The 125,692-nt window shown below is 37.4% G+C and overlaps 1 protein-coding gene and 1 pseudogene across 22 annotated transcripts; both read right to left on the bottom strand.

Annotated features, from left to right (window-relative positions):
* Window positions 1-9,966: 9,966 nt before the first annotated feature.
* C2CD5 (C2 calcium dependent domain containing 5) lies at window positions 9,967-119,064 on the bottom strand. Of its 22 annotated transcripts, none has more exons than XM_044228439.1 (29): window positions 118,865-119,064; window positions 118,594-118,712; window positions 94,318-94,404; window positions 88,993-89,164; window positions 85,938-86,033; window positions 82,660-82,815; window positions 81,444-81,642; window positions 77,128-77,252; window positions 70,388-70,473; window positions 69,600-69,632; window positions 64,146-64,254; window positions 61,386-61,451; window positions 52,106-52,220; window positions 48,544-48,639; window positions 45,751-45,942; window positions 41,235-41,421; window positions 37,304-37,468; window positions 32,985-33,125; window positions 30,778-30,841; window positions 29,855-29,916; window positions 29,539-29,637; window positions 28,963-29,052; window positions 28,382-28,469; window positions 27,352-27,438; window positions 17,635-17,685; window positions 16,633-16,734; window positions 15,123-15,313; window positions 12,174-12,320; window positions 9,967-11,305 (listed from the first exon to the last, which is right to left on the bottom strand). In XM_044228439.1, exons 2-29 carry the CDS (start codon window positions 118,681-118,683, stop codon window positions 11,174-11,176), a joined length of 3,228 nt encoding a protein of 1,075 aa, XP_044084374.1. In that variant the 5' UTR covers window positions 118,684-118,712; window positions 118,865-119,064; the 3' UTR covers window positions 9,967-11,173. The 22 variants fall into 22 exon arrangements, with proteins under 22 accessions (XP_044084374.1, XP_044084373.1, XP_044084375.1 ...); XM_044228438.1 differs by lacking the exon at window positions 77,128-77,252 and adding an exon at window positions 75,988-76,139; XM_044228440.1 differs by lacking the exon at window positions 77,128-77,252 and adding an exon at window positions 75,988-76,139 and having other exon boundaries at window positions 16,633-16,704.
* Window positions 83,626-85,687, bottom strand: LOC122892271 (annotated as a pseudogene).
* Window positions 119,065-125,692: the final 6,628 nt, after the last annotated feature.

The raw sequence follows: 125,692 nt of genomic DNA, 5'->3' as shown, positions 1-125,692 counted from the left end.
TGCAAGATGAACAGTTAAGATGACTGATTTTTGCTCCATGAAGTTTCTCCTCTTCTAGCAGGTTAGCCAAGGCTTGTTTGCATGTCATGGTAGAGGTTCCAGAGAGAAAGCAAATGGACACACTACACCTGTGATCTAGGCTCACGGTAGGCAAATCAATGCCTCTGCTGTATCCTCCCGGCCAGCGCAAGGCAGAAGGCCAGCCCAAACTTAAGACATGGAGAAAAAGATTCCCCCTCTTGATGGGAGGAGCTGCAGTCACAGTTTCACAGAGGTCATCAATGTAATCAATATACCACATTTACCTCTCTCCGAAATTGATAAATCAAGGGGACAAAAATATTGTTAAGGGTGTAGAAGAGTTAATAATTAGTTAACAAGCTCGATTTTATAGATACTTGATAATAGATGAGGGTTGATAGAGAGATATATATAACCTTGTATGCAACAAATAACATATTTTCTTTCCGAATACATATGAAACAGTTCTACGAGTTGAGAGAAAATTGAAAGAAAAGCAACAAAAAATTTTCAAGAATTTCCAAAGAATTTGTCAATCAGATCACAGTATTTTATCGCAATGCAACTTTATTAGAAAACAACAAAGTGAAAGAAACCCATACACTGGGAGACTAGAAATGCACTCCTAAATAACTTATAGACTCATGAAGAAATCACAATAGTTACTATAAAAATTCAGATTTAAAAGAATAAAAATACTGCATAAAACTTGTGGAATGATAAAAGAGCAGGGAAATTTGTAACTTTAGATACATTTATGATGAATTAAGAAAGACTAACAGTAAACAAGTTTAAGCATTCACCGTAGGAAGCTGATGAAGCCTAAAAAAAATAATAAACTTGATTACAGTCATTCAGAGACTATACTCCAAACACTAAGTAGTTATGCTAGTTTATTGGAAGTAAGAAATACTATAACTTATACGTAAGTACTTCATGTATTTCCAGTATACAAATCTGTACTTTTGTGGTGTCTGTGGGGAGGGTCTCATACCAAACTACTTTAGACGGTCTATGATAATTAAAAGTATAGACTGAAAAGTATAGAAAAACTACTAAAACGTTTTTAAAAAGAAACATAACTTACATGCCAATAGTGAAGATACAATGAAATCAGTAAGAACTTGAGAGCATTATGCTAAATGAAATTAAGTCAGGCAGAGAAAGACAAATACTGTATAACATTACTCACATGTGAAGTATTTAAAAATCAAACTTGCTTCTTAAATTCCACATATGAGTGAAATCATATGGTATTTGTCTTTCTCTGACTTACTTTGGTTAACATTATACTTTCAAGCTCCATCCCTGTGATTGCAAATGGCAAGATTTCATTCTTTTTTATGGCTGAAAAGTATTCCATTGTGTGCACAGATATAGATCTAGATCTATACCACATCTTCTTTATCGATTCCTCTGTCAATGAACACTTGGGTTGCTTCCATCATTTGGCTTTTGTAAGTAATGCTGCAGTAAACACTGAGATGCTTTTATCTTTTCAAGTTAGTGTTTTCATACTCTTTGGGTAAATACTGAGTAGTGTGATTACTAGATCATAGGGCAGGTCCATTTTTAATTTTTTGAGGACCCTCCAGAGTGTTTCCCACAGTGATTGGACTAATTTGTATTCCACCAACAGTTCACAAGGGTCCCTTTTTCTCCACATCCTCGCCAACACTTGTTCTTTCTTGTTTTTAAGAAACAAAACAAATGAACAAAGGACAAAGGGGGGGTAAACCAAAAAACAGACTCTTATAGAGAACAAACAGGTGGTTACCAGTGGGGAGGTGGCAGCGGGGTGGGGTGGGGTAGGGTTGGGTGAAATAGCTGAAGGGGATTAAGAGTACACTTACCCAAGTAATGTACTGAGTAATGTACAGAATTGTTGACACTGTATGTTAACTATACTGGAATTTTTTAATAAAATCTGACTTTCAAAAAATCAAAGTTTTAGTGTATAATTGATTATAGGCAATACTGTATTATGAACATTAAACTTGCTAAGGAACTAGATCTTAATTATTCCCACCACAAAAATGAAATTATAATAATGTGAGGTGAGAGGTATTAGATAACACCACAGTGGTAATCAAATTGCAATATATAGGGGCATCTGGGTGGCTCAGTAGGTTAAGCACTTGCCTTCGGCTCTGGTCATGATCCCAGGGTCATGGGATTGAGACCTCTGTCTAGTTTCTTGCTTGGTGAGGAGTCTGCTTCTCTCTCTGCCTCTGCACTCCCCAGGCTCTCTCTCTCAAATAAATAAGTAAAATCTTCTTTAAAACTTGTAATAAATGAATATATCAACATGTTGAATACCTTAAACTTATACAATGTTACATGTCAATTATATTAATAAAATTAATAATGAAATTTTAAAAATAAAACGCTGATCTCATAAAAACAGTAGAATGGTGGTTACCATGGGCTGGACACTGGGGAATTGGGGGAGATGTTACTTCAGGGCACAGACTTGCAAACAGTAGATAAATAAGCCCTGGAGCTCATCGTTCTCACCACAAATAATACATCTGGAAAGTCCAAAACACTTGGAAATTAAACTACATTCTTTTTAAATAAACCACTAGTCAAAGAGGAAGTTAAAAGGAAATGATAAAATATTTTTAATTTAAGGTAAATTTTTTAAAATGCATCAAAATTTGGAGATACTATTAAAGTACTGTATAGAGGGAAATGCATCAGTTTAAATGCTTATATTAGAAAAGAAGACAGGCCTCAAATCAATAATCTGTTTCCACCTTAAGAAACTAAAAAAATAAGGGGAAATTAAATCAAAAGCACGCATAAAAGAAATATAAAGATAAAAGCAGAATCAAATAAAATGAAAACAGAGGAAAAACCAACACCAGAAATCAATGAAGCTGAAAGCTGGTTCTTTGAAAAGATCGATAAATGAGATGAACTTTTTGCTAAACTGATCAAGAAATAAAGTGAGAAGCCACAACACTATAGAACCACGGGTATTAAAAAGATAATTAGGAAACAGTACCAAAAATTTTTTTACCAATAAATTTGACAATTTAGAAGAAATGGAACAGTTCCTTAGACACAAACTACCAAAGGTTACACAAGAAGAAGATTACCTGAATAACCCCCTATCTATTAACAAAATCAACATGTCTGTAATATAGTTACAGACATTCCAACAAAGAAAACTCTTTATGGCAAAGCCTATCACACATTTATGGAATAAATAGCATCAACTATAGACAAACTCTTCAGGAAAATAGAAAAGAAGGGAACATTTGGTTTAACATTTGAAAATCAGCAAGTGTAATCCACCATATCAACAAATCAAAGAAGATTAATACGATCTTCTCAGTAGGAGAATAGGCATTTGACAAAATTCAAAGAAGTTCTTGGGAAAACCCAGGGACAATATCATACTTAACAGTGAAAGACTGAATGGCTCCCCCTCAGATCTGGAAAAAGGTCAGGATGCCCATTTTTGCCATCGTACGTCATACCTAATACTTAATCCACTCTACATGTTACTTAATATCCTAATAAGGTGATCACTAATTAGGCCAATTTAGTAAGGAACAAGAAAAATAAATAAAATTCATTCGGAGTCCTCAGGCACGATTATGACAATGTCTGTCTACATTTAAAAAAAAAAAAAACAAAAAAAAAAAACATTTCATAACCCAAAAAACTACTAGAAGCAATACCCAACTGCAGGACACGCGATCACTTCTTCTTGTATGCACTAAAAATAAATAACCGCTGAAAACTAAGGCCATGCTTGCCCTGCGCGGCCCCCCGGATCTGCCTCTTGCTTCAACACCACCCAGCAACATTGGTTCCCAGGGGCAACCTTCGGAGGCACCTCCTTGGCCACCCTCTGCCTCTGGGACCAGCCAGCAGCCTATTCTGAGCTTAGCTCCCTGTGACCCATCAACCCAGGAGCTCCCAGAGTCCTCAGAACTATTCCACCGAGCTGGAGACCACCGCCAACCGCCTGGTCAACACGCACCTGCGGGTCTCCAACACCTACCGCTGCCTGGGCTTGTCTTTCCACTGCAGCGACGACGTGGCTCTGGAGAGGGTTAGCGCGAGCTGGCTGAGAAGCACGAGGGCCCTGAACTTCTCTAGAAGACGCCAAACCGGCGCGGAAGCCGGCTCTCTTCTAGCACTTGCACAAACTGTGCCAAGATGAGTAACGAAGACATGGACGTGAGGGCCAGGTCCTGGCGAAGCCCCGAGGCCGGCCCTCCTGCTCCGCGTGCCGGGTTCTGTCTGCGCAGACGCGCATCTCGCACTTCCCGGGGGAGGAGGGGAAGTTCATCAACGAGGTGGCGACCACCTGCCTCTCCTCTGCAGACTGCCCCCGGACAGGGCTGGGTGGGTATCGCTTCCTCTTGGAAAACCTCCGGAGCCAAGCGGCCTCTGAGGGGTCCCGCAGGCATCCCTCTGGTGCCAGTGCTTGCGCCTGGCCCCCTCCCTACACGCAGTCATTGGGCAGCATTCTAACGACCCTGGAGCCCCCTCCCAAGCTGTGGGACAAATGGAAACAAAGCTTTTTGCAGCAGCAAAGAGAAAAAAAAATTAAAACAGTACCACTTATAATAAGACCAAAAAACACGCAGTACTTAGATATAACTCTCCCCTCAAGAAACATGCAAGATTTGTGCGAGGCTTGTATATTGAAAACAACAAAGTATTAATGAAAAAAGGTAAAAGAAATAGCACGTTCATGGATTAAATTGTCAATTCTCCCTAACCTGATCTATAGATTCAACACAATCCCAATTTTTAAAAAGCAGGAATTTTCTTCAATATAAAGCTACCCTAAAATTTATATGGAAGAAACAGAGGAACTAAAATTATCAGAAATATCTTTCAAGAATGTGAACAAAGTTTTAAGATTCACATTCCTTGATTTCCAGACCTATAAAATTAGAAGAATCAAGATCATGTAATATCAGAAAAAGGATAGATACGTAGAACACATGACAGATCCAGAAATAAGCCAATAAAATGGCTCACCTATGTATATGGGCAATCAATTAATCGATTTTCAACAAAAATGTCAAGACAATCAAATGTATTAAAGTTTGTCTTTTCAACAAATTGTGTTGGAGCAATTTGCACATGGACATCCATGCGCAGAAAGGGGAAGAGTTTTAACCGAAACCTCACATCATATACAAAATGTAACTTGAAATGATCATGTACCTAAAAAAGTAAAGCCAAAATCTGAAATTTCTAGAAAATCTTCACAATGTTGGGTTAGGCATGAATTTCTTAGAACACAGAAAGCGCAAACCACAAAAGAAAAAAAACGTAGACTTTTTCAAAATTAAAAAATATATGGGGCTCGGGTGGCTCAGTTGGTTAAGCATCAGCCTTCAGCTCAGGTCATGATATTGGGGTCCTGGAATCTGGCCCTACATTGCCTGGGCCTTCCTTCTCAGGGAGGAGCCTGCCTCTCTCTCTCTCACTCACTCCCCCTGCTGGTGCTTTCTCTGTGTCAAATAAATACATAAAATCTTTTTTAAAAAATTAGAAATTTCCGGGGCGCCTGGGTGGCTCAGTTGGTTAAGCGACTGCCTTCGGCTTGGGTCATGATCCCGGAGCCCCGGGATCGAGTCCCACATTGGGCTCCCAGCTCCATGGGGAATCTGCTTCTCCCTCTGACCTTCTCCCCTCTCGTGCTCTCTCTCTCTCTCACTCTCTCTCAAATAAATAAATAAAAAATCTTAAAAAAAAAAAATTAGAAATGTCTGTTCCCCCAAAAGACAATGTTTGAAAAATGCAAAATAAGTCACAGACTGGTAGAAAATGTCTGCAAAATACGTTTTGAAAAAACAAACCAACCTCTGATATCTAGAATTTATAGGAAACTCTCACGACTCCATTGGCAGCTGGCTTGAGCACTAGGAACTGAAACTTGGCAGGCTTCCTTAGATGGTGTACGTAGGCATGGAGGAAATAGGACAATCTGCTAAAGAATCAAGCAAACCTTTGCAGGAGTCTTGGCTAAATTGGCGTCGTCACTGCGGGAGACCGGCGCGGTCCGTTTGTGAGGAGTCCATTCCAACAGCGACATCATGTGGCAGTGAGAAGCAAAGGTAAGAGTGTTCCGCAGAGCTTGGGTGGGGAAGCTGCCTTGAAGTCCTGGGGACTGCATTGAGCCCCTACAGTTCTTGAACAGTATTAGAAGTGGAGACGACCTCAAAGGTGGGACATTCTGGATTTATCCTAATAGGCTGGGTATTCAAGAAAAAAACTCATTAGAAAAATAAAAGGACTGTACTTATATCCTGAGTTTGTGAAGGATTTCATATTATCATAAATATTGTAACTTTAGATATGGGCGTAGTTTAAATTTATAAGAACTTTGTATTCATTTTCTATTGCTTCCATAACAAACTATTGCCAGCTTAGTGGCTTAAACAAGTTTATTATCTTACAGTTGCATAAGTCAGAAACCTGATATGGGTCTCACAAGGCTAAAATCAAGCCATGAGTAGGGCTCTGTTCCTTTAGGCTCTAAGGGAGACTAGATCTCCTTGCCCGTTTGAGTTGTTAAAACTCAGTTATAGAACGGAGAGCCCTGTTTTCTTGCTAGCTGTCAACTGAGGGCTGTTCCTGGAGTATAAGGCTACCCACATTTCTCAACTGCTCCCTTCTTACTTCTTCAAAGCCTTCAAAAGCAGGTTGAGTCCATCTCTCATAGAATCTCTCTAACCTACTCTTTGAAACCCTTCTCTTCCACTTTCGAGGAAGATTAGATTCTAGGACCCTTGAAGATAACCATAATTTCCTCATCTCCAGGTCTTTAACTCTGATCACATCTGCAAAGTCCCTTTTGTCCTGTAAGGTGATATAGTCACAGGTTCAAAAATTAGGCTGTGGACGTCTTCGAGGGGGTGGGATTATTCTGCCTACCATAGATACATTGGTGGGGTTTTTGTTTCAAAGATTTTTTATTTTTAAGTAATCTCCACACTCAACGTGGGGCCCAAACCCACAACCCCAAGATCAAGACTCATACGTTCCACCAACTGAACCAGCCAGACACCCCTGGGTTTTTTAATATTTAAAAATCTAATCTTAAAAATTTGACTTTCCTACTGCAGAAAAGGCAAATTTTTAGGATAGCATTTACATGATCATTCCTAACCTCTACTTCAGCCTGGTTCTTTATTCTCCTCTATTGATTCTATACTAGATTTAAGTCGGGGTCAGTGAAGGGATTTCAACGTTTCAATAAACTTTCTAAATTAGTATGTAGAATATCAAGGATTTGCTTATTTCTCTGGGGAAAGGTTCCAGAGTTTAGATCAGATTCTCAAAGTACTCTGTGAAAAATCCTCCCCTGGGGAAAAAGAAACTATTAAACTGTTTGTAAATAAATGTGTTACTTTCATATCACATACATTTTCATGCCTCCTCACTTTTATGCATCTTGTTCCATGAAATTGGGTGGTGTAGTAGAAAGGTTTAGGCTTTGGATCTCCCTCAGGTATCTGACTCAAGCTAAGACTGGCATTTATCTGGTAAGAAATAAGTTTGGTGAGGAGCCATTGAGAAGAGAGCAATTCAGGACATGTTTGGTGAACCTTCAAGGTAACCAAAAAATGAAGGGGAGATCATCTTAATTAAGGGAATCTAAGAAAGAAAAGATAGTCATAGTCATATTGTTCATAATAAAATTAAATGTTTGGATATGATAAAAAGGTGAAATAAACTATGTTGGTGGACAACAAAATAAGGGGAAATTTTGTCACACACATGGCAAATTATCAACAAGAAAAGGTAAACTTCAAAGAATAGAAATTCAGTTTTCACAGAAAAGTGCTAACTGAATTTTAAAAAATCACTCTAGTCATAATAGCCAAAAGCGTTGTCCACATGTAGTTGCACCGAAATCATTACACTAAGTGAAAGTTGTCAAGCACAAGATCCTGGAGCACCCAGGTGGCTCAGTCAGTTAAGTGGCTGCCTTTGGCTCAGATCATGATCCCAGGATCCTGGAATCAAGCTCCATGCAGGACCCCTGCTTCTCCTACTCCCCCCACCTTCTCATGTTCTCTCTTTTGTGCTGTCTCTCTCTCAAATAAATAAAATCTTTTTTTTTAAGATTTTATTTATAGAAAGAGAACATTCATAGGGGGAATGGCAGAGGGAGAAGCAGACTCCCCACTGAGCCAGGAGTCTGATGAGGACTTGAACCCAGGATCCTGAGATTATGATCTGAGCCAAAGGCAGGCCCTCAACCAACTGAGCCACCTGGGTGTCCCTCAAATAGATCTGTAAAACAAAACAAAACAAAACAACAACAAAAAAAACACAAGATCCCATTTACAGGACAGAAGGGAAACCTCCTGGGGTGATGGAAATGTGTTTTCTTTTAATGTATGTCCATGTGTGTATGTGTGTGTGTGAGAGAGAGATGTAAATGTTCTCTTGTGTGATGGGAATGTTCTTTACCTTGGTTACACAACTGAACCCATTTGTCATAGCCCCTTGAACTGTACATCGAGATTAATTTTATCAATTGTAAATTAGAACTCTTTAGAAGATTATTAATGGAGATGTGATGGAAAAGAGAAGAAAGCCAGGCCAAAAGATAAAAAAAATAAAGCCACTCTTTTTAAAATTGTGTATATGATCCCATCTATACATTAATCAAAATTGCAATGTAATACTGCAATCCAGTACTTGTGTCATTGGCATACAAAGGGCAAAGAAGTTGGAAGCCAGACGGCAATGGATTTGGAAAGAGGAGGAGGTAGAAGTGGGACGGTGCAGTTAACAAATCTAACATTGGTTAAGTTTTGTAGCTGACCCTTGGAGCAGCAATAACGAATGAAAGAGATACATATGAGGCATGTTAAAAATACTAAAACTGGCCTCAGTGTTTCCAAAAGAGTGAGTACTAAGTCCCAGCACATCTGTAAAAGTGATCGTTTTTTGAGGGAATCCACACAAAGGAAAAAGCAGTAGCGCTTGGGGTATAGGGCAACATTAACTTTTCTGGAAGGAGCCCCTCTTGGCCTGGGCTAATTATGCTTCAAAGGTAGAGCACATGAGCAAATGGCTCATGTGAGCCAAAAGAGCAAGCCTGAGTAATTAAGGAAACTCCAGCTTTTTTTAGAAATCAGCCTAGGCCTCTGTTAAGTATACAATTGTTCATACCAAACGGAGCTAATGCCACCCAGCTACTTTAATGTTCAAGAATTAGTAATAATGTTTGGGGTGCCTGGGTGACTCAGTCTGCTAAGCATCTGACTTTGGCTCAGGTCATCATTTCAGGATCCTGGGATCCAGTCCTGGATGAGGCTCCTTGCTCAGCAAGGAGTCAGTCTCCTCCACCCTCTGCCTGCTGCTGCCCTTGCTTGTGCTGACAAAAAAATAAAATCATTAAAATATATATATACTTATTTATTATACTACCTGGTATACAGTAAGCATTTAGTAAGCATTAGCAATTGTTATAGTGTGTGTGTGCGGGTATATACATATATACATACGTGTATCTGTAAACACACGAACGTATATATGTATATATACACACACAATACATAAACATATATATACACATATATATATACACACCACACATATATGTATAGTATGTATAGTGTGTGTGTACACACACGCACAGAGCACAGTTTACAACTTAACTTACTTGTGTAGCCACTGAAAACGAGCTCCATGATCACAGGAACTTGTGTGTTTTGTTCACTGCCTAAAACTGTGCCCTGGGATCTAATATCTAGTAGGCATATAGTAGTTGTTGAATGTGAATACATTCAATGTGAATTCACAATGTGAATACCTACCTACCAAAGACAAAGTGCCGCAAGGATTAGGAGCTGCCCAACAGATGTTTGCTGACTGCAGGAATGAATGGAGGTGATCGGATGGCAGTACTACACCACACAAAGTAGGCAAAGAAGAGATTCAGGAATATTCCAGTTTATAAACTTTTTATTTAAAAAATAAAATTATAAACAAAATACAGAAAAATATTGACACCTGTGATAACAAGGAAATGACTCCTAATCTTTACTGTGGTTTGTTATCCTGAAAGAGCAAAATCATAAGTCTTATAAAGAAATTTTATTGTGCAAAGGAGGAATGTACTTTTTAAGGTTCATTTATAATAGGTATTTGGCATTGACAGAAAAAGTATTTCTATGTATACATTCAACACTTTGCAGCATATTTACATTCAAGTTACATTTCCAAATTCTATGCCAAATACAATCTAACTAATCATCAAAAATCCCTAAGATATAACTCTGTTTATTTGGTAGGAGTGCAGTATGATTCTATTAGAAATAATTTTATGCTCCTACTAGATCAATCATACTTTCACTACGTCAACAAAAGTTCTTTCCAGTTGAAGCCAAGCCTCTTCTAGACAAATTAAACACTAACGAAATTTGGCCAGTTACAAGATTACATAGATTTTTCCTCCCTCCTTACAGACATTATTAAAACTTTCAATGGAAGGGCACTGGCTCTAATAAATTACTTTTTTTTTTTTTTTTTTTTTTTTTTTTTTTAACAGCAGTTAGGACAGAGTATGGATACAAGCTGCAGAATTTTAACTTGTTTTTAAAAGATGGCTGAAGCACTCTTCCTTTTAGTTGTTACCGAATTCCAAATTCAGTTGTTCTCAAAATAAAACACATTAGGAAACCAACATAGTGTTTTTAAAACTTTTCTCCATTTTCTCACATATTCCTCAAATCAGATTTTTAATTCATTGACAATTTGTAAATTTCTTGCTTAGTTTCTCTCAATTACATTAGGATAGCTATTACAATTTCTTGATAATCTCACCATTTTGTTTCAAAGTATGATTTTATTAAAGTCAACATAAACTACAAGTAACTTCCATCTCTGCTAAGTTTTCTGAGAAATCTACCCAAACTTAATGAGGAGTCAAGATCCCATGGGGCCTGACAAGGACTGGCAAACAAAACATGAAGATTTTAAAATTCTCATGCCTCCTAGAAATTCCAGACAAATCAAATCTACTCATAATTACCATTTCTTTCTTAATTATCTCAAATTAAGTTCACTTTTAAAAATCCAGTAAGATAATTAAGGACAAAACAATGGTGACAGATGAATTTCATTTAGTTGAGCTCTTCCTTTCTGCTTTACTTCAGGTTGTAACTTCTCCTCCAGGACATGATGGCTGGCAGTTGGCAGTAGGCTGCTGAGTTGACAGCACTTCTAATTCGGATTCACGAACAAAAACCACTGCATCACCACTTACATTTATAAGACACTGTGCCTATACAAACAACAGGAAATGTCCAATCACCAACTCACAGATATGCTCATGGTTTTAGGCTGTTTTAGGGGTAGTGCTACATAGCTGAAAAAGCACAAGCTTTTAAGTCACTTGGAAAAGGTAGACAATAGAAAAATGAACAAAGGGGGAAAAAAAGAAGGTAATTCATAAGAAAGGAAACTCAAAAAAACCCCATTGATCATTTTAATTTTTTAAAGGAAACTTTAACAATTCAAAGTAAGCTATTATATGAAAATACTGATAAAAGAAATTTATTCTAAAATTAATCCTAAGCAACAATTATTTGCCCCCACTAACAGAATTATTTTTGAGGAATAATAATTGGGACATACTCTTCACCACTATGGTAGTTAGAACTGGACAGATCACAGTCCAAACTAAAGGGTGTCTTCCACAGTAACTTAGGAGCAAAACTTCCAAAGGTATTTAAGAATACCCAGGATATGGGGGCGCCTGGGTGGTTCAGTGGGTTAAAGCCTCTGTCTTTGGCTCGGGTCATGATCCCAGGGTCCTGAGGTCGGGCCTCGCATTGGGCTCTCTGCTCAGCAGGAAGCCTCCTTCTCTTCCTCTCTCTCCCTGCCTGCCTCTCTACCCATTTGTGATCTCTGTCAAATAAAAAAATAAATAAAAATCTTTTTAAAAAAAAAAAGAATACCCAGGATATGAAAACAGCATCTGATCTATATATGACCGTAGTTATCAGTACATTTGTTAAAACGTGTTTTAAGCATCTAGAATCAAAAAGTTCTGAAGACCAGTTCTCTTTGGTGGCGGGTGGGGAGACAGTGGGAGATGGGAAAGCCACGGGGGAAATCCTCACTTATAGAAGTTTGTAACTGCATCTCACCTGGTTTTTATTTGGATTCTCCATGAAGACACACTGCTTCATTATGTAGGAGACAACAGCATTCCCTCCTAACGCAGCAACATGAGCTCTCACCATTGCAAACACTTCAGCAATAAAAGCATGGAGAAAACCACTGACTCCTCCTTCCTAGAAAGTAATACACAAGAAAATCTAACTGTATGCATGAATTTATACAAAATGCCAAATTATACTAAAACATCTTAAATGATCTTAATATAATGGGTGATCATTTTAATTTCCCCTGCAACAGGATTTGTTGCATGAATGAACAAACAAACCTTCACTGAACATGTCTGTGATAGGGATTATCCCTTTACTTTACGGACGATGAAAGTGATGTCAGAAAATGTGTCACATGCCCATGACTATGACCACATAGCTAATAAAAAATGGCAGAGCAAGAATTCAAACTTTCTCCAATTCCAGTATCTCCATCAAATCATTCCTATCACTCACAGAAACTGATGGTAAATATAACCAATAAACTTGTCTGCTTGCTGTATCTCCCATTCTGAAGCATGTTCCAACTACACTTGCCTTTTTACCAGCTTCTCAAACCTATCAAGCACTATTCCTGCCTCAGATTCTTTGTGCAGGGTAAGTCCCTGATGGATCCTCACCCAATTTTCCAGGATAATTCTTACTCAATTCCTCAGGTCCCTGTTTATATGTAATTTCCTCAGGGAAACGTTCCCTAACTCTCAGATCTAAATTAAATTCCCCTGTTATATCCTCTGATAGCCTCTGTTGTATTTCTTTATATTACTTACTATCACTAGTAATTATACATTAGTTAATGATTACTTGTTGAATATTCACCAGGCTCCATTCCTCTAGACTGTAAATTCCATCAGGTCAGAGACCGCCATCTGTTTTGCTCATTACTCTTTGCTAACACCTAGTTCAACAGGTGCACACACTGAGCATTCCATACATATTTGTTAGGTAATGAAATCCAGTAGGTTATGGAATGTTTTCAGTGTTCAAAAATAAAACAGAAACCAAAGTCTAACTGAGAGCCTAAAATACTTTAGAACCTAAGTTTTCCGCGAATTCTACTGCAGCTTTTACACAGTCTAGGAATAAATTTCAAACTTTAAATTGGAAGTTAAGGGCAAAATTTAATGCACTGTTAGAAAAAACATTTGACCAGAACACACCTTATTAAAAAGCCAGAGAGAGGTAGCTATCTAAAGGTAGCTCTCTTTGTAGTTAAGGAATTGAGTATTTCAGCCTACCTCCTACTCAGTTCACAACTCAGTACGTTTTTTTTTCCTTTTACTTGTATTTGGTTTACTCCTGTCTTTTAAACTTCAAAATTCTGATGGCAGAGTAACAGAAACTACGGAGGGGTAATTCTTAAAAGATTACATAATTGAAAGCAAGTAACAACTTAGCAAGCAATGAATACATTTGGGATATTATGCCATCCAGTTAATATAATACAAATTTCTGTTGAAGGGCAATCTACTATGAAGCAACATGTTGGGGTATGGCTGCTCAAGTAGTAGAGAAGCACTTAGGGGATAAAATTTTATGGACTAAAATAATGCAATATCCATGTACTATTAAGAGCAACTGAAAAGTTAATTCACCAATCTATACCAGCTTCTCACACTCAACTTTCCTTGTCAGACTTAAATGGGCTTAAGTGTCACCTAATTTAATTCTATATTAAAGTCTCAAAGGATTTTGAGACTATATTAAGATACTGTCTTCTCCATCTCAACACAATTAGAATATGATTTAAAACTAATTTATCATAAAGGAAACATCTACCTAATCATTCTGTCAGAAGTCATTCCCTCATTGACACAAAAATACCTATGTCTACTCTGCCAGGCACTGTCCCAGGCAGGTGAGCATGATATTAAAAAAAAAAAAAAAAAAAACAATATGAGGGCTGAGGCGCCTGGGTGGCTTAGGGAGTTAAGAGTCTGATTTTTGATCCCAGCTCAGGTCTTGATCTCAGGGTCATGAGTTCAAGCCCCGTGTTGGGCTCCACACCCAGCATGGAGCCTACTTGAAAAAAAAAAAAAAAAAAAGTATGATGGCTATTATTTCTAAGGAAGTGTAGAAATGTTAATGGAGAGAAAATGGGAAAAAAGCAGAGTTAAGTCATCTTTATAATGCACACACGCTAAAAAAAATACAAACTGCTGAAGAGTTTATTGGGTTTCATACCTATTCAATAAAAAATTTCCCTATTCACAGTATTTGCTCTAGTCTTATTTCATAACATAAGATACAATACAAATACAATTTTTTTTCTCGAGTTCAAATTCCTGTGTAATTACAGATATAATAGGCTGACCGTGATTCTTAAATTTGACCACATCAAAACATTGTAACTACTGTTACCCAGTAAGAGGTAAGAATTTGAATAAATGGCATAATCATGTACTTTTGGAGAGGTGGAAAGAAAACAAGCAGCTCAATTCTTTTTCAGGGGGAGAAAATTATAAACTATCCCCATAGACATCTATCTATAATTTAGTCCCCTATGATTTCTAAATATAAGTCCTTAAAAACCATAATTTAAATATATCTCAGACAAATAACTACTTAAGAAAACTAAGCTGAAATTTCAGGCTGTTTTAAATCTCTAGTCATACATTGATAAATTTACTTGTTTTATTTATCATATAATGAGGATCTGGGATTTCTAATAATAAATGAAATTAAATCCAACATAACTCTTGTGATAATACGAAGTGCTATATGAAATTTGGCAAGTCTAATCTAGAATCAATCCATACAGGTTATTGGAAAAAAAAAAGTTGTATGTATGTGCACGCGTGTTGTGATTACTTTGGCAAAAAATAATAAATCGAAATTGTAGTAACAATCTGAAATAACAATCTGAAGGCAGTTTTGTTACTACTGTCTTTAATCAGAAAATTCACAAAAACAATGTTGTAAAATTACCTCGCGAAGAGAAGTGGTTTCCCGAATAAAAAACATGTTAATTATCCCAAGATATTTAGTTATTTTCGCTCCAGGAATAAAAGAAAGAGGTGTCATCTTAACAACCCCAACTGTAGAATTTGCACAAGGTGGAGTTGAACGGTTCCGGAAATTTCCTTCACCCATAGGACTTGCTTTTTCAACTGTCACAGCTAAATTTGGAGAAAGAAGAAAAAACATTAAGATCGGGTGTTGGTAACTCAATTATTCCCTAAGGTTTCCAAGTAAGTGGTGACAACATTCAGCTGTCTGTGAGGCTAAGCAATGTCATGAAAGTAAAGAAATTATCATGCACTGCATGCAATTAAAAAGAGAGAGAAAGAAAAACTTAAGAGGAAATGCTGGAATGGAATTCTTTTGGAAGAAAAATGGCATTCCTGCAAAAGAAAATGTTGATGCGGTGTAGCTACACACACAATGATCGTTATAAAGTGAAGAAAAAGAAAAAGCGGTAGAGCATTAAAAATTATCTGCTGTAGGAACAAATTATTACAAAGAGAGTGTGAAAGTTGTTATATTTCCCAGTGCAGTTTTTTCCATCTTTTTCAGACGACTTCATCATTGTCAACTTGTAGATAAACCTTACATTAACTAGTTGTAATTGGTTTCCTCTTCAAACCATTTTGATCAAACTCACAATTTTAAAAACTTAACAATGACCTTGGCTGTCTAAAAATTGTTTATAAAGTAACATAAATAATAGCTACCACTTAATAAGTAACTACCATGAGCCAGACATACATATGTATATATGTATATATATCTAATCCTTACAACAATCCAGCAATATAGGTATTAATTATCCCCATTTTACACATGAGGAAACTAAGTCTCAGAGAAGTTAAATAGTTTGTCCAAGGTCACACAGCTATTAAAACGACACTTCTAGGATCCCAAACCAGATCTGTCTGGTTTCATATCCTGTGATCTTTCCTCCAAAACATCGTTTCCTCCTTTTGAATGTCAATTCCTTCACTCAAATACATTTACCTCAGACTCTACCAGAACACATGGAGTATAAAGAACATGTAAGGTAATGATGCTGATTGTAGCAGTGAGATAAGAGTTAGCTATTTTCTATTCAGAAATACCTCATTCTTTTAGCCCTCTGGGTATCACTGTCAGTAAACTAGCAGATGCCATCACTACATGGTAGCTTGGGTCCTGGAAGACCATCTCTTCAATAAGAGAGCTCACAATTTCCTTCCATTCAAGGGACATAGTCTCTATACACTTGGAAGAATACCGTCACAAAAAGTTAAATTTTGAAAACACAATTGTACAGTTAAAATGAACAAATCTAAAGGCCCTTTAATAACTTTGGCTAAGTGACCATTAGTATCTGCAGCTTTCACACTCCAGTACGTGATTGATTGGCAATGTTATTGCTGGTTCGTAAGGTCTAGCCTTCACCACTGGGAAATCAGGGATATGCTTCTCAGATCATAATGTGGTAGAAACATCCGCCTACTTGTCTTAATTGATCCGCGCCTTATGGTCTGAGCTTTCAGTTTAATGAGCTCTATCCAGCTGCTGCATCTGTCTGCAAAGGAACTGTAATCAACTGACGTTGCTGAAAACACAGACAGAAAACAAAAGAAAAAACAAAGAAAAAATATGGGTGACGTCTCTTACTCGTCATAACACTCCTTCTGATGATGTAATTTAACTGTAACTTAGAAAAAGAATGGTCCTTTTCAAGTCAGATATGAGAGAGAGTAAAGAGTCAAGCTTTAGACACTGATTTGTCCAAAACCAAGTTCTCAGTTAGCTGGCTGAGCGCTTTTGGTGATGTCATAGTTGTGTGGTTACTTAGGGAAAACAGAAGCAAAGTCTAACAGAATATCAGTGAAAGGACCACATACTGCTTTAACTAATTTTATTTCCCATTCTTTGTACTTTACAATGTGTTAACTGTTTATATTTTATGACTTTAATTTATAATTCAAACTTGGTGAATAATTCGCTTCCCTGTTTTTACCCTGAAAATCAAAAAAATAATAAGAATCAAATGCTGAAGAATACATTTTTTAAAAATCACTAGTTGACTTATCTTTTATTAAAACACATTCTTTCTACCATCAGTAACAGGAAAGCCAAAAGGTCACTTTGGTCAATATTCTGTTTTCACATCTGATTTTGGCAACAAAGCTTCTGATGACGTTGAGTGGGGAGGCAAGTAGGAAGTCTAACAAGTTCTCCTTTTTCAAAAGAATAGCTTTTACTATTACTGAACTAAAAAAATGTTAAAGAGCTAAGATTTTCTTTTTAGAAACAGGGAAACTATTAAAATGCTAAAAACGTAAATATTAGTTTAATTAGTATTTTAAAAGATACATTCTAACTACAATAAAGTCACGTTTTGGTGTCTATTCCACTGTCCAGTGCATTTCTCCAATGTCTGTATGTTTATGCACCACCACACTAGAATTTCACACCTTTGGTGACTACTTGCTTAATTAGACAAACTCACCTCTCTGTGCAGCTGGTATACCTGAGTTAGAACTTGCACTCTCCAGGTGTTCTAATAAGACAATATGAACAACATTAGCTTGAATGCTAAGTACAAGCCAGTATCTCTTCTTTGCTGTTTGTCAAAACCTCTATGAGCCAGATGAATACAAGGAAATCTTTATGGCTTCATTATAAAAGCAAACCAAATAGAAGTATTTAGGTTTTAAATGCAGTTTCTATTGATTTATGAAAACTAGCTCAGTTAATAAATATCATGCCAAGGAAGTCTATTTGTTACTCTAACACAAGAAGAGTTTCAGAAACATTATAGACATGAGAAAATATAAACATAGTAACAAATGTTAGTAGGATGAAAACAGGGCAAAAAAACTGAGCACAGAAAAGCATCAATGTATTAGGAAGAAAATCTGAAATGAAACATGGAGAGGGGAAATGTTTGTGTGTGGGAGGTGGGGGATGAGGGGGTCAGTAAGATTAAAAATTATAGACCAGGCAATAACCTATGTCTCAAAGATAAACACAAACTGCTTGCTTACTAGCTATAACCCTCCCCCTCACCAACTCCCTTTCATTCAAGGACTTTGCTATCAACAGCTCCCTCTGGTGGCATCAACACATCATAGAACTAAAAAGTGTTCCCCACAGACAGAGCTAGATTCCAAACTGGAATCGCTCCCTTTCCACTAACACTAACCTTATAAAAGGAGCATCCAGAATTTTCCCTAGTATTTTGTATTTTTATTATACCTGTTTAAAGTACTATACAAATTTGAACATCACTATTAGAAAAACCTTCATAATCTATTTCTAAAGTTCAGACTCTACATTAGCATATTTGAATTTTTGTTTCAAAGAATTTTATAACTGAAAGAATAGCATTGCGAAGTTAAAAATAACTCATAAAAAAACACCGAAAATAACTGCAATCATGCAGTTTTTAAAAAGAATTTATAAATTAAGTAAATATATATTTTTATCCCTGCTTAGTGTGTTAATCTTTTGGTAATATTCTTAAATTAACAAAAGATATACCTTTTAAAAATAAGATTTATACAGGTTTCTGCTAATTGGGTGCAATGGGAGTATCTCTCCATATTCCCTCCTCTTCCCATTTTTACCAAGCAAGTGACCACTAACTAACTCTGGAAAGTATACAGTGACTGACATTTCTCTTATAATACAGAGCCATTGAATAAAAGGGATTACTAGGTAGGATCCACAAAATGACTGTGAGGGTACCATGCTGTGGAAGTGCCTGACCATCATGCCCTCACACTGTAGATCTAGGCAAGAAAACATCCTCCCTGATTCGGGATCCTGAGGAGTTTTGGAAGCCCAGAAGGAGATGGAACCAAGAGGAAGGAGACCAGAACAAAACTGACATTCAGAAGCTTACCACGTCTCTAACGGGCAGCTAGTTCAGTACTGAAAAAGGCTGTAGTGTGGAAGCTGGGACAGCAAATGCCTACCCAAGCTTACATATGCCAGGAGAATCCCAGGGCTCTCCTATGTCCTATGCAGTACAGACTCAGGGAGTACAATATAGGAGAAAAATATAGGGAGAATATATATAGGGAGAAAAATATAGCTGGCATCAGGAATTCTGTGCAAGTTTTTTAAGTGAAGAAACAGGGGGCAAAAAGCTTAAAAAAATATGAAAATTACTAAAATGAAACTATCTTCTATATCTCAGTATTATCTGGGTAATATGAAACCCCTCAGTAGCAACTGTATATAACTTAATGACAAATGTCCACAAAGAACTTAAACATGTAGAAAGTTATCTGTTCTCAACTCTAAATATCAAGTGAAAAAAAAAATTAAGGGACATAGAGATCTGTTAAATACTTGCTTTATTTATTTATTTATTTATTTATTAAGGAAAAAATAGAATATCTTTGCAAAGACAGACAATAAAGCTGGTTGAGGGTAGCTGCCTCTTGAAAAGGCAAATGAATGGAGAAGGGAGCTTCATTTTGGACTATAGGATTTTTTTGGTAAGATTTGAATTTTTTACCATGTACATTTATTACTTCCCCACAAAAATGGAAATTTTTTTTTTCCAAAAAAAGTGGGGGGCAACATGGGAAAATGTCTTTTCCCTGCCTCCACATGTAAATGTATTTGAATTAAAATCTGGGGAAAAAAAAACTTTTAAGTTACAGATATTCTTAATGGAAAGATTAAAATACATCATTTTTTTATCTCATTCAAGGAGAGCAGGTTCATCCAACGTGTTTGCTAGGATCTTAATTTTTCTCTCAGAGAAAAGGCCTAAGATGAGATGGTCCTGGGAACAGACAAACATCAGCACTTCAGACATTTGAATACTGCAGGTGTCTAATAACCTCAGATTCTCAGTTACTCTGCTCTTCCAATTACAGTTTGGCTTCCAGGATAAAAAAGTCTTCTCAAAAGAGAAGGTACTGCAGGTAATTAGCTGTCTGGTTCAGTGGTAAACTAGTAATTAAGGTGAAAAAGAAATAAACCCATATGTAATCTCTAAGTCAATACTTTTTTTAAAAAGCATATTTCATATTCAGGATTAGAAATTATTAAAACTTTTGGGCTTTGTTGAAGAGTTAATGCCCACTGTCAGCCATACCTGTATAGAAGAGTTTGAGACAAACCCTTCTAATGTTAGGTTCCCCCCATTCCTGCTGCAGAAAGTCTCATTCAAGCCACACAGCAGCCTACTTCTCTTATAATCTCCTTTCCCACTGGATACAAGAAAATTATTATTTTGCCTCATTAAAAACTCCCCAGTAAGTGATAACCCTGTTATCCATAAATGAACAACCCTAGAAAGTGAGAAAGGCAAACAGAACATAAGGTTTTCTTATTCTCTTAGTACCTTCTAACAATATTTAACAAGCTCTATCAGTGTGGGGAGGGGGACTAGCCTAGGTTAAAAGCAGTTGAGTGGAAATGAGCATACTGATGACCAAAAGAAAACAATGTGGCAAGAATTCTTCCTCCTACAATTATATATGCTCCAGTGATTCTGAAGTTTGAGGCCTCTCCATTCTTCTAAACAGTCATAACCAATGACAAAGGTATCAGCTGGCTATGATAAAGCTCTATGCCAATCACTAACTCCTCAGACAATTTGTTCACTTTAAGTCATTAGGATTTACAGATCATCTTTGCTCTGAATAATTAAAAAGTATCTGAGATAATCTTATCTGGTCACCTTAAGAATATTACTAAAACTAAAAAAAGTTCCTGGAACTTCTGAAGATTCTGTGGCAGATAAAAATATTAAAATATATGCAATCAGGGGTGCCTGGCTGGCTCACTGGCTAGAGTATACAACTCTTAATCTCGGGGTTGTGAGTTCAAGCTCCACAATGTGCATGGAGCCTACTTAAAGGAAAATATATACAATAAAGTCTTAAAAAATGTATGTTTTATTTAGCTATTCAAACATTCTCGGGGTGGGGGGTGGGGGTGCTTGGGTTGCTCAGCTGGTTAAGTGCCTGCCTTCTGCTCCGGTAGTGATTTCAGGGGTCCTGGGATCCAGCCCCAAGCCAGGCTCCCCGCTCAGTAGAGAGTCCGCTTCTCTCTCCCTATGTCCCCTACTCATGCTCTCTCTTGCTCGCTCTTTCTCAAATAAATAAATAAATCTTTAAAAAAATAAAATAAAATGTTAAAAAAAATAGGGGCTCCTGGGTTAAGCATGGTCTCTCTCAAATAAACAAAATCTTTTAAAATTTTTAAAAAAATAAACATTCTTGGGTTTTTTATTTTAAACTTTTGAAAAAGATTTTATTTATTTTCAAGAGAGAGAGAGTACATGCTCATGCATGGGGGGAATGGGGCAGGAGAGGGAAAGAATCTCAAGCAGCCTCATTGAGCATGGAGCCCAACATGAAGAAGGATCCCAGGATCCTGAGATCATGACCTGAGTTGAAACCAAGAGTCAGACGCTTAACCGACTGAGCCACCCACGTGTCCCTAAACATTCTCAGTTTTACGTTATTATGATCAAAATTTGTTTTATATCTCCTTTGGCATTTCCATCAATCTATGATGCACTGATTAGCTATGTCCTGTAACTAAAAAATCTGGCTTAACAACGGAGTTATGTGTATATGTAGTTATGTGTATAAACACTATGTATAAATCTTGTCCATAATGGTATTCAAATATTAGTGGAGTCATAATTGCCATATGAGAGCTAAAAATTATTAAAGCATAGAAAAAAATGTAAATAGCTTCAAAGTAGATAGTCCACTAAGAGGAAAAACTCAACTACCATTACAATACATACATTAGATGACAAACACAAATAGCTTCTCTATTCACATCATTAAAGCTTCCAGCTAAAGGTGTACAACAGCCTACACCACTATTCTTCAAACCCCATCTTCTGTTTTCCTGCCTTTGTTTCCATGCATTCACTTCTCCCCTCTCCCCCACCCTTCAGATCTTCTCTTCCAAATAACACCTATTTTCATTAGTAACCCAATTCAATTTTCTTTGCTCCTTACTCCCTTTTCCTCAGACTCTGGATTTCACTGAACTTAAGCTGCCTCGAAGAAGCAAAGATCCTTATCCCTACACTTCTCCATCAGTTCTCTCTTTCCTTCCTTCCCATGTCTCAGATAAGTTTCTCATAAGTTTTCCACTCTTTGCTTTCTATTTTCCCTTCAATCTCCTTCCCCTCAACATCTCTCTCCTTTCAGGACTTCCCACTAATTGTTGGGGCCATCAATAACATGGAGAACTTCAATATTTTTTATTTTTGCTACCAGTTGGTCATAATGATATAATACATTTTAAAAAGAGAGAAATAACAGACATGCAATGAATTGTTAATAATAAAGATATTTTTAGTTAGTGCAAAGAATTGTGTAATAGTTTTAAGAATTTAGAACCATTCATTGGCAGGATAAAATAAAAGCTAACTTTTGTAGTTTTTATAGGTTTCTATTTCTAATCACTAGTTTTAAAAAAATGTAAGGCAAGTCATTAAAAGTAAAAAATTAAACTACCTTTTAGAATCAAATTTGGCTTAACAAAAATAACCCTTATAGCCTCAATAAAAATAAAAATTAAAAAAACTTCGAATGTGATACCTAATTATGGAATACAATGTATTGAGGATTTTATTTTTATACTGAAATCCAGAATTTGACCTATGCTTGTCACATTAATTGGCAGCTGCTTAATGAAAAGAGTACTCCTGCCAGCCTATAGCTTATGCCATTAAACATGAGGCTATCACTTCAGCATAAAGCAAAATGAAAGCAGGAACAAGGTAGGTATAAAAGACTTTTCTTCCATACAATTTCATCCAAAAGTAAATAAAAACTAAATTGAGTTAATCTTTTTAAAGGCTTAACCTCTCAGAATTTGAATGAAAACTATTACCCTATTATAAACTTATTAAGTACTTCAGATATATTTCTAGTGGCACATGATTCACATACATTTCCCTAAGATCTTAAGCCTCACAGTATGGTATTTAAGATATTGAGATTTAGGTCTTTAGACGTGTATCAAAAATAATATGCTAACCTTCTATAAAAACTACATGTATAAAATTTTTGAGATCAACTACAATCTGTAAAACAAATCTTATTTTTTTTTTTTACTTTTCACCCCAACTGTCCCTCAGATTCTCCATTTTTACTGAATGTGTTCCATCCCTTTATAACATTTTTAAAGTCTCTTAAAGCCATTTCAGAGTAAAGTAGTAAATACTCAGAGAACTAAAGTATACACATTATTGATGAGGAAAAAACATCATGGGAGTGATATAAAAAACTTGTTATACCATCCTTTTTTTCTTAATACAGCTTCATATAAGTATTTACATTGATGCCAATCATCTATGTTCCTCATAGTATTCATCAAGAATTTTGATGACCTTCACATAATTTCCTGGAAGAAATTATTCAGGCTCAGCATCTTTTAATATTCAAATCAGAAAAATCAAATACTTAGAGCAAGGTAACCAAACCAACCATATATCAAACAAATATTTTGTTACCTTGAGAAACAAAACTAAGTTTAACAAAAGATGAAAGGAAAAATTTGAACATGGATGGACAATTCAGGCCCAGGCTTACTCTACTCAGTGAATTAGGATACATGTAATTGAAGCATCTTTTTTCACATAATATTCATTCATTTTCAGTAACATAAAAAGAGAATTATCAGAAAGGTTTATCTACAAGTTAAAAGATGGAAGTATTAATAAATTACTGTGCATACCTCTTGAAACTACTCTGTCAACATAAAATAAAAAAATTTTAATAAATTGCCGTTATTTGTAATAAGAACATGAAAAATAGGATTCAAAGTTTTTAAAATTAAAAAAAGAGAGAAAAGCACCATCAGCTTAGCTAACTGACCTAACAAAACTATAAAAACTATACAATTATTTACTTATCAATATTAGTAGTTAACTTTTAAGCCTCTTGTGGTTGTATATAAGAAAATAAATTTTCTGTTTATTCCAAGCACTTATTCCTAGCATTTATTCCTAGCACTTTTACCTTCCTCTCTTGCCTGTTACTTCTAAATTGCTACGCTTAACTTTTGCCACATACTTCTATTCTCTATTCAAAACATTCCATGTTATAATGCTCAATTACTACATTCATGTATTACATTCTGACATTTTTCAGAACCCATCCTATCTTCAAATCTTAAAATATTGCAAAATCCATCCTATCCCCAAATCTTCCAAAATACTTTGTGATAACTTTTTCAAGTATATTTAGTATAGCCCAAGTCCTCCTGAGAAGACTTGAGAAAGCAAAGATAATAAACAGGCATGCAACATAAACTACAATTTATACAACTATTTATAAAAAGATACAGGTAAACTATTTAGTGTTTACTGATAATTTTAAAATGTAATATTCAAAAAAAGCACATAGGTTTTGCAGTTAAGTACTTAGTATAAAAGGTTTCTATATATTAGTATTAGATGTAATACTATGAAAATGATGATAATGACATCTGATTCAGTGGTTTTCAGACTTTTTGAAACTCGTACAACAAAATCACATATAGAAAATGAATAAATAAAAGCATACTGAATCAAAGCTGTTCTATAGTTCAGAGGTAGGAAGGGGGGTCCAGAGATCTAATCTCTCGCTACTCTACTCGCCTCTCAGCTCCCTTCCCACCCTGCCTTTTTAGAAGGCCATGAGGAACCTCTGAAGAAACTCCATGGTCTGGAGAAGCAGAGCTTAAAAATTACTGGTTTAACAGATTTGAAGCTATTTGGAAATTTTTAACGTAACTTAAACACTACCTTTTGATTTTGATTAATTGGCTTTTGATTTGTTCTTAATAATAGAAACATGTTAATTTTAGAAGAACCATAAACCATAGAAACCCAAGGAATCAGAGAATTTTAAAGGGTAGAGAGAGTCTTAACCTTAATCTTTTCACATTTACCTCATATGAGGAACTGAGGCTTAGTTGGCTTATTAGAAGTTAATTGGCCCAAGTTCTCACACTATCAGTAGCAGAACTGAGAAGAGAATCGAGGTTTGCTACTTTATTAGTCCACATTATGGCCCCTCTCCACATTATAAAGTAAGTTGCAATATTTTAAGCATTGTTCAGATAGGTCTTATTCTACACAAATTCTTCTTTCATTGTTCTTCAGTTCAGAGTATAATTTGTACAAAATAGACTAATGACCTCAACAAGCACTAATTCTAATTACCTTTGAAAACATTTTGAAAGCTAATGCAGAAATTGCAAGGTATCAATATAGACATGGTAAATTTATAGAATTTAAATCTAATCTTCTGCAGAAATCAGTAATGACTAACAAGGTAAAGCTGAGGTAACAGGGGCCCAATATCTATAAATGTATATACCTATATATTAGCAATTGATTAAATTTTTTTGCTATTATTGATTAGATTTTTGGTTTTGATTCCCTGTTCATATCCCACCCCTTGCTCTGCAGGATAAGGATAAATGAAATGATCTTAAAAGTGATCTGGAATTAACCCTGTGTTAAATGTAAGTTTCTGAAAAAAAAAAAAAAAAATACAAGTTTCTATATAAAGTAGAAGTTTTTTAAAAATATTCTGTCTGGTCAGTTCTTTTTCTTTTTCTTTTTTTTTTTTTTTTAAAGATTTATTTATTTATTTGACAGACAGAGATCACAAGCAGACAGAGAGGAAGGCAGAGAGAGAGAGGGGAGGAAGCAGGCTCCCTGCTGAGCAGAGAGCCCAACGTGGGGCTCGATCTCAGGACCCTGGGATCATGACCTGAGCCGAAGGCAGCGGCTTAACACACTGAGCCACCCAGGCGCCCCTGTCTGGTCAGTTCTAAGGAAGATTCTACACATTTTTTTTTTGTTCTGGAAGCTAGATTTAATTTACAAATCTGAACTCAAATTATCTTTGGATTTAATTTTTTCCTCTCTGTTTTTTCAAGGAGTTCAACTATGCTAAACTTCTCTATGGAGTTCTAAATTAGAATTTTAATTTAGATTAAAAAAGAAAGTGGACCACAGTTACCATGTTAGAAAGTTCAGAATCTAAAAGTAGCTTATATTTCATCTTCAAAATATGAGACAAGATCTATTTACCTAGATAAACAGGGCTTGCACTGATTTAGTAACGACTCTACTAATATGCAATGTGATTATAAAACTCTCTGTATCATAACAAATTTGGTACCAAACTGAGAAGTATAAATCATAAAAAAATTTTCCTTATATTATAAAATATAAATGCTAGAAAAGCCAATTTGGTTTGAAATAACAAATGCATCATTTCTCAGAATTAAAAAATTATGAAAAAACACAAACCACATGTATTATATATGTAATGCTACAAAATAAGGTATAGTAATTCTGAATAATTCAATTATAATTCATAATTATAAATAATTCTTATAATACAAATTGTCCTGAAATCAGAAAAGAAATAGAAAATACTACCTCCCATTTTTCACCAAAGACTATACAGACCTAAGTAGATTTGCTGCTATTAAGCTGAGACTATCATTCTGCATTTGAAAATATGGCAGTATCTTTTAAGTAGACAACAATGTTCCTCAATAATAAGCAAGACGCTCTAAAGACAGCTCATCCCTTTTTCACTTGTACTATCCCCAACCCAAACCTCTCTCCACATCTTTTTAAAAAGATTTTGTTTATTTATTTGACAGGGAGAGAGAGATCACAAGTAGGTAGAGAGGCAGGCAGAGAGGGGGAAACAGGCTCCCAGCTGAGCAGAGAGCCCGATGCAGGGTTCAATCCCAGAACCCTGAGACCATGACCCAAGCAGAAGGCAGAGGCTTAACCCACTGAGCCACCCAGGCGCCCCTCTCCACATCTCTTCTGAAGAAAGTCAGTATTTTGTTGTCTAAAAAATCTAAAAATTTTTGTAAAATTTTGATTGTGGCTGGAAAAAAACCTTACCAGATATAAATACCAATATATCACGAGGGAAATCCAGAGTTCTGAAAATAAAACTTTAATGCATTTGAAGTATAAGAATGGAATATCACAAGAAGCATTACCTTAATAATTTATGATGAGATTACTTGAGAAATTAAAATAAGAGGAATATTACTCTCTCCCCTGCATGAACATGAAGAAACAGACAATGAGGGAATGAAGAGTAAATCTTCATCTCAACATTAAGTAAGACTGCCTACAATGAAGAAGTAAAAGGAACTAGAAACTAGGATTTATTTGTGTTTGCATTTCCCTCACTTAACCAACCTTTAGCTGGTGGAAAAGGATGAGAAGGAAGTGAATCTGAACAGAGCTCCAGCGGAAACTGTAGAAGTTCTTCATTATCTGTAGAGGCTTGAGAGGCAAGAAAAACACCGGTTATTTAGTAATGATCTAGAATTAATTTTTTTAAATTAAGAATCTGGAATAAAATATGTATTTCTCCCAATCCAATTTATTCTGGTTATTTTCCTCTTGGTTACTGCCCTGGAGACCCTTCCTTCACCTGCACAATGTTAAGAGATGCTATCTTCCCTGCTAGGACTGTTGTGAAGCCTCGGAAAAATACGAAGTATAAATCTCTTAGCACAATGCCTTCCAAACAGTAAGAATTCAATAACAACTATTATTATCCTATTCTTTGTACCATACTGGTTCTATGATACTTAAACCAGCTATTTTCTATCTTCCTTTATAAATATCTGAATGCAATTGTTTAATACATCTCTATTTGACATTAATTCAATGCTATACATGTAGAATGTAATCAACTATAAAAATTTTAGACTAATCACGAGTATTTTATTTAGCTGGTAAGTCCTTAAATATTAGAAAGCATACTATTTCCCTCTCCTTTTTTTCAGAACACATTAGCAGTTTTTAAATTGGAGTTTCTTTGGGATATATTAAGAATGGTACTTCCTAGATTTTACTGGATAAAGGACAACTCCAAGGACCTTTCCTAAGAAAAACACATGGTGCTAACTACATCAGTAGGTTCTCAGATGCCTTGGGGACCTCCCTAGAGGTCCTGGGACAGAAACCTCTAAATTACTGCAGAATATGCTATAACCAAAATCTAAAAAAAGGCAGCACTCTCTATGTAAATAAAATAAACACCAGTCAACCACCTATTTACATGTGAAAAATACCAAGTCAACCACAAAGTTACCTTGATAAAAAGAAAAAGTGATAGTAACTCTTCTTCAAGAAACAAGTCATTTATTTAATCTACCTTTTTCACTGAACTATAACTGTAGACAAACATGAACTATGCTCCCATCCATCACAGGTTTACCTCTTTGCAATGACTTTTCAACATGTGTTTTTGTGGTCTGTAAAGCCTGATTTTTATCAAAAGTTATTGCAACTGCTGTGACTGTTACCTAGAATTACAGAAACAATATGATTAGCAAAATAATCATTGACAAAATAAGTTTCTCGCAGATCTTCTTCAGTAATCTTCTTCAGTAATGGAACAATTTATATTAACTAACTAATTTGGTTTTCTGCTTAAGATTCTCAGCCAAAATTACAGAAAACCTCAGATATTTAGACTACAACTGAGTCTGCCATATATACCTAAACCTAGATATTCCAGAAAGAGCTGAAGTACTTTCTCTAAAACATAGGGACTGAAGAAATCCCGTTTTAAGTACACATCCTATTACATATATGCTAGAAATGAGATTCTACCTTTGATAATTCAGAATTCAGAAAAATAAAACATATGTGGTCTGATTCATTCTAGTATGTTTGTTTAAAAATATTCTGAAGTAAAATCCTTTATGTTTATTCAATTATGGCAGATTTATAATATTAAAACAGATCAGATAAAAGTCAGAAATCTTCTTTAACAATAAGCCAAATCTTAATTACCTGTATTAATTCATCTTCAGGCAGAGATACTGTAAAATTTACGTGGCAAAGGCAGCAGGGGATCATAGACCGCAGTTTAAAATACAGGCTCTACATAATAGAATATATTAGTAATATCACTTCTTTTTATTTAAAAATTTTTTTAAACTGATTTTCCACTGCACAGTATATCATGGCAAAAGAAAAGTTTAAAAGATTAAAGCAAAGCTGGTCCATTTCTATTTTGTGTACTCTTACATTATTTTAAATAATAATAATAAAAGATTTAATCATATTAACATTAAGTCATAAAAATATAAAACAAAAGATTTTTTAAAATTTACACATATGCAATACATTTCTTTGAAGCTTAAAGTTATAAAACAACTTAAAATATATTTAATCATGTGGCATATGAAGATAGAGAGCACAACTTTAGCATTTTACCAGATGAGAGAGTTAAGATTAATATAATATGTAAATAAAAATCATTCAGCCCACAACTGTGTAAGATATTCCAGATAATATATACTTTTCTTTTTTAACTGCATAATTCTTAGAGGAGATTTAATTAAAATATAGTCAAAATGTTCCTACCTTGAGCAAATTTTCACAGAGATCATTAAAGTTCTTATTAAGGGCTTGATTAGTCAGGTTAAGGCTGCTTAATCGGATTACTCTTACTGATGTGAACATCTAAATATGGGGAGATATAATAGCATGACATTTTATTATTTTTAACTAAATACTGTGACAGTTGATAAAACTGCCAAATAATGAGTAATAACAAATAATGTGGTGTGAAAAGGGCTAACATTTTAGTTGCAATAAGGTGGTCAAAGAGAAAACATATTAAGAAGGAACTTGCTAAAATCATAAATGTTGTAGTTGCTTAAAATTATGAAAGGTTTACCTGTATTTCAGATGTCCAGTTATTTATACCAGGCATAATCTCTGTATTACAACTATAAAAGCCTGTCAAAATAAATCATAGTTAAACTATATGATATTATTTTATCTATTTTTATGTTAAAGAATAACATTTTTCACTTATTACATGAAATTCTAACTGTAAGATCCATATATTCTTTTTTCTAAAACACTACACTTTCAGTAAACTTTAGACCATCTTAATAAATTATGAGTTTGGTTTTTTTTTTTATGTATTAACATGAAAGGATTAAAAATCCATCTACCTAGAAGTACCTGGGTGGCTCAAGTCAGTTAAGCATCTGACTCTCACAGCCCTGAGATCAAGCCTCACAAGCTCTGTGCTCAGTGAGGAGTCCGCTTGATATCCTCTCCCTTTCCCTCTCTGCCCCTTCCCCTGCTCATGTAGTTGAGCTCTCTTCTGGGTTTGAGCCCGACATCAAGGCTTCCTGCTCAGCGGAAGCCTGCTTCTCCCTCTCCCATGCCCCCTGCTTGTGTTCCCTCTCTCGCTGTGTCCCCGTCAAATAAAGAAATAAAATCTTTGAAAAACAAATTAAATAAGTAAATAAAAAATAAAGATAAAAATCTAGTTCACCTGCATTTTTTTTTTTTTTTTAAGATTTTAGTTTTTAGCAATCTCTAACATTGGGCTCAAAATTACAATCCCAAGATCAAGAGTCACATGCTCTACTGAGTGAGCCGGTCAGGCACCCCCTCAGTTCACCTAAGTTCTAACATAAGTAATTGTAAATTATGTTTTATTAGCTTTGGAGCAGCAGAGTACATGACAGGATGTGACACTGATAAAGCCTTTAAAATAAATTTAGTATTACTATAATAATTTATGAACTAAAATATTGATATATAAAACAAATCTCATCTCAAAAGTATGTTTTTTCTGTTCACCTGAAGGAGGAGGAACATCAGTAAGCAGAGAATGTACATCTTCCATAGCATCTGTGTCATCAATCTGAAAATAAAAGGGTTAGAACTATTGTGTAAGAACTAAATGTATAATAACTTCAAATTTTTAAAAAAGCATTGTTTTTATTATTTACTAAATAGAAAACATAAGAGTCAAGAAAAAGCGGAGCCATTTTCCCCTAAATTAAAATACAAAACTTGAAAAAAAAAAGTTCTGGGTGCCTGGGTGGCTCAGCTGGTTAAGCAATTGCCTTCGCCTCAGGTCATGATCCTGGAGTACCAGGATAGAGTCCCACATAGGGCACCCAGCTCCACAGGGAGTCTGAGTCTCTGACCTTCTGCTCTCTCATGCTCTCTCTCTCTTTCTCTCTCTCAAATAAATAAATAGAATCTTAAAAAAGAAAAAAGTTCTAATATCTGTAAATTTCTCCACATTACTAATTATAAATACTTCTAAGTAAACATTTCACATTATAAAGTATATTCAGTTAAAAAAAAGAGAGAGAGCCTTTTCTCAAGCCTTTATGAGTATACGTTTCAAAAGGCTTATAAACAGATATAAACAATTATCTCTACTTGTATAAGTTAATAAAGGCCATTTAAAAAAAATCTTTTGACTTACATACAAAACTGCTTTAAAACTGAATTACATAGGGATAATTAAAGGCATAGCTAAGAAAAATAAATCCAAATCCTATTTTTCTTATTCACAATTCAAAATATTCCATTATGAATAATAAATAGTGAAACCATCCAACTAGACATATGCTGACATTAATGTCATCTATACAGCAGGAATCTGACTGACTCTCACACACTTCAAGTGTCCCTTCACATTACCGTTGAGACTTGAAGAACCATTTTTAACTTTACCGTAGCTATCCACAGTCATGGCCATACCTCTCAACCCACTATTCCCAAAAACATTCCACACCCAGTTCCAACTACAATGTCCGGTCTGTTCCCTCTCGTACTGAATCTGCACCTTGCTCTCAGCCTTCTACCCAGATCTGAAGCACTTTCACTCTCTACTTAGCCAGGATCTAGGACCATAAAGATCAATAATGCTCTAGAATGTTAAACAGATTCCTGGGGCCTACCTTGAAATTTTGATTTAGTTAATTTTCATTTACTAGGTCTGAGGTACGGGCTCCAGAATTTGCATTTCTTACAAGATTCCAGATGGTGCTGATGCTATATAGGCAGTCACAGCACACTTTGAGTAGCACTACCCCAAAAAGTACCCTAGCACCTTTTACCTCCTCAGTCTGACATTTTCTTTTACCAACCTCCATTTTTTGTTCATTCTCAGACTGTAGAAAAATATGAGAAACAGGCAAACATCCATATAGTCTGAGTTTTCTACAAGTCAACACTCTCACCTCAGTTCAGTCTTCTGCATCTCCCATGGCTGACATCCTGATCACGTTCATAGGCACTGTTCTAGATTCTTCAAATGTCTAACCCCATCCCCAAAAAATTCTACCATGAGCTTCCTGCTTTACTAAAGTAAAGGCATCTGATGTTTTTCTCTCAACTGGAACCTTACCAGAACATTTCTGAGTATCCCCATTTGTTTTCCTTTCCTTAATACCAAAGGAAGATCATTTATCTCCATTGGAGCTAACTGTTTATAGGGCAGGGCAAAGGAAGCAGACTTGTTCCATAGATCTTCCATGCCACATTTATTCTCCAGGAAAGGTCTGAGTGTATTTTTATAATGGAAGCTCAACCATACCTTCTGAATTCAGTAAGAAAACACTATACTCAGAATTCGTAGTGCTATTATACACAAGTGAAAGGATACAATTATACTAACATGTTATAACACTGAAGCAAGTAGATAGTAAGTCAAAAAACAGCACTTTAATTTAAATTCATTCAAGTTTACAAAAATAGCTCTAAGAATTAAGCATTATTTTTTTAGTTTAGGCATTATCTTAATTTTATTTCAACCCATACATTAATTTTTCCAAAACCACCTGCATTATTGTACCTGGGCTTGATCAAAAAATATATTACCAAATTCTAATATTTTCAAATTTGCTATAATTTCTATAATAAACTTTTTGTATATTTACAGCAGTTGCAATAATACAAAATCACATCACATCAATTTAGGATCTGATTGTAACAATATACATCTTATCTTCCAAAAACTTTGAGAAATTAGTCTAAAGCAGTAATACCTCCAACACAAAAGCATCTTTTTTCCCATGTGAAAGGTCCAATTCTGTAACTTCATCAGAGCTTTCTGACTGAGATCTTAAAAGTCTTGAGCGCTGTCTAGGTTCTGGGATGGGTGATCCTATAATCTCTTCAGATAGATCCTAAAAGAAATACATTTGCTTTATGTCATATGAGATAGTCTTTTTCAGTTTTGGCATTATTTTGTAAACTGTAGACTTCTTTTCTTTTTACTCAAGTATAATGGACATATAACATTATATTAGTTTCAGATATATAACATGATTTCATACTTCTACACTTCAGTTTGATTTTAAATTTTTATATTAATAAATATCTGTAGAGAAAAAGTCTATAAAATATATTCACAGCCTATATTTAATTTTAACTTTCATAACTAATTAGCCTTTTATAGAGTACACGGATATTTCCTTTTATCAATAATAACAGCCTGGCTACACCTATCCATAAACATATAGGACTGCCAACTAGCAAGGCAATACTGACATCTAGTGTACAGAGAGGACACCACAACGAGTCCTTTCAACTCAAAAGGTATTTTCTACTCAGCATTTAAAAGACCGAAAAGCCCAGAAAAAATTAAAAATGTAGTCTCCGAAAAGGATTCTCACCTTTTTTATCTTTTCTTATCCAGTGGTAATTTTTCAAAGCTCCACATAATAAAATGAGGACTATGATAAATGTGTGCATGTATACATAATACATATATTATGCAGGTATTTGCTGTAGAACTAATTAAGGTAAATAAACTTTGGTAGCTACAACAATGATCTTTTTGAGGTCAGTGTATGGTGTGACCCCATATGGGTCTGCAAGTTTTTACCTACTACTACACAATCAAAGATCAGAGCCAACCAGAGATTCTAAATATCTGTTGGCTACAAGGACTATCAGAATGTGAATATGGGAGCACAAATGCAAAAAACATAGCCTATTGTTAGCATAACAAAGCTACGTTTAAAAAAAAAAAGAGTATAAGAATTTCTTTTCAAAATGAAGCTTTAAATGTTCATCACTAGTGCATACCTTACGTAAGACTACCACAATTTTAGGGCACCTAGGTGGCTCAGTAGGTTAAAGCCTCTGCCTTCGGCTCTGGTCATGATCCTAGGGTCCTGGGATTGAGCCCCGCATGGCTCTCTACTTAGCAGGGAGCCTGCTTCCTCTTCACTCTCTCTGCCTGACCCTCTGCCTACTTGTGATCTCTGTCAAATAAATAAAGTATTAAAAAAAAAAAAAAAGACTATCACAATTTCATAATAGTGATTTATAAAGCAATTCTACACTCATTTCTCTTATTTGTACTCCAAATTAACTTGCCCTGTATAATTCTGACAGGGTGCCTATTATAACGACTATAAGATGAGAAAGAGCTTTACTTCAGAGGTAAAGCAGTTTGCCTGGGCTTGAAAACTACTTTAAGTGCTCGCTTCGGCAGCACATATACTAAAAAGTGGAAAACTACTTTAAGTGATAAACCTACCCAGTGCAATGTTCTTCCCACTAGATAACACCTTTCTTTTTATAATTTTTAATAGTTTAAGATTTGGTTATGCTTCTGTCATTATATTATTGACCTCATGAAAGCAACTATCCAGGATTTAATATATCTCAGATTCATAATGAAATTTCACCACTGGTCCTGTTTGTTATTCTGGAAGTTTTGCACCTTTTGATACCTTTGTTTGCCTGAATTATCTCCAGTTAAGTGGTACTACATCTCTGCATTTGAAAGATTTTTCAGTGCTGAGAAAAAAAAAAAATCAAACAAGGACATTCACTTCAGCTGGAGCTACCTTCCTAAGACAAGAAACACACTGATCCACATTTTCAGGGTGGGCATACATTCTCTCAGAAGAAGAAAAGACGAAATTGTAATATGACTAGTGACCTACTACACTGACTTTGTCAAACAAATTCTAAGATTTTATGCTGAAATAAGGAGAGACATATTAGAAAATTCATAAGCTAGTCTTTTTGTGGAAATACAGTCGTATTCAATACATTAAATCTAGATATGCTGAAATTTTAAGAATCGTGACAGATTTATTCCCCCCTCTAAAATGCACTGCTAATACAAAAGCTCAATAAATATTTATTGACTAGATGAAATATTTTAATTCACGTTCTCTAAATATGTCGGACTTTAAAAGGCTCTTAGAGCCAGACAGCCATGTAAAAGCTAAGTGCAGTAATATGGAACAGGCCCTATGACAGAAGCACATACAGAAACACTAGGAATGTAATGGAGGAGGGGGTCAATTCTTCCTGTGGGAGGTCAGCATGGTAAGTACATAGTTGATGAACACTGGTAAGTAAGAGTTCAGGTTCTTTCATGAAGCCCTAACATAAAGCTTTACAAATCATTCTCCCCAAGAGGCAGAAACACTATTTGTCAAATATCAAAACATAATTATAAAAGAAAAATAATGTACTGCCAACAAGCAGTCAGTAGTGTTGTGTGGAAAACTTTTACAATGGCTGTTTAAACATATAATATATTGTGGGGAGCCACGCTGGCAGATTAAGAGCAAAATGGCGCATGCGCTTTTGAGGAACAAGATGTGATTGGCTGACAGCTTATGTAAGATGTGAATGAACACTGCGGGACCCTTAGGTGGTGGAAGGGAATGATCATGCGCGCGCTGCATGATAGGGCTGCTCATTGGCTATTACAAACCGTATATATGTGCATGAACTTCCATGTAGGGGAGGAGCTGCGGGGCCCCGGGAGCGGTGGACCAGCACGGGTTCCCGGCGCTGCGGCGTGGTGCGCCTGGCGGAGACCCCCGGGGCCCCGGACGGGGCTGCTTCCAGCGGGGCGTCCCAGGGACAGGGCTGCCCCCAGATCGCGGCGCAGGAGAGCGCAATAAAGAAGCTTGCCACCCTGTGTGCCCCCGGGTCGTTCTTGATGGTGAGAGCGACAATATATTGACACACCAACTTCCTTAGTGAATTTAAAGAAGCTCTGTATCAGCGCTGTTCAACAGAAACACAAAGCACACCTCTTGGTAATAAAATCAAAAAGAAACAAAGTCAATTTTTTTTTTTTTAAAGATTTTATTTATTTATTTGGCAGAGAGAGATCACAAGCAGGCAGAGAGAGCGAGAAGGAAGCAGGCTCCCGGCTGAGCAGAGAGCCCGATGCGGGGCTCGATCCCAGGACCCTGGGATCATGACCTGAGCCGAAGGCAGCGGCTTAACCCACTGAGCCACCCAGGCGCCCCAACAAAGTCAATTTTAATAAAATACTTAATTCACTATATCCAAAAGATTACACTTTCAACATGTAATTAATATAAAAAGATACTTGAGATAACTTATATTCTTTTTCTATTAAGTCTTCAAAACCCAGTGTGTATTTTATGCTGATAGCACCCCTCAGTTCAGACCAGAAACATACCAAGTGCTCTACAGTCACATGTGACCGCTATCTATCACCCTTAACAGTGTAGCATTGTCGTATCTTTGAAATTCCTCTCAGCTGAACTCTGTGAGAAAGCTGCAAGTCTGAAGTTAGAATGCAGATGCACTGTCCCAGATAATCAACCAAAATTCAATAGTGTGTATAAAATCAAATAATCACCATAATAATGTTATCCAAACACTTTCTTTTTACTGAAGTATTTCATGATTGGACACTCGTAAGAAAACAAATAGATTCCTTCTAACTCCAACACTTCTTTCCTTCAATTCAGACTCTGGCTATGAGACGCCCTCAGAGTAAGAGACACTGTGACACCTCCTACAAACTTAGTATCAAAGACTGCCTATGAAAGTGGAAGGTAGGAAAATCCTGAGAAAGAAGCTAAAACTGAAAAATGGTGTATTCTTTCCCATTTTAAGCATATAAATAAGAAATCTTTCTTTTAACTAAAAATGAACATTCAAACCATTTATTTCATCAAGAGGATACTACTAGAAAGAACTGTTCCAGGCCTCAGAAATACAGTCCCCCAAGGGAGTTTCATTCTACTAGGAATAACAAGCAATGACAAAGAGAAAAAACATATTTCTTTGGGTTTACACACACAAACACAGAAAAGAGAAATAAAAAACAAACACAAAAAGGGGGATGGGGGTTATCAAAAATTGATGGAAGAAAACAATTTTCAAATAAGGCAGTCAGAGTCAGCTCCCTAAAAGGAGACATTTGAGCATGAATGTAAAGGGAAGTGAAAAGAATGAGTAATGAGGACAGCGAAAAAAAATATTTTATGTCCAAAATAAAATAACGCTAAAATAAGCTAACCCCTAAACAATAACTTACATGGTCACAATGTGGATTTATTTCACTTACCGGAGGATTGATTTCATATAATTCTTTATTCTTGGCAATTGTGTCATTTATCTTCTTTTGCATATGCGATATATGCTGTTCATAGGAGCCATCATTAGGAGTCTTCCCAGCAATCTGAATGCCACCAGGCGTTGGTAAAGCTGCTAAATATACACCTGTGGCCGACTTGTAAAAACAATGGGGGAAATAATCAGAAAAAACTATCTAAATAATAATAGTCCTTAAGTTTTCACATTTATGAAAGAGGTCTTTGCCTTAGAGGAAAAATATAATTAGCAACAGTGCATGTACTGGACCTACATTGGAAGAGTGCAGAAACACGTAACTGGTAACAGGCATTGGTTGCTTCCGGCGAGAATCCTGGGTAGGCAGGTGGGACAGCAATGAAAGAAGGATTTGCTTTTCACTGCATGCCCAACAGCACTTTTCAATTTTTACCTTATGATTGTAAAAAATAAACTGCATTGAAAAATAGTGTAGAAAAAAAAAGTTTAAAAGTTGTTGAAAAGTAAATGTTTCATGATTGATTAAATAATTTCCCTTTAAAGTGACAAAGTAAAAGGGAAACTTTTGCAAAGCCAGTGAAGAAACTGAACTTCAAAAAGGACAGGAAACTTACTCAAGATCATACTGTCAATAAACGTCGAGAAGAGATTTGAATATGTTGCTCTTTCTAAAATCCAAGAACCTGGGACACCTGGGTGGCTCAGTTGATTAAGTATCTGCCTTCAGCCCAGGTCACAATCCTGGGCTTCTGGGAAGAAGCCCCACCTCAGGCTCCGTACTCAGCAGGGAGCCTGCTTCTCCCTCTCTTTCTCCCCCTCCCTCTTGCTTGTGGGCTCTTTCTATCTCAAGTTTAAAAAAAAATCTAAAGCCCGAGAACTTTTCATGACACCACCCCACTTCATAATTACCAAGAAAGGAAACTACTTAATATAGATTTATTTTAAATATTTAATTAAATTACTATTAATCTCTGACTCTGTAATGGTACCACATGCCAGCAATATTAGAAAACTATTAAAGGGAATATGAAACACAGTATTTTCACACACACACACACACACACACACACACACCCTTATGTGTATTTACATTTAAACATACTTACATAAGCAAAGCAACAAATATATATATATATGTTATATAATATATATATTATATATATATATATATACAAGTATAAATATCAAATTGTTAACATCAAAGGAGTAGAATGCAGACAAGAAAAGACATTTCTTTTAACTCTGGACACTGTGTATTCTGAACTGTGTAATATTTTTTTTTTTTAAAGAAAGTGTATGCAAGTGAGTTGGGGGGTGGGTGGGGGAGAGGAGCAGAGAAGGAGAGAGAGACTCTTCAGCAGGCTCCATGCCCTGTTGAGCCAATGCAGGGCTCAATCTCCTGACCCTGAAATCATGATCTGAGCTGAAATCAAGAGTCAGACACTCCTGTGTGGGTTATTATTATTCTTTCTAATCAAATGCCAATTTTGTGAAAGTTCATCCTAAAAAGGGTATGATACTCTATGATGATGTCTGTGCAGTAGATGAAGCCGATCCTCAGAAGCTCTCTCTCCTGGTTTGTTAGTGCCCATGACTGTGTCTATGACCCAGTCTCTAATACTCAAGCTCAGAACCCTCCTGCCATATGAAACTTTAGCACACCACTTCTAACACATTCTAACTGTGCTCACTAACAAGGCAACAGCCCAGAAAGCTTGAGAACACAGACTCTGGAATAAGACAGGCCTAGGTTTGAAATTCAGTTCCAGTATATGTAATCATACCACTTTGGACAAGTCTCAATCTATCACAGCATCCATTTTCCCCTCTAGTAAAGTAACCTTGCATTCCTTTTGGAGTAGCACAGAGCCAGACATGCAGTAGACATTCATCAGAGATCAATTATCACGGAAGCTACTCCTGGGGCCTTGAGACTTAAGTGCACAAAGTAAACCACAGCACAAAGACCAAAATCTCAAACAATTATAATGAGTGTCAGTAGTGGTCAAGAAGGAAAAGACTAGCAAGAATCAGAAAAGGCAGTATTTTAGGCAGACGCTGAAAAATTACACAAACTAGTTTTCTGGGGCTCAACCACCAGAAGTATTTGATACAGCTGGCACAATGCTTTTTAAATCTTTGGATCTGAATCAAGTCTTGGTTTCACAAACACCCACCAATAATGACAGTTTTGTATTCAGCCAAATTATACATGTATAATAATTGCTAAGCATGAAAGTTTTTAGATGAATGAATTATAATGAACACTTTCTTCACAAGTTAATCTAGATATCAAATATTTTAATATAAATCAGATTACTTTCATTAATCATTGCAAATTTCTCTTGCTATAGAAATCATGATTACCTGATTAGTTTATCATTATCACACAATTATCCCCTACATACAGCAATTTACATATTTGTAAATGCATGAACAGGAAATAGTTTAGCATTTAATCTACAAATGCATACTGAGAAAAAAAATTCTAGTTCTATAAATTTCTTTATATTAAATTTCTATGCATCTCAGAAAGATGGCAGAGAATTCCAATTTGGAAAGTGCCAGTGTCACAGATAAAGATTCTAGCTAGCCAAGTGTCTAAAATAGGAGAGGATTTCCATAAATACTGTTAATCAGTTTCTACCTGGTCAGTATATATTATGCAGGCACCTAGTTCTCTGGGTCTCAAACAACTTATAAAGACAACTCTCGCGGGTGCCTGGGTGGCTCAGTGGGTTAAGCCGCTGCCTTCGGCTCAGGTCATGGTCTCAGGGTCCTGGGATCGAGTCCCGCATCAGGCTCTCTGCTCAGCGGGGAGCCTGCTTCCCTCTGTCTCTCTCTGCCTGCCTCTCCGTCTACTTGTGATTTCTCTCTGTCAAATAAATAAATAAAATCTTTAAAAAAAAAAAAAAAAGACAACTCTCACTCTCCCCTATGATGACTTTCTAGTCAGAACTTCTTTTCTAATAAGACAAGGTGAACATAAAGCTGAGATAAAGACCTTCCCACTCCCTCACAATGTTTCTTTTTCTATTTTTTTAAAGTAGGTTCCCAGCCCAGTGCAGGCTCAGACTCATGACCCTGAGATCAGGACCTGAGCTGGGACGAAGAGTCAGACGCTCAACCCACTGAAACACCCAGCACCCCTCTACTGCCTCGCAATATATCAACACTTAAGAAAAACATACTTTAAAAAAAGAAAAAGAAAAAGAAACACATACTTCACTGCACATTCCACTGTTGACCACAGGAGCACATTTACGATGAAACTTAATTCCATATCCAGCCATAGGCTGTTTCATATGTATTGCTTTATTTCTTCATACAACTAAAGATTATTTTAGCATAGTGGTCCTCCCCCTCAGGAGTGACTGTGCCCCTGCAGGGACATCTGGTAATGTGTGGAAACATTTTTGTCCATCACACTGAAGGGAAGCCATGAGCATTTAGTGGGCGGAGGCCAGGGTGCCTGCTAAACATTCTACAGTGACCACAACAGCCTCCTACAATGAAGAGGGTTCCAGTCCCGAATGTCAACTGCGCTGAGGAGAAATCTTGTCTTAGCAATGCATAAAAAATAATCACGTCCAGAAAAATGATGACCCACTTACTAAACAAGCTACACGTGATAATTTTTAGAAATCTCACTATTGAGATTGTCAGAATATAAAAATATAATAATATAAATATAAATAAATTCTATATAATTTCATTAATTGAATTTTAAATAATTCATAATTATAAAAATAAAATGTTTAAAAGCCTATCACCCTATTTTTTACTTCCTATAATGTCCCAACCCTTAAAGATCTTAATGCCAGTTTCTTTAAATAAGTCCTTTTAAAAGACTCTTTGAATCACATGAAACAGAATCTATTACAACTACAGGAATCACAAAACAAAACCAAAACATCTAAACTTACCGCTAAGCCCATCAACATATTTTCACCCACTGTGATCTGAATTCTCAGTCCAAATAAAGCATTCATTCCTTTGAGTTTTAGTTTATTCATTAGCTGAGTATGCACTTCATATTCCATAAACGGCAACAGATTACTGATAGCTGTGGCATTTGCTTCTGCCTGTGCTTTCTTTTTCAAGCGACATAACCTGTTAAGGAAAATAATTCAGTCACTAGACAGTATTCCTGGTACTATCTCAAGAAATGTCCAATTTTTAAAACTTTCTATAAGTGTACTTAATTAAAACATTTACTTGTTTCAAATGGGCTTATTAAGTTATATCAATAATCTTTTCTGTCAGTTTTTTCATTGTGTATTCTTTCACTAAAAGTCCTATCTTAATAAATGAAAAAGAAAAATCTCAAAAATCTCTAGAAATGAAAAAATTACCAGTCAGAATCACTAGAGAATATAATTTAAAATCTTAGGTTTCATAACTCCATGTGGTCATATGATGAATGGACAGCAAAGGAAAAAAGTTAATTTACTCATTCAAAGAACACAAAACTTTCCTGAGCATCTACCATGTGCTAGGCCCTGTTCTAGACAGTGAGCACTAATCAACAAACAAAACACGGAGCCCCTGTTCTCATGGTTATATTCCAGTGGAGGGGGATGGGAATAAACAAAGAAACAAGGTAAGGTTGGATTATGTTGAAGACTCAGGTGTCTGAAGAAAATGAACCAGGTGACGTGAATTGGAATAACTAGAGAGAAGGCCTCACAAGAGAGAGGATACCTGACTTGGGATCTTAAAAACAAGATGGAACCAGAAAGCTAGAGAAACACAATTACGGAAGGGGGCGGATGTATTAGCAGAACCAAAAGGAAACTACTGTGCTAAAGTGAAGTGAGTAAGGGTGAGAGCAGCATGGATGGGGGTGCAGTTAAATGGGGACATGATCATGTTAGGGGCTTACAGGTCATGCTAAGCAATCTGATTTATTCTACCAGCAATGAGAAATTCAGGTAGGTTTTTAAGTAGTAACATGATCCAATTTATGTTTTAAGATATCACTTATATTCCTACACAGAACATGGAATAAGGATGACAGAACTGATGAGGAAATGGTAACAAAAAGCAATTTAGGTGACATTGACAGCTTAGACTAAAAAGGTAGCAGTAAAGATGAAGGAAAGATCCCCAAACTAACAAAGGGTATCAATGTTAGTAGTTACCAATCTTCAGCTTGAGAGTTCATTAAAAAACAATCACTAGGGGGACGCCTGGGTGGCGCAGTTGGTTAAACGACTGCCTCTGGCTCAGGGCGTGATCCTGGAGTCCCGGGATCGAGTCCCACATCAGGCTCCCAGCTCCATGGGGAGTCTGCTTCTCCCTCTGACCTTCTCAATCACAATCACTAGGACCCATCCCCAGAGTTTCTCATTCGATAGGTCTGGAGTAGAGCCTGAGAATCGGCATTTCTATAAGTTTTCTCAAGGATGGTGATCCTATTAATCTAGGGATGACACTCTGAAAACTGCTGGTGGACATTAACTCCCTCCTACCTAAAACAAACAAAACATGGATAAATTGTGTATTTCTAAGAATCTTCTGAAAAGCATCACAGGATGAGGGCAAGGGGTTAGTGGAAAGTATAAACATAAGGAGACACCACAAAGAGGTTCTTTTGTGGTAAGGGAACACAGTTCTGTGTCTTAACTATGGTGGTGGTTACACAAATCTACTTGTAGGATAAAGTTGCATAGAATTATACATATACACACAAATACACAAATGAATGCAAATTTTAAAAAGTGTAAAAACTGAGTAAGGTCTGTAGTATGGTTAACAGTTAACAATGTTAATTAATTGTTAACAATTAATAAAGTTAATTTGCTAGTTGATATTCTACTATAGCTGTATAAAATGCCACCAATGAAGGAAGCTGGGTGAAGACTACGCGGGATTCTTTGTACCACTTTTGCAACTTTCTGTGAGCCTATCACAGTCTAAGGAAACAAAACACAATGAATGATAATGAAAAGAAATAACAATAAAAAATTTTTCAGATATTAAAACTATCCATTAAAGAGTCAGTCACAGGTTATAACATATAATAAAAGATTTGAAAAAGAACAAAATGAAACTTACAGAATAAAAAAAGATTATCAAAAATTTAAAACCCCAATTATTGGGCTTACTGAAATATTAGAGACAGCTGATGAGAGAATTTAATATAGATAAGAAAGTATCCAAAATATGTCATAGACAAAATGACAGAAAATACAGACAAGAGAATAACACAAAGGAGGTAGCGAGAAAGTCTAACATTTTTAATTTCAGTATCAAGAAGAATGAGATGAAACATAGGAGAACTAATATCTAAAAACTGTCTGAAGCACATGAAAGAATCTACAGATTCAAGAATCCCAATATAAAGCAATTAAGATAAAAGAAATCCATACCTAACATTTCACAAGGAAACTGCAGAAAACCAAAGACAAACAGAATAACTCACACATAGCCTGGTTGTAGGGGAGGGGGACAAATAGTAAAAGTTAATCTAATAGGTTATTTCTCAATAGTAGTAATGAAAACCAGAAGGCAATGGAAAAGTATCTTCAATGTGCTGCAAGAAAATAAATGGCAGCCCAAAACCTTTTCAAGGTAAGTAAATATTTTCAGACAAGCAAAATAGACAGTTCACCAGCAGCAGACCCACCAAAATAAATACTAAAGGGTATTAGCAAAAGAAAAACAATCCAAATAGAAGGTCCAAGATGTAAGAGGAAATGAAAGCAAATGTAAATAGATCAGAAATACATTTGAAAATAAAACTTGGGGTGCCTGGGTGGCTCAGTGGGTTAAAGCCTCTGCCTTCAGCTCAGTTCATGATCCCAGAGTCCTGGATCAAGCCCTGCATCAGGCTTTCTGCTCACCGCGGAGCCTGCTTCCCCCCCTCTCTGCCTGTCTCTCTGCCTACTTGTGATCTCTGTCTGTCAAATAAACAAATAAAATCTTAAAAAAGAAAAGAAAACTCAACATGACTTTGTAAAATAACTGATGCAGAGAGGTTAGTCAGGAGGACAGTGTCAAAGAATACCACATTTGGCATGAAGAATTAGACACAGCAAGGGGATCATTAGTTAAAATAAAGAAGGCTAGGGGCGCCTGAGTGGTTCAGTCAGTTAAGAGTCTGCCTTTGAGGGCGCCTGGGTGGCTCAGTGGGTTAAGCCGCTGCCTTCGGCTCAGGTCATGATCTCAGAGTCCGGGGATCGAGCCCCACATCGGGCTCTCTGCTCAGCAGGGAGCCTGCTTCCTCCTCTCTCTCTGCCTGCCTCTGCCTGCTTGTAATCTCCATCTGTAAAATAAATAAATAAAATCTTTAAAAAAAAAAGAGTCTGCCTTTGACTCGGGTCATGATCCCAGCGTCCTGGGATCGAGTCCCATATCAGGCTCCTTGCTCAGAGGGGACCCTGCTTCTCCCTCTGCCTGCTGCTCCCCCAGCTTGTATTCTCTCTCTCTCTGATAAATAAATAATAAATAAATAAGTAAACAAAATCTTTTAAAAATAAATAACAAAATAAAATAAAATAAAACAATATAAAATAAAATAAAGAAGGCTAATATGAAAGAAGTGGAGAAAAATCAGTGGTTCAAAAAGTAAATGACACCTACAAGACTTCAAAGTTGGGTATTTAAGTATATGAGTCTGAAGCTCAGAAGAAAGTTCTAGACTAGAGTTGTAAATGTGAGAGTCGCAAACATACAAAAAGCACACAGGCTTATAGGAGTTGATGAGTTCAACTGGCGAGAGAGCTTTGAGAAGAGGGTCCAGACCCATGGCCTTTCTAGGATCAATAAAAGGAGGAGGAATCAACAAGGAGACTAAGGATTATGCATAAAGGTAGGAAAAACCTGGGGCAGGCTATGGCAGGAGGCACTATGAAGTCAAGAAGTATGAAGGAGAAAATGATCAACTGTGTGATACTGCTGAGATGTCAAGTAAGAGGAAGACAGAACTGCTCAATGGATTTGGCAACCTAGCAGTAGTTAGTGACCTAGACAGTAACAGCTACTTCCTGCATGACAACCACAATTTATCATGTCCTACTCCAGGACATTTTAAAAGGAACTGTCAACAGCTAAATGAATTAATAAAAGAAACACTAGATGGCATTGTTCTTTAAAAGAAAAAAAATTAATTTCTAAAATGTATTACATAATGTCCCTAAATAGAGACACATTACTAGCCCACAACAGGTTAATTAGTAATCTTCATAATAATAAACGTCTGTACAGAATTTAAGTGTTTAAAACTGCTTTTGTATATGAACTTTTTTGAGTTTTATAAAGAGCGTATTCTTCCTCCCAATTTTGTATGTGCTTAAACACAAGATTTGGATAACAGTGCCCAGCCTGCCCAGGATCACACAGGTTGGAAGGAGTATAGCTGACATTTGAAACATGTCTATTTGACTTCATACTCCATAACTCTTTCAAGGACCCTAAGTAGTGTTTGCGTAAATATACCTTGCTTGAATAAGACAACCTTTTCCAATAACGGTTGCATCTATTGGGAGGTCTATAGTTGTAAAGAGAACATCAGGAACTTTTTGTTTCCTGCAGTTATAGCAGTATGTGAGATGAGCTGGGAATGGCATATTTAGTTCATCATATGGTATGTGGCAAAATCCACAGCCAGCAGGCAAATTTTCTTCTAGCCTGTATGAATACACAAAGAAAACAAATGAAGACATCTTTAAAATTCTGTGCATTTTTTTCAAAAACATATTTTTCATATACAGTACTTATATACACACTACACTGCAACTTCTACCACCATAGGTTATGAGAGTACCACTATGACTACTAGAATTAAAAATGACCATGAAATCAGAACCATACTCTTTCATATGAGAGAAAAGACTTACATAAGTAGCCACTGATTTGCATCAATTCATACGTTTGAGGATGTCCCACCTGACAAAAACCACTATTATCCCAAAGGTTGCTCTTTGTGATACAACATAAAAAAACATGGTTAAATACCAATATAACTCAAATAGAATCACACACACACACACACACACACACACACGAATTCCCAAAAAAGAAAAACCTCTTTAACCAATCTAACAATTTGGGGAAAAAAAAAAAACTATGATTAAAAAAAAAACCTATTCAAAAATAGGCATAATCTTACATTTCCAATTTCTAGTGACTGCTTTAAGATTTCTGAGAACCGTTTCACAAGCAACATATGTATCATATATAAACCACAAAGGACCACACACAACCTTCCCAATCACTGTAAAATGTTTGTTATAATAATGTTTATGAATTCATTTTAGAATGATTAAGTATTTTTTTCATTCATCAAATCTCAGGAAATTCGGGGAACAACAGAAATGAAAGCAAAAGGAAGTTCATGGAGAACTCCAGACTTTCACAAAGCCACACCTTCTAGGGCTCCGGAAAGACATGGGTTCTCAATTCACTCCAAGCTAAAGCGACCTGTTAGAAGTTGAAACTTGGCAAGTGGACAAATTAAAGAGAAAGGAAATTGTACTGTATCTATTATGAGTCAGGCTTCTTGCAAGTTCCTTGTACATATTATTTCACTAAATATCCACAATAACCCTCTAAATCTAATCACTCCCAGATATTCTTCTTTTATTGTTGAGATGGCATTCTGGTATATTAGAAGTAATAGAGAAATCAAACAGATTCTAAGTGGAGTTGTGCGACCACACACAAATCTTTTAACCTCTCAGAGCCTCATCTCTAAAACTAGAATAATAATACTTACCCAGAAAGGCTAATAAGCATAGCTAAATACACCCAATATAATGTGCAGCGAACAGTAACAAAAACTAGTTCTTCTTGGTCTAAAACTAACTGGAGATACTAAATAACTTATTCAGTCACACTAAATACTAAGTAGCAGACCTCAGATTCTAATGTCAGGTTGTTTGAACCAAAGCCCATGAGTTACAAAAAGACATAAAAGGATGAAAACTGGGGCAATTTTTAACTAAACACCTCACAGAAAGTTGAACTTAAGTGATTTAATATTATAGGCATAAAAATAGAAGTATTTAAATTTAGGAAAACATTTGAAATATGAAATCTAGAAAAGGGACTATCTCTGAATATTGAGATCATGGGGAATGTTTTCTTCCTTCTACTCTCCTATATTTTTCAAATTTTCTCTAGTAAGCAGAAATAATTGTATAGCAAGAAAGAAGGGCATTTTCCTCTTTTGCAGATTGGGATGGTATCTGTTGCAATAGAATGCCATAAAAGAGAATTCACTGTATCCACCCAAGCCAGAATATCAAAATAATCAAGCTGCATGGGAAAGGTCATTTGTTCAATTGGACTTCTAACCACTGAAGAATGAAAATCAACTGACATGTGTCAGAACTATGGAGCATCACTGGGACAACTCACCAGCAGGCAAGTTTTCTCAACAGAACACTCTGATTTTTAATATACTTCACAATGTTCCACATCTCTATTTTCCTATTTATGATGACTTTCAATACTCAGTAATATATTATAGTCAAAATCCATTTTTAATACAAGCTAAAGAAGAAACCAACCAAGGTCTTCTGTTTGCCTGCCTGAGGTAGAATATTTTTGTTATACAGAGACTGGCAAATTTACACTAAAAATAAAGCAAGTATGCAAACAGTGGAGTGAGGGGTAATTAAAATTTACATTATCCAGGTATACTCTGGCACCAAACAGTTTTCTCTATGTGTATTTGATAATCTCATCTGTTTATGGGAAGCATTTTTGACATTTGTGGAAGTCTACAGATTAAGGGATGAATAAATAAACTAAAAAGTAATCTCATTTAATTTCATTTTCACTTTCTCTTTCACAAACATTAAAGTTATACTTCACTTTCTAGGAGCTTTTATATATAATTTTGGTAAAATAGTGTTTTGTTTTATAAATTATAAATTTTCTTTATGCAAATTGTTTTACAACCTTTTTCTGTTTCAGGAGTAAGACTAAGGGAAAGGAAAAAATAAAAAATTATTTCTATACTGTAATAAACAAAAAATATATACTTGAAATTCTTTGATAGTCACACATGTAATTTATCAAGATACTAGGAAAATTATAATAAGGTGTGTCATGTAGTATAGAACAGTACTTCTTTAGGTAAAAAGCAGTAAAGTGTGCTGGTCCTGATCCCTACAGTGTACCGCTGAAACCCACCCTCATACAGAACTATCCTGGCTCTAAAGTTAAAAGTCAACTTCTCCCTTCCTTGCCCTTATAGAAAAGAAGCCAGGCTGCCATGACAACCTCTGTTCCAAACAGCCCTCCACGGTGCCATCCTGCAGAAATCTAGGGTTGAGTACAGCTGCCGTGCCGGATGCAGATAAAATACAGACCTCTTCACTATAAGAGAAAAAAATATTAAATAGTTATTATCTCCAGGCAGCCTAGCTTTGGAAAGTGTTCAATATCAAAGTGATTATAAGGGTGACAATTTAAATTCAAGTTAGACTCTACTAAATATTAATCATATCATAGGATTATCTCCTACCCTAGAATAAAAAACAGAAATAATTATTAAAATGAAAAGGGCAAGAGTTATTACTTTAGAAGTATAAAAGATAAAGTATAATATGAATGACAATAAATTCCTTTAAATATGGTAAAACGGACAAATACTGAAATGTTTCAAAATAAAAGTAGTAACAAATCATATTGCTGAATTCAGCAATAATCCATAAAACTACATTAAAGCACTCTTTAAATGACACTGAAGTTTATTAGTTACTTTAAAAGCTTAATATGTAATGATCAATATCATTATTGCTATACCTTACTTTAAACTTAATAACAAAAGGTATTTGAAACAAACAGTATCCAAAATACACTAAATGGAGCTTAAACTACATCATTATATGTATGATTAAAAAGTTATTTTCTAAAGAATTCTTTCTTTATTACATATTACCTAATTTCAAATGATCAATAAAATTATTGAATGAGATCACCTAAAGCAAATGACAAAAGTAGCAGTCAAGGGACAAAATGATGAAAACAAAGTATAAATGGACCAGAACCCTGAAAGGACATGAAAGAAATGGTCACTTGATCGGTAATTGAGTAGAGAGAGGCCAGGCTTAAAATGTTTAAGTGGGCACTGGAAATGTCAAAGAATAATGTGGAGTCACGGAGAGTACTGGATTAAGTAAGAAGGAGCTATGAAAGCAGAAGTACATTTCAGAGAGTTAATCCGGTAATAGTAAATCGGATGGATTAGAACAGAAAAAAAATTTGTAGATAGGATTTAAACACAAAGACTTGTTTTGAGGTTCGGAGGGAAAAAAGAAGCTTGAATCAGGTGAATTCAAACATCTAGGTAAATTGACTCCTTTCTGTAGATCCCTGGATCTATCTGTGACCTAACCCCTGCCACACTGAATCTACACCTCTGGACTTCTCTGTATACTATTCTTCTGCCCTGGAACACTCCCCCTCATGCCTCCTCTCTTCATTCACATAATTCACACGCATTCCCTGAGATTTAGTTTGAAGTTTCAGTTACTTCATTAACACTTTTTTTTTTTCATTAACACTTTCTTCCGATCTTACTTCTAAACTCCAACCCTCTGGATCCCACAGCATCTCTATCATAAAATGTGTTATACTTGTCATAATCCTCCAGAAGAAATGAATCTGATGGCAAGAACGATCTTTTAAGGGCTCCTGGGTGGCTCAGTTGGTTAAGTGTCCCACTCCTGGTTTCAGTTCACATCATGATCTCTGGGTCATGGGATTAAGCCCTGAGTCAGGCTCTGTGCTTAGGAGTCTCTCTCTTCCTCTGCCCCTCCCCCTGCACTCTCTAATAAACAAAATCTTAAAAAAACGAAACAAAACAAAACAAAAAAACCCACCACTACACCTTTTAAAATTATAACCCTAGGGGGCACCTGGGAGGCTCAGTGGGTTAAGCCTCTGCCTTCAGCTCAGGTCATGATCCCAGGGTCCTGGGATCGAGTCCCACATCGGGCTCCCTGCTCCGCGGGGAGCCTGCTTCCTCCCACCCCAGCCTCTGGCTGTCTCTCGGCCTGCTTGTGATCTCTCTCTGTCAAATAAATAAATAAAATCTTTTTAAAAATTAAAAAAAAAAAACTAGTAACAAAAAACTATAACCCTAGGAACTGAAAGCATATGATACTAAAACTATGAATGAGCCAAGACTATCTACTGGGAAGTAAGGCAGGATAAGCATAAAAAATTATGATTTTAACACAAGTAGAACAGCTACACGGGGGACAAGAAGGTGCAAGAACATCATACATAGTCAGCAGAAGAAAAGAAAGGGCCCTCAGAAGATGAAACAGCATGTCTCTGTAATGTCCACATTTACTGGAGTCTAATCATTTTTCTCCTAACAATAAAGACCACCATAGGTACAAGAGAACTACTGGTGTAACAGCGGACAGTTAAGAATTATTCAAGAATAGGTGGGAAAATAAGATAGCAGAAGGTCAAACAATTTCTAGACGATATCTGTTATAAACTTTTTTTGTTAAGATTTTATTTATCTAGGGACGCCTGGGTGGCGCAGTTGGTTGGACGACTGCCTTCGGCTCAGGGCGTGATCCTGGAGTCCCGGGATCGAGTCCCACATCAGGCTCCCAGCTCCATGGGGAGTCTGCTTCGCTCTCTGACCTTCTCCTCGCTCATTCTCTCTCTCACACTCTCTCTCTCAAATAAATAAATAAAAAAAAAAAAAAAAGATTTTATTTATCTATTTGACAGAGAGAGAGTACAAGTATGCAGAGCAGCAGGCAGAGGGAGAGGGAGAAGCAGACTCCCCGCTGAGTAGGGAGCCCAATGTGGGGCTCGATCCCAGGACCCTGGGATCATGACCTGAGCCACCCAGGAGTCCCTGTTATAACTTTTTGAGTGGCTAAAAACAGGGCTCATCAATGGCAGTCATAAAGTTAAATCAGAACCTGAGTAAGGAACTGGGCAAAGTCTTGGTCAAGGTAAGAGTCAAAATAAGCCAGATGTAAATGGGCAAATGAGATGGATGGAAAATATCAAGCTGTGATCCAAAAGTGAAATTTTATAGTTTCAAATTTTTAAAGGTAAACAGTTTTGAGCAATAATGAAGTCCAAAATGTGGTTGAAAGTTAAGTGGGGATAGAGGAGGACTTGTGAATGAGAAAGCACAAGGTCAAGCTGTTGAAAGGAGGGTAATCATGTTCAACTGGTGGAGACAGCAGAGAATTAAGAAAGGCAGAAGAATATTTTGGAGGCAGAAAAGTCTGAACTGTGGAATGGCAAGGACTTTAAAGTAACAGAGTTTGTTGAGAGGAAAGGTAGGAGAAAAAGGAATTGAGAGTAAGGGTATGGAAGTCCCTTCCTAACTTGACAGAGACAAGAAGGATGATGTGTTGGTAGGATTAGTGAAAGAAGGCAGAAAGAGTTTACAGACAAACTTAAGAGAAAAATGGCAATTCATTTACAATAGATCAAGGGTCCCAATATTCCAGAGGAAGGAATCAGCAGGGCCACAAAATGGAGTAAAGTCGGCCTAGAATTAATACTTGCTGTGTGCCAGTATCAATTCTCATTTAATTCTTCAATAACCTTAATTAATAGGTGGTCTCTTTATCTCCATTTCAATCTATAAATTCAGGCTCAGAGGGATAGTTACTTTCCCAAAGTTTTACAGCAATTTAGTGGCAAACATGGCACACGGACCTCAGTCTGATGTACTCCCAAGGCCCGTGCTCCTAGATCATGCCACAATTCTTTTCTTTATACTTGCATAAAACTTTTACCCTTCCAGATGGCAATCTGTAAATTACAGCATCTAGGAAATCAAGTTATCATTTACCAGATGCTAGTTGATTCACTGTAGCCCACTACAGCATGACAGCCTAATGCTTTAGCATGTGATTTTATTTCTTGTCTGATTTCTGCCCACCACGCATCTCGAGTTTCTGGTTCATCTGAAAAATAAATTTTAAATCAGTTCACTACTCAATAGCACATTGTCTATATGATAAAGAAATGTTTAAAATGAACATACTTTGGAAGGCAAAGACATACTGGTCTATAACAGAATTTAAAACTAACTTCACATGTTTAAAATGTTATTTCTCAAAAGGCTTATTAACATTTTAATTCAATGTTACTTCCAAAACAGTTTAACATTTTAAACTTGATTGACAAAAAATAAACCAGCTAGTTCTACTGCTTTATTACTTCAGAGGACATCTATACTATAGAGAGGTATTTTATTACCTACAACTTAAAATGTAGACCCAGAGTTTCCAGATTCTAATCCTAAACTGAGAGGATATTCTGTGTCTCACTCACCTTGCTCAGTGAACATTTTGAGTCATATCCACAAATTTAATTTAAATTCTGATTTCATTTCCTGGTACCTATTTTTTTTTTTATAACCCACTATATTCTAGGTTCTTTCCAAGGCAAAGGTTTGTCAGTGTTAAAAAAGAGAAAGCCATGTAGCCATCCTTGTGGGTCCTAAAGCAAAGTAACAAGAAATGAAGGGACTAGCCAATTTAAAAATAAAGAAAGCAAATACATTTAAAGATTATTACAAATAATTTGGTTAATGTATATAAGGACAAATTTCAGTTAGTACATTGTAACTTCATATATGGTTCTGTAATTAAGAAAATGCCTCAGAATCACAGCACTGCATTTTATTACCACAGAGGAGTCCAATATTGCTTGTAATAAAGCATTATAAATGGAGCATCTGGCACACATCCTTCCTAATCACTTGCATTTAGCTGCAAAGTACTGGTGAAGAGCAGCTGCAAATTATAGTAACATTTCATGTGCAAAGATGTTAAAAAGAGAAACAGTCTATAATGAGCATATCCTAATGTATTTCTTTTTGGAGCCCATTCCATTTGGGAACAATTTGGGATAGAAAAAACTTAATCTAACTCAAAATAGGATGCTAACCTCCTGCTGTAAATTTTCCATATAAAAGGCACTATTAAAACTGAAAATCGAACAATCCAAAAGCTTTCTTTTTTGAATTTCAGTACATAATCAGTTTTCAAAATGTTTTTTTAAATAAGCAGAATAAGTAGAATTATACTCACTAGTAAAATACTGATGACAGCAAAATAAAGAAAGGTTAAAAGGCTTGTTTTAGCTGACATTCCTAGGATGTAATTTTGTTTCCTCCACAGGGAGGATGATCAGCAGAATAGAGAAATGAGATAAAAGCCAGAGCTACAAATGATGCCAGCCAGTTCTCGTATTAAAGTTTTGGATCCAAGACAGAGCTACACTAAAACTTTCTTTCAGAAAAAAAAAAAAAAAAAAAAGAAATCCAGACTCCAGGAAACTGAGGAAGAGATCCAAGGACAAGATAAAATAAAGAAAGAAGAAAAATAGAAAAGACTACAATATGGTATTAGCAATCAATATTATGAATTAAGAAAAGTGTAAGGCAATTAGGTAGCCCTATTTTGTGTAAGAAATGTGTAAGGCAATTAGGTAGCACATACATTATTATGTTAAAGAATTTCTTCATATTCCCCCTGAAATACAGACATTAACAGCACAAATACACTCTCAAATCCATTCTCTTTTTTAGGTATACATGTTCCCAGAAAAATTTGGGTATCTATTTAACGTCTTCCTTTCTTAATAAGGGAATTTTTAACATAAGACAAAAATTTACTCAAGCAGTTGCTCAATCTATCAACTTATTTATGATTCTCTAAAAGTAAGTATCATAGATATAATAGAAATGTATCTCAGTTTGGAAAACAACAATTTTCCCTGAAAAGCTGTGTAAAATAAAGTTTAACTTTTTTTTAAAACACTAGTAGAACCTGCTATTTACTTTTTAAACCTTTCTGGGAATTTAAAATATTATTTGCTAAAGCAAATAACTGTATACTATGTTTCTATAAAAGCAGATTTTCTCACATTAGATTTGCCTACATCTGTGCCACAAGTAATACATGGTAGCCTTTCTGTTTTAAATTGAATTTTACAGAAAGTAATCCATAACATTATTTTTTAAATTAATTTTTTTAAAATGGAGGAAGTTACTTTTTTAAGTTCAGGATATATTTATTTAGAAATGGCCAGCATGTCTAAATGGGAAAGTAGGTAATAATTACTATGAAATACATATAACCACATAGAATACAAAGTTTATTTACATCAAACTTACCTTGGTATAACACACAAAATAATCAGATAATTAAACCAAACACTATGAAAGAGTAAGTGGCTGATTTAAAAAAATAATAATAAACAAAACAAAAAGCTGAATGCAGCACAAGTGGAGCATTCATATTCTTCTGGCAGGTTCACAAGCAGCCTTTATTTTGACACATGAGCCACACAACTGCACATGGGGATGCCATTGTTGTATTTAATACAATATTTACAAGTTTAATAAAAGCTAAAGAGTTACATAACAGGGGAGCTAAGGAAGCAAATGGCATATGTCCACACTCCAAAGAATTTGTTAAATTTTGTTTTTGGCTTAAGCAAAAGCTCAGAGAACAAAGGGTTTTGCAAAGCAGATTCAGCAGACAGGAGCCAGAAACAGTGGATATTTTGGCGCATGCTTGGATCAGGTGACAGTACAGACTGAAAACTATGGCAGCTCACTGAAATGGTTACAGAAAGTAATGGCCCTAGATTCTAGGTGAAAGCAAGGCAAGCATACAGTAGGGAGCACTTCATCACAAACTAGGAATTGAATTAACAATAATTATCTACAACTGTAAGCAAGAAGCCAAAGGATGAATTTGTTGGCTATTAAATTTAGGGGTTATTTAATTAAAATAAAATTAAGAATAGTCAATTTAATTAATATTAAAAAATTAAATTTATCTTCAAAGTCTATATATTTATGGCAGAGATGAGCCAGAGAATATTCACATAGTAATGATTCAGCCTAACTTATATCACTGAAGATTCAGAAATATCACCATATTTAATCTTATAATAGAATTTTTAAAGCCTAAAAACTATTACCTGTATTGTTATGAGAAACACACTAGTTGAATTTGAATTGTTTTATCACTCTCCAAAAGTCAAAACTGAGGATCTACTATACTCACATAAAGGCAAAAACAAAGAGTCTGGCTTAAAAATTTATGGCAATTTTACATGCCACTCATGAAACTGGATACAGTTTAGTCACTTGAAGGAAATACAGCTGAGATGTGAAGGTCGCAATTAATCAACAATTCACAGATGTCAAGAAAAAAATATCTTCACTTTAAATACCATGCTCCTCCTAATAATCCATAGAATTATTTATAATTTTAAAAAGACCTCATTTTAGAAGAAATTTAAATTTATTTATTAAATAAATTATATTTAAAACTATATTACTTTTTTCTACTATGGGTCAAAACTCTTCATAGATAATATCACAAATCCTTTTTTTTTAATTAAGATTTTATTTTTAAATAATCTCTACAGCCAAAATAGGGCTCAAACTCACAATCCCAAGACTCGTATGCCCCACTGAGTGAGCCAGCCAGGTGCCCCACAATCTTTTACTATATCCTTTTATTTGTAGTCATGAACTGGGCTGTAGGTCAATACTTCAGTGATGCTTCATTTAGAGGTAATGTCTGCACACTTGGTTGGCATCACAATTAATTTATTTCACTACTGTCACTTCTCTAGAGCATGGCCATAGCTTGATATCTTGCCATCTTTTTAACATTTTATCTTATTTCTGAAATGCAGGTGAAACTGGTAAGTATTCCTATAATGAAAATAAATGTTTATATCTCAGAAAGTAAAGAAGTGAACAACTCAACATAATAGGCCTTTATAAAACTGAATCCCTTTGAGATTTTAGGCAATCTCACACTTGCAACTAAGAAATAATGACTATCTAAAGTGTTCAATTTAATTCTGTTTTTACATAACTCTGGAAGAGAATTCTGCCACTGAGAATCTTTACATCTGACTTAAAGAAAAAAAGGAAATGGACAATTATTCAATCTAATTTTTAAATAAACAAGAAGAGATTTTAAACAAGATCAAATGTTAGGTGGGCTCAAATAAACATTTTTAATAATGATAATCTATCTTGTCAATGGACAGCATTAAGAAAGCCACATTCTTAAATACCTTAAAATATTATTCCAACACAAAACAACTTTTTGAAGAAGATAAATTTCCCCTAATGAAACAGCAATTACAGAGTTCAGATTTAAGTGTATATACAATCTCAAACCAGATGGGGATTCAGTACCAACCTAGGAACAACAGTTCCATCATAGAGGAAATGATGTGCAAATTCAGAGCAGGCATCAACTTGTGGTAATTTAGGATGTTAGGATGGTAGCTGGGATATAATCCATATTAGATCAAACTGGAGTCTTCACTATTTATAAAATAAGTCAGATATATAATCACTCCTGACCTGTGAGATTTCCCTTTTTATATATATAAAGTTATATATTAATTTACATGTCACCTTATAATAGTGTAATTAATATCCAGTTATATTAGATATATATAAAGAGTAAAATTTATAAATTAAGGAAATTATAAACCTGACTTTTTTACAGATAATAAGGAATTGACAGTAGTCAATATGCAGTTACATTATACACAAACAGAAGATTATTTTATTACAGTTATATGTTGCATTACGTATAAAGAGAAGCTCACACATCATACATGACTATATTTATGCCCACTGAACTCCATATACCTACTTCTTAAAACCTTATTAAAATTCTTAAAACCAAAAGCCGCTTAACTACTTTAAGTTTAGTTTTGCATATCTGCTCATGAGTACCTCTCAGATGTGGTAAAAATAACTGCTGGGGTCATCAGTAGAATTCAAGTTCCAAGAAAGCCTCTCTCCATTTAAAAACAACTATTACTACTACTACTACTACTACTACTACTACTACACACACAGCTAAATAGTTTAAGAAATAGCCTAGACTGGGTGTATAATCATGTTGTCTGCCTGGCTGAACAAACATGTTCCCAATCCCCAACATCATGCTCAAGACACAGTAGGCAAACCACAAACATCCACTGAATAAAAGATTTTTACTTAAAACTGAAAAAAAAAAAATTTAGATTATCAGACTGATATGTGTATTCTATTAATAGTTCCTTACACATCTGTTGACTCATTTTGTTAAAATATGTTTAAAGTAATAATTATACCTATTTTTCTTGGTTTTGATGATTAATTTTTGACCCCAAAGTAAAACAACTATAATTCAGATGACCAAAAAAAGAGTAACATTTTCTGAATTCAGACCACTAATATAAAGCTTCCCTTAGCACTAGCAGGGGTTCATTTATTAGAAGACAGAAAATCTCAAACATTATGTCCTAAACCTACAATCTAAAATAATAACTTTTTAAAATATTCTCAAAAACAAAAGTTATCTAGCTATTTTATTAACTCAGTACTTAAAACATTTGCTCTTAAAAATATTGTCTAAGTTTGGAAGCTATTTCAGACTAGCATTTTTTCAAACCACATTATATATCTACTTTATTGTTTCCTCTTGGGACTTCCTGAAAAAATATCTAAGCTCACAAGTACCCTACATGAAGAAAGAATAACAATTTTTTCTCAACTATACTGAGACTATTCCTAATTAAAAATTGTATCAGTTTGCTACCCAGAAATAACTTTCAGTGGTAAACTCAGAAGAAAGAAAAATAAATAGCAGAGCCATTTAAGAAGGAATGAGCTATGCCTTTTAAAATCTACTCTTAAAATATTTTTATAACTCAATTTTCAAATAGAGTTGGGTTTCCAAAAGATAGGATTCAACTGTTCACTGGGATTTTAGACTTGTAGCCATGTGGGATCATTCTAATCCATCTTTCTCCTTCTCTCAGCTCAAAGTTGCTAAGAGACTGTTTGATTTGCCACATTCTACTAATTACCAAGTCCTGGTGATTTTACGTTTTAAATATTTTCTAAATTTATCTTAAGAGTGTAAGCCCTGAAGCCAGAGTAGTTAAGTTCACATTGTAGCTCAACAACTTTCTATTTCACTTAAGGCAAATTGTTATGCTTCATTTCTCTCATTCACAAAAGAGGAAAAATGCCTATCTCAGAGCTGTGTTTTGAGAATTAAGTGACCTGCTATCATACAGCACTTGGAAGAGTGCCTGGCACATAGTTAAGTGCTCTGTGAACTTCAGCTCTCCTATCACCACCAAGTCCTAGGTCACTTACCAGGCCAGGAGTACTGCAGTGTATAGGCTTGCTGTCTTTAAATGCATTCTCCATTATACAGCCAATGATCTAACATACGTGTGACCATGGGATACCCTGTCTTACTCCTATGCAGCCCATTCCGGGCATGTCACACACAAGATCTGCAAATGCTGCTTCCTCCTTTCAAGCAGCAAGATTCAGCTTGTCTTTCTCAAAGTCCATTAACCAGGCCAGAAACATAAGAAGCAAGATAAGAAAAGGTAATACTGTGATTTTAAAATAAATTCTCAGATAATTGAGTTTCCTTCTTCCTGCTATATAAAAATATTTCCTATCACTGTAGTTAACACAACCTAAGACAGCAAAGCAGAAGAGAAAGGGAAACACAATAAAAAGCTGAAGCAACAAAGACATTCTGTATTCAATGGCAAGCAATAGGTATAAAATAACTGGGTAAATATCATCAAACAAGTAATGACTAGGGGATTGTTCTGCAATGCACTACTAAAGTTTCAGAACTACATTCAAAGGAGTGAACAATATGCCTCCAAATACACTGTCAGAAATAGAAAATCTACATTAAGGTCATATATATCCTTCAAACTGAACTCAAGAATTACCTCTCCAAGCTTCCCTGCCACATAGTTAATCATGCCTTCCTTTTTAATTCTCTATCTTATATCACACCACACCACACCACACCACACAGTAAACCATTAACATATTTTTTTAACTGCCCAGAATATGACTTTCATGAAAACGGGGTGACTGACATCTTCGCACACCTATCATCTAGCAAACTGTATGGTACAAAATAAGTTCTAATAAATGCTTGCACGATAGATCATATTTCATGAAATACTACTGTGTGATAAAAATGTTTCTTATATCTTTCCACATTTTAATGTTTCTGAAATAAACATGTCTAGTAATTAATCAATATACTTAATATAGTAATGTTTCTTTCTCTTTTCTCTTGGAAAGCTATTATTAAAATGGTGATATTTCACAAAATAAATGGTGTCAAAATCCAGGAAGTACAGTATTGATGAACAATTTCTAACATTAATAAAAATTATAACCACAATTATTTTTCTTACTCATGTGGCCAACTCCTGATTTTCTATGGTAATACAGGACAGCAATGGCTAATCTATTCCCCAATCACAGAAAAGAATACATAAATGATTCAAATATATTTATAAATATTACATTTTTGTATTTCAGAATTATCACATTATTTTTCTTAACCTAATATCAAAATCAGCCTGATATACACTGTTCGGAGATTCTAATATCTCAGTCAAAAGCACAGAGCTATTAGAACATTAAATGGAAAGTGTCATCTTTGATATTCTTTAACTATTCTGTAACTTATATCCATCTTTTTTCATACACTCACTACCTGACTTTATTTTAAATGATGGCAAGATATACCGCTTCCTCAACCATGTTTCTCCTTGCCCAATTCTGTAGTCCTGCTTATGGGGGACAACGTATTATAAGATTTAACTACTTTTCTACTTTCCAAGACTGTTCATTCATCTAACACTCCTCTCACCCTAAACATCTTTGCCCTGACAACGTTTAAGCTCCTTAAATTATTAATGATCAGTCTATTCCCAATGTCCTTTTCTTACATAATTGGGCTTTTTTACTTCTTACACACTAATCTGCATACACTTTAAAATAATGTTATTTTTATTAAATGAATCCAGCAGGGTATTTTCCTCACTAAAAACCAAGTATAACACATAACATTTAAAAACGATTATTTTAATTTTAATCAATATGGTAACATGCTGGCAAAAACCTGAGTAGGAGAGGTAATTTCCCTGAAGACTTACCAACTGATGTCAGTCTAAACCTGCAAAGGTTGGACCTGATCAGATTGTTTACTAGACTGAACTTAGGTAAACCTGCATGATGAACATGAGATACTTCATAGTCAAACATGCATTACTTACATCAGAACTTACATCCTGGACCCCTAAGAACAAAAAAAAGCTTACAATATTGAAAAGATTATGAAATATTATCTAAAATGTTAAGCCTCTTGGTGATTTTGTTTTTCTATAAATAGATATATACTTTCTGACACAAAGAACTGGTAAAATCCTTCAGGCAAAATACCAGCCTCTAATACCGAAACAAAATGGTTCTATTATTTAATTTCAAAAATAAAGAACATAAAAATTTACATATTTATATTAGAAGAATATGCTTTTATCAAAAAGAAAAACTGGCTTTGACTCTAAACCACATCATCAGCTGTAAAGTTAGTTTAGTTTCTCTAAAAGCTACAAACTATATTTTACAAATTATATCCATATGTAAAATCACCTAAAAAGAAAAATTAAATTCTCACATGAAAGGGGAAGGAAGGGAGCTTATGAAAGCTGTTAATCCCCCCAAAATCTGCTCTTACTTACCAAATTTTGAAACACTTCTGGAATTATAAAAAAAAAATGGTAATAGTCACACTTTTACAGTATTTATAGAATACTAAATATATTATACTCAAGCCTAAATTAATGTTTAAGCAGACTTTAAGCTTATCAAACTCGCCATTTAATACTTACATTTAACAATTAACATCTCTTTAATTGTAAAGCTAATGCCTATGACAATTAACTGATATGAAAAAACTGTCCAAAATATAATAAATATAATTTAAATTTAGGTTTCTGAAAGTTAATCACCTGACAAAAGCCATTTGTAATTTATGGTATTTCTATGGTTTTGGTTAATTCATTTTAGTTAACACATTTTTATATTTGCAATTCTGTGGAAACTTTAAGAGTTACAACATATGTACTGAGAATGTATCTGTATAACTGAATTTCCATTAAACCTATTTAATCTAGAACATTTCTAAAAACTTCACTGAGCTGCCATAATTTTTGTCAGCATATGTAGTACTGAATGACCATCAAAATACCTGAATTGAAACTATTCCAGTCTAGCAGTTTGTAAGATCTTGTGTTACCCATAATTCCGACAAAGGCTGAGTTCAAAACAGCAAATTAGTAGATCAGTTTTAGGTGCAGAATAGTAGGAAAAAAAAAAAAAACAAAAAAACACTACAAACAAGAACACAATTGACAATACCACTCGACAGCAACTGGAAAGACACAGACAGCAGAGTTAATAAGAAGTAGAAATAGAAAGAGAAGAAGGAGCATGCTATCATAATCTAACATTAACTAAAGTCTAGTTGTTTAAGATAATGACCTTGATTTTTAAAACCACCCCATTCTTGTCCGTGTTGCTTAATATTTAACAAAGGAGGATATGCTAAAGTAACTAACTCCAGAATAGTAATCTATACGTAGCAGGCGGTAGTGGTTTAAAAATAAGATTTTATTCCTTCTACACTCCAGTGTAAAATGAAAAGTTCCCATATTCACTAGGAAAAAAATAGCTGCAAGATTCATTTGAGAGTGCAAATACAGCATTTTAACAGCACAGGCATCTCAATCCATCTTAAGTTTCTCTCAGCAGAGTAACTCAGTGTCATAAAATCAATATATCATTATCATGGTAGATGCTAATCTAGAGGGGTTTTTTGGTTTTAACATTCAGCTTTTTTCAACAAATTAAATCTTTTCCATAAATAATTATTTATGAAATATTAAGAACATCAATAAAATGTTCTTAAGAAAATCTTCCTTTTTTAATGCATAATACATATATAAAACCACCCCCCAAAATGTGATTTTTATGTCAAAATCATGTAATAGTGAAACCATTAGAATACATAGTTGATTAAAATTAACTGAAAATAAAACAAAATTAAAATATAACTTGTATATCATTAAAAGCATTTATATTTATATGCCCATAATCTTTTAGGAAATAAGTACATTAGTAACTAGGATTTTCTACATGTGAATTGAAAAAAAAATATTCTGATAAGGGGAGGAAAGGAAGAGAATGGATAACTTAATAATTATAATACACAAAATGTATTCTGTATTAAAGATTCCTGTGTTCTTCCCTCGGCCTGGGTTCTTATATTTCTCACACCGCTAGAACAAACTGACAAGCATGATAAACCCTAAAAAAGAGTTTTTTGTAAAAAATAATAGGATTTTAAATACAGCTTTCTACTTAAACTTATTTAAGTAAGACTTGTTTGTTCTCCCAGACTCTATAGCTTACTCAGAGTACCTGGAAGCCACAATAAAATCAAAATGTTTTCAGTAAACAGAACAGTTAAATATATTGCTGAAACCATTTTGGAGCTTATCAGTGGGCACCATCTAGCAAAATATTTAAGTCAATGGTCCAAAAAAACGCAGTTAACAAGCCTTGGGTCACACCCAAGTTAATGTCAGGTATATTAACTCAGTATTTCCTTGTTCTTTCCAAATAATTTAAGTTCCTAAACACAAAGATACGGAACTTGCAGAGTCTCCAATGTCTCAATACATTAAACTAGCATCAGTCTAAATGTGCCTTTAATTACTACAGAATTCACAAAAACTACATGAAGAAAAGATCTTAAATTGATTTGAAAAAATAAGGAAGAGCAGAAAAAAAATAAACCAGAGAAGAAAAAAAGAGAAGACTAAGGCTTAAAAGATGTATTTGTTTAGCTTTAAGAGTTAAATAATCCTAGCTACTATTCCTCTTCTGAAATCTCGTTCAAGCTCTGGGAAAAATTCCATTCTGCTCCTCTGGAATTATTAACTGAAAAGACATCAAACCGCAAGGCACAGATTAAATTTTTTTTTAACTTAGAAGAATGGTAATGCTCTGTATCCTCAAAATCACTATCTGCAGTGTTTTGCATAAAATAATTTCAATGTTTTACTCTTTTTGTAGCTGTCAGTACAAGCCTCAGGAAGAGGTTATTGAAGTGACAGTTTAAAATTTTCAAAAATATGTATGTATATATGCCAAATAAGAACACCAACATAACTTCAGCTTTTTAAGTATGTCATCAAAATAATAAGTGACTTGAGCAAATTACTGGGAATCCAGTCAAGAGATGCAAGAACACACTGCACACAGAAAGTTTCTACCACTTATCACGCTTATTTTGGATTTAGAAAAACCATCAAAGCATTCCTAATCCAAGGGCCTGAAATTGAGATTGATTTGATGCCTTTCTTCTTTTATGATCATGGCCCCATGTTTTAAAGGAGTGAGCTACTATTCTTACTTGTTTGCTTATGTAGAACAAATAGTTTTAGAAAAGAAACCAGAAATGCACAGACAGCACTATTTTTCTTAATTCTTAGACACTACACAATGTTTATAATAACATTTCAAAGGAATACTTCTTTTAGGAATAAGGAAATTACTAAAATAATCTATGAAGAGTTATTGCTCATGAAAAGAATTAACATCTTAAGATAATGGCCACAACGGTCAAATTACAAAATTTGTTGTCTACCTGGGTCAAAGAAAAAAGCTGACTGAAAAGTTACCTAGGAACTTCTTCAAAGTGATGCCTGGCCAGGAAAATGAATCACTATTTGTTTTATATAAAAAAGCTAACTAAAATATACTTCTACTTATTTGATTATTTTTAATCAGAATTATAGTAAATACTTAAAGCAACATGCCAGTTTATACTTTCTTTTTCATTTCTCTTTACGGATAGACTTGGTTTTTTTTAGTATAAAAATCAATGTTAATAATCCCAGTTTAAGTAAATGAAACGCTGGAAACAAACTTTTAAGGAACATACCAGGATTGTGGATACGATCCAAAAGCTTCACAGAGCGTGCACTAACAACACCCCCAACATGCATGAGAAATCCAGGAGGAAATGCCGTCAAGGTAAAAAATGGAAATTCCTAGTAGAAAGAAAGGGGGGGAAAATATAACTGACCATGTGTAAAGTACAAAAAATTTGCTTGTTAAGAAGCCTGATCCCCATAGATTATATTCATACTATGATATGAATCCTATCTCTTAACAAAAGGCTACCAGTTACACATTACACATGCTTTGTAATTAAATGTCTTCTTAGATGTTTAGAGTTCCTAATCCATTTTCCCACATATATCATGTTATACAGAATCCAAACACTCTTTTTATCAATTCTCAATGAGAAAAAAAGATTGTCAGAGTTTTGATTTAAGATATTTGGACACATTCTTCCTTCCTTTCAATCTCCTACTCTTGATGCAAATTCACAGTGAGATGTGGGGATTCCCCTGCCCTTCGAGGCTGAGTCTACTTCTCAGTGGGGCAGAATCCTCCTCACATACACACACCCAATTCCAGGCTACTGGTAAAGACTCTGAAGGCCTGGTGCAAGAGATCTACAAGAACGTGGAAATAAGGGAGGAGTGAGAGAATGAGCAGTGTGGATTAAGAGATTCAGAAAAAGCGAAGGGCAAATACCAAGGTCAAGAGGGTTCAGAATGCTGTATAAGATAATTTACTCTATCAACACCAGGGCAGCTGGAAAAAATTCTAAGTACATAGATGCATATTAAGGAAAAGGGAGAAGAAAATAGATGACAGCAAGCGAGGAAATAAAATTCCCCAAGTTCTTCTAAGTTTCATTCTCCCCTTCTCTCTCAAGAACATCAATCTCATCAATTTAGAGGTAAGGCAGAAATGGGAAACAGAGAAAGGAAATTCATTGAGATAGCACCCAAGAAGAAAGCAGAACTCCTGTGGCTCTCCAAGTATAGAGGGCTCCCACATTACACAAAATTGGATGCAAGCAAGGGAAATTTAATATCTGCCTCATACGGCTTTAAGATTACCATAGCTCACTTATCCAGAAGTCACTTACCAGTAGCCTCAGCTATTCAGAATATAACTGAGAGCTGGAAAATAAGCAAAACAGAGCTCTCAACAGTCAAAAGAACTGTACTTCCAAGTACTAAAATTTATGTACTTGATTCATAAGAAATCCCTACAGATCATATCCATACTATGCCATTCAGCAATTATAAATACATAATTTTAGGAACATATTTTAAAGTCTAGCAATATCTTTTTTTCTGACCACAATAATTTAAATGCAGCAAATGAAAGCTGAGAGATAAAGACATACAGAATACTACTAGAAGCAGGCACATTAAAAGCAGCAAGATTACTGACTGGCTACTAAGCATGGAGAATACAAACTGACCAAAGCATAATTCACAAAGCATAGCAACTTGGAGTCATTTAGCACAAAGGCAAACAGTCCTGCACACTTCAATAACCCATGAAGACATAGTATAAAATATAGAGAGAATTTAGAAATAAATTCAGTTAGAATTTAAAATATTTAAATTAACAAGGGTAAGAAAAACCTAGGCTACATTAAAAAAAAAAAAAGTAAAAACCTATCTATGGAAATGGATAGGTTTGGCACAGCTGACAGGCAAAAAGAAAAAAGGGGGAGGATAGGAAGGGAATTTCACTTACATGTATTATAAAAAATTTAGTCAAAAATGCCTCCTTATTTCTACCTGAGTTTTTTAAATATAAGTTTTAAGTGAGAAATATACAAATAAGTTTATGCTATTAGAGCTTGTCTGGAGGTTGCGCTACCTTGCTATACCCTTGACCGAAGAACGGTCCTCTCCTCTACTGGGGAAGGTCGTCCTCTTCGACCAAACACGCAGCTTCGGGAGGGACGCACATGGAGCGGTAAGGGAGGAAGGGGACACCCGCCTAGCCAGCCAGATCAGCTGAATCAACCCTGGTGATCAATGGGGTGACAGATGTCGCAGCCAGATCGCCCTCACATCCAAGTTTATGCTATTAGAAACTTAAATATCTTACCTAAGTTAGGCCTTCATGATTTTTTTCAATTTTAAGTAGACAGTTTTTAAATTTTCTCAAAATACTGAAGTATAGTAGAAAAAAGCACTTTACATTTAATCTTTATACTTAAACATTTTAAATATTCTGGACAAGGGACACTGAAAATAAAACAGCTAAATGGAAAGCTGTACTTTCTTCTGAAAGTGAGAAATAAGATAGGTAAATTCACATATTGGAAAACATCTGAATATAAGAATTTAGGTAGGTATAAAAATTAACCTAAATGATTTCTCTACTTGAGATTCTGATTCTTTTTCCTAAATTCCAGAAGATGGGATAAAAAGAGACAAGAGGAAAAGCAGCATAGTAGAGTTGGGGATCATAAGCAGAAAAAGTAGGGGAATGGCTGCCCAAAGAGGCAGACGATCACTCTGCAAACTTAAACTCTGTCCTACATGTCCAATCAACACACCTAATTTAACACACAAAATTTAACCTGAAGTACATAAAAATGGCATGGTTATTCAACCAAAACTACATCTTCAGATAACCCTCCCAGAAACACTATGGCAGATACCTACCGTTAAATACCTATCACCTCCACCCCTCTCACCAGTAGCCAGTGACTACCAGTGACTGTTAAATAGCGCTCATCTCCACCACCACTACATAGTGACTACTGTGCAGTACTTACAGAGTGCCAGACCTCGGCAAAGTATCTTAAAACTATACTTTATAATCTTTCCCGTATGCTAACGTGAGTCAAGGAGGCCTCGGCTCTATGTGAGCAACAAGCCTTATCATCTGGCTTCTTGAAATTTCTGATTAAAACAGTGAGACAAGGTGCTGGTTTTAATCTCTAGTTTATCATTATACCTGATGAATTTGTAGGTTCTTTTCCACTGAAAAGAACAGCTTCCTTAAGATCAGTCAAGCCCAACCCGTTTTCAATGCCTAGATGAGAATTTCAGGACCACAGAAGATATTTTCTCTGTAAAGCCCTAATATTTAAAGTGCCTTGCCTTCTCAGATCATGATCTCAGGGTCCTGGGATCCAGGGCCCCACAGGGCTCCTTGTTCAGCAGGGAGCCTGCTTCCCCCTCTTTCTCTGCCTACTTGTGACCTCTTTGTCAAATAAATAAATAAAATCTTAAAAATAAAAAAGTTAGAAAAAAAAATAAAGTGCCTTGCCTTGTGGTACAACTAGGTGGAAATTTGTATGTTGACATTTTGACAATAAGCCAAATGCATAAAGCATAAATCTATTTAATACCATGTGTTCAGAGACAGGCTAGTTGGAAAATCTGGGGATACAATGGAAGTAATTTTTTAACATTTAAATAGAATTTTTCTTAGAATATATTTAAATAGTTTATTTTTCAACCAAGTATTCTTTTTATTTTCCCAAGAAATGAGAGTCAACTTTCTAGATAAAAAGAACTCCATGCCAGATTCCTACTATGATTTTATTATATAATTTTACCCCACTATCAAAAACATCACAATTATTAAAAGAGTTTGCTTTGTATCAGTGTTTCCCAAAGTGTGGTCCTCCCTAACAGGTATTTCGCATGGCAGATTCCATTGTAAAATATATTTGGGAAATACTAAGTTAAACCAAGTCAACTAGGTTTCTTTACTGAAGAAAAATATATCTCCCAGCATCTGAAAAGTAACTTCATTTTTCTTACAAGTGAAAGAAGAGTCATATTGAAAAGTAAACCTATTTGCTTTACATCAAATCATTCATAGGTAGACCCCTAAATCTAATCAAATTTATATCTCTACATCTTATCTCCTAATCACTTGACACCTATTACCAAGATCCTGTCAACTTATTTTTCACTGATTTTGTAACACTTTTATTTTTGAGAACTGTTACTTGAACCCTTTAAATAAGCTGGACAAAGGTTCTCTTCTCCTAAGGTGGGGGGAAGCCATACAATTTATAAAGGATGGCAAGGAATAGAAATTAATATTTTAAAAATGAATATAAAAATGGTATTAAGTATATCATATGTTCACCTCGATCTAATATTCAACTTGACAGAGGTAAGGCATATCTGAACACATATGGGAAAAACTCTTCATACTTCTGTACAAATTTTTTCCCAAAACAAAGATATACTAACGGCCACCACAGGTGAATGGGAAAGCTAAAGACGAAGCTTGTTCTATTTACTGTGTACCCAGGATAGTGAGGTAGTCTCATAAACTCAAGTAACTACTGCAGAGTTAGGTAACATAAACATATTGCCAACTCGGATTTTACAAGGTTGTAAATGAAAACTATAGTTCTCCCACATCTTTACTGCTAAGTCCATAAAGATTATCTAGAAATGTATACCCAATGTAATAATGTGTCCAAAACTTGAAGAATGTTTTAAATCATATTTGAAAACATAAATTTTATCCAAACTAAATTTAAAACAATTTTTATTGATTAGTATTTTTCTTCTCTTAAAGCTAGATGTTTACAAAAGCTCTTAATATCAATAATAAAGTCACAGGCACAAGATACAGGCAAAAACTTGTATCTCATACAAGTTTTTCTGTTCCTATGAATTCTAGAACAATTACAAGGAATATTCCTAGTGTAAGGAACTCTGTAGAGAATGTAAAAGTGGAAGTGGGGAGGAGGTAAGAGCATTCTGGCCTAAGAAACAGTCACACATACCTTCCCCCTGACCTTCTTCTCTGTGTTTCCAGTTTCTTTCTATATTTGGTTTCAATAAATGGTCCCAGTGTTTAAGTGGACTTTTTTGCACAATAGTAGCTGGTATGCCTGCAAGTTGTGAAAGCAGCTCAAGTGCAAATGCTGCCTGCTGAGGGGTAAAGCAAACCACCTTGTACCTCTAATGTCTCATCACGCTGATTGATTAGCTCAGCTCTGCTCTGCTCCCCCCAACCTTGTCTGCAAGGCAAAGGGTACATACAGATACTTCTGCACAGTAAATAAAGTCTAAAAAAGTAAACTGTTATATTGTTTGTAGTAACAGACCCTGAAAACCCTATTCTCAAAAAGCTAACCTCTAGAGATGAAATACCTTTTTTAAAAAATGCATTCTTCTAAAGGTATTTACTGTTGCTCTTTTATTTTTTATTTTTTTTTTAATGTTAGTGTAAAATGGGAACATGTAAAAGAAAATTCTGTAAATGCTTATAAACTTCCAAATCAGACACAATGAAAGCTATGGGACTGTGCCTTAAAATAACTGACATAACATATAAATAATCATGCACTGTGTTAGTTGAGTAGAAAAAAAATGAGCCTCATAGTGCTAATAAATTTTTTAAAAATGCATTACGAAAAGAAATAAAGCTGGCAACATTTGTTAAAGCTTAAATAAAACTTAAATGATCAAGATTAAAACTAGAACAGCTACCAATACAAGAAAAAGGCTCTCACACATGTTCAGAAACATACCCGCCTTCTACAGAACCTATGAGGCGATCCTCCCTTAGCAATGAAGTTTATACAAAAAAAAAAGAGAAAAATCATCCAAAAATTGTGACTCTTTATTTTCCCAATTAACAAAGTTAATTAAACATTAAACTTATAATAATTAAAAGAGATGTAATCACATACCAAATAACCACACTGTTTATGTTAATCTGTAGAAATAATGAATCTGTGCATTTCTTACCCCTGAGTTTGGCCAACCATAAAAATAATCTCAGCATATAAATATATTAATATATTGAAGAATTACCTTTTTTTTTTTTTAATTTTTTACGTAGTCTCCATGCCCACCATGGAGCCCAACACGGGTTCAATCTCACAACCCTAAGATTAAAACCTCAGCTGAAATCCAGAGTCTGATGCTTAACCAACTGTGCCACCCATGCACCCCAAGAAAGGTATTTAATATAGTACAACTGAAATACTTTTTCCTGAAAAACGTTCACTATTTCCTTTTGTATATTATAATTTTAAGGTAAAATGAGAAATGATTTCATCACCCAATGGATATTTCCAAATAGATTACTTCTAATGAAAGATTAGAGGACAAAAAAAAAGTTACAGAATTCCAAATTAAAATTAATTATTCATAAACAAATTTCTTTAATACCTTAAATAAATTTTGGGACTCTGAAATTATATTACATATACATGATCAAACCAGTTTATGGAAATAAGTTATAAATATGTAGAAGCATAATAATAAAATCATATTAACAGTGTAAGAATAGAGAATATTGAGTGTCTCTTACCCTTTGTTCCAGTGCTGACTGAGTCTGTTGTCTTAAAAGAGCTTTAAACGGCCCCCCTTCTTTTCCAGCACTACCACTTCCCATTCCTACAGAACATCAGTACATAAATAACAACCAAAAAACAACTATAGAAACAGAAAGTTAACTGCATTCATCTTTATAAATATCATGAGTCAAATTTCTTAAAATGATATAAACATTTAAAGTACTTGACATGCAATTAGGCACATATTTTACTATTTTATTCACAAAGATTTTAGATGTTAAAACTGTGATCACAGTGAGTTTCAGATTCAATCTGTTCTAAAACTTATTTTTAAAATTTTGTTAATGTATGAATTTTTGTATAATATTCAATTTTTTAAGTGTTGAGTGAGTATTCTAATACAAAATAATCAAGATACTACCAATTACAATTGATCCTGGAACAACATGGGTTTCAACTGCACAGTCCACTTATACATTAATTTTTTTTCAGTAAGTACAGGACAGTACTATAAATGCACTTTCTCTTCCTTATGATTTTCTTAGTAACATTTTCTTCCCTCAGCTTTACTTCATTGCAAGAATACAGTATAGAATACATGTAATATAACTGTTTTAATTGACTATGTTATCAGTAAGGCTTGTGGTCAAGAGTAGATTATTAATATTCAAGCTTTTGGGGAATCAGAAGTTATATGCCCATTTTCAATTTGCGCAGGGGTGTGTTGCTCAAGGGTCAACTGTACTTACTATGCTCACAATTTAAGAATACTTACTAAAAGAAATCTAGAAACATCAAATGTTTGTTTAAAAGTAACTATAGAGAGAAGCACGTTTAATTGTGCTTATTTAAAATATTCCAAAATTCTCTAAAGAGTGTGAATTTTAGGCAATTTTGAAATATAGTCCAATCTATTTTCTGGTAACTTTCCATTCCTAAATATAACATTCGTGACAAAACACTATTAACATTCATAGTTTTCAATACTCATTTGCAAAAATCAACATAAAATATTTTTAAAAACTAAAAATCACAGACATGTAATAGACACATCACAAATGTACATAGTTATGGATGAGAAGAATTATATTCCCAAGCTCTAAGATGTATTTTTTAAAGGCTTAAGTTTTAATTTATTTCCCTACTTTATTTTATTCTTTTGATAGTACCAATAGACCAATTATGATCAAAGAATTATAGAAAGTAGGGGACAGGTGAGAAGCCAGTGCTCTAGAGGCTAGAGTTAACAGTTCAATCCCACCCTTTTGAAACTGAAGATACATACAAATTTACTGCAATGACTTAAAAAAGGAACTAATTTACTTTCACATTTTTAGCTGTTCTTGGATAAGGAAACAAAGGTTAGCATGTGTATAGTCCCATTCTCTTCTTTAAAAATAAAAAAGGAACATATTTTTCTTGTAGGAACCTAAATATGGGTTTTAGAGACTATACAATACTAAACATAGAAATGAAACTAATATCTTTGTATGAAGCATGTTGAAAGCCATAAAATAAAATGTAATTTTGTAGAAGTAAATAAAACATCAGAAAATACAGCAGAATAATTTGAAAATCAATGCAATGGACAGAAAAAAAAATGGATAAAGAAAGAATACCACCAAAATGAGACTTAAACCAATTTGAACAGAATAATTTACTAATGTAACCATATGGCTTAGCAACATGATGGTGCAGGTCCGAAGTGAATGGAGTTGGTGTGAAGGGAAAGAAAGTAAAGCATCTAAAACAGAAACTCTAGAAATAAAAACCCAATAATCCTTGGAAATATGCAGGTCTATGTCCTCAGACATATAATTTTTTTAGTATATAAAATGACTTCAGCAGAATATTCATTATTATCCAACCAGTAATCCTCAATCATCATTGTAATCATTTAATTCTGTCACCAATAAGAAAAATAAGAAGTATGCCCTGTGCAAGACACCCAATACTTCTTTAATAGTATGAAATAATTACTTGTTTTCAAAGGTGAGTTAAAATAAAGGGATTAAAAAGCTGACATAATGTGATCCTACCAGAAGCAGCCAGGAACAGCTCTTCACTGAAAGAAACACTTTTCCTCAGAACTGGGCTGACAGGGCTAGAATGATGAGGGGGAAGGCTAGATTCCGAGAGTAGGAGACAGGACTTTTTAAGATGAAGGGAACCACAAGAGAGAGAGGGGGAGCTGGGACACAGGTAAATCCTAGGCCCCTGTGAGTAAGGTGCTGTGGAGGAAAGTAGCAGAGAAAAGATGCAGATTCAGAAGATGACCAGAAAATGCAGAATAAGGAAAGCAATGATGAAGCAAAACATAACAGTAAAAATGGATTTTAAAATGCTACATAAATTACACTAAGCATATGAAGTCATTAGCAAGACCATCTACCCAACACAATATAAATTAAAGGCATAGTCTAAAACATAGTAAAACCTTCATAAAACTTTGCATTTGTTAAAATTTTTTAAATCACTAACATGGGATTTTGTGCCATTCTAATCACTTGGAGCAGATTTCTCAAAAACACTTAACCTGCCTTTTTTGGGTTAAGAATGTTAAAGTTAAAGTTAATGTTAAAGTTAAAAGGTATATTTTGTAAATTTTTAAAGCCAGAAACTTACTGCCTCAAATATAAACATTATCTAAAGTGGCAAAGTACAGTTCTTCAAATGTTACTAAAACATATCACTTATGAGTATTTTAATACCCATAAAAAATAAACAGCACCACATTAAATGGTTGCCATCACTAATTTGAAATAAATATTAACTTCTTTCTGTGCATCTTTGAGATATATATTACTCCTATTCTTTTTCCTCTAAAATTTTAATATTCGAGTTTGATCGTAACACTGTTTGTATCTACAAGGATTTGAGTATGTAAGGGGCAAATGCTCTCAAATCACCAAAACTATACATGGTTAAAAGCTTGACTTTTTTTTTTTTTTTTTAGCTTAAGTCACGTGCCAAATCAATATCCTAACACTAGCATTCTAAAATTCCACTCCTACTAGTTGAGTACTTAAAAAAAATATGAAAATAAAGCCTTGTAAAATGTCAAAAATTAGAATTTATAAAAATAAATCAATATGAATTTTTTTTAATGAGACCTATCTTTAAAAAAAGACAATAGTTTTAACTACAAACAGAAAACCAACTTTCTCAGTCTAAAGCTTTGTTAACTTTATTTTTGATTCCCTGGTTGCATATAATCAATCAATCATAATCAGCTTACCCCCACTATTCCTCAAAAGACTGATTTTTTATATAGGTAAATTTGAAGGCAAAGAATTATGAAACACATACTCAATTATAGTTTTAGAAATTTTAAAACAGTCATAATTTTGTCATTTCAAATCTCTTCTGGAATATTCAAAGATATTTAGGGATTCACGATAAGTGAAAATATTAAAAAACTGTTAATGTTCTATAAGTATGCTATTAAAGATAATGAATAGCATATGATAGTAGAAATACAAAATTATTTAGAAGCATCTAATACAGAAATACATTAGAATCAGTAACTATCATAAATAAATCTTTAAAAACTAAAATTTTGGAACTAGAAAATAAAATGTAAAAAAGCTTTCATTGATAATACAATTGATTGCCTACGAGAAAGATAAGGGAACACAAATCTGATTCAGTCAACTTATTACTTGACAATTTTTTCAGACTTGCCCATTTGGTGAATTAAAGAAAAGGAAACAGAAAGACCAAGAAAATACTTCCAAAAATTTGTCTGTGATGTGACAAAGAATAAAATATAGATAAAAATATTGAAAAGCAGCCTAGAATACACAAATAACCAATTCTCAAAGCCCGAAAAAAATTTTTTTAAGAAAACTTGTTCTTTATGGGGCGCCTGGGTGGCTCAGTGGGTTAAAGCCTCTGCCTTCGGCTCAGGTCATGATCCCAGGGTCCTGGAATCGAGCCCCGCATCGGGCTCTTTGCTCAGCAGCGAGCCTGCTTCCCCTTCTCTCTCAGTCTGCCTCTGCCTGCTTGTGATTTCTCTGTCAAATAAATAAAATCTTTAAAAAAAAAAAAAAGAAAGAAAGAAAACTTGTTCTTTAATACTATTCTAAGTCTTTCTTGTTTTGATAGGCATGAATTTGGAGGCCAGAATCTCAACCTTTATTTAAATAAATAAACAAACAAACAAACAAACACACACTTCACTATGGTTGGAATGGTTCAGTTTTAATGGTATAAATATGGTTAAGATGCCACATTAAGTAGCATCAATTACTATCAAGTATCTCATGATTTGGGGCACCTGGGTGGCTCAGTCGGTGAGTGTCCGACTCTTGATTTTGGCTCAGGACATGATCTCGGGTCAGGAGATTGGCCCCACGTGGGGCTCTGTGGTCAGCGGGGAGTTGCTTGGAATTCTCTCCCTGATCTCCCTACAGTCACATCCCATGACCATGTGTGCACACTCGCTTGCGGGCTTGCACGTGCTCTCTCTCTAAAATAAATATATCTTTTTAAAAAAAATCTCATGATTTTTAAACGTTATGCATATTATGTATACATAAATAAAGAATAAAGCTACTGTCTTCAAAAAATTAGGTATCCATAATTATCTTCCTCTCTGTGACTACATTTATAAAAATAGATACTAAATCTACAGGCTTTCTTTTTAATTCCCTTTCTTTAGAATTAGCACTGGTTTTTCAAAGTTGATTTCTTTTCATTGTTTTCATAAAATCTGGGATCATTTTATAAATTTCTTGTGTAACACACAAAAGATATTAAAAATGATAAAATGACACAGGAAGTATGCAAAATGTTTTCATCAATCTGGAGAGAAAACTGATAGACAAAAACAATATTTATAAAAATTGTTAACTACTAACTTTTTAACTTTTTACATTTTACTCTTCATAATGATCTGAATAACTTAATTCTACTTTAAGAAGTAATGAAATAATGATTTTTTAAACAATTTTTATCATAAAACATTCATAAAAACTCACAGAAATTATTCATCAAAAATACAAATAGGAGAGGGAAAAACTATAAATTGCATACATTGAGAAATATGTAAGAATAAGTAAAGCAAAAATGCTACTTTCTAACCTAGAAAGCAAGACTAGCAAAACCAAACATTTGAAATAGCAAGAAGTTAATAGATATATGTACTCCAATATAACCATTTCAATTCTAAAAACTTTTTCATAATAAAATCTTAGAATTAAATTCAGAAATAGAAAGAAAAATGAATTTGAAAATGTTTCTACTACATGAGGAATTGGATTGCAAGCTACTAATGTTATATTCTATTCAAAAGCTTTAAGATATTCCTCATAATATGAGCATGAAATGAAAAAATATCTACATGCAAAAATAAATTCTGGACTTCATGTCTACACTATGATTAAATCAATAAATACAGATCTTTGAACAAGATAATTTCTGAGCTATATGAAATTTTCATATTTTAATGGTAGTTACTGAAAATGATCAGTATTCATATTATCTTTTAACTTAAATGCCAAAAATAGGAGGAAAGCCTTGGATGGAAAGCTAATAAAGAACAGAAACAAATCAGGAAAAAAAAAAAAGAAAGAAAGAAAGAAAAAGAAAAAGGTGGGTGGAAGCGCCTTACCAGTTTTGGGTGTCAAACTCAAATCTGTGTCAGAAGAAGAGGACTGTCGACTGTAGGACTTGGAAGGTGAAAAGGAATAAGTTTGGTTTTTCAGAGGGGTTGAGGGTCCTGATGAGTGAGTATTGGGATTGGGATCTTCATTGAAGGGAATCCTGCCAGAAGAAGGTGGAGAAATATTAAGCAATCATGTGCCAAAGGACCTGACGGAAGGCAGCATGATCCAAACACCAGGAAAGTATTGGGCAGGGCCAGCAGTCATTTCTTAAGTGTGGAGCTGGGTATGAGGCCAAAGACAACCAATTGCTGTTTAACCATTCATCATTCTCCAGATAAATAATTATCTGCACTGAAACAGTTAATAAGCCAAGTAAATAAGCAAAGAAGCATGAAATGACAGACTAAGGGAGTAAAAAATATTAAAAGGAAAAGTAAACAAAAAAAAATAAATACATGACTGAAAATACTTTCAAATAAACAATGCTTTTTTAAGTTACAAAGAAAAAATGATGCTGCAAATGGTGTGTGCAAATATTCAGAATAGTTTTTATATTTGCACACACAGATATCTTCAAAAGAAAAATGTTTCCTTATCCTATAGCATCAAGAGTGCCACAGCTAAAAACACAGCAGAGAGAAAAATGAATATAGCTACACAGAACCATTGCATTTTATGCAGAAGAGTTGCTTACCTGTTTTCCAACAGCTCTCTTCCACAGAATAAAACAGACCCTACTATGTAACAGGTTTTGTACATAAATAAAATAAGAAAATCAGAAGCTTTGACAGCTATTTCATTTAGAATCCAATCATCAATTTTATTTCTAACCAAATGCAGAAATAATGGCAAAACACATACTGGAGGATACTCCTAAATCTTACAGGATGCATACATAATATAGGGTTCTTACAGGATCTATGGAAGAGACTTTGGAAGCTAGAACACTTTCACTTCAGAGTAGTGAGAGCCTCTGTGGTGGCTACATACTGGATTTCTTCACTGCAGCTGGACTTCAAGTAAGAAAAGGAGGAAGCAAAGACTTGTGGCACCTGCCTACACTATGCTACCTGCCTGCCTGCCCTTTACAGCCACTCTGCCTGTGGCCTGCCTTCCCCAGCTCTGGAGTCTGAGCAGTCTCGTACCAGTATAGATGAGAGTGGGAACAGACACAGAGAAGTTCTGAGTAAGTCGTGAGCCAGTAGCAGTGTGAATTGGGCTGTTGTGAGTCGAGCGGCATCCATGGCTTGGAGGATGAACCAGCGGAGACCTGAGGGAATTTGTAGTCAAAGTGGAAGAAAAGAAAACAATACATACAACAGATAGCAAAGTTATGTTAAAATAATTTCAAAGGAGCTTTAGTTAGGGGAGAGGAATTTTTAACCCCCAACATGCAAAAAAACAGACTGAAATTTAAAAAGAATAGCTAAATACTAACTTGTTAGGATACAGGTATAGTTTTAAGGGATCAGATTAATAATTAGGACTGTGAATAAGAAAAACAGGAATAGTGGCATTAAATAAGAAAGAGTAAGATTTGGATTCTGAGTTGCTTTAAAATATTTTTTATCACCATAAAGTTTACTACACGGGAACAAAACACTCATAAAAATGAATAGTCAAATATAAAGCTCTTATGCTGCTTCTGAAACTGAATTCATGTAATTATATTTTTCTATAAAGAAAGTTTAACAGAGCAGTTTCTGTCTATAATAGCAAGATAGTGGTACTAAAGAATATGAAAATGACAGCATAAAGAAAAATAAACTAAATGGAACCAAGCAAATATAAACATTCCAGTATTTCAGCACTCCGAGTATATTTCTTTCCAGATTACACTGGGGAAAAAAAAACACACACACACACACACACACAAAAAAAACAAGGGGACACTGCTTTTCAAAACACATTAATAAAAAACAATGTAGGGCGCCTGGGTGGCTCAGTGGGTTAAAGCCTCTGCTTTCGGCTCAGGTCATGATCCCAGGGTCCTGGGATCGAGGCCCACATCGGGCTCTCTGCTCTGCAGGGAGCCTGCTTCCTCCTCTCTCTCTGCCTGCCTCTCTGCCTACTTGTGATTCTGTCTGTCAAATAAATAAATAAAAATCTTTAAAAAAAATAAAAATAAAAAATAAAAAACAATGTAGGTAATTTTTGTGTGGCTCTCAAATAGAATATATTATTTAAATTTAAAGAGTCTATTAAACTACATTCTGAATTGAAATTTTTTTATCAACTGACACCCTGCAATAGATCATATCTATGTGGATGTATAGGCATATTTTCATCACATACACATAGATATATATTCACATATAATATTTAAATTTTCATGAAGAAATTCTGCTAAAAGGGCATAGTTACACTGGGTGGGGAAAAACAGCATATTAGACAACTAAGAATCCTGTACTTCATATTAGCAATTATCTCACTAAGCAGTGCCTTTGCTTATGCATAATGAGGTAAAAAGAATCATATGTGAAAACACTGAAAAACTACTCTCCATTTTTTTTAAAGCAGATCAAGAGTTCAACTTTTCCTGGCCTCTTCTTTTTTACTGGCCAGTGAACATTCCCAGCAATCACAATTTGTCAAAGTTCAAACATGAGCTATCATTGATGGGCAATAACGGTCCTTCACAGAATCTACAGACTATTTTCTGAAAATATCACTGGTTTTACGATAGGGCAATGTTTCTGTTTTTGTTGCTAGTTTAAAATAAAAATGTATTTAATACAACTGATTAAAAACTAAACCCCTTATTGGTGACCTATTTGTATACAAACAACAGAGTGAGGTTTCGTTTTTGTTTTCTCTTTCTCTGTTGAAGTGACTAATGTAGTTAAAAATTCCAAGAATCAGTACTGTACAGAGGAGAAATTACAGCTAACGTCTCTTAAACAGTACTTTTTTTTCAAAGTAGAGAAGCAGTACATCTTATTTAAATGCACTTTCTATCATCGAGATAGTTCAGCAAGGAAATACCAAAGAGATTTAAATCATTCATTATACTAAATATCTGAAAGGGGAAAAAAAAAACCAATGAAGTAGAACACAGTATTAATAAAGGTAAAATAAAATGAATAAAATAAAATGAACATTGTAAAAGCCTCAAATTATGACATCTAGTTAAAATCCAAATATAATGGACCATCATCATATGTATTCTTGGAGTTCTAATTCTTATCAGTCTTCTTGCATGAAAGATTACCTTGCACTAATACACCAGTGGCATTTCTAATATTAAATTCATTCAGACAGGAACATGATCCAAACTACCTTTTATCAAATTCCTGTCCAGAATCAATGTTGTAACTAAATGTCAAAATAATCATAATCAGTGAATTATAAAACAATTTAAACTAGCAACCAAAATTGATTCATTATCAAAAATACGAAGAAACTGGCTGAGATAAAGCAGACCAAGTACTGAGTTGTTGTTGTTTTTTTAATTGCATGACTGAGGTAGTAAGATGTCTTTCAGAAAATCTTAATGAAGCAACTTAAATTCTTCATGATGTGACTATTTGACAACTTGGGGCAAACAGGCTACAGCAAAATTTGAAAAGCAGAATATTTACACAATCCCAGAAGATTTATATTAACAGAATTATTCTTAAATGTAGCCAAAACATATTCCATTACTATCACTATATCATTTTAAGACATTAACAGACAATATAATATTCTCTTTCTACTAAATAATTTAGTGAAAAGAGGAAACCCTCAGACATCACAGCTGCAATGCAAGGCCCCTTCAGGCAACTTAGATAAAGCTGGAGGACGGCATGAGAAAGAGGTACTCAAGTCTTTACTGAAATTTGGTGTGGAAAAAGAAAATAAAAAGTGAATCCCTCAACAAGTTACACCTGCAATCTGACTCTACCTGTGGCAGAAGGCAGTTCATATCATTTTAAAACGTATCTTAAATGGAATATAGAGCAAATTCACTCTTCGATTTATTTAAAACAAGTCATTTAACTTGCCAAGGTACTTTCCAATAAAACCAGGCAACATATATATAATACTGTGCTCTCTCATGACTAAAATTTAATCTGCATGACTAAAGGCCAACAGAAAGGAAACAGTTAAACAGAATAAGCTTAAGAGGAAAATCTCATTTTTAAGAATACTGTTTTAAAAACAGGTGAATCACCATATTGTACATGTGAAACTAATAGAACACTATATATTACGCTAGAATTAAATTTTTTTTAAAAAGACTGTGATTGTTTTCTAGTCAACCTTTCTTGACTATTGTTAATCCGGGAAGCATTTCAGGTTTTCTGATTACAGAATCCTGACTCCTTGATGATACAGGGCAGGGGTCAGCAAACTACACAGGTCAAATCCATCCTGCACCTGTTTTGTAAATCATCAGGTTTTATTGGAACACAGCCACACTCATTTATTTGCATAGTCATGGCTGTTTTCATGTTAAAATGGCAAAGCTGAACAGTTATGAGCAAAGACTAAATTATTATTTACCTGTATCTTCTGGTCATTTACAAAAAAAAATTGTTGACCCTTGATCTAGAAGAATCTCTAAATCAGTGGGTCTCAATGGAAGTACTACTGGCATTTAGGATGGAACAAGTCTTCATTGTACAGAGTCGTCCTTTGCTGTGTACAACAGTGAGCATTTCTAGTTCCCAACCAGGATCTGGCCCCACACCCCAATCAACGTAACAGAAAATTTTCATTTTAAACATTCCTTGTAGACAGCACCATCCCACCACATTGAGTATCTTCTGACTTAGACAAAAATGATATCACATAAGCCAAATCCAGCCAACCAAAATGTTTTGTGTGATTCAACAGTTTTTATAAAATGTATGAGCCTAAATTCCTTTAGCTCAGGAAGAGCAAACTCCTTTTTTTGGTAAACAAAGACAGGAACTATATGGCTAGTGCGTGAAATATTTACTATCCGGCCTTTTACAGAAAAAGTTTGCCAACATTTGCTTTACACAATCCTCAGTACTCCCTATTTAATTATACTCAATTATTTTATTTACATAAACAGTCCTCTGTAGACATTTGCATGAGACCCCTGCATGGGTCAATCTTTCCTGCTATACTTCTCCTTTCTATACTATGTCGCTAATAATAAGCAAAATTGGATTATAAGGTATAATACTGGGTTTTAAGCATTCCCCAAAGAATAAGTAAAAATGTTCTGAATATATAGTGCCTAAAGATCTGAAATAAGTTTAGCTTTACATTATTTAACTTGAATTTCATATTAAGAAAGTATGAATGAATTATTAGGAATAGCTAAATAGATTAAAGCTTCAGATTTTCATAGTCATCTCTGATAATAAAAATTACCATAGGAAAAAAAATCACCATATTAAAAAATGTATGTTAAACAACCCTACTAGAATATTTCAAATCAAATGAAAACATAACAGTAAAAGATAAAAAGCTCCATAAGAACGACTCATTGATTCATACTTACTCCTTCATTTCTTTGGACGGGGAATTACATGCAGGAAGGAATGCTGCTGGGCTACTTAGTTTATCCAGTGTACATGCTGTTCCTATGGCTCGTACCACTAACCCAGATTCACCTTCCAGATCAAAACACTGTAAGTACCCAACGACTGCATTTCCTCTCATTTCAAGCACTTTCAAGCCGATCTTCCTCTGCAGTTCACCTGCAAAAAAAGGGAAGAAAATTCATTCTGCTTTAGATCTTCACATTACATAATATAAAGCTGGATATGGTAGCAATAAAAAAAGTCAAAAAATCATAGATTTTTAGAACTTGAAAAGAACCTAAAAGATTATCTGCTCTAGCCTCCTAATTTCAGGGAGGTAAGACATTAACTAGTTGCATTTTACAGATGCAGCAAAATTAAGATTCACTCATTCATGCATTCATTTACCAAATAATTTCTGGTTGTGTACTATGTGCCTGGCATTCTTTCTTTCTTCTAAGTGCTAGAAATACAGAGGTAAACAAAAAAGATATATTATTTAATAGATTAAATGACATTATATATTATAGTAAGTATAAATATATTTATAGTGATTTATAAATATTAAAGTATAATTGATATATTTTTAATATGATATGTGTTTATATTTTATATTTAAAAACAAATTTATTATATATAAATATAACATTTATATTTATTAAATATAACATTTATACTCATTTATTGTCTGATATACATATGTGAATATACATACATACATATATACACACACATGTACATATACATCTTAAATGAAAAACAAGTTCTTAAAAAAAAAAAAAGAAAAGTAATGGGGTAAGAATGGCAGGAAGAAGTACATGGAGCTAAAACATGTTGTCAGAGAAGAACTATGAAAAGGAAACAAAAAACATTAGAGAGATTACCTAAACTCTGACTATAAATAAATGCTAGAGGAAGGAAAACCAGAACCCTTGCTCAGGGTTCTTTCCACTATGCCACTTCGTGAGCACAAATTCCTTTTACTGCCTAGTTAAGAAGGAAATATAAGCTTCTGGTTCAGATTTCCTCTTATAAGATGTCAACGTGGTACATTCAGAAAGATTGGGCAAGGGTAGAGAATCAGTCATATGCAATTCATAGCCTTCACTGTAAAATTTCACATAGCATGTCAAAAGGAAGTGAAAATTTAACAGTATTAAGTAAATCAGTAATGAAGTTATTTCTTTTAAATACCTGACATTAAAGAAATGAGTCTCTGTCTGGCCTCATTTGATGCCCTTGGTGTACGAATTCGATCAATCCATTGATATTCTGGGTCTTCATTGACCACAAGCTCTTCTACAAAACCATGAATTATTACAGCTCTATAGCACTTTGGAATAGATGTTGCTGTTGAAAGAAACTGTCTATTATGCTTCTATTTATAACAACGTTAAATTCAGTTTTTAAAAAAATGTACAATTAAATTCTTACCTTTTGGATACATAATACAAGAACACATTTACTGTGTTAATTTCAATGTAATTATAATAGTCATACTTCCAATCAGTCTTCTAAATTCCATATTGTTCTTAGAAATAATCATTTTCTTTAATTAAGACCTCTTGTTTTTCACATAGTAAAAACAGTAGATATAAGTTATATTTTTATAATTTGGAAAACAGCCAGAGACAACCTTAGATAGCATTCAATACAAAGTTTAAAAAACCAAAATGAATGTCAGCTAGGTAATCATTGTATAAATAGGTACAGAGTGGGTAATAAATACAAAAAACTTTATTCAAGGCCCTCTGAAAAAGTTCTTCCTTACAACATACAGTGCAACATCAAAAGTCAAAACCATCACCTTTCTGACAATCTGAGGAGTCATACAACCCTGCAATTTCCAATAATCTTTTTTTTTTAAGATTTTATTTATTTATTTGACAGAGAGAGACACAGCAAGAGGGGGAATACAAGTAGAGGGAGTGGGAGAGGGAGAAGCAGGCTTCCCACCAAACAGGGAGCCTGACACAGGCCTCGATCCCAGAACCCCGGGACAGCGACCCAAGCCGAAGGCAGACGCTCAACAACTGAGCCACCCAGGTGCCCCTCCAATAATCTATGGCCATATGGCCAACTGGTACAGTAGTCACTATACTATTTAACAAACTCATTTAATATAAATAATACCAAATGTCGTTAGATTTAAAATAAGATCTAATTAGATCCAAAAAAGGGATAACCTAAAGAAAAAAAGCAAAACAATTTTTTTTTAAAAAAAAAAAGGGAGAACCTAAGAACACCTATCCCAAATTAGTCTCCTAAAATAGATATCCATGCCTTAAAGCTAACTCAACTACTTAGGAGTTTTCAACCCAATTAATCCAGGCTGGCTGTGACTGCCTACATCTGCTCAATGCCAGCCCATATTTCATGGCACTTGAGGGACTATATCTGTAGATGATACCTATTTAATTTTGGATAGCATCACAATGTTTGGTTATAGTGCTCAGCTCTTACTTTAACAATGTCTTATACTATAATACCACTGGAGGAGAGCATGACTGGCTCAGTAGTAGAGCGTACGACACTTGGATCTCAGGACTGTGGGTTTGAGCCCCACATTGGATGTAGAGATTACTTAAAAACAAAATCTTTAAAAAAAAAATCAATAAAAATAAAGGTAAAAAAATAAAATACCACTGGATCTTTCTTTTTTGACAGTTACACAAAGTTTAATATAGTCATATCTTCTAGGGGCGCCTGGGTGGTTCAGTGGGTTAATGCCTCTGCCTTCAGCTCAGGTCATGATCCCAGGGTCCTGGGATCAAGCCCCACATCGGGCTTTCTGCTCAGCGGGGAGCTTGCTTCCCTCTCTCTCTCTGCCTGCCTCTCTGTCTACTTGTGATCTCTGTCTGTCAAATAAATAAATAAAATTAAAAATATATATATATAGTCATATCTTCTACACATTAACAAAGCAACTTGTTCTAATTTGTAAAAGAAAATTTTAATTGGCAATATTCATCACTGTGAAATTAATAAGATAAATATGGGAAATTACTTTAGAGCTTGTTTTTCACAGAGATTGACCTACTGGTAGAAGAGGAAAACCTCTGGGGTACCTGGGTGTTCCCTTCAGTTAAGGGTCCAACTCTTGGTTTCTGCTCAGATCATGACCTCATGGGTCCTGAGATCAAGCCCCAAATCAGGCTCCTTGCTTAGTGTGGACTCTGCTTGAAGATTCTCTCCCTCTGCCTCTATCCCCATCTGCATGTTCCCCTTTCTCTCAAAAAAATAAATCTTTAAAAAAAAAAAAAAGCTGTAAGCTTCTCCATAAGTTGCTGTCTGATAATAATGCTTTTTAAGACTACTGCAGACTTCTACAAAATATACCTGTCCACCCACCACAAATGGCTCCATATCTGTATTACCTAGTACAGATGGTATTAGATGGTCTATCTGAATTAAGTCTGATTATATAACTTAACACATGTAGCCTCATCAAGTTTGTTTTCCCAACTGTAGATATTAGAGAGCATAGGATTTGTTTTCATTGATTGTGAAAGTATAAGTCCATCTCCCCCTACGTTGTTGCTGACTACTGATAACCACCTGACATCAAGGTAGCACAGGCTACTGTTCAGATATAGTGCATCACTTAACTCTTTATAATATCATGCTTACATATACACAATGCAACAAGGCAGTGATTTTTCCTTCAGCATGTGGCCTAGATGAACTGCAGACTACTCCTATTCACCATATGGTATAGGTAAGTTTGGGTATATTCCCTTAGTTTTTTGGTTTTCAGTTAGGACTGTAGCAAATGCTATCACATTTTGCATTTCCAGACCACAGTCACTCCGATCTCATTTCTGTAAGGATGAATTAATTTTTAGCATTCCTGTAAAACAGATCACACCCTCATTTTCAAACTTGTTTCCAGTCATTCTTAGATATTTCAGAGTTGTATTATTACACAGTTCTTTTGCAATCAATTCTCACCTTCAGGCCCAATATTACTAACATAAGATTTAAGTAAAAAAGATTAAGCTGTTTGATTAATACATGGATTCTTTGTTGAAATTCTGGAAAAAATCCAAAATCTTCACCAGTCATTCTACCAGCAGTAAGCAACTGTTACCAGCAATGTTTAGTGTGATTTCTTCCAGAGTCTGGAGTAGGGGCTAGAGTATAAGCCAGAGTAGGGTCAGGAAGGGTGGTCTCCTTCCTGCTGCTCCACAAACTCCTCCAACCTTGTAGTCATGATAACCATGTACACCTCGTGCCCCAATGGACTATTCTAACAAAAATTTCTAAGAACTTGTAAGAAAGATTTCATTCACTTTAAAATCAAATAGTCCCCAGAGCTACAGTAATTGTTTCTGAAAAATGGACAATTCTCTCTTAGGTATTAAAACCAAAGTATAATAGGTTTTCCATTAGCTTTCTGAAGTATTAATTTGATTAACTATATTTGACAATTAAATTCCCTGTTAAACGTGAAATAAAATGCATTTACTTACTGCAAAAGAATTTGACTCCACACGATGATTGCCTAAATCGATTTAAATCATTGAAGAGGTCTACTTTGACAATTACATTGATTTCCCCACGAATACCTAAAATTTCAAAAGGAAGATCAAGTTTTTACCTTAACAAAATAAAGCACAATTAAATAATCCAGCAAATGAATGTCAACTTGTGATTTTAAAATAACATCAATTATAATAGCAATGCTAATACTTTCCTAATTATTTTTACTCTAAGTAGTTTATTACATATTCTGAAGTACATATACACACTAGAAAATGAGTAAGTCTCTACTTATTTGAATCAAAGGAGCCACATTTGAATTGATGACAACAATAATGATGGTAACATCTGAGCACAGATAATGTTCTAAATGCCTTACGTGTAGTATCTCATAGATCTCACACCAACCCAGTAAGGTAATTTCTGTAGTATACCATCCTCATGTTATAGAGGAAAACATTAAAGTTTAATGAAAGTTAAACAATTTGCATAGTGTCAATAACTAGTTAAGTAGTACAGCTAAGATTAGAAGTCTGATCTTAAATGGTCTTAACAACAAATGAAGAATATGATTTAACACAAAACCTTTATTCTTTTCAATGAATATATTAAGTTAAAATGAGCTAAGAAATTCCAAAAATAAGGGTTTTTCAGAATATGCCCTAATAAATAAAAATGACCCGGTCTCTATTCCTAACAATTACTAAATATTTTTACTGGACTTTCCTGATTACATGTCAATCAAATTCAGTTACTGAAGGCCTTCTAAGAAGAGTGACCTACTCTTCTTAGAGTGACCTACTCTTCATCAATGAGATGATGTTCTTAACAAAGGGTCCATAAACATTAAACCAAATATAAACAGCATTTAATATAAAATATTTATATATATTATATATAAATATATATTTTTATATATATAAAATATATAAATATCATTCATTCATTCATACTGCTATTGCCTTTAATATAAGCTAAGCTAACTCTGATTATTTCTCCAGTGGTGTGTTTTATTGGTAATACACTACTGGATTTTATTTTCTGACTACAAGAATAATACACTTATATTATAAAAAATACAGAATAAAGCAAAAGAGCAAAAACAGGATTGTAGTTCAGAAATAAATCTATCCAAGAATAAACATTTTAGTGGAATACCTGCATGCTCAGTTAGTTAAGCGTCCAATTCTTGGTTTTAGCTCAGGTCATCACCTCGGGGTCCTGAGATGGAGCCCCATAGGGCTCTGTGCTCAGCAGGGAGTCTGCTTGAGATTCTCTCCCTCTGCCCCTCCTCATATTCTCTCTCTCCCTCCTCTATTTTTTATTTTTAAAAAAATAAATCTTTTTTAAAAAATAACATTTTATCATGTATTCTGCCAATTTATCATATGATATCACATATATGCAATTCTTTTCTTTCTAAACAAATATGTAATCATCCTATAGTAGTAATGTTTTATAATCTGAATTTTACAAAATTTTACAATTTTGCTATGCCATTCTACTCTAAAAAATGCATTTTGATCAGGCTGAACAATTCATGATCTATATATGCTCTAACTTATCTAGGTAAATCTTCTTTTCCAATTTATTTTAGCATTGTAAATATTAATAAATAATAATAGAATGTATCACAATAAATATACGTTTACATAAATCTGTTTATTATAATAAACTACTATCAACAGAATTGCCAGGTCAAAAATGAAAAATAGGCAGAAAGATGCTAGACTATAGAGAGAAACATTTGCCAGTTCCTTATGGGTCCATTTGCCATTCTAAAAAGATGGCACATTTTCAGGCTGACAGTTCTCAAACTTTCTGATGTCAGAAACACTTTATAATCTCAAAAATTATTGAGAACTTCAAGGAGTTTTTGTTTATATGTATCATGTCAGTATTTACCATGTTATAATCAAAATTAAAAGTGAGAGGGACACTTTGATGGCTCAGTCGGTTGGGCCTCTGACTTCAGCTCAGGTCATGATATCAGGGTCCTGGGATCATACTCCCCGCTCAGTGGGGAGTCTGTTTCTCCTCCCTTTGCTCCACCCCCTGCTCATTCTCTCCCTCTCCCTCTCTCTCTCAAATAAATAAAATCTTTTTAAAAATTTTAAAATTAAAGATTAGGGGTGCCTGGTTGGCTCAGTGGGATAAAGCCTCTGCCTCTGGCTCAGGTCGTGATTCCAGTGTCCTAGGATCGAGCTCCGTATTGGGCTCTCTGCTCAGCAGGGAGCCTGCTTCCCTTCCTCTCTCTCTGCCTGCCTCTCTGCCTACTTGTGATCTCTGTCTGTCAAATAAATAAATAAAATCTTTTTTAAAAAAAATTCAATCAAATTAAATTAAAGATTAAAAATTAAATTGAAAATGAAAATGAAAGCTGGGAATTTTAAAAAGTAATTACTTAATACTATAAACATTTTTATAAAAATAACTAATTTTGAAAAACAAAAAACTAGTAATGAGAATAGCACTTACATTTTTTTTAGTTCTCTATAATGTTTAGCTTCATGGAATACAGTTAGATTCTATTTCTGGTCTGTATTCAATGTGCAGTGATATCATATATCATGAAAACTCCAGAAAATTCCACTGTACATTTGTAAGATGATTTTTAAATCATGCATTTATTTTCTTTATTGTACAAATTTAGCAGGGATTACTTCAAATTATGTTCAGAAAAATAACAATTTCACCAACAATACTTTGTGACTCTCTATTAAAAGGAAAATATCTTGGGATGCCTGGGTGGCTCAGTTGGTTAGGCAGCTGCCTTCGGCTCGGGTCATGATCCCAGCATCCTGGGATCGAGTCCCACATCGGTCTCCTTGCTCGGCAGGGAGCCCGCTTCTCCCTCTGACTCTGCCTGCCACTCTGTCTGCCTGTGCTCGCGTTCTCTCTCTCTGACAAATAAATAAATAAAATCTTTAAAAATATATATATATCTCTTACATATACATCTTTTAAAACCACAAATGTAGCACAGAAGTCCCTATGGATAATTTTTAATAATCATGATATATTTTCTTAAAATATACTCCTTACCATGTATGGTATCATATATTGGAAACCATCCTGAGATGACTGTTGCAGCCTCACTGTAGAGTAAGGGATCAATATCAATGTACACTTTACCAATGGCATCATTTGCACTATAAGTATCATGGTCAAGAACTGTGATCTGTAGAGGTTCATCCTGTAAATCTTCATCATCCACCTGAAAGTATACCTTAAAATTAAATCTTTTTATTTTTCAATCTTCATTACCATAAATATACATATATACCAAATGTAAAAGATGACTTACTTATAGAAAAAAAACAACACAGATTTATCTCTAAGCACAAAGGTAAAGGAATTCACACACACACACACAAGTTATAATCCCTTTTTCTATAAAAGATGCCAAATTTCTAAGGAAAAAAAGTATAGTTTGGGGCACCTGTGGGGCTCAGTTGGTTGGTATCCAACTCTTGATCTTAGCTCAGGTCTTGATCTCAGCACCATGAGTTGAGGCCATGTTGGGCTGCATGTTTAAATTCTTTTTCTACATTTTATTCTGTGCCAGGCCCGTGCTTAATTTCTGTTTCTACATACAATCCTGTGTTTTACTACTCTACATATAATATCCAGCAAAAATGCTTAAAGAACGTCATAACAGGGTCCATACATTATCTACAGGAGAGCAAAGATGCTAATGAGCACCATGATACCATCATTTATTTCTAAAGACAATTTCCCAGAATAAAACTGTAGGAAAACTAACATATTATTGGTAAAAAAAAAAAAAAAAAACAAAAACAAACAAAACTAAAGCTCATGAACTAAGTAAGTGAAATAAATGTACTCTCTCCTTTTACTTACTATCAATTACTTATCACATGCCAAGCACTGGCTAAAAATGGACTACAATGGAGAATGCAGTGAACTAAATGTTTCTGTCCCCTGAAGATCTGTATATGGAAGTCCCAATCCCCAATACGATGATATTTGGAGATGAGGTCTTTGGGAGGTAATTAGGTCATACAGGTGGAATCCTTGCGAACGGGATTGGGATCCTTGCAAGTGAAGATGAGGAGAGAGGATCTCTCTCCCTGTTATGTAAGGACACAGCAAAAAGATCACTATCTACAAGCCAGATAGAGGGACCTCAGCAAAATAAAACCATGATGGTACTCTGTCTCAGAGTTCTCAGCATCCAGAAATGTCAGAATAAAAGGCTATTGTTTAAGCCACCCACTCTATGGTATTCTGTTACAGCAAGCCAAACTGACTAAGGCAAAGAATGAGGCAAAAAAAGATTTCTCCCTTTGGAAGACATGTTCATTATTTTGGCTGCCATCCTCCGGATACCATATAATCCTCTAATTTGCCAGTACTCCTCATCAAATGTGGTGGCTAGATGGAACACAATATTACAGATATCTGTAAGGATGGAATACAAAGGGATTATTGTTTCCTGCAACTAAAATACTATACTTTTTGAATGCAGTCTACAAATGTTTGTTGTTACAGCACATATACCACATTGTTCATTAAGACAGAGTTTGTAGGGGCGCCTGGGTGGCTCAGTGGGTTAAAGCCGCTGCCTTCGGCTCAGGTCATGATCCCAGGGTCCTGGGATCGAGCCCCACATCGGGCTCTCTGCTCAGCAGGGAGCCTGCTTCTTCCTCTCTCTCTGCCTGCCTCTCTGCCTACTTGTGATCTCTGCCTGTCAAATAAATAAATAAAATCTTTAAAAAAAAAAATTAAAAAAAAAAAAGACAGAGTTTGTAGTACACTAAAATCTCTATTTTCCTTACATATGCTCTGGTCAAGTGGTATCTCTACAAACCATATACTCTGGTTAATTTTTTAAACTTAATTATGAAATATTATGCCTTTCCCCATTCCATTTAATTTCTTGTTGATTTTAGACTAAATGCCTTTCCCCATTCCATTTAATTTCTTGTTGATTTTAGACTAACAATCTAACCGCTGAAGATTATTTTAAGAATTAAAGTACAAGAAGGAATTATTATTGATATCACTGATATAATAATGTGACTGGATGATTTGCTTTCAAAAAGGGGCTACCTCTCAATAAGAGAGACATAATTAAAAATTTATGGATGAAATTGCATAATATTTTGAATTTGCCTTAAAATATTCCTGTTGGGGCTCAGTCAGTTAAGTGTCTACCTTCGGCTCAGGTCATGATCCCAGGGTCCTGGGATAGAGCCCCATGTGCAGGGAGCCCACTTCTCCCTCTCCTTATGCTGCCACTCTGCCTACTTGTGCTCTCTCTCTATCAAATAACTAAAAACCTTAAAAAAAAATATTCCTGTCACCCCACCCTCCAAGTAGGGGGTGATGTAACAGGTAAAACAAGAACAGCAGAATGTATAGGTAACCTGCCTATGGATAGGCAACCTGCCTACTTTTATGCATATTTGAAAATTTCAATAGTGTAATGTTAAAATAATAGTTCTTATTTCCAATCCATTCTGAACCATATGTCATCAATGGCATTCCATATTACGGTATTCCCTATATATAGTAAAAGGGAAAGAGTCATAAACTAACCCATGAACCACTGCCCCAAACACATCCCTCCAATTTTCACCTCCATTAATAACATTTTTTGTGTACACTTATTTAACTACCTATACATTTACCTATGAGAACCCTTATCTTATGTACTTGTAAATTAAGGTATTCCTTCCCTGACACTATAGGGCTCCATTAGAACTAAATGACTAGAATTGTTTATGATATATATAGCTAGCTAATAATATAAATAATCTGAAGAGAGAAACTCAGAAATTAATTTTAATAAGGTAATTAAGGATATTTCATAGATTTAATTGAGCCAATATCAAATCATGAAAAATTATAAAGTAAGACTTTCTCATAAATGTTTTAAGTGCTTAAAAATGTTAATTACACAGCAATATGTCCAGATAAAAGACAAAATTTCCCACCCTCCTTCATAACTACTGAGATATAAGCATAAATCATTATATAGAGCTAGATAGGGTAGGGAAAAACTTCTCAAACAGTGCTCGCTCAGCTGAAAAATATATATTAACTCACCACCTCCTCTCCTGCTTTTTCTCACGGGCCTAGAACACTGATGTGACTACTGGAACTCCAGCTGCTAACTTGGAGGCTAATGTGATCATGAATATGGAAGCCACAGACTATGGATGATGAAGAACAAAGAAAAATGGATCCTGGGTCCCAAATGATTACATGGAGCTTCCAAAATATCATTATAGTGCCTGGCCCAGTATTTCTTTTAGATAAAAGAAAACTAAACATCCATTTGTTCATGATATTTGAGAGTTCACAACATATAAATTAATGCCAATCGCAAATGACAAGGTTAAAAAATATATAATTAATGTTAACTACAAAACAAAGTTTAAGAACATCTTTTACACAATATACACTGTTATTAGAAGTACTAGCCAAAATAGTAAACTTAGCAAATTTTAAGGGAAATGGATGGTAACTTTAGTTGCTAAATCTCATTAACATTTATAAAAATCCCTTATTTCAGGAAAGTACAAATATCTTTTAAAGTTACCTAAGCTATTTGAGTACTTTGCAGCTTTAAAAATTATGGTACTGCATCATCAATAAAATGAAATTAATGTTCTTAAATACTAATGTCCTACTATCATGAAAATTATTAATAAGATAAAAAACCCAACTTAAAAATGAGCAAGGAACTTGAACAGTTTTCCAAAGAAGACAAACAAACAGGCAATAAACACACGAATAAAGGTTCAACATTATTAGTCATCAGGGAAATGCAAATCAAAACCAATGACATACCACATCACATTTACATTTTCCACATTAAGCTAGTCACCAAGTCCTGTGAAGTCTACCTCCATAATGTCATCTCTAAGTATCTTCTTTGGGGAGTTAAAATATGAGATGGTAGTTCAAAGTAAAAGAAATGTAAATGGAAAAAAAAAAAAAAAGAAATGTAAATGGTCCTTAACCATAAAAAAACCATACGTCACCTCATCCATGACAAAAATTACACTATAAACATCACTTCACACCTACTAAGATGGCATGATTTTTTTAAAAAACAGAAAATAACAAAGCTTGACAAAGATGTGGAAAAATTAGATTTTTCTCATATATGCTCGTGGAAATAGATAATGGTGTAGCTACTACGGAAAACAGTTTGGCAGTTCCTCAAAAAGCTAAACATACAATTTATCATATGACCCAGCAATTCCGTTTCTGGGCATATACTCAAAATAACTGAAAACAGGGACTTAAACAGATCCTTGTACACTAATGTTTACTGCAGTATTATTCACAGTAGCCAAAAAGTGAAAACAACCCAATCTGTCCATCAGCAGATAAATGGATAAACAGAATGTGATACATACACACACACACACACTCACAGGAATATTATTCAGCCATAACAAGTAAAGAAATTCTAATACATGATAACAACACAGATAAACCTTGAAAACATTATGCTAAGTGAAAGCCAGACACAAAAAGACAAATATCACAATGATTTCACTTGTGTCTAACACAGCCAAATTCAGAGACAGGAAGTAGATTAGACATTATCAGGCACTAGGAGAAGAGGGAGCAGTTACTGCTGAATGAGTAGTTTCTGTTTGGAGTAATTAAAAAGTTTTGGAAATAGTAGTAATGCCTATACAACATTGTAAACGTAATCAATGTTACTGAATTACACTTAAAATTGGTTAAAATGGCATTTTTTTAATGTATACTTTTGAGTGTAATTTTTTAAAGAACTGAATCTGTACACTACTCGTAAGTGGTTTTTGGTATATACTAAAATCCAGAGAATATGACAGCAATAATATACTTCAATGGATTCTGGTTTTTTTTTTCAAATCTGTGTTCTTGGATTCATACACTGTAGTTTCTTAACTATAACGTTATTTTTTTAAGAACTTAATAATCCTAGTTAAGCAAAAAAGAAAGTCATCTTTTATGGTGTAGGAAAACTACTATACCTGAAATAAAAGGTACTCCTATCATTCCTGGAGGGAAGGGGTCATGTCAAAAAAAAAAAAAAACTCTTTGTGTTTAGTTTTATTTAAAAAACTTTTTTTATTTAGTTTTATTTAAAAACTTTTCTTAAGAGGCAGCTGAGTGGTTCAGTCAGAGAAGCGTCTGCCTTCAGTTCAAATCATAATCCCAGGACCCTGGGATCAAGCACCAAACTGGGGAAGGGGAACAGAGGAGGGGCTCAGGGCTCAGGTCACTGCTCAGCAGGGAGTCTACTTATCCCTCTCTGTCTGTCCCCCCCAACCACTTGTGCTCTCTCTCAAATAAATAAAAAAAAAAATTTTTAAATATAAAAAATTAAAAACTTACCTCAAATTTAAACCATTCTGAGTTCCACTGAGGGTTGAGAGACTTGAGATACACGTCTGTTTTAAAGGTGGTATTTCCAAATTTTACCTAAAAACAAATAAACAATCCAAATATAAACATCAAAGATATGAATAAAAGTAAAATTTGATGTCAGCCAAGCATGGGAAGAACCATGGAAGGGGAAAAAAAGGGCAACTATTCCTTGAAACAAAAGGGAAGAAAGTACAATCCAGTAAGTTTATAGGCTACACCTGAAATAAGAGATTACCTCCTGCTCTGGCTGACTAGCTCTACACAGAAATTAAAAACAGACTATTTTGTCAACATGAAGGAAGAAGTTAATATAGCCTTCAGGGAACAAAAGCTCAGATCAAAGAGGAATCTTAATGGCAGAGGACCAGTGAGAATAAAATCAGAAGGTAAAAAACATCAGCTGACCATCCTTTCACCATCTCAGTTTGGGAATCCAAAACTCCAGCCCATTATTGCAAGAACTTAGAAACAGATCCTTGTATTTTTCAGCTTCCCCATTTTTGTTATTTTTTTAATCCCTTATCGGTGCACATATAGTGATCAGCAACAAACCATTATCTTTAAAGGTTTTATCTTCAAGGACAATGAAAGGGATTGGATGGGGAAACTATCTTATTTCACAGCCAGTCTTGGCAGACACTAAATCACAAAGATCCAAAAATAAATAAGAAGGGAATGAAGCAGAAATCAGGCTAAATCCCTGGGACTTGCTTCCAACAAGGAATGGAGATTATGAAATCTGACTCAACTTGAGAAGTGGTCAGGAAGCTTAAGAGCAAAATAGCTAGGGAAATACTTCCTAGATGGCCTCGCCTTTCCTAAATTTGATCTCTTCCCTTATTCTACTAGTTATTACCATTATCTTTCCTAACCTCTAAATTAACTAAAGCTTATCCCCTTTAAGACAATTTCCAGCAGTAAGAGACTCTTAATCATGGGAAACAAACTGAGGGTTGCTGGAGGGGAGAGGAATGGGAGAATGGGGAAACTGGGTGATGGACATTAAGGAGGGCACATGATATAATGAGCAGTGGGTATTAAGAAATACTGATGAATCACTAAACCCTACATCTGAAATGAATAATAGAGTATATGTTAATTAATTGATTTAATTTTTTTTAAAAAGACAATATCCATCACAAATACACTGTAGATTCCTAAGAAATGCTAGTTCAAGCAGATAAACTATGAAACCTCCTTTCCTTTTTGAAAGAAACCTCCTTCTCCGTTGGTATTATGATATTTGCTGATTTTCCTGTTTTATCAGTCCAGGGAATTTTCTAAAAGCAGAATATCCAAAAGAATTATTGTTTTTATCTTCTGTATATTTTCCTAGGTGTTTTATCATTTAATTTGAATTCTTAGGCATGGTACCAATCATTTTGGTGTTTAGGCAGGTTAGAGAGTAGAAAAGGTTAAAAAAATTATGTGAAAATAGTAACTTCTGGCACAATAAAGAATATAAGAAAGTCAAAGATAAGTAAGAGAGAGGGGCGCCTGGGTGGCTCAGTGGGTTAAAGCCTCTGCCTTCAGCTCAGGTCTGATCCCAGAGTCCTGGGATCGAGCCCCACATCGGGCTCTCTGCTCAGCAGGGAGCCTGCTTCCTCCTCTCTCTCTCTCTGCCTGCCTCTCTGCCTACTTGTGATCTCTGTCTGTCAAATAAATAAATAAAATCTTTAAAAAAAAAAAAAAGTAAGAGAGAAAAAAATGTTTGCTAAATATATACTAAAGGGCAACTTTCCTCTATTTCTAATGAGTTCCTATAAAGCAATATGAAAAAGATCAATAGTCCAACAAAAAAAAGGGCAAAGGACATGAACAGACAATTCAAAGAAATGAAAATATAGATGTTTTTATTTATTTTAACACAGATGCTTTTAAAACACAGCTAAACGTTGAACATGGATTTGAAAAGCACGCATCCATGTATAGGTAGATTTTTTTCAATATATATACTGGAAAATCTTTTGGACATTTGTGACAAATTGAAAAAACTCATAGACAAACCACATACCCGAGAAATAGGAAAAAAACTAAGAAACAGTTATGTCATGAATGCATAAAATATATGTAAATGCTAGTCTATTTTATCATTTACTACCATAAAATACACACTAAGGATAAAAAATTAGACTTGATCAAAACATGCACAGAAATACATAACAGACCACACGTGACACCATTAGCAGTTGAGGGAAATGTAAATGAATGGAAAGATGCAGTATCAAATTATAACTGCACAAGATGAATTGTAGTATGTACTGTCCTACTGTACGATAATTTCAAACCACCTTCTGTTGCAACTAACATGAGCCCAAGTGTTGCTAGTATCCGCTTAAAACACTGTGTGATACTACCAATCTCTGTGTAAGCAGTCCATCTCTCCAGTAAATAGCATGTTGCACTACAAAGTGACCTCTTACAGTTCTTGCGTATTTTTCATTGTTTAGGCAACACCGTAAATCTTATGTGACATCATCGGACCCATACAAAGTGCCACTAGTGTTGGTTGAAGTGCTCCCAAGAATGAAAGAAAAGTCATTACGTTACAAGAAAAAGCTGAACTGCCTGACATGCACTGTAGTTTGAATTCTGCAGCCGCATTTGCCTGTTACTTCAAGATAAATGAATCCAGCAAAAAGAACCACTGCAATAAAAGAAAATTCGTGAAGCCAATGCTGCAGCCATGCTAACAGGAGCTAAAGCCTTATACTTTTTGCAAAATACCTTTTTATCTCATATTGAAAATGCAGGGTTGCTATAAGGCAGGTATATTTATAGAGCCTAATATGATTCAAGAGAAAAGTGAAGTCATTATATAACAACTTAAAGCAAAAGGAAGGTGAAAGATCTAAAGCTAGATAATTTCATGCCAGCAAAGGATGGTACGATAATTTTAGAAAGAGGACTGGTTTAAAAAATGTCAAGATAACAGGAAAAGCAGCTTACGCTGACCAAGAGGAAGCAAACAAGTTCCCAAACATGATCAAGAGAATCACTGAGAAGAAAGGATATCTGCCTGAACAGATTTTTAATTCAGACAAAAGTACCCTATGCTGGGGGGTATTAGTCAGGTATGGAAGTGTATTAGTCAGGAAGAGAAAAAAATAAACTCCAGGATTTAAGGCAAGAAGGGATAGGCTAACTCTACCATTTTGTGCAAATGCAGTCAGGTATATGGTAAGAACTGCCTTTATCTATAAAGCTGTTAACCCCCAAGGCTTGAAGAGAAAAGACAGATACCAGCTGCCAGTCTTTGGGTTGTACAACAAAAAGGTATGGGTAACAAGAATCCTTTTTCTGGATTGGTTCCATTGATGATTTGTCCCTGAAGTCAGGAAATACCTTCCCACTAAAGGACTGCCTTTTTTATTTTTTTAAGATTTTATTTATTTATTTGACAGAGAGAGACAGAGAGGGAGGGATAGAGAGAGAGAGAGTACAAGCAGGGGGAGCAGCAGAGGGAGAAGCAGACTCCTCGCTGAGCAGGGAGCCCAATGTGGGACTCCATCCCATGACTCTGAGATCATGACCTGAGCCGAAGGTAGCCGCTTAACTGACTGAGCCACACAGGCGCCCAAGGGACTGCCTTTTAAAGTTCCTTTGATACTGGACAATGCCTCTAGCTACCCAGAACCCCATGAGCTCAACACTAAGGGCATCAAATGGCCTACTTACCCCCAAACACAACCTTTCTATAATCACCTTCTAGATCAACCGGTCATAAGAACCTTTACAACTCATTACATGGTATTCTTTAAAAAGAATACCATGTCAACACTATGGAAGAGAACCCTGATGAGAAAACATCATGAAAGTCTAGAAGGATTACACCACTGAAGATGCCATTGTAGTAAGCCATGACAGCCATCAGTATTAAATAAATTCCTGGAGGAGAAAAGTATGTCCAGATGTTGTACATGACTTCACAGGATTTACAACAGAGCCAATCAAGGGAATAAGGGAAGAGTTTACGTACATGACAAAAAAGGTAAAAGGTGAAGGGTTTCAACATTTGAATCTTGGAGAAATGTAAGAACTAATAAACATCACACCAGAAGAATTAACAGAAGACAACTTGATGAAGATGAATGCTTCCAAACCAGTGCCAGATGACAAGAAAGAAGCTACAGAAGAAGTAATGATATTGATATTAGAGAACAAATTGATATTAGACAACCTGACAGAAAGGATCTGACTATTTAAGACTGCTATTGATTTCTTTTACAACATGGACCTTTCTAGCATACTAGCACTGAAACTAAAGCAAACAGTGGTACTATACAGAAATAGTCTTTAAAAAAATGAAAAAGCAAAAAATGTCAAAAGTTACAACATATTTCAGTAAACTTATTCCACATGTGCCTGTCTTTCCTACCTCCCCTTCCAACTCCTTCACCTGTTCTGCCACCCAAGACAGCAAGACCGATTCCTTCTCTTCCTCCACTTACTCAACATGAAGACAAGGATGAAGACCTTTATGACAATCCACTTCCACTTAATGAATAAGTATATAATCATCAAGCTGTACAGATAATAAACTTATATATTGTGTATATGTGAATGTCTCCATGTGAAAATCTAGTAACTGCATGGCAAGATCTGTCTGAAGCACTTCTCTGTCATCATCATTGCCTAAGTAGTCGTCCTATGTAAGACTATATAGAAGTGCTTAGCCTAGACTTATATAGTCATAGGTGAGCAATATTTAACACAAAATTAATCAGATGTTAGCTTTTTTCCTAAGATTTATTTACTTATTTGAGAAAGAGATGCGTGCTCAAGCAGGACGGGCAGGAGAGAGAAAAGCAGGTTCCCTACTGAGCAGGACGCCCAACGTGGGGCTCCAACCCAGGACCCCAAGAACATGACCTGAGCCAAAGGCAGATGCTTAACTAATTAAGCCACCCAGGTGTCCCAGAAGTTAGTTTTCTTATTGTTTTATAACTTTGCTTTCAAAGTGTTATGTAGCTACAGTATGCCTCTCTTTCATAATTGGGGAAACTGTTATCAGACTATAATCACAAGTTATATTTCTAGTGCTATATTATAAATATGACTGCAATACTCTATGCCATAAAGTATTTTTGTAACGATTCACTTGTTAGTATATAGGCTAGTATATAGTATATATAGTATATACTGCTACTATGAAGCAATCCTATCTATTATACTGAGCTGCCATAAAGCAGTCATACTGCTGCTTCTTTGTTATCAATGCATAAATCATTATATTTGTAAATAAACATGAATTTCTTTTTCACATTATCTTTTCATTTCTAATGTCTAGTGTTAGTAATATGTATAACATCTACTATGTTTTGTGTCATTTAAAACAATATTGATATTGTTACTGACAGATGATTCATCCTATAAACATACAGCGTAAACTTACTGTATCTACAAATACAGCACAGTACTGTAAATATGTTTTCTCTTCCTTACTATTTTCTTAAAAACATTTTTCCCTAGTTTACTTTATTGTAAGAATATAATATAAAATACATATAACATTTCAACTATGTGTTAACGAACTTTGTATTATCAGTAAGGCTGATGGTCAACAGCAGGCCATTTGTAGTTAATTTGGGGGTGGAATCAAAAGTCATATGTGATTTTCAACTGTGCTGGATTGAGAGGGGGATGTCAACTCCCCGACAAGGCCCCAAATGGTTCATGGGTTAACTATATATCAAAAGATGATCAACCACAACAGAAATGCAAACTAAATCAACATTTTTACTTAAGTTTGAAAACGGTATTGATGAGATCTTCTAATACTTTGTTGATGGGAGTATAAAATAAAACAATCTCTAAGGACTGCAGTTTTACAAATATCAAAATGTTCAATGACTACACCTTTTAACTTTATATAGAAGTACACAATGACATGTACAAGCAGCATTAGAGTGAAAAAGATTGGAAAGAACCGAGATATCCACCAATTTGGAACTGGTTGGATGAAGTACGGTAAAGCCACACAGCATAGTGCTAAATAGAAGAACAAAGCAGTTCCCTCCGTACTGGTACAGAACAACCACCAAGACAGATCTTTCTTCTGTGGAACAGGATGTATGGCATACTTTGGGAGAAAAAAATGGCAAAATGTTGTAAGTCATATAATATACGCCTATATATAGCATAGGTTATTTCTAGTAGGTTATACAACAAATGTTAACAGTGGCCACTACCAACAACAGAACTGGTTGGTTAAAAGAAACACGATGTGAGAGAGGTTAACCCACTTTGAACCTTCTGAATTCTGAACGCATATATTTTTCCTATTTGTAAATTGCATTATTTTAAAACTCAAAAACTTAAAAAATTCAAATTAAAATTATTTTGTTTGAAATTATAAAATTCTGGATCCACTTCCAGGAATTTATCCTAAAGAAGCATTTTCACATGAGTCTCCTTCCTACAACACACTAAAAAAACCTAAGTAATCATTCAACAGGAAAATGATTGAATAAATCATATGTTTGCTACTTAAAGAATGGAGCTGATTTTAAGTACTGCCATGTGGAAATGTCAGTGACATAATAACTGAAAAAAAAAAGCTGCAGAATCTATAAAGCATGACCATGTTTTTTTTAAATGTAAGTAAGACTTCTTTTTTTTTTTAAAGGAAAGGAGGCGGAGTAAATGAACACATGCCAAAAAACTGAGAGTAATTATCTCTGAGGAAAGGACTGATATGATATAGGGAATACAATACAGTGTAGTAAATTACCAAGTAAAGGGCTTTCAAGTTTCACTTCTGAGTTATTTAAATCTTTTGTAACGGGAGCCATTCATGTATTACTTCCATAATTTTTTTTTAAATCACGAACAGTAAGAAATGAAACTTAATGGGGATATGGGGGACAGAGAGCCTGGGAAGAATAGAAGTTACTGTTCAGTTACTAATTTAATTTTCAGTACATTTTAATATCTAAAACATCAAGGAAATACTTCTAATTTACCTAATATCAGCTTCATTTGAAGTAAAACATTGTTAGGATTATGAAATCATTCAAAACCTTTCAAAAGCTAAAAGCTTAGGTTCAAGCACCAAAACTACCATATCATTCTTTAAATTATGAATTCAGGGTGCCTTGGTGGCTCAGTCGGTTAAATGTCTGCCTTTGGCTCGGTTATGATGGCAGGGTCCTGAGATTGAGTCCTGCATGGGCTCCTTGCTCAGCAGGAAGCCCGCTTCTCCCTCTGTCTGCTGCTCCCCGTTTGCATACTCTCTCTCTCTGACAAATAAAACATTTTTTTTAAATGAAATATATTCAATAATTATTTCTATAACCTCAACAACACAAATATCAAACACCTCAGCCCCCATAAGGAGTCCCACATCGGGCTCCTTGCTCAACGGGTGGCCTCTTTCCCTCTGCCTGACACTCCCCCTACTTGTGCTACTCTCTGTCTTTCTGACAAATAAAATCTTTAAAAAGTAAATAAATAAATTATGAGCTCAGCCATCTTCAGGTTTGCTCCACTATACTGTACTGCTATATCGTGCCTTTTATTCTTCTTTTGGTCAACTGTCTATTCTAGATACAGTAAAGATCTGATAGCCCCCAACTATATCAAATGAACAAACAAAAACCAAGATTTCAGGAAAAGAAAAAGGCCAGAATGCGTACTTTGCCAAATTGTGATGATTCCCCTTCTACTGAAGAAGAATCATAGTTCATTTGGTCTTATTTAATTCGGAGGAGCTTTTATTACCCAGCAATTAAATGAATACGTTACAACTTTGTTAAAGAACATCAGGGATTTTAATGAGATTCCCTAGTAAAGAAAAGCATTCTCCTTCCCCACTCATTAGCTAAATTACCTTGAGAAAGTTATTTAACCTGCTATTTAAAGCTGCTTCCTCCTCTGAAAGGGGGACTGTTTTATTACAGGAGAAAATGCATGTAGAGGCTAGCAAAATGTCTGGTACATCATTAAATATTAATTTCTTTTCCTCTCCCTATTCCCTCGAAGGCTCCTGGATAAACACAAAATGATAATATAGCTTGTCAGTTTGTAAGATGCTCATTAATACTGGGATAAATTTCCATTAATACTTTTATTATATAGAATTCCATCTCATTCATCTGGGGATTCCTGCAAGAATAATCATCTTTAACTACTACTTGGTGGGGGGCCTAGGCTGTGCAGTTGGTTAAGGTCCTGAGGTTGAGCCCCACATTGGGCTCTGTACTTAGCAGGGAGTCTGCTTGAGATTCTCTCTCTCTCTCTCTGTCTCCCTCTGGTCCTTCCCCCAATCATCCTCTCTAAAATAAATAAATTAGTCCTTAAATACATACATACATGTATGCATACTATTTGGTCTTCACTGGCTTCCTGAATTACTCACACACAGTAGAAATTCCCTCAACCAATGCAATCAGGACCAGTATTTGTTAGGTTAATCAAATAATCTGGTAATCTGGTTAAATCAAAGAATCATTAAAAATGATTCAAATGGTAAACATTTTAAGATAAAACATATAAATAAAATATTCATTCCCCTATATTTGAATGTAAGGCTAAGGCCTCTTCTTTAAGTAAGGGTCCACTATTTTAGAGCTCTGCATCTTTTTTTTTTTTTTTTGCATAAACCACACCCATAATGTACCATCTGTGATTTCCAGTTTGGGTTTTTTTATGTGGTGGTAGAACTTAAAATTGCTTGTAAAAATATATGAACGCAGAATCCTAGATTTTTTTAGTCTTTTCTCCATCTAATTCTAGAGTAATGTTTAGTGACTGTATCCATATGTCTTTACATAGCATTATCAACTTCATTTTCACTCTTATTTCACCAATTTACATAAGGTTTAAGTAAATTACAATAAATAGAGTTGGCATAAACAGGTTTGGGGAAAAAACATAATTGCCTCTTGGTAAAGTATTATCAGCCAACTGATGAGAGAAGCAGGAACATGAGAGAATAATCTAGCAATGTGGGGTATTCAAGAATACCCTCATGGAAGGAATGCAGAGCACTGGGGACTGTGTAAGTGAGCTAACAGAAGTTGTTTAAGAGAGCTTCTACTGTACAGACTTCTCCCCCCTATAGTTTTCGGATCATTCAATAACCTGCATCCCCCTATATAGCAAATTTTATTCCACAAAAGAACCCTCCCAGCAATTACAGATGTTCTCTCTCTCTCCTTTTGCTTTTACTGAGTTTGTCCTAGTCATCTAAAAAAGCCCCTTTTCCTCTCTGCCTATAGAAATTTTGCCATCCTTCAAGCCCAGCAAAAAGACTTCTCGTGACCAGTTCTGGCATCGTTATCTCCCTTTCCTATGAGCTTAAATAGTACAAGAGGCTACATCACACAATTTATCCCTTTATTATATAGTAATCCTTCATTATCCCCCTTTTCCTGCATTAATCTTTCCCTTCCTGCAGGATTTTTTCTATTACCACAAAAATATGTTCTAATATCTTCTAATTTATTTTTTTTAATACTAAAAGCTACATACTCCCCAAATACCACACAATTTCTCCTCTCCCCTTCACAGCCCTGTATCTTGAAACAGTTGCCTATTCATGCCACACCTCTTCCTCACCTCCCTTGTATTTTAACCCTTGTTAACTTACTACAGTATGGGCTTTCTTGACTCTCCTTATCAGAATCAGTAACAACCCCCACACTGTACAATTCAGTGATTTTTCTGTTCTCTTTACTTGACCTCTCCATGCCATTTAATGGTTGAGGGTTTCCTCTTTCCAGAAACTTCCTCTTGCATTCTGAGACATTACTTTCCTGATGTTTCTCTCTCCCCATTGGCTGATAATCTGTTTTCTTCCCCTAATCTTCCTCCTCTAATAGCTTAATGTCAAGTTTTTTCAAGGATCCATACCTCTTCTCTCCCCCACTAAGTCAGAGGTTTACAAAAGGGACAGACCAACTCCTAAGGGAATTTTAGAAATTTCTATATTTGTGGAGAACAGTTCTAATATTTAGAAGCAGGGCCAGAGGAGCCACGTATCCTGCAATGCAAGAAATAGTTCCCGACAATGAAGACTTGTCTCATGCCAGGACTTTCAAATGTCCTACCAGATAATCACATAGGATTAAAAACCTAACTCATTTTACAGATAAAAATGTTGTAATGTGGGAAGAAAGGGGAGGTTGTAATGCAGTTTTCATAGACATAATTGTCAAGAAATATAACCATCATGTAAATTAAGGGAAAATTCTGCTTTTCCCCATTAGTTGATTATTTTGAAAAATCAGATAGCAATGAAGGTCTAAGATGTCAAAACTGCGCAACTGTCTCACTATATGGAGTCATATTCACATGATTTTTACACATAGGTGAGACGCTCCCTATCTTGTATCCTTGCTTTATTTTCTCCATATTCTTACCATCTATCAGTTTATCTTGTAATTACCTTCTTTATGAACTTCATCCTACCAGTAAAATGTGAGTTCTATGATTAAAGAAATTTCTGTCTTAGTCATTACTATATCTCCAGAACACTATACTATACCCAGTACAGTGATGGATATATACAAAGACTTAATAAATATTCACGGACTTAATCTGATTACTTCGTATCTTCTACTGCGATCATGAACAAGTACTTCTATATTGAAATACATACTAAAAAAATTCTCTAATTTGTCAAACTACTAGTTAGAACAATGTATTGATTTTTTTTTTAATTGTGACGCTAGGTTACATTGGCCATAAATATTATGACAGCATAGTAAAGAGTGGATTTCAAAATACCTGCTATATAAAGGGGGCACTGGGTCTCACAGAGTGGAAAAGCAATGGCCTGTATGAGCTCATTTCTAACTCACATCTCTCTTCCTTTTTTTCGCCCCCCTACATCTTTCTTCTGAACACCATACTCACAAATCTAACTCCCTCATGGACAACTCCAATTAACATCTCAAACCTAAGACACCTAAACAGAAATTGATCATCCACCTACTCAAACAACCTCTACAAATCCTATGGAGCCTCAGAAAATTACCCCAAAGATTTCAGAAAGCCCTGAGTCATCTTTTAGCTTCCCTTTCTCTGTCTCCCTCTTCTAGTCAACCAACAAATCCTCTAGAATCTATCTTCAAGTTATATGTGGAATCCACCCACTTCTCTCCATTACCAAACCAACATCTTGGCCCCCACCTTCTCTTTTTATGAATTATTATAGAATCTCTTAATTAGTTGTCTCCTTCAGCTCTTTCTCTCTTCAGTCCATACTCCAGACAGGAAAAGAAAAAAAAAAAAAAAAAGTACTCAACTCAACAACCACTTCCCACAGAACTTGAATAAAATCCATATTCCTGGGGTGCCTGGGTGGCTCAGTGGGTTGGGCCGCTGCCTTCGGCTCGGGTCGTGATCTTGGGGTCCTGGGATCAAGTCCCGCATCGGGCTCTCTGCTCAGCAGGGAGCCTGCTTCCCTCTCTCTCTCTCTGCCTGCCTCTCCATCTACTTGTGATTTCTCTCTGTCAAATAAATAAATAAAATCTTAAAAAAAAAAAATCCATATTCCTAATCATGGCCTCTAAGATCCTGCATGATTGGCTCCTTAACTCTCCAACTTTATCTTGCGCCAGATCCCAGCCACACCCATCTTCCTTCACTTCCTAACACACTGAGCAGCTGGCTCCTCCTCATCCAGTAGGGTCTCTGATTGACACTTCCTGAGAGGTCTCCTGCTTACCCCAAAGTAGATGTTCCTGTAAGGGTGGGGCAGACTGAGTGGAGTCATCCAATCAGTAGGCCGTAGGTATATCCGCTGGGAAGGTTGAAATTCAATTGGCCACCTGTGTAGGGGCGGGGCTCAACCACCCCCATAAAGGTTGCTCTGCCAGGCTGCCGAGGGGGGGGCTGCTGCAGGAGAGCCGGGGGCTCCTGCAGGAGAGCAGCGGCTGCTACAGGAGGGATGAAGTCGGCGGAGAGCGGTGAAGTCGGCGGAGAGCGGTGAAGTCGGCGGAGAGCGGTGAAGTCGGCGGAGAGCGGTGAAGTCGGCGGAGAGCGGTGAAGTCGGCGGAGAGCGGTGAAGTCGGCGGAGAGCGGTGAAGTCGGCGGAGAGCGGTGAAGTGGAGCGGAGAGCGGTGGAAGTCGCAGAAGAGCAGGGGAGTCAACGGTGTATAGTAGAGCTGTAACAGCTCTTGTAAGAGCTATACCCGCGTTTGGCGGCCCCCCCCCCGGCGGCGGCCCCGAGCGCCGCCGCCTGCAGCCTCCGGCGGCGGCCCCGAGCGCCGCCGCCTGCACCCTCCGGCGGCGGCCCCGAGCGCCGCCGCCTGCAGCCTCCGGCGGCGGCCCCGAGCGCCGCCGCCTGCAGCCTCCGGCGGCGGCCCCGAGCGCCGCCGCCTGCAGCCTCCGGCGGCGGCCCCGAGCGCCGCCGCCTGCACCCTCCGGCGGCGGCCCCGAGCGCCGCCGCCTGCAGCCTCCGGCGGCGGCCCCGAGCGCCGCCGCCTGCAGCCTCCGGCGGCGGCCCCGAGCGCCGCCGCCTGCAGCCTCCGGCGGCGGCCCCGAGCGCCGCCGCCTGCAGCCTCCGGCGGCGGCCCCGAGCGCCGCCGCCTGCACCCTCCGGCGGCGGCCCCGAGCGCCGCCGCCTGCAGCCTCCGGCGGCGGCCCCGAGCGCCGCCGCCTGCAGCCTCCGGCGGCGGCCCCGAGCGCCGCCGCCTGCAGCCTCCGGCGGCGGCCCCGAGCGCCGCCGCCTGCAGCCTCCGGCGGCGGCCCCGAGCGCCGCCGCCTGCAGCCTCCGGCGGCGGCCCCGAGCGCCGCCGCCTGCAGCCTCCGGCGGCGGCCCCGAGCGCCGCCGCCTGCACCCTCCGGCGGCGGCCCCGAGCGCCGCCGCCTGCAGCCTCCGGCGGCGGCCCCGAGCGCCGCCGCCTGCAGCCTCCGGCGGCGGCCCCGAGCGCCGCCGCCTGCACCCTCCGGCGGCGGCCCCGAGCGCCGCCGCCTGCAGCCTCCGGCGGCGGCCCCGAGCGCCGCCGCCTGCACCCTCCGGCGGCGGCCCCGAGCGCCGCCGCCTGCACCCTCCGGCGGCGGCCCCGAGCGCCGCCGCCTGCAGCCTCCGGCGGCGGCCCCGAGCGCCGCCGCCTGCACCCTCCGGCGGCGGCCCCGAGCGCCGCCGCCTGCAGCCTCCGGCGGCGGCCCCGAGCGCCGCCGCCTGCACCCTCCGGCGGCGGCCCCGAGCGCCGCCGCCTGCACCCTCCGGCGGCGGCCCCGAGCACCGTCGCCTGCAGCTTCCAGCCTCCGGCCCCGAGCGCCGTCGCCTGCAGCTTCCAGCCTCCGGCCCCGAGCGCCGTCGCCTGCAGCTTCCAGCCTCCGGCCTCGAGCGCCGCCGCCTGCAGCTTCCAGCCTCCGGCGGCGGCCCCGAGCACCGCCGCCTGCAGCTTCTAGCCTCCGGCGGCGGCCCCGAGCCATCGCCTGCAGCCTGCAGCCTCCGGCGGCCCAGCAGTCCAGTCGTCTGTGGTCCAGTTGTCAGCGGTCCCTCGACGCCTGCGGTCCTGAGACATCTGCGGTCCAGTTGTCAGCGGTCCCTCGACGCCTGCGGTCCTGAGACGTCTGCGGTCCAGTTGTCAGCGGTCCCTCGACGCCTGCGGTCCTGAGACATCTGCGGTCCAGTTGTCAGCGGTCCCTCGACGCCTGCGGTCCTGAGACGTCTGCGGTCCAGTTGTCAGCGGTCCCTCGACGCCTGCGGTCCTGAGACATCTGCGGTCCAGTTGTCAGCGGTCCCTCGACGCCTGCGGTCCTGAGACGTCTGCGGTCCAGTTGTCAGCGTTCCCTCGACGCCTGCGGTCCTGAGACGTCTGCGGTCCAGTTGTCAGCGGTCCCTCGACGCCTGCGGTCCTGAGACATCTGCGGTCCAGTTGTCAGCGGTCCCTCGATGTCTGCGGTCCAGTTGTCAGCGGTCCCTCGATGTCTGCGGTCCAGTTGTCAGCGGTCCCTCGACGCCTGCGGTGCCAGCGGCCCTGCCCCGCACTCCAGGACCCTCAGCAGTGACACAGTGAGAAACGACCTAGATGTCAGCAACCTCATTGGGAGTAGGCTCGCCGGGGTCAAAGTTGTCATCTTTTATAAAAGAAAGCCCTGACCGGTCAGTGCGATTCATGATGCTTGGCGCGAAATAAAGCTTTGCTTGACCTTCGCTTTGTATCAGTCTCGTTCCTTTGATCACGGACCCTAACATTTGGGGGCTCGTCCGGGATCAAACGACGAGAACTGAGCCAGCATCAGAATTTTTAAGAAAAGCCTCCGGAGGTATTGGGTTTGGAGGTATTGGGTTTGGAGGTATTGGGTTTGGAGGTATTAGGTTTCGAAGTATTGGGTTCCGAGGTATTGGGATCCTATCCGTCTGTCTGGTTGGAGCTCCAGGGTATAGCCCACCGGGGAGAAGCTGGACGCAGCCATGCTCCCCAGGGCTGGAGTGGATGCGGGGACGCCCCATCCCTCTGCTGATAGATCGACAGGGGGTTCGAGTCCCCTTGGGCGGTCGGGGGGTTCGAGTCCCCCTGCGCGGTCGGGGGGTTCGAGTCCCCCTGGGCGGTTGGGGGGTTCGAGTCCCCCTGGGCGGTCGAGGGGTTCGAGTCCCCTTAGGCGGTTGGAAGATGAAAATAGCCGCCATAAGTGGCAAATTTTGGGTAAGAATCGCTGGGTCTGCAGTTGTCTTTGTCTGGTTCTTTTGTTATCTATTGTGTGGTGTTTTGTGGACCAAAAAAGCCCCCCCCAGCAGCAGGCTCTGGATAAGGATCACTGGGTCTACGTTTGTTTTTGTCTTGTTCTTTTGTTGTTGTCTGTTGTGCTGTTTGTTGTATTTGGAGAAATGGGACAAACAGAGAATAAGGGGCCTGTGACACCCCTAGGTCTTGTTCTTGAACATTTCAAAGATTTTCAAGGTAAAGCCACTCATTCAGGTGATACGGTTTATCCGGGAAAACTAAAAACACTCTGTCAATTAGAATGGCCCAATTTCTCCACAGGGTGGCCACCGGAAGGAACGTTTGCCTTGGCTCAGATATATTCTACCCTGAGTGAGGTCTTGGATCTACATCGAGACCAAGTACCATATATTGTGGCCTGGCGATACCTGATAGAAGAGCCACCGTCATGGCTCAAGTCCCATCTTCCACCTGCTAATGAAATTATTTCTCTCCCTCTAAGGCAGGTTGGAGCACCAAAACCAGAACAAGCAGATAAGGGGGATTCAGGGAAGAAGACCGTTCTACCTCCATCAGATATGGAGGATGCGGAATTCGCCCCCCTTTATTTGTCTTCTAAATCTGACTCTCGGTCCCAAAATGTCTTTACAAGTCCACCTCATACACGGTCGGGATCCACCTATGGGATCACCATGCGGCGAGACTGCCCTGATCCTTCCCCTTTCCCCTATCCTCCTCAGCCTTCCTCTACCTCACTGGTACGGTCTGCGCCGATGCTGCCCCTTCGTGAGGTTGCTCTACCAGAGGGGAGAGGGCGGCCTTACTTAAGCTATATCCCTTTCTCCTCTTCTGACATCTATAACTGGAAAACCCAACACAAATCCTTTTCTGATCACCCTCAGGATTTAATTAGCCTCTTGGAAACTGTTTTTCTTACTCACCAACCCACCTGGGTAGATGTTCAACAGCTCCTTATGGCTCTCTTTAATGGGGAGGAACGGGATCGCATCATGCGAGAAACCCATAAGGTGATAAGCGAGAGACTTGGCAGGGACCTCGATCCCCGCCGGATGGAGGACTACTGCCCGAGGGAATCTCCCGACTGGGATCCAAACTCTGATGAAGGTAAGGAGAGCTTACGTTTCTACCGCCAGGCTCTATTGGGAGGCCTCCGTGCAGCAGCAAGGAGACCCATAAATTTATCCAAAATTAGTACAGTGACTCAAGGTAAGAATGAGTCTCCAGGAGCCTTCCTAGAAAGGCTAATTGAAGCCTATAAAATGTATAGCCCGATCAATCCTGAGGCACCTGAAAATCAGAGGGCAATGAATCTTGCTTTTGCAAGTCAGTCAGCCCCAGATATAAGGAGAAAACTTCAGAAAATCGAAGGATTTGAAGGAAAAAATCTGACTGAGTTAGTGGGAATAGCAGAAAAGGTATTTAACAACAGGGATGCACAAGAGGATGAAAAAGAGACAAAAAAATTGGTTAAGGTTTTGACATTACATGAGGCAGGGAGGAGACGGCTAGGGGATAGTAAATGGAAGGAAAAACCTAAGCAGAGAGAAGGCAGGCGGGAAGACTTAGATTCCAATCAGTGTGCTTACTGTAAAGAAAAAGGACATTGGGCCAGGGAGTGCCCTAAAAGGAAGACGGCAATGCTTGCCACCAGAGATTGAAGGGGCCATGGTTCGGAACCCCTCCCCGAACCTCGGGTAAAAATTGAAGTGGAGGGGAAATCAGTTGATTTTTTGGTAGACACAGGGGCCCAATTTTCATCGTTACTTAAACCTATGGGAAAACTATCTGGAGAGGAAGTTTGGGTACAAGGAGCAAATGGCACAGAGAGACATAAATGGACAACAGAAAGGACTTTAAATTTAGCCTCGGGATTAGTTAAACATCGATTTTTGGTCCTCCCTAATGCCCCATATAATTTGATGGGAAGAGATCTCCTCCACAAGTTAAGAGCTGGCATTCAGTTTTCAGAAGGAGATATGACTGTAACATTGAGACAACCCACTGTACAGGTGCTTATGGCAGCAGTGGATGAATACCGCCTTTACGAACCAGTCTCAAAACCAAAGGAGACAAAGGGGGAAAGCCTCCTCCAAATCCTACAGAACGAGTTTCCTGAGGTCTGGGCAGAAGGGAAGCCCCCTGGCTTGGCTAAAGAACAACCTCCAGTGGTGGTACAATTAAAGGCGACAGCTACGGCTATACGCGTCCGGCAATATCCTCTTTCCCAGGAAGCAAAGGAAGGGATCAGGAAACACATTAACCGCCTCCGGGGAGACGGGATTTTAGTTCCTTGTAAATCTTCATGGAACACTCCTTTGCTCCCCGTTAAAAAGGCCGAGACTGGGGAATACCGACCAGTTCAGGACTTGCGGGAAGTTAACAAACGGGTTGAAGATATACACCCAACAGTGCCTAACCCCTATACCCTACTCTCCCTCCTGGGCCCCAAAAGAACTGTATATACTGTCTTAGATTTAAAGGATGCATTTTTCTGTATACCTATAGCAAGGGAATCTCAGCCCCTTTTTGCTTTTGAGTGGTCTGACCCACAGGAGGGGTTTCAAGGCCAGCTCACCTGGACAAGACTTCCCCAAGGATTCAAGAATTCGCCCACCATTTTTGATGAGGCCCTGCATGAGGATTTGCGTGAGTACAGAATTTCTAATCCAGGAGTCACTCTGTTACAATACGTTGATGACTTGCTAGTAGCCGCCGAGGACTATGAGTCGTGTTTGTGGGGGACGAGAGCTCTCTTACAGGCTCTGCAGACAAAAGGGTATCGGGTGTCAGCAAAGAAAGCACAGCTCTGTCAGAGCTATGCCACTTATCTAGGCTTTGACCTCCATGAGGGAGTACGTTCACTGTCTGAATCCAGGAAACAGGTGATTACCCGATACCCCCGTCCCACCACGTCCCGACAAGTAAGGGAGTTTCTTGGAACAGTGGGCTACTGTAGGCTATGGATACCACGGTTTGCAGAGATTGCCCGACCGCTCTATGAACTGACAAAAGGAGGGCTCACTAGGATTGAGTGGACAGCTGAAGCAGAGGGAGCATTTCGGGAATTACAGACAGCCTTGCTGAGTGCCCCAGCATTGGCCATCCCAGATGTAACCAAACCCTTCCAATTATACGTGGATGAAAAATCGGGAGTGGCCAAAGGAGTTTTAACTCAGACTCTGGGACCTTGGCGAAGACCAGTGGCCTACCTTAGTAAGAAACTAGACCCAGTAGCAGCTGGGTTCCCTCCTTGCCTCCGCATAATTGCCGCAACAGCCCTCCTGGTTAAGGATGCGAGCAAATTAACTTTAGGCCAAAATCTTGTTATAACCACCACACACGCGATTGAGGGCCTTCTCCGGACTCCACCAGACCGATGGATGACGAACGCCCGAGTAACGGGGTATCAGGCCCTTCTCCTCAATGAACCAAAAGTGGCCTTCCGACCCCCAGCAGTGCTAAATCCAGCCACACTGCTGCCAGAAGAGCTAGCTGACCATCCACATGATTGTGGGGAGGTCTTAACCCAAGTCACAGGAATAAGGCCGGATCTCAGAGACATTCCCCTCCCAGATGCCGAGATGACTCTGTTCACAGATGGGAGCAGCTACATAGTCAATGGAAAGAGGTATGCAGGGGCCGCGGTGGTTTCTCCTGAGCAGAGACTCTGGACAGCAGCCCTGCCACATGGAACTTCGGCACAGAGAGCAGAACTAATTGCACTCACGAAGGCACTGCAGATGGCCAAAGGAAAAACCACCAACATCTATACGGACAGCAGGTATGCCTTTGCTACACTGCACATACATGGGGCTATTTATAAAGAAAGGGGCCTATTAACAGCAGAAGGAAAAGGAATTAAAAACAGAAGAGAAATATTAGCTCTCCTCCAGGCTATTTGGGACCCGAAAAAGGTGGCTGTTATGCATTGCCCAGGACATCAAAAGGGGACTGATCTGATTTCAAAAGGAAACTACTTAGCAGATCAAGCCGCAAAGCAAGCAGCTCGAGAAAAAGTGCAAGAACTAGTTGCACTCCCGGCTCCAGCACTACCAGAAAAACCAAACTATTCAGAAGAGGATTTAAAGTATTTACAGAAATGGGTTGAATTAGACTATGAAGGGGACTGGGCCAAGACAAAAATAGGAAAAATAATTCTTCCTCGAAGACTAGGTAAGAAGTTAGTAGGCCAGATACATCAGGGTACTCATTTGGGGACACGAAAACTCAAGGAGCTTATAGGCAAGCAGTTCCAGGTTTCTAAATTAGGTCGTATGGTTCAGGATGTAGTTGATAGATGTGCCCAATGCCAGGCAGTTAATGTAGGAAGAACTAAAATGGGAAGAGGGAAAAGAGAAAGAGGTAAGGAACCAGGAATTTATTGGGAAATAGATTTTACAGAAATGAAACCTGGAAAATATGGGCACAAGTATATGTTGGTTTTTGTGGATACCTTTTCAGGCTGGGTGGAGGCTTTTCCTGCCAAGCATGAGACCGCAGGGGTAGTAGCAAAAAAGATACTAGAAGAAATAATTCCTAGGTTCGGGCTGCCTCTTGCAATTGGGTCAGACAATGGCCCTGCATTCGTAAGTTCAGTCTCACAGGCATTGGCCAAGGCTGTGGGCACAAATTGGAAATTACATTGTGCATACAGGCCCCAGAGTTCGGGGCAAGTAGAAAGAATGAATCGGACTCTTAAAGAGACCTTGACAAAACTAATTCTGGAAACTGGCGGTGGATGGGTAGATCTCCTTCCTTTTGCCCTCCTTAGAGCCCGATGTACACCTTATTTAAGCAAGGTGACCCCATTTGAAATATTGTTTGGGAGACCCCCCCCACTCTGTCCTCGGCTACAGGAGGTTGCCCTAGCAGAAATGACGGATCAGTCTGTACTCCAGTCACTGCAGGCATTACAATCTGTCTTAAAAAAAGCCCATACAGGAATCCGAGTTGCCCACACTGGAACAGAGACGGTGGAACCACATCCTTACCAACCCGGGGACTTGGTTTGGATACGTCGCTATCAAGTGGGGAATTTGGAGCCTCGTTGGAAGGGACCATTTACTGTTATCCTAACCACCCCCACAGCAGTAAAAGTGGAAGGCATCAGGGCCTGGGTTCATGCGGGTCATGTCAAACGAGCTGAGAGTAAGGATGCCCTCCAGAAATGGGAAATGCAGCCAAAGGACCCTGCTGACCATGGACTGAAACTAAGACTAAAGAAACTGTGAGTGTATTGTTGCTATACTAAAGAAAATTGGGGCGATAAAATGTTAGTCTTATATGTTCAATATAAGGTAGAACCATCTGAAAAGTCAAGGATTTGACTAATCTCCAAAGAAAAGGGGGGAATGTAAGGGTGGGGCAGACTGAGTGGAGTCATCCAATCAGTAGGCCGTAGGTATATCCGCTGGGAAGGTTGAAATTCAATTGGCCACCTGTGTAGGGGCGGGGCTCAACCACCCCCATAAAGGTTGCTCTGCCAGGCTGCCGAGGGGGGGGCTGCTGCAGGAGAGCCGGGGGCTCCTGCAGGAGAGCAGCGGCTGCTACAGGAGGGATGAAGTCGGCGGAGAGCGGTGAAGTCGGCGGAGAGCGGTGAAGTCGGCGGAGAGCGGTGAAGTCGGCGGAGAGCGGTGAAGTCGGCGGAGAGCGGTGAAGTCGGCGGAGAGCGGTGAAGTCGGCGGAGAGCGGTGAAGTCGGCGGAGAGCGGTGAAGTGGAGCGGAGAGCGGTGGAAGTCGCAGAAGAGCAGGGGAGTCAACGGTGTATAGTAGAGCTGTAACAGCTCTTGTAAGAGCTATAACCGCGTTTGGCGGTCCACCCTCCGGCGGCGGCCCCGAGCGCCGCCGCCTGCAGCCTCCGGCGGCGGCCCCGAGCGCCGCCGCCTGCAGCCTCCGGCGGCGGCCCCGAGCGCCGCCGCCTGCAGCCTCCGGCGGCGGCCCCGAGCGCCGCCGCCTGCACCCTCCGGCGGCGGCCCCGAGCGCCGCCGCCTGCAGCCTCCGGCGGCGGCCCCGAGCGCCGCCGCCTGCAGCCTCCGGCGGCGGCCCCGAGCGCCGCCGCCTGCACCCTCCGGCGGCGGCCCCGAGCGCCGCCGCCTGCAGCCTCCGGCGGCGGCCCCGAGCGCCGCCGCCTGCACCCTCCGGCGGCGGCCCCGAGCGCCGCCGCCTGCACCCTCCGGCGGCGGCCCCGAGCGCCGCCGCCTGCAGCCTCCGGCGGCGGCCCCGAGCGCCGCCGCCTGCACCCTCCGGCGGCGGCCCCGAGCGCCGCCGCCTGCAGCCTCCGGCGGCGGCCCCGAGCGCCGCCGCCTGCACCCTCCGGCGGCGGCCCCGAGCGCCGCCGCCTGCACCCTCCGGCGGCGGCCCCGAGCACCGTCGCCTGCAGCTTCCAGCCTCCGGCCCCGAGCGCCGTCGCCTGCAGCTTCCAGCCTCCGGCCCCGAGCGCCGTCGCCTGCAGCTTCCAGCCTCCGGCCTCGAGCGCCGCCGCCTGCAGCTTCCAGCCTCCGGCGGCGGCCCCGAGCACCGCCGCCTGCAGCTTCTAGCCTCCGGCGGCGGCCCCGAGCCATCGCCTGCAGCCTGCAGCCTCCGGCGGCCCAGCAGTCCAGTCGTCTGTGGTCCAGTTGTCAGCGGTCCCTCGACGCCTGCGGTCCTGAGACATCTGCGGTCCAGTTGTCAGCGGTCCCTCGACGCCTGCGGTCCTGAGACGTCTGCGGTCCAGTTGTCAGCGGTCCCTCGACGCCTGCGGTCCTGAGACATCTGCGGTCCAGTTGTCAGCGGTCCCTCGACGCCTGCGGTCCTGAGACGTCTGCGGTCCAGTTGTCAGCGGTCCCTCGACGCCTGCGGTCCTGAGACATCTGCGGTCCAGTTGTCAGCGGTCCCTCGACGCCTGCGGTCCTGAGACGTCTGCGGTCCAGTTGTCAGCGTTCCCTCGACGCCTGCGGTCCTGAGACGTCTGCGGTCCAGTTGTCAGCGGTCCCTCGACGCCTGCGGTCCTGAGACATCTGCGGTCCAGTTGTCAGCGGTCCCTCGATGTCTGCGGTCCAGTTGTCAGCGGTCCCTCGATGTCTGCGGTCCAGTTGTCAGCGGTCCCTCGACGCCTGCGGTGCCAGCGGCCCTGCCCCGCACTCCAGGACCCTCAGCAGTGACACAGTGAGAAACGACCTAGATGTCAGCAACCTCATTGGGAGTAGGCTCGCCGGGGTCAAAGTTGTCATCTTTTATAAAAGAAAGCCCTGACCGGTCAGTGCGATTCATGATGCTTGGCGCGAAATAAAGCTTTGCTTGACCTTCGCTTTGTATCAGTCTCGTTCCTTTGATCACGGACCCTAACAGTTCCCTGTTAATCTCTATTGTTTTCTACCATGACACCCATCACAATTATCTATTTAATCATTTCTTTACTTTTTAATGTCTGTCTCTTCCACCAAAATATAAACTCCATAAAACTAGGAACCAAGTCTAGTTTGTTTACTATCACATAGGCATCAGTTATACCAGTGACTAGCACTGGCCTGGCAAACAGCATTCAATAACTATTTGCAAAAAGAAGGAATTAAAAGTCACTCTTGAATTCAACCATTCTCTCACCAGCAAAACCATTTATTACCAAGGCATGACGATTTTACCTTAAAAATGTCCCTCAAAGTGTTCCTGGGCGGCTCAGTCAGTTAAGCATCTGCCTTTGTCTCAGGTCATGATCTCAGGGGTCCTGGGATCCAGCCCTACACTGGGCTCCCTGCTCAGATGGGAGCCTGCCTCTCCCTCTCCCCTGCCCCTGCTCATGCTTTCTCTCTGTCAAATAAATAAATAAAATCTTAAGGGGGAAAAAAAAAATGGGAAATGTCCCTCTCAAGTCTTCCTCCTCTAATCAGTTTCCAGTCATTCTCAACATGCACATATTGTGTGGATAATTTTACCACCTTCTTAACTGATCTCCCTGTCTCATCTTTCATCTGTCCAGTCCATCATATAGTCATCCTATAAACAACCTAATAAATATCCTATTCCATTTCTCCTTAAAAAGTTCTTTGTTTGCCCCTGCTTATAGAATAGGAAAAATTATTTAGTACAGAAAGTGAGATTTGGCACCAACCTACTTTTCCAGCCTCCACTACCCGCATATTCCCTTTTACTCCAGACACATCTCAAACCTAGTTCCCTGAACATACCATGTATCCCATTCTGTGCCTTTGATGTTCCCTCTGCCTAGTAAAATCCTGAGTGTCCTTCAAGATTCAGCTCAAATGTCATTTTCTTAGGAAAACTTCCTAAACTTTCAGAGACAGAATGAAGATTCCATATTCTACTACACTCATCACCTTGTCTAGAGAGTCAATGTTAGCAGAGTGGTTAAGAGAACAGACCACAAGCCTATTTACAAGGTTAAGAAACCTTGGGAAATTATTTATTGCTCCTAGACCTCCATCACCTTAACTGTAATATGGGATAACAATATAATAGGACTGTTATGAGGAATAAGAATTAAAAAGTAGTTAGCAAAGACCTGGCAATGAGACTCAACACGTTAGCTATCAGTTATTAACCTAAACTGTATGCGTCAGTCCCTGAGCTACTTGAAAGCAAAGACTATGCTCTGGCCATCTGTGTATCCCCATTACCTAACATATGGCCCAAGAGCACACTCAGCATCTGTTTCTCAAGTTGGGATTAAGAATGACCACGGCAATGTTTGGGGAGGTGGGGGGACTGCAGTTATTAAGTCAGAGAACCTTTACGGAACATCAAGAATAGTGTATACTGCGATGAAATCAGGTTGTATATTATCCTCTAGCTGTCAACTCTTAAGCATTACTAGCCCTAATGATTATTATTCTAATGCTCTGGCTCATCAAGTCAGATTTTATTACAATTTTTACTTGGCTTCTCTCAGACTCAGGGTTATTACTTTCCGGGCCCTAGGCCTGCGCTAATTTGCATGAGTTTTAAACTAATCATCTGGCTTAAAAAGTAATTTTGCAATTTAAATCCATGGCACTTAATTGGCTTCCTACCTCAAGGCACTAAATTACCCTAAAACAGTTCATCATACCTACCAGTCTGTACAAGAGCAGAGGACGTTATGGTTGTGTTTACACTGATGATTCAGACAATGCTACGTTCAAGAATGGATTATGGGGCCCTCTAGGTCTCCAAGTGCCCATAACGGACTGTATCTACCTTCTTCACGTGGTCTCCATTACTCTGGCTGGAGGAACCGCCTCTCCTGGAGTCGATGGCGGTACCCACGTGCGTGTGCGTGTGTGTGTGCGCGCGCGCGCGTGTGTGGGCGCCTGAGCTCCGCCGGCTGCGCGGCCACGCCTCGGGATCGCCTCCTGCCTGGCAGGTGGCCCGCTCAGAGTCCTGACATTAGGGTCAACCCAGCATGCAGAGCAGTAAGAGCCTCCCCACGCGGGGAGGGCGCCGCAGACGCCCTAGAGCGGGGCACCCATCAGACGGGCTGCAGTCCCGGCGCTCAAGCCCTCAAAGGAGGGCTTGGACGAGCACCCCCACAAAGGACAGCGGCCGACAGGAGATGGCTGCAGAGCTGGGGGCGAGGCGGGGCTGGGTGCTCCCTGCGTTTTGAGGGGCAGGACCTGGCACCAACCTCCACGAAGGCATCAGTCAGGTCACTAGCTCGGTCCATCACTGGCAAATGGCGCCCGGCCACGATTTTCACCTTGAGCTTGCCAGGCATCTTCTCGGCTTCGGCCTCTCCTTGGGCTCCTGCAGAAACAAACAAGCGAGTCTGCGCCGAGCTCCCAGCCGGGCGGGGGAGGGGCGGGAGCGCGCGGGGAGCTGCGCCTCGGCGGGAGCGCGCGGGGTAACTGACAGCCGAGGGCGCGCGACGGCGCGCCGCGCCGCCGATCACCACTCACTCTCGGATGAATGAGGGGGCCGTCCAGCGCGGGCGCTGAGGCCTCATTCCGGAAAGGCAGCCAGAGGAGTGGCCCCGGTGGGTTCTTCCACCCCGTTCCCACAGCGTTGGCAAGAGAAGCAAAAGCCAGCCAACATCCTGTGGACGACCTGCCACCCCTACTTCTGTTTTCCACCCCCCAAAATGGCGGCTCTCGGGGCGTGGAGGGAACATCGATCATTCGGCGCTCGGCCCACTTTACAGCGGCGAGATTAAATCGGCGGAGAGCAGTTGGAGGGGGCGGGGCGGACTTCCAGGAAGCCGGTGGACAGGGAAATGGGTCGAGCCCTGCATCATCCACCGAGCCGGGGCAGTTGGTCCGTGCGCAGCTCTTTGCGAGCGGGCTCGATCCTTCCCGAGCAAAGCATGCGTAGGGCTCGGGAGCATCGCTGGTCTCTCCCTTCCCAGCTGTTAACGTCGCACTGTCGAGGGCTGTAATAGAAGGAGCAGAAGCGGAGACTGTTAGAGGAGCGATGTCAGTCGGACTTTAACCACGTTTGTAAAATAAGTTTACCTGGAAGGAATGCAGTTTGGGTTTTATATGAATTAGACTAAGAAATTTTAGGGACATCTCGGGTAGTCGTAAATATTCTATAGCAATATTTTTTATTCAGTCATGTACACGTGTGCTGGGCTGTAGATGTTACTGTGTGTCTTGGGGAAAAACAAAACTTTGAAATCCAAAGCCGCTGGTTAGAGAGTTTCCCCTGCACGCCCAGATGGACGTGGTGTGTTTACTAAGGATCAACAAGCCAAAGACCTACCTTGCAGGCAGGAGTTCAGGACCTCCTCCGCTATGAAATTTCTAGACAACTGCAAAAAACAAACCTGGTGCTCTTAATGAAACACCTGGAACAATTGACCCAATAATATATGTAAATAAACATGCAAAAAAGAGGCGAAATCTGTAGGCTCAAACGATCGGGAAAAAAATTAGGGAAATTGAGGCACACGCACAGGATGTAACCTAAGTCACCGTATACCGAGTATCAACAGTACACGTCGTATCAAATAACAAAATCGCCATTAACAATTCAGGTAGAAAGATTTTACCACAAGATTCATTAGGAATGGAAAATTCCCAAACGAAGATTTTTTTTTTAATAGATACACCTTTTCTTTTCTTTTTCTTTCTTTTTTTTTTTTTTTCTTTTTGAGATGTATTTGAGAAAGGGAGAGCATGGGTGTGGGCAGAGGGAGAGAGGGAACCCAGAGCAGATTCTGCACTGAGCCGGGAGCCCTTTGCAGGGATGGATCTCAGGACCCCGAGATCATGACCTGAGTTGAAACCAAGAGTGGGATGCTTAACCCCCTGAGTCACCCATGTGCCCCAAACTGATAAATCTTTTTAACCTTAAAAATACTGAACAGGTTGGGGCATCTGGATGGCTCAATGGTTGGAGCAAGTGACTCTTAATCTTGAGATTGTTGAGTTCAAGCCCCACATTGAGTGTGGAGATTACTTAAAATTAAATATTTTAAAGAAAATAATGAATAGATTAAACTAACTCTAGGCAGTAGTGACCCAGAATTCTCTTTAGAAGGCAAAAGTTCCTTCTGTAGAAGGAATATTATTCACGTGAGAAGTTAAAAAAGAGAAAAGAAAAAGTCTTCCTCAAAATAAAAATCTGTAAGATAAATCACTGACTTTTCAGACCAAAGAAAACTTCATCCACTCAAACTATGAAAAAAGAGTAGAAGAGTACAGCTCACATGAAGATTTCCTTGCATCCTACTGCAGCTTTTTGTGGAGTCTAACTCTACTCTTTTTTTTTTTTTAAAGATTTTATTTATTTGTCAGAGAGAGAGCGAGCACAGGCAGACAGAATGGCAGGCAGAGACAGAGGGAGAAGCAGGCTCCCTGCCGAGCAAGGAGCCGGATGTGGGACTCGATCCCAGGATGCTGGGATCATGACCTGAGCTGAAGGCAGCTGCTTAACCAACTGAGCCACCCAGGCATCCCGTGGAGTCTAACTCTACTCTTAAAATGCCTTTACCAAACACTCACGGTGAGCAACACTATGTGATAAGTTAATTTTGGTGTGTTTTGTTTTGGTGGTAGAGTTGAAATAGCCTTTTTTTTTTTTAAGATTTTATTTATTTGAGAGAGGTGAGAGAAAGAACACAGAGAGAGGGCAAGGGAGAAGCAAACACCCCACTGAGCAGGGAGACCAATGCAGGGCTTAATCCCAGGACCCTGAGATCATGACCTGAGCCAAAGGCAGATGCTTAACCAACTGAGCTACCCAGGCATCCCAAAATAGCCTTTTTACTGAAATCAAAGTAATACCACACTACCAATTCATTAAAAAAAAAACAAAACCCTGAGTATCAACAAAAGCCAAACTATGGAAAAAGCCCAAATGTACATCTACGGATGAATGGATAAAGAAGATGTGGGGGGTGGGGTATGTAATGGAATATTACTCAGTCATCAAAAAGAATGAAATCTTGCCATTTGCAATGATGTGGTTGGAGCCAGAGTATATTATACTAAGCAAAACAAATCAAAAAAAGACAAATACTATATGATTTCACTTATATGTGGAATTTAAGAAATAAACAGATCAACAGATGGGAGGGGGGAAAAGAGAAGGAAACAAACCATAAGAGACTTTTTAAAAAATATTTTATGTTTGTATTTATTTATTTATTTGACAGAGAGACACAGCAAAAGAGGGAACAGAAGCAGGGGGAGTGGGAGAGGGAGACACAGGCTTTCCACAGAGCAGGGACCCTGATCCCAGAATCCTGGGATCATGACCTGCGCCGAAGGCAGATGCCTAACAACTGAGCCGCCCAGGTACCCAATCGTAACAGACTCTTAAAGGCAGAGAACAAACTGAGGGTTGTTGAAAGAAGGTAGGTTGGGGGGATGGGCTACATAGGTGATGGACATGAAGGAGGATTTTTGTTATGGTGAGCACTGGGTGTTGTGTGTAAGTAATGAATCAATGAGTTCTACTCCTGAAACCAATAATGCACTGTACGTTAACTAACTAGAATTTAAATAAGAATTTGAAAAGAAAAAGAAGTACTCAAACATAAAAGAAAAAACATTGGAAAACTGAAGTTTTGTAACAATCTTCATGGAAAACAATGCTTTGTATTATAAGATGTTGTAATATAAAAATATATTTGCAAATTGGACAATTAGAGGTTAGTGATCTCAGCCTCCTAATTAGTATCCTGTAATGTACTTGCACATACATACCTGTTGCCTTAGGCTTCATTAACAGGAGATTATAATTAAGATGTTTCCTGAAGACTTTTTTTTAGTAGAATTAAGCCTGACTTCAGTTTGTTTTCCAATAATGGTACTAGTTTCTTTTAATTAATGCGGGGAACAGTGTTAACTTTCCTGACAAATCTATCATGATCTGGTTCCTAATTAGCTTCTGTAGCTTCATAGTTCACCACTCTTTTTGCATCTTAGATCCCATAATAATAACACGTATTGAGTACCAGCCACTGAATTCAGTGCTTCACAGCTTTTAAAGGTCCCTAGAATCTTATACAACAGGAATTATCAGCCTTCATTCTATAAGTGAAGAATTTGAGACTTTGCAATGCTTACTCGATAATGACCCAAAGTCACAGAGCTAGTAATGTTGGAGACAGGCTTTATATCTAAACAATTGGATTCCAAGAACCCCTCTTTAAAGACTGTGTATAGTTTCCTATAAACTTTGCTTTTTTTTTCTTTTTCTCATACTCTTCCTAGCAAACACTTAAGAATTCGTAACTCAGAATGTTATTTCTAATGTCTTCCTGATAAACGTGCTCTTCACTTTCACTACTATACTACCACTAAATTTAATGCATCTATTATTGCACAGTCTATATACATAATTCTTTATCTTTTCCTCTCCCCTATTAAACGTTGAGCACCTTGAAGGGAAGGACTATTTCCTGTCCATCTCTCAATTCTCAGTTCCCTCCCTGTACCCTTCATGTAATCCACAAATTCTTGTGCAATTAAATGTTAATAGCACATATACGTTTACCGTTTTGCTTTCTCTTTTCTGGCTTCCTAAAATGCTCCTTTGAATCCCTCTCCATCCCCAAGGTTAAATTTCTCAAGGGTTATCTATAATCGGTGCCCTCTCCTCACTTCACAAATAGTCCTAAAACTATTTCTGACTTTGGGGCACCTGGGTGGCTCAGCTGGTTGAGCGACAAACTCTTGATCTTGGCTCAGGTCATGATCTCAGGGTCATGTGATCAAGCCCCACTGTGGGCTCTGCCCTCAGCATGGAGTCTGCTTGAGATTCTCTCCCTCTGCCCTCCTCCCACTCACATACACACACACACACACACACTCTCTCTCTCTCTCTCTAAATTAAAAAATAATAATAAAATAACAATAAAAACAAAACAAAAACTATTTCTGACATTCGCTACAGCCACTCTACCAAAACAACTTTCTCTAAGGCCATCAATGACCTTTGATTGCTAAATCCATTGGATAGCTTTCATTCTACAGGATTCCCAGTAGCATTTGACACTGTTAATCATGTTCCGCTTGAAATGGTTTTCCACTTTATGTTCAGATACCATGCTTCTCTTGTGTGTTGCATCATATAAATATTTGCCGTCTCAGCTTCCTCACTGGTCTTAACAAAAGTATGAGTTTTCCTCAGGGTTTCAGTTCTTGACCCTCTTCTCTTCTAACTGTACTCTCTCCTTAGGTGATCTCATTCATACCTATAATTTCAATTTCTATCTATTTAGCAGGATTCTGATGTTTTAATTTTTATCCCACAGCTTTCTTCTGGTATCTGGACCCATATATTCAAAAATGCCAGGTTTCTGGGGCACCTGGGTGGCTCAGTGGGTTGAGCCACTGCCTTCGGCTCAGGTCATGATCGCAGGGTCCTGGGATCGAGCCCCGCATTGGGCTCGCTGCTCGGCCAGGAGCCTGCTTCCTTCTCTCTCTCTCTGCCTGCCTCTCTGCCTGCTTGTGATCTCTCTGTGTCAAATAAATAAATAAAATCTTTAAAAAAAAATGCCAGGTTTCTATTTCCAATTGGAGTATCAAAGTGACCTTAAAGTCAATATCGAAAACTGATCTTATTTTCTTTCTCTCTCCCACAAGGACAGCAGCAGCAATTACAACAACGACAAAATAAAAAGCCTGGTCCTTGTCTACTCTGTTACCCATCTCAAATCTCAGAATACCAGCTACCTAGTCAAGTGCTCAAGCCAGAAACTCACCAGTTTAAGTTGGATACAAATGGCAACTTGAACTTTCAGGTACTTTTACTTTGATTTACTTCTGAAGCAGCAGATCAGCTGAATAAAGGGGTAAAAATGAGTTAAATAGCTAGGTCAGCTCATCTTCCCAGTAGTTCCCTTATTTCCCATGAAGGTGTGTCTCATGTATAGTAGGCACAATGACCTCATTAAGTAAAACCTTCTCTAGATTGGAAGATTGCTGAAGTAGAACACATTGCTTTGTATCAGTACCCATCAATGCTCTCAGTGAGCCACGTCACCTAGGTGTAATGGAAAGGTTATAGGCCTTGACTTTCTGATCAAGCCAGTACCCAGGACAAGCTCTTCTTAGCTGTTTCTGTACTGCAAAGCCTGGAGGTTTTCTACTTATATCACCAAGTGTTATTGTTAATAACTCCTAAAGATTTCTCAAATCCATCTACTTTCCACTATTATTTCTCACGTGGAAGACTGCTATCCCCACTTCCACTCTTGCTTTCATCTAATCCATTCAGCATAAAGTAGTGCAAGTGATCTTTTTAAATAACAAATATTCGTATCACTTTGTATTAGGGAAAGTAAAAATGTCCAGAAATTCAAGAGCAGGACATCAGAAGTGGGTTTTTAATTTATTTTCGCATTCTTGGGTTTTTTAAAGTCAAACAATGCCTTCTTTCCCTTGTGTTAATTAATCGCCTAGAGATTATTCCCTTTCAACTGAATTATTGTTCAAATGCATTGTTCCATTTCGGTATCTACAAATTGAAATAGATGGCAATTCACCTCGGATTGTAGGATCCAAATTATATGCCTGACCCTTTAAAGTTAACACAGTATTTCCTCTTATGCATATCATTTTTTCTTTGCCAATTAGGTGGCACTAATAGAGTTTTTATGATCCAGTAAACCATTATCCTCACAGAGGTACTAACACATTAATTGGATTAATTACACTGATACATAATTTCCTAACCCCTTTGTTAATTTCAAATCGTCTCCTGCTTTTGGAAGAGGAGTCCAGTAATATATCCAGTGTACCTTGGAAAGCAAAACTAGAGCTATATATTTACTAAATTGTCATGAACAAGATTCAGTTCCCAATGTGGGTAAGTATTACTCAATAGAAGAGTGCTGACTAGTAGAGTGGTTACTAATTATTACAATTGATGGCAAGAACAAAAGTGAGCTGAGTTCATGGCTAGTACCCTGTATAGCCTACTATGATATGAACCCTATTTGGTCTGTTCTAGATAGCTGGATAAGGGATTTTTAAACCGGCTATAAGTTGGGTTGATTCCCACAGGAGGGAGTAGTTTCACATACTACTGGTGCCAAACTTGCAGAAGGCTACTGCAATTCAAATGAAGTGAAGTTGAAATTTTAACAATACTGTGGAAACCATATTGGAATAAGATAAGTCAGTTACATATCTTTTAATACTAAAGATGGTGGGACTTAAAAAGGAAATACATAAAGATGTTGGGACTTGAACAAATTTAAATTTTTTTTAAAAGATTTTATTTATTTATTTGACAGAGAGAGATCACAAGTAGGCAGAGAGGCAGGCAGACAG

This window comes from Neovison vison, chromosome 12 (genome assembly GCF_020171115.1).
Source record: "Neovison vison isolate M4711 chromosome 12, ASM_NN_V1, whole genome shotgun sequence".
Taxonomy (NCBI): Eukaryota; Metazoa; Chordata; class Mammalia; order Carnivora; family Mustelidae; genus Neogale; species Neogale vison.
The sequence above is the reverse complement of the archived record's forward strand: the minus strand, read 5'-3'. Positions and strand labels throughout refer to the sequence as shown.

Excerpts from the sequence above, each read along its gene's own strand:
- C2CD5 (XM_044228438.1), bottom strand. The coding sequence starts at position 118,683 with ATGCCTGGCAAGCTCAAGGTGAAAATCGTGGCCGGGCGCCATTTGCCA. Across the intron at positions 45,943-48,543 it reads GAGGGCTGTTTGGAACAGAG|GCTAGAAGAAAATTTGCCTG; the intron begins GTTGTCATGGCA and ends GTATTCATACAG. Across the intron at positions 33,126-37,303 it reads TATATGAAATCAATCCTCCG|GATCTATCTGAAGAGATTAT; the intron begins GTAAGTGAAATA and ends TATTTCTTTTAG.